Raw genomic sequence first — 137,915 nt, 5'->3', positions numbered from 1 at the left:
CCTTACTATACTATGACGTTTTTATGACTTTTTATGCCTTACTATAATATGACGTTTTTATAACTTTTTATGCCTTACTATACTATGACTTTTTATGCCTTACTATACTATGATTATTTATACCTTACTATACTATGACTTTTTTATGACTTTTCATGCCTTACTATACCATGTTGTTTTTATGACTTTTTATGCCTTACCTTACTATGACTTTTTATGCCTTACTATACTGTGACGTTTTTATGACTTTTGATGCCTTACTATACTATGACGTTTTTATGACTTTTTATGCCTAACTATACTATGACTTTTTATGCCTTACTATACTATGATTATTTATACCTTACTATACTATGACGTTTTTATAACTTTTTATGCCTTACTATACTATGACTTTTTATGCCTTACTATACTATGATTATTTATACCTTACTATACTACGACTATTTATGCCTTACTTTACTATGACTTTTCATGCCTTACTGTACCATGACGTTTTTATGACTTTTTATGCCTTACCTTACTATGACTTTTTATGCCTTACTATACTGTGACGTTTTTATGACTTTTGATGCCTTACTATACTATGACGTTTTTATGACTTTTTATGCCTAACTATACTATGACTTTTTATGCCTTACTATACTATGATTATTTATACCTTACTATACTATGACGTTTTTATAACTTTTTATGCCTTACTATACTATGACTTTTTATGCCTTACTATACTATGATTATTTATACCTTACTATACTATGACTTTTTTATGACTTTTCATGCCTTACTATACCATGTCGTTTTTATGACTTTTTATGCCTTACCTTACTATGACTTTTTATGCCTTACTATATTATGTTGTTTTTATGACTTTTTATGCCTTACTATACTATGACATTTTTATGACTTTTTATGCCTTACTATACTATGACGTTTTTATAACTTTTTATGCCTTACTATACTATGACTTTTTATGCCTTACTATACTATGATTATTAATACCTTACTATACTATGACTTTTTTATGACTTTTCATGCCTTACTATACCATGTCGTTTTAATGACTTTTTATGCCTTACCTTACTATGACTTTTTATGCCTTCCTATATTATGTTGTTTTTATGACTTTTTATGCCTTACTATACTATGACGTTTTTATGACTTTTTATGCCTTACTATACTATGACTTTTTACGACTTTTCATGCCTTACTATACTATGACGTTTTTATGACTTTTTATGCCTTACTATACAATGACTATTTATGCCTTACTGTACTATGACTTTTTTATGACGTTTTTATGACTTTTTATGCCTTACTATACTATGACTTTTTACGACTTTTCATGCCTTACTATACTATGACGTTTTTATGACTTTTTATGCCTTACTATACAATGACTATTTATGCCTTACTATACTATGACGTTTTTATTACTTTTTATGCCTTACTGTACTATGATTATTTATGCCTTACTATAATATGACGTTTTTATAACTTTTTATGCCTTACTATACTATGACGTTTTTATGACTTTTTTATGACTTTTTATGCCTTACTATTACTATGACTTTTTTATGACTTTTTATGCCTTACTATACTAAGACTATTTATGCCTTAGTATACTGTGACGTTTTTATGACTTTTCATGCCTTACTATACTATGATGTTTTTATGACTTTTTATGCCTTACTATAATATGACGTTTTTATGACTTTTTTATGTCTTTTTATGCCTTACTATACTATGACGTTTTTATTACTTTTTATTCCTTTATATACTATGACTTTTTATGCCTTACTATAGTATGACCTTTTTATGACTTGTTATGCCTTACTAAACTATGTTGTTTTTATGACTTTTTATGCCTTACTATACTACGACTATTTATGCCTTAGTATACTGTGACGTTTTTATGACTTTTCATGCCTTACTATACCATGTCGTTTTTACGACTTTTTATGCCTTAATATACTGTGACGTTTTTTATGCCTTACTATACTGTGACGTTTTTATGACTTTTGATGCCTTACTATACTATGACGTTTTTATGACTTTTTATGCCTTACTATACTATGACTTTTTATGCCTTACTATACTATGTCGTTTTTATGACTTTTTATGCCTCACTATACTATGACGTTTTTATGACTTTTTATGCCTTACTATACTATGACTTTTTATGCCTTACTATACTATGTTGTTTTTATGACTTTTTATGCCTACTATACTATGACTATTTATGCATTAGTATACTGTGACGTTTTTATGACTTTTCATGCCTTACTATACCATGTCGTTTTTATTACTTTTTATTCCTTTATATACTATGACTTTTTATGCCTTACTATTACTATGACGTTTTTATGACCTTTTATGCCTTACTAAACTATGTTGTTTTTATGACTTTTTATGCCTTACTATACTACGACTATTTATGCATTAGTATACTGTGACGTTTTTATGACTTTTCATGCCTTACTATACCATGTCGTTTTTATTACTTTTTATTCCTTTATATACTATGACTTTTTATGCCTTACTATACTGTGACGTTTTTTATGGCTTTTTATGCCTTACTATACTATGTCGTTTTTATGACTTTTTATGCCTTACTTTACTATGACTTTTTATGCCTTACTATACTATGTTGTTTTTATGACTTTTTATGCCTCACTATACTATGACGTTTTTATGACTTTTTATGCCTTACTATACTATGTCTTTTTATGCCTTACTATACCATGTCGTTTTTATTACTTTTTATGCCTTTTTATGCCTTACCTTACTATGACTTTTTATGCCTTAATATAGTATGACGTTTTTATGACTTTTTATGCCTTACTAAACTATGTTGTTTTTATGACTTTTTATGCCTTACTATACTACGACTATTTATGCATTAGTATACTGTGACGTTTTTATGACTTTTCATGCCTTACTATACCATGTCGTTTTTATTACTTTTTATTCATTTATATACTATGACTTTTTATGCCTTTTTATGCCTTACTATACTATGACGTTTTTATTACTTTTTATTCCTTTATATACTATGACTTTTTATGCCTTACTATAGTATGACGTTTTTATGACTTTTTATGCCTTACTAAACTATGTTGTTTTTATGACTTTTTATGCCTTACTATACCACGACTATTTATGCCTTAGTATACTGTGACGTTTTTATGACTTTTCATGCCTTACTATACCATGTCGTTTTTAGGACTTTTTATGCCTTACTATACTATGACTTTTTATGCCTTACTATACTGTGACGTTTTTATGACTTTTGATGCCTTACTATACTATGACGTTTTTATGACTTTTTATGCCTTACTATACTATGACTATTTATGCATTAGTATACTGTGACGTTTTTATGACTTTTTATGCCTTACTATACTATAACGTTTTTATGACTTTTTATGCCTCACTATACTATGACGTTTTTATGACTTTTTATGCCTCACTATACTATGACGTTTTTATGACTTTTTATGCCTTACTATACTATGTAGTTTTTATGACTTTTTATGCCTTACTATACTATGACTTTTTATGCCTTACTATACTATGACTTTTTTATGTCTTACTATACTATGACGTTTTTATGACTTTTTATGCCTTACTATACTATGACTTTTCATGCCTTACTATTACTATGACGTTTTTATGACTTTTTATGACTTTTTATGCCTTACTATACTATGACGTTTTTATTACTTTTTATGCCTTACTATACTATGGCATTTTATGCCTTACTATACAATGACTATTTATGCCTTACTATACTATGACGTTTTTACTACTTTTTATGCCTTACTATACTATGACATTTTATGCCTTACTATACAATGACTATTTATGCCTTACTATACTATGACGTTTTTATGACTTTTTATGCCTTACTAAACTATGACTCTTTATGCCTTTTTATGCCTTACTAAATTATGTTGTTTTTATGACTTTTTATGCCTTACTATACTATGACTTTTTATGCCTTACTATACTATGACGTTTTTATGACTTTTTATGCCTTACTATACTATGTCGTTTTTATGACTTTTTATGCCTTACTATACTATGACTTTTTATGCCTTACTATACTATGACGTTTTTATGACTTTTTATGCCTTACTATACTATGACGTTTTTATTACATTTTATGCCCTACTATACTATGACGTTTTAATGACTTTTTATGCCTTACCTTACTATGACTTTTTATGCCTTAATATAGTATGACGTTTTTATGACTTTTTATGCCTTACTAAACTATGTTGTTTTTATGACTTTTTATGCCTTACTATACTAAGACTATTTATGCCTTAGTATACTGTGACGTTTTTATGACTTTTCATGCCTTACTATACTATGACGTTTTTATGACTTTTTATGCCTTACTATAATATGACGTTTTTATGTCTTTTTATGCCTTACTATACTATGACGTTTTTATTACTTTTTATTCCTTTATATACTATGACTTTTTATGCCTTACTATAGTATGACCTTTTTATGACTTGTTATGCCTTACTAAACTATGTTGTTTTTATGACTTTTTATGCCTTACTATACCACGACTATTTATGCCTTAGTATACTGTGACGTTTTTATGACTTTTCATGCCTTACTATACCATGTCGTTTTTATTACTTTTTATTCCTTTATATACTATGACTTTTTATGCCTTACTATACTGTGACGTTTTTATGGCTTTTTATGCCTTACTATACTATGTCGTTTTTATGACTTTTTATGCCTTACTTTACTATGACTTTTTATGCCTTACTATACTATGTTGTTTTTATGACTTTTTATGCCTCACTATACTATGACGTTTTTATGACTTTTTATGCCTTACTATACTATGACTTTTTTATGCCTTACTATACTATGTTGTTTTTATGACTTTTTATGCCTTACTATACTACGACTATTTATGCATTAGTATACTGTGACGTTTTTATGACTTTTCATGCCTTACTATACCATGTCGTTTTTATTACTTTTTATTCCTTTATATACTATGACTTTTTATGCCTTACTATAGTATGACGTTTTTATGACCTTTTATGCCTTACTAAACTATGTTGTTTTTATGACTTTTTATGCCTTACTATACTACGACTATTTATGCATTAGTATACTGTGACGTTTTTATGACTTTTCATGCCTTACTATACCATGTCGTTTTTATTACTTTTTATTCCTTTATATACTATGACTTTTTATGCCTTACTATACTGTGACGTTTTTATGGCTTTTTATGCCTTACTATACTATGTCGTTTTTATGACTTTTTATGCCTTACTTTACTATGACTTTTTATGCCTTACTATACTATGTTGTTTTTATGACTTTTTATGCCTCACTATACTATGACGTTTTTATGACTTTTTATGCCTTACTATACTATGTCTTTTTATGCCTTACTATACCATGTCGTTTTAATGACTTTTTATGCCTTACCTTACTATGACTTTTTATGCCTTAATATAGTATGACGTTTTTATGACTTTTTATGCCTTACTAAACTATGTTGTTTTTATGACTTTTTATGCCTTACTATACTACGACTATTTATGCATTAGTATACTGTGACGTTTTTATGACTTTTCATGCCTTACTATACCATGTCGTTTTTATTACTTTTTATTCATTTATATACTATGACTTTTTATGCCTTTTTATGCCTTACTATACTATGACGTTTTTATTACTTTTTATTCCTTTATATACTATGACTTTTTATGCCTTACTATAGTATGACCTTTTTATGACTTGTTATGCCTTACTAAACTATGTTGTTTTTATGACTTTTTATGCCTTACTATACCACGACTATTTATGCCTTAGTATACTGTGACGTTTTTATGACTTTTCATGCCTTACTATACCATGTCGTTTTTAGGACTTTTTATGCCTTACTATACTATGACTTTTTATGCCTTACTATACTGTGACGTTTTTATGACTTTTGATGCCTTACTATACTATGACGTTTTTATGACTTTTTATGCCTTACTATACTATGACTATTTATGCATTAGTATACTGTGACGTTTTTATGACTTTTTATGCCTTACTATACTATAACGTTTTTATGACTTTTTATGCCTCACTATACTATGACGTTTTTATGACTTTTTATGCCTCACTATACTATGACGTTTTTATGACTTTTTATGCCTTACTATACTATGTTGTTTTTATGACTTTTTATGCCTTATATACTATGACTTTTTATGCCTTACTATACTATGACTTTTTATGTCTTACTATACTATGACGTTTTTATGACTTTTTATGCCTTACTATACTATGACTTTTCATGCCTTACTATACTATGACGTTTTTATTACATTTTATGCCCTACTATACTATGACGTTTTTATTACTTTTTATGCCTTACTATACTATGGCATTTTATGCCTTACTATACAATGACTATTTATGCCTTACTATACTATGACGTTTTTACTACTTTTTATGCCTTACTATACTATGACATTTTATGCCTTACTATACAATGACTATTTATGCCTTACTATACTATGACGTTTTTATGACTTTTTATGCCTTACTAAACTATGACTCTTTATGCCTTTTTATGCCTTACTATATTGTGACGTTTTTATGACTTTTTATGCCTTACTTTACTATGACTTTTTATGCCTTACTATACTATGACGTTTTTATGACTTTTTATGCCTGACTATACTATGACGTTTTTATGACTTTTTATGCCTTACTATACTATGACTTTTTATGCCTTACTATACTATGACGTTTTTATGACTTTTTATGCCTTACTATACTATGACGTTTTTATTACATTTTATGCCCTACTATACTATGACGTTTTTATTACTTTTTATGCCTTACTATACTATGACATTTTATGCCTTACTATACAATGACTATTTATGCCTTACTATACTATGACGTTTTTACTACTTTTTATGCCTTACTATACTATGACATTTTATGCCTTACTATACAATGACTATTTATGCCTTACTATACTATGACGTTTTTATGACTTTTTATGCCTTACTAAACTATGACTCTTTATGCCTTTTTATTCCTTACTATACTATGATTTTTTTATGACTTTTTATGCCTTACTATATTGTGACGTATTTATGACTTTTTATGCCTTACTTTACTATGACTTTTTATGCCTTACTATACTATGACGTTTTTATGACTTTTTATGCCTTACTATACTATGACGTTTTTATGACTTTTTATGCCTTACTATACTATGACTTTTTATGCCTTACTATACTATGACGTTTTTATGACTTTTTATGCCTTACTATACTATGACTTTTTATGACTTTTTATGCCTTATTATACTATGACGTTTTTATTACTTTTTATGCCTTACTATACTATGACTTTTTATGCCTTACTATACAATGACTATTTATGCCTTACTATACTATGACTCTTTATGACTTTTTATGCCTTATTATACTATGACGTTTTTATTACTTTTTATGCCTTACTATACTATGACTTTTTATGCCTTACTATACAATGACTATTTATGCCTTACTATACTATGACTCTTTATGACTTTTTATGCCTTATTATACTATGACGTTTTTATGACTTTTTATGCCTTACTAAACTATGTTGTTTTTATGACTTTTTATGCCTTACTATACTAAGACTATTTATGCCTTAGTATACTGTGACGTTTTTATGACTTTTTATGCCTTACTATACTATGTCATTTTTATAACTTTTTATGCCTTACTATACTATGACTTTTTATGCCTTAGTATACTATGACGTTTTTATGACTTTTCATGCCTTACTATACCATGTCGTTTTTAGGACTTTTTATGCCTTACTATACTATGACTTTTTATGCCTTACTATACTGTGACGTTTTTATGACTTTTTATGCCTTACTTTACTGTGACGTTTTTATGACTTTTTATGCCTTACTATACTATGTCATTTTTATGACTTACCATACTAATACGATTCAAATTTCTTAATATTCTATGACATTTTTTATGACATCTTTTATTCTTTACTGTACTATATTGTTTTTGTGCCTTACCATACTATGACCTGTCATCTTGAGCACAGATCCATTCTTTTTGACCATCTTGTCCAGTCTCCTTGTGTTCATGTCTGACATACTGCTGCCCCAGCAGACCGTAACATAAAAAAGGAAACTCAAGTCACCTTTGTGAGCTGCCCAGTTGGCACACCTGTTCTCTTGCTGCTCTTCAGCACAGCAAAATAAATCAAATTTAAAATGTCAAAGAAAATGCAGCAATCCAATTTGCATTTTCATTTTCACATACTTATGGGCGTTCTATGACTATATTAAAATGAAAATTGAAAAGCTACTTAACCTGCTCTACAGTGACAATATTCAAATATAATAAGCAAACAGGGGCCACAGTCCATTGCATTTACATTTACATATAACTAAACTCTTTTGGGGTCAAAATGCAAATGAAAATGTAAACTATTAGTCCTCTCATCAAAGCAGGTCGTCAGTTAGGATGTCACTTCCTTGCCACTTGTTTTTCTGTCTGGGGCAGTGGCAGCTGTTAGTTTTACCAGGGCATAAATGACACAAAGATCCACTGTGATATGCAGTATTTGGTGTTATTGTAAACTTTGTGGCTATGAGGAAGAGTTCAACAGAAATCTTTCAGAGCAGTGGAACAGCTTCTCTCCACTGTGTGTGATGTCACTCACTCTAGCTGTGAACATTCGGCCACATACACACTAATGTTAAAATCTGCAAAGGCCCAGAAACGTTCATGAAAGTTGAATTGTCATTGTGTAAAAATTATGAATGGGATTTCTATAGAGGTAGATTTGTCTCAATGTTTGTCTCAGAAATGGACTGGATGATTACAATAAACTCATTGGTAAAGAAATGACACCAGTTATCTCTTTACAGATTGGATGGGTATGAAATGTGGTCTATTAACAATGTATCTTCATCATCATCACAGTGTAAAAAATATAGCACCCTGCTTTAAATCCCACAGTCAGCAACATGAATGATTACTGTCGGAACAGGTGCAGGTTTAGTAGTTAACGGTAGTTTAGCCTAAATATTAACAATGAACAATAAATACGTTATTTTGATATGTTATTTCTTAACAAAACAAATATCAACAGCCATACTATCAAAGACCATAACCAGGTCCTGTCACGTCATATCGTATAACCGCTGTTGCCGATTATTTAATTTTTTGTATTTGTGGAAGGTGTTTTATATTTACAGATTACACATTTCGATCTGTTCACACAAATAATATTGAAACAAATCTACCTCCAAAGATACGAGATTATGGTACAACACACTGAAAATCCATAAACAATTAAACTGAAGTAGCGAATGACCAACCCCAAAAAGATCAGCATATTTAAAAAGGTCAGCATTTATCTAATAATTCATTTCAATTTACACAGAGTACCACTATAAATGTGATAAGACAGTTCCTCAACTGCTGTTTTTAGGATCACAAATGAACTTTGAGCCTCAGCCCTTAAACCAACAGGGCCAAGAACTCAGTGAATTAAAGAGAAATTCAAAACATCTACAAATCAGTGAGAACTGGGCAAACTCCATCTGCTGAAAAAGACAATGAAATATTATCCAAAGCTCCAGAACAGCCACTAAATGCTTGTGGTGAGAATGTAACAACAATAAAATAAAGTCCTCCATTACAACTTAACAAGGAATACAAAGGCACTGGTACCAAGTCGATAATCTTGTCAGAGATAGCAGCAATGGCAGACATAAGATGAGGACTGAAAAAAAAGATCAAAAGAGGTTCCACACCTGTAAGAGATGCAGAAAAGAGCAAATATCACTCAGAGACAGAGACACGAGTTAAGGAAAAGCACTGATCAGCTTTGAGGGACATAGCATTGTCTAACTTATAACAGTGGCGTGCCATCATAATAATAAGGAATAGGATCTGTCATGGTGTCTAGCTAGTGTTTTTATTAGACCAATGGGAGGTCTCTCTCCCTCTCCTTTCTGTGTTGTAGTAATGAAAGTTACAGCACGTTCTCGCCCAGCCAAAGGTTGGCCCTGCCTAATGAAAACAGATGAAGCAGAGATAAAGTGTTTGCCGACATTAAGGGACTCATTTATCACCGTTAGCCCCCGAGCTATAGAACACCTTGGTCTGGAGCTCTCCTTTAACAGGCCCTGCCTCACAGCACCCTGGTGGTATGCTGCAGCCTTCCAGGCACATGAACACCTCCATCTGTACTGCTCTCCCTCTCTCTTTCAATCGTGGCGTTTTTCGCATTGTGCTCACAGATAATTTTGCTGTTTATGTCTCCACATACACATCGTCTCAGTCACAGGGTTTATATAAGTTAGAGTGAGGTTTTAGCAGCAAAAAAGAGGAAGAGTTGTAGAGGAACCTTATCAAATCTAAAGGATTTGGCAGTCCTTGCGGGACCTCCATCACTGTGCCCTCAATGTTGACCCATGTGGGTTCAACAGCCATCCGAAGCCGAATCTCTTCTGTTGAGAGGCCATGTTCTCATCTAGCTGCTCATCTTGCCTGTGTATTAATGAATCTTTTCGGCTGTGTTTAAAGCTGCTTAATTAAGTTCAAAGCAGCGCTCGGGGCACTGTGCGCCTGCTCAGCTGACCTCCCTACGAGTGGAAGTGTTGATTAGGAAGTGAAGAGACATGCAGGCACTGCAGGGGATGGCTATTGATTGAAAGGATAGAAAACCTCATTTGGATTTTATGATTGGAATATCACACTGTACACGGGGGCTGTTTTTCTTCATTTGCCAAATAACAATAACTCCATTCCTGCTCTCACAGTTTGGTGAAATTGTCAACTAAGTGAGGAATTTCTGTGATAGGACCAAACGCCAGAGTTTTCCCTTATCCCAATAATAGCCCTTCACCCTGGCCCGAGCTGTCTGCACAATGTCGACCTTTCGACACCACCTCACGAAAGTTGGCCGCTGTCGATCGATAGCGTGTTAGCTTTTTGTTTGTAGGTTCAGGCTGCCTTGGCTTTATTACAGCTGCTGAGAGTCATGGGGGAGTCGTGCACGGCTTTGTGAGAGAGGAGCTCCCTCTTGTTTGCCAAAAGTGTAATCCCGCCATGACCCGCCGTGACCCTGCCCTGAGAGGAAAGCTGCTTAGACAGAAGTGCGTGTCTGTGGGAGCTCCCAGCTGCCTGGCCTCTCTCTCTGTCTCTCTTTTTCTCTCTATTTTGCTCCCAACATATACTTCACTCTTATTTTTTCCCTTTATCTCACCATATATATCTCTCTATCACACAGAATCTCTCCTTTTGCCCCTCATTCAACACTCCTCCTCATTTTTTTCTGCCCTTTCATTTTTCTTTTTTAAATTAAACTCCATGCAGGCTTCACTCAACATCAGTACTTCCAAGACTCCCCCTCCTCACTGCCCCTCCTTCCACCATCAAGATTTTAGCCTGTGAAGGAGCTGAGGCTTTGCTAAGTGGAGACAGATCTCCTTTTTTTTTTGCTCCAACAGAGAAAATAAACACACCAAGTCCTGCCATAGACAGTCTTCAGTGCGGGCTGCAGAGCAGGACCACTGGTGCACGGGAAAGAGAAAATGAAGGAAGAAAATGACCTCTGGAATCGATTTGGCATGGGTTGAAGCCAGGGATAAAACTACGCAGAATAAGGCTCTGCTGAGGCTGCTTGTTGATTTGTAAATCTATTCATCTTTGAAAAATTAGGCACTGAAATGAATCGGTAAATATGAAATTCCATGTTTATTCAGTCCTTAATAGCGTGTAGAGGTTGTACAAGTCTGCACAGGCTGCTTTATGCAAAGTGCAAGCCAAAAACAAAGATGTCACGTACAAGTGTGTGCAAAAAAGCAAGTGAAAGACAATCCACAACAGAGGCACACCTAGGAGAGCAGCAGTTAGAGAAGATCTGCAGGCCTGTGTGGCTTGTCAGTCACTTGCCGCTTTGAGTTGGGTTGGACAAGCATGGTGGGACATGTATTTACATGCATGTTTGGTGCCCAGCCCAGGGGCATAGCATCACTGCCTGCCCACTCCCCCGCTGTGCCTGTTCCCCATTCTCTAGGGTGAGACATCACTCAGTGGGGGTCAGCAGCAATCTGATTCAGGAAGCACTGCGGGGGGTGTTTTTGGGGGAGGAGGGGGAGGGATTACCTGGCATATCCAGACTTAGGGCAGTCTGAATCAGCAGGGGGGACAGATCATACCCCCCTGCTGGCTGCTGCCTCAAATATAAAGCTAGTACTTGGCCACTCCAACTGGATGACAAACACATTATAGGAGAGAGAGGAAGGGGAGGAAGAGGAGGAGGATGGTTATGGGCAGAGGGAGAGCAACTCTACTTAAGTATGATCATGTCTTTGAAACAGATAGGACACAAGCCAACTCCCCTGTTGTTAGGCTCCGCTGTTACCATGGCATTCTATGACAGTCACCAGCCATAGGTTACTTGGTTTCTATTGGTAACAGTCGGTGCTGCACTTCATTCACATCTCCTGTGACACTGAACCTAAAGATATCGCCCACCCCCAGCATCTTGCAAGTAAAATCTCCCTGCTCAAATACAACTAGGTGAAATATCAACACACACACACACTTGTTTTTTTTTTTCACTGCAATGATTTCAATGATTTGGGTCTGCAGAGATTTGAAGTGGGGAGATTTAGCTGGAGAGAGCTTAACAGAATAGCCCAAGGTCAAGCCCAAACTAATCAGGCTCCTCATTCCCCTGGATGGAGTAATGAAGTAGAACGCTGACCCCCGGCTGACCCTGGGAATCTGTAGCAGGGAAAACCGGCCTGGAGACCAATTAGCCAAAAGTAAACGGAAATATTAAAACAGAGCATTCATTTATTAATAAATATGATCTGAGTCACCCAAAAAAGCAGCTTCAAAGCACATAAATGTGCTTTTATGTGAAAAGAATGAATTGATGTTTTACTCCAAATGTCATGAAACCTTAAGTCTTGCAGGATAATATGCTCCTTTTAGTCTGCATCTTAAAGATTTGTACTGAGGGTTGATTACAACCTGGTTAGCTCTCCTAATTATCTCATGCACTTGAGCTTTTAATGATTTCCATGATTCAATTATCCCTAACTGAATTCCTGTCTTCAATCAATTAAAGCCATAGCTGCACACTCATCCATCTTCCAATCAGGGCATCAGGAATCCCTCCATCCATTCTCATTTGTGAAGAGAGTGGGTCAAACAAATTAACAGAGATCGATCCATCCATGTCTTATCATATTTTTTTCACATTTTCTAACCTTTTATGTTACTTTTTACTTTGTATCTCTTGCGTGTAGTCAGGTTTTGTTTGGGATGGAGGCTTATTGTTGTGCCATGTCTCCTCAACAGAATAGGTTGCATTTATTAATAGGGACAATATAGGCCTTCTACTACCCTGGCCCTTCATCTGCGAAACTGCTGCACTTCTGATCTTAATGCATTTTTCTGAGACCTTGAATAAACACAGTATAATCTTTTATCTAAAACCCTTTTGTCCTGCTCCTCCCTGCTGGTTAGTGTGATACCTGATGTTAAGGTGAGTGACAGGAGGCTCTCTGCATCTCTCAAGAACACACACACTTAAAGACATAAACACATACACAAACACCCACTTTTGTACACAAACACATACAGTTTGGCACCATCTGCTGGAACCTTTAGAAACATATAGAAGAAATAATTGTATTGTAATATTTGTAATTAAGTTGTAGGAGAGGGTATTTGTAATAAAGTAAACAATAAAAGGGAATGGTAAAAAAAAAAAAACAACAACAAAAAACAAGGTCTGAAACATAACAAAACAAATTGTTCCAGTGAGATCAAACAGATTGGTTATTTTTGACAGAAAACTAAAGGCATGTTTGACTGATGAGTGCAGCCTGTTCATCCAGTTCACGGTCAAATTACAGGAAGAAGCAGCAGCACAGAAATGGTTGCCAAGGTGCCCAGATAGTCATTTAACCCTCATTGGTTGAGAGGGAAGCCGAGGGCAGCACAGCCTTTTCACATGCTGCTCTTTCCATCCCCATTATCTCCTCTGTCTCATCCCTGCAACCACCAATATGGTTTCTTTGAAAGGGCTTAGCATTCTTTTAAATGTAAATACCAAACTGTGCTCTTTCTGCACAGACATACAGGATGGAGCTGAAGATTAGGTTTGATGTTTTAACACCGCAGTGGCTTTCTCTTCAGCAAAATCATTTAACGGCAGTGCCAACCGCAGAGCAGAGCATTAGGGGTGTTTGGTCACATTTAACTTTGGGTAAGATCAAACACAAAGACAAGCCCACTAGACTGCTGTGGCCTTGTTCGAGCATCCCACTATGATGGATTCTGTGGCAAAAACATGGCTGCAAACTTCAATCTCATCACTCTCAGCAGCGCTCATCATGTTACTGGGAAGCTTCAGATGTCTTCATTCAGAGGGCAGCCTCAGCTGTATCTTTTCTTAGAGCCCTTACAGTTTTTTGGATGGCGGTGAGTGTGCATTCCCTGGCACAATTTTCAATAGAGCTCCTCCTGGAGTAGCTAGGGAATGGCTATCACAACAATTACACTGACAGCTCTTTTCTAAAGTGCACTTGATTTATTTGATTTAGCTAAGATTAATGGCCCTCCCTTGTAGCAGGCCTGGCTGAGATGTGCAGCAAAACATAGGCTTAACCCATGCATAAGCACAGGTGCATGCTACCACAGATAATGAAATTGTATGAAATATATGGGCACATCCAAACAAATGCGTAGATGCACTTGTGAGGCACGTGGGTATACATAAAAAGTTAAAAATAAACCCACAATAAAACCAAGTTCTTAAAATCAGGTGCAAGGATGTGGCAACCAAGGAAGCACGGACTAAGAAAGAGCATTAACAATATTTATTACACAGATTTAAAATCACAGAGGCCAGGCTTTCATAATACTAATCAAAGAGCTAAAAACAGTAACAAAACCACATTAAAATCCCTAAAAAAACAAACTAAAACTCCATAAGAAGTCCCTTAGCTTAGCTGCGGATCATGGGGAGCAGGGACTTGGTCGTTCTTAGAGGTTGTAGATGGAAGGGGGGGTCGAACCCAACTCGGTAGGGGACAGCGCTGGGGGGCTTGTTCTGCTAGGCCGCTACCGCCGTCAACAATCCTCCTTGGGTCACTGGGAATAAGAACGGCAGCAGTCACTGAATTTATAAGGCCATACAGTCATGCACAGTCATGCCCAGGGCACGGTACTCACTCATAAGGGCACGGTGCTAAGCTCATTTCCCGTGTTGCGCCGAGTATTCTGGGCCTCCTCCGGTCAGCCAACCGCCAACTTCCCGGCCCCTCGGTCCGTCGCAGCTTTGCTGCTACTGCTCTATCACGCTGCCGCCTGCCAGCACAAGACTGGCTCTCTTCAGCAGTTCCAAAGACTTTCATTGCAGACAATGTGCAGCCTAAACATGAAAACAAATTCACAAAATTGATGTTAAAATTTGAAATGTATGTCCAGATTTTGTAGTTTTAAATAAAATGAAATGGAAATGGCTGTTTTTATTGGTCATTTTCCTAAAGTGAGGATTCTCACAGACCCATTTTGTAAAATTAAAATCAAGCATTAAAAACACTGGATTTCTGCAATGTCAGGTTTATGCCGCAATGGTCCTTGGCCCGTATTTAAGGTTGCTTTTCTAAAACGTTGCTTTAATAAAAGTGAAAAATCTTGCACATTGACTTGCTTACTGCTGGTATATTTTAATTTAGTCTGGATCAGTAATATAGATGTTGTTGTAGTACTATATTTTGTATGTTCAAATTTTTGGATTCTGAGTTATGATGAATATTGGCAGTTTTGATTTTATTTACCTTTTATCCTTTTCTTGACAGTGTGGTGTTGTATGGCTATACCAACTACTTCTTGTGGCCCTCCGGATAATTTAATAGATCTGTGAATATGTAAGCAACTGTTGCTAGTCCATATATGTAATAAGGGCTGCATGGGTCAAAATACTGTAACAGTTGTGCTGCTTTCTCACCTGACACACATTCAGGTAAAATAGTTTTCAGTGTAAAGAGTTGCATAAAAGTAAAGACACAGCAGTCTGCTTATCTCACTTCATTCTAGTACTTGCGAGCCTAGACATTCATGATATCAAAATGAGAGGGTTGCTTGAAAATTAAAGAACAGTGGTTTGGCTTCAGTTCGGCTTCGTTTTTGATCTTTCCATGCTTTCTTAGCACAGTCTGTTTAAATGACACTTTTAGTGTCGGCTGTCCTGAACTTCAAAATCAGTTACATGTACATACGTATGTTGCAGTAACTTTTATGGTTTGCCCTTTTTTTACTGTCTCACACACACACACACAGGCACAAAGACAGTATGTAGACACATGTTCGTAGAGCTCGCTGCTAGAGGGAGACACCTGCCCCTTCACTATGTGCCAGGAAGCGCTACGTCTGGCTGGCTGGCGGACAGTTGCCAGGCCAGCGGTCCGGTATGGTCCAGTGAGGTTGGCACTGACGCCTGCCCATCTGCCCGAGTTGACACGTTTGCTCCCACACCACTTGTCCAGGAGGACGAAATGTGCTGTGGTGTCCTGGCAAAGTTCCCCGAAATGTCAACCTGGCGTGACAAACCCATGCCGGCCCCTTGGCCCTCACAGGCCTGGTAGTGTGGGGCATTGCCCTGGATCAGACGAGGAGCCAGGAACATGCCACGGTAACAAAAACTGCTGATCGACTACTGGGGCGCTACCATCTTGTCCAGGGTGGATAGAGCTTGTTCGGTCGGGTAGAGGATGACTGTTCTCATTACTGGCCCTGAACCTTACAAAACTTGGCTATTCACTAGTTGATAGAGGGCAGCTGGATAGAAATGAGACATCATGAGCAGGAAACGCATGTGGGAAACAAGCTTGGACCCTCTGCTGAAGCAATCCCATCCCATTAAAAATTGTTATGAATGAAACAAATTGTAACTTGGCGGCTCCTTTTACAGTCCAAAAACAATGGATGCAGAAGACAAATAACATGCGGAACATATTTTCTCTTGTTTGAGCAGATGGTCTTGGAGGTGCTGTGAGGGTCTGATGTTGGCTGACTCTGTCCTGCGGTCCCCTCAGGGCAGCAACTGTGAGTGGTCATTAACACGTGGAACAGGCCATGCCAGGAGAGAGAGGAGTCTAGCGGTAGTTAACAGCCACTATCCAGTTAAATCCTCCTCCTCTGTGCTAAACAGGAACAGCTACAGCATTTCTACTGGTTGCCAAGGCTGTACAGACAACACATCATGTAAGACCTTTAGAAAAAAAGACATTGTTTCGCAAGCACAAAGGAACAGAACGGGGAAAGATGTATTTCTACTCCACTGCACCTCATCGCTCACTTTTGCTGAATCTAAGGTTAAGGCCAGGGCTGTCTGGCAGTTATCCATACACAGCGAATCATGGCATTTGTGTGTGCGCACATGTGCGTGTGTGCACACAGTGGAGCTGTGGACAGGTATGACAGGCTGACCTCCACATGTTACCGGAGAGAGTGTGCGGCCCAGTGTTACCTGTCATAACACGGGCTGCCTGGAGCCCCGGAGCACCAGCCTGACCAGGCCACTGGGCAGCCAGAAATAATAGGGACTGGCAAGAGGGCAACGAGGGGTCACACGGAGGGAGAGGAGGAGAGGGGGGACAGGGACATATGACAGGAGGACTGGTGACAGGATGAAAGCGGGAGAGTGAGAAGAAGAGAGGAAAGAAAAATGTATTTAAGTGAGGAGAGTGGTGAGGATAATGATGTAGGAGCAAGTGGGTCAATCAAGGAGCAAAGAGAGAAAGATAAAAGAGAGCAAAGTAAGGAGGTGGCTGCTGTTCTCCCTGCATATTACCGTCTAAAGCCTCAGAAGAGAGCTAAAAATTATGCGTAAAGGCAGTGAGGGAAGAGAAGAGGAAATCTGACTTGTGCTTCCTGAGTTCTCAGCATCCGTCCGACACCCTCAGACCAGAAAAATAACCCTCAGTTTTAACAAAACAGACCACCTTGCATCACTTCCCATTTGTTTTGAAGCTCAGTTTATCTTTGCGAGTATGATGTTGGAGCATTCTCGAGGTGCAGCCACTCGCCTGCAGAGATGGAACAGCTGAATTCACTTAGGCAGGCTTGGCCAGCAATTAAAGTGCTGGATTAAGAGTGATTGCATTTTGTGTCCTGAGGAGGCGCTGCCTGCCATCTTGAGAGGTCTCATTAACATGGCTGCCATGGGCTGTGCTGAGCACTGCCACAGGCAGTTAAAAAATAATGGAGACATTATCAACCTTAATGTCTTGTACCTGGAGTGGAGAAGATTTTATAATCACTATTGTGATGGGCCACAGGCTGCCAGTTGTGCGAAAGGGAAAGGTTGGATGAAGATAACCCTTTTTCTGACCAGACCCCTGTGTGTTTTTTTGATCAGCCACTACACGTGGGGAGTCTGAGCAGCTGGATTTCATTAATTGAGTGCTGGCAGCGTTCTGCTCTGGCGGCAGGGGTGAGTCACACTAGTGGGATTGGTCTCTCTCTCCCTGATATCATCTTCCAACCATAACTACAAATAATTATTCACTCAAATCCATTACCGGGGGTCAGTCAAGTTCCCCAATCAGTTCTAAAGTCCAATTACTGGCGCCAAGGCTGTATTCGCGCTTTCCTACAGATGAAGGCCTGGCCCACAGGCTGCCCAGTAAATTACACATAGCAAACAGTGGAGTGTGCATGAGAGCGAGCCTCCTCAGGTGGGTAATAAAGCAGAGGTACATACTGGTCTCCCTGGGGCATTCTGACCGTACCATCTAGCAGACTTCACCAGGTTAAATAGAATTAGCCCATGCAATGAGACACACTTTGAATACCAACCACGTCTCATCACTGTACAGGCTAGAGAGCATGCAGCATGCACAGCGCAGCCTGGTATTAACATCCATCTCAGCAGTTGATATAATAAGACATGTCGCCATAAGGGTCTCCTTATAAAGAGGCTGCACAGTGACCCATCAGAGCAACATAATGAGTGGGTTGTTACATCTATTGCACACACACACACACACACACACACACACACACACACACACACACACACACACACACACACACACACTCACACTCACACTCACACTCACACACACACACACACACACACACACACTCACACACACACACACACTCAGGGCTTCACTGCAGCTCTCCAACCCCATTAGCGTGTGGTTCCTTGTATCGTTTTGCAGCCGTCTTGAAAGTAAGCCCTGAGCCTGGAGGAAATGCTTCTCACACACTCATCTGTCACTACAGAGAGACAGCAGTGCAGCCAGCCGAGTCGGAGCGGCCGGGTGGCCAACAAGGCAGGCAGTGTGTGTGGGGGGTGCATGTCTGCCAGTGTGTGTGACAGGGGATGGATGACTTGTATGTATGTACAAGATATGTAGGAGGTGCGCAGGACAGTTGTTTGTGTATGTGTGTGGTGACACAGTGTGTGCTTGTGTGTGAGAAGTGGAGCAAACATAGCAAGGATGGGGTGAGGCTTTGTGACCAACAGCCCATGACCAGTTGTCACACTACACACATACATACACACAGCTCCCAAATCCGCCTGGTAGGAGGGCCAGTCTGACATATCCCCCAGTGTCAGGCTTCCCTCACGCGCTGATCTGACCAGAAAACAGCCAAACTCTAACGCTGACACAACCATCAAGAGGAAAACCATTGATGTCTGTCTGCGTGACGATATGTCTGTTTTGTTTACTGACATTTGTAGCAGCCCCATTGTTCAGTGCTCATTCCAGACTTTGAGGTTTTGAAGGGGAAAAGCTGAGTTTTTGGACTGCAATTACATCAGTATGAGGGCACCGTTTTGCTTTGTCCTGAGCCAGGAAAGCATTTTGACTTGAGACTGCTGACACAAAGAAAGACTGTCAATGTAAGCCCCTCCATTAAACATGAAAAAACCTCATCAAAGAGCCAGTCTCTGTCCTCTGCTTACATTCAAGAGATCCAGCGAAATGCTAAACACATGTGGATGGGCCATGTGTTTAGGCTAAAATGGCCGAACACGATCCAGCAGCATTTGAGTTAATCTTCCTTAGTGAAACCGCATGGTGTTGTTTACACTGGAGACAACTGTGTGTACGTATATGCATGTCTGTGTGTCTGTGTGTGTGTGTGTGTGTGTGTGTGTGTGTGTGTGTGGAGAGCGTCCAGAGCTGCAGAACTCACTGTTCCCTTTTGCAAAGCCAGAGCAGTTACAGTGTGTATGTGTTTGTGTCAGCATGATGGAGGAGAAGGGTGTTACTCAGACCTAATGAATCCATCTGCATTCAAGGGGCATTCTTCCTCTTGTACGCAGTCGGGAGCAAACAAGCAGCGACCTGGGAGCCAGTCCAGCGGTCGGGGGGCTCAGTCTCAGTGTTTCCAAAGCAGACAGAGCAAGGACAAGCATGGATTAGTATTGAATACACCCTATTTTTTTCCCCCTTGAAAAATAGTCTATTTTCAAAGAGAGGGTTGAGGTTGAAAGCTGTACAGTCACACAGTCAACCCTCCTGTACTGTACTGTACTAAGCTTTGCTCCTTTCTGTTTTTTCAGCGAGGACTGAGAGTAGCTGAGGAGGGTTCGGTACTGAGGGCGAGGACTACAGTACAGCCTGTGCTACAGGAGAGTGGCAGCTGCTGATGTCCTCACCTCCGAGTGACCTGGCACCCTAGGCAACCTCAATGAAGAATGGATGGAGGGCAGGAGGCGGGGGCATTATGAGGGGGAGGGTGGTTGGCACTGAGGGATCAGTCATTAGGATGATGAATTCAGAGCTAAGTGGAATTAGGGAGACCTCTAGTGGTCGAAGAAAGTAAGAACTCACATCTACAGACAGCACACATTGTGAACATCATGAGCACTGTACGTACTGTAAGTCCAATCATTAGTCTGCTGGTGACCTTGAGAGAGTTTTTCACACCTTTATTTCATCCCCTCTTATCTTTTTTTTTTTTTTTTTTAAACTCTCTATAATCTGTAGATGCAAGTGACATTAGAATCCATTCAGTGGAGTTATATTATATATATATATATATATATATATATATATATATATTTATATTTTTTAAATTGATCTATTTTACTGTTTATTGTATTTTTATTACTGTCTTCTCTGTTCTTTGTCTAAGCACTTTTAAATTGGATTAAGAAAAAGGTTTTACAGATTATTATTATTATTGTTACAATTAATATTATTAATATGATGCAGTCCAATACAATAACACCTAAACATTGTATCATAAAATTACTATAGCGTTAAATCAACACCTTTCACACAGTTTCCTTAAAAACTGATGATATGCTTCACAAAGGTTGTATTTTGTGGCATTGCACTGACTTGTATTATATTGTACTTGATGTTCTTTTGTAAATTCCCTTTATTTTGGTAAGGTGCTGACATAATGGAAGAGCACCAAAAAAAAAGTCTCATTGATAAATCCTGAAAAAAAATTGACTGATCAATTAGTCAATCAACTTTGATAAATGATTTATAATTTAGGTTGTTTATCAAGGAAAAATGGCAAATATTTTTGTAGTCACGAATGTGAAGACTTGCTGCTGTTCTCCATTTCTAAATCACTGTATACCGAGTGTCTGAGTTTTGGACAAATGCAAGCAATTTTTTTTTTTTTTATAGACTTATGGATTGATTATTTTAAAAAACAATTTACAGATTTAGATCAGTTGCGGTTGTAGTTCTCAAAGGTATTGTATGCAGAACACCGTTGTGATGACTCTGATGTTCGTATGGAAAATACCTGTCGTGTAGATTTTACAAGCATATGCTACTGACACTGAGTCTACCACTTTATCCTGAATACAGCAGCAAGTCTGTTTAAAATTAATAAAGTAGCCACAGTGAAGTCATGAGTAGATGACTTCTCTTTGTCTTTTGATCTCTGGTGGTGTCCAGGAGTGCAGTGCATTATGAAGGTACTTCTAAAAATATTAAAGTGTGTTTCGCCTGAATTACAAGTAACTGAGCAGCTGACTCATTCAGTTGATACCTTGCACTGACATTTCTGGCTCCAGAGTGCAGAAAACATTTCATTACATCTTTGACAAATCTCAGGACTAATATTCGTAGAGGTTACATTAATCAGTACCCCCTTCTTTTTCATACCATGAGCAAACACAAGGAGAGAGGAATCTTAGCCAACTGTACTGACAGATTTAATGTTATTCACTTATCCATTTAAGAGTCACAGCATAATCAGCATCTTGAAAGTGCAGTTGTCCAAGAGAATTTGTGTTTGTTCTTGGAGCGAAGTCCATAGCAGTTCATCAAGAGAAACAAGTGACTGTACAATCCCGCTGCTCTAAACCTTATCCGTTCTACAAAACTTTTCCTTTGCGGTTATAAATTGTAAATCAATCTATGGGCATGAGTGCCAGTGGCAGTGAATTGTTTACCACATATCATACTCTCACTACAGTATTTGTCATGTCAGTATTTCTGGCCGGAAAAACAAGTCTCAGCTTCTTCTAAAGACACACTTTGTAAAAGTGATCAGTATTGTGCAGTCTGTTTCCCAAGTGTAACAACATGGCCTTTACAATCATCCGTATGTTTCGTACTGATTTCATTAAAACTGTTCATGAGGGCTTTAGTGTTCTAGTCTGAGAAGACAGTCTCAGTATCTTCTTTACATTAGAAAACATCAGAAAAAAAGGATGATGGCAGAACTCTTTTACATCGTTTCCCTCCACTGTCCATATGTGAATATGTCTTGAAGCCAAAGGTGAGACATGAAACTGTCTGCTCAGTCAGGCCTCTCCTGATTTGGATTTAAGCAAGATGAAACTGAGTCTCTGTGGAAGGGGTGACTTCTGCCTCACTTATTTTAAATTTCAAATTAAGTGTAAAAACAGCAAGGCTGCTTCTTTTTGTGCAAACCACAGAGTCAAGGTCGCATATTCTCACTCTGTCCTAGTGTTTTTTGGCACCAAGTGGCCCTAATGAACCGTAAAACATCCATCCAGTCCCAGCGTTTACTATGAAGATGATGACGAGAAGCCTTTCAGAAGCAGGTCAGCAGCCAGGCCTGGAGAGATAGCCCCATTGGTGACCTTCTCCTCAAGTTGGGGTAGAGCCTCTCTGACACTGGGGTGATTTTGGAAATGACAGAGGACGGTCTCCTGGATCAGACTCCACATCCAAACTTTTTGCTGGGCCCTCCGTCGGCCCTGCAGTTCACCGCTGGCTAACATGGCATCCCGGTATGACTCCATCTTGGCCCAGACCTCTGGGATGCCCTCACTGTTGTAAGAGGAGGCACGGATCACCTGAGGAGGGAGTTGGGATGCATGTGTGAATTTAAAGCATCTCTTTTTCCAACAAGCAGGTGGTAGTCTGGACAATGACTGTTCAGCCTAAAGATGTCAACAAACGCCCAGCAAACTGCACTTTCTTCAGTATGGAAACTTTCAAATACGGACTTGTGTCTCATATTCAAGATTCTGCATGGAATAGCACGTCCTTCTTTGAGCCACTTTGTCAAACTCATGAACAGTACTGACAAAGGTATTCATCTGAGGCGACTCTATAGCAGCAGTCAGATGCAGCAAATACAAAAAACTGTCCTAGTAGTCAATTGGTTGAGACACTAACATAAACTACAATGTCCCCAGTCTGGTTACAGCCGAGGATCCTCGTTGCTCACCGTACCCTCTTTGTGTAAAAAGAAAAAGGCCAAAATCTACTCAGATACGTTTTCATGAATGATGTGATGTGTTTGTAGATCAACTCCAAATCGTCTGTAACTGTTTTAATTCTCATTTGAAAGGTTAGTTTAGGTTAGTTTGTTGAAGATCCTAGAACAAAGTGTGGTGATGTTTATTTATTTACATCTGATTTCAATTGTGACTTTACTATGTATAGTGTTTTTTAATTAGCTTTGGTAGTTTTTAGTTAGGTTGGGTCTATGGGTGTAAATAAGCTGTTAGGCTAACCCCAGTATATTTATATTTGTTTTTAGTCATTGTTCATTAATGTCCATTTGTATAAACAAATAAACAATAAAAAGTTGTTTTTTTTTTAGCAATATGTGGTATGTGAAACAGAAATGCCAAAACCAACTACTGAAAGAAATGCTGTTCTTTCCACATTGCAAAACAAACTGTGTGGGTTTCTGTCAAAAATATCTTTTGGTCAAAATTGTAATACTTTTGACAGAGGCACGTTGAAAGTGTATTAAAGTTCAATAGCAAAAGAGCATTTTACATAAATTTAATTTCAGTTGAGTCGGCAGAGATGCTGCTTTCCCGTTCTGTGAGTTTCGTCTGTGTTTAAGACTTGTTTGCAATGTGCCTCCATCCTAGAAGAAGCTGTCATGTCACTTTTCAAACAGTGTGTGTTTTCATCTCCCCATAACACCTTGTTCACACAAGCAATCTGGGGATAAATGTCACTTTAGTGTTCAGTTCTTTTTTTGTCTCTTTTCAGAGCTTGCTACAGAGTCAAGAGCACATGATGAAATTCAGTGTAACATTCAAATTCAAAGCAGACACAAAAGTGAAAAGTGCCTCAGATTTACAGGAACAAAAAAAAGTCAGGGCAGTCAGACGTGCATTCTAAAAACTGCTAAACTGCTTCTGTTCACCTCCTGTTTTTAATACTGTAATTCTGTTTTTAGTGCTTAAGTAAAATAAACCACACAGATTCTCTACAATCTCCAGACTGCTAAAGTGTAATGAAATTACATGTATCATTGGGAGATAATTTGACATCAACTGGCAATTGGTAAAGTTGAATGTGACAAGCTGGTAAATATTGGAAGCCTGTGATCAACAGCCAATTATGAATGTTCTAATTACATCATTAGGTTAATCATTTTACAAGGACTGGATTTGAGTCTGATGCAAAAACAGGAAATCAACCTTGAGAGTAACCGTACTATACAGTATGTTCGCCAATCATCTTCTGCAAATAACTTATAAAATAACAAAAACAAAAACAAACAAGCAAAACCTGCTCCCACTGACATCTCGCCATGCAGAGTTTTGCCTTTATTTGTCGAGGTTTGAAGATATCCAGGATCTTTTTCTTCCATCCCAGTACAATTAAAGTGAATGGAATCTTGTTTGTTGTGCGCAGAGAATTAGAAAATTACATTAAAAAATATTGTTTTCCAGAAACAATGTCCCCTTTATTCTGAATACTGCACAGACCTCACTGTTAACAGTTTTCATTTCAATGACTTTAGATATAGTCCCTTTAAAAGCTGTTGACATAGATAGATGTACTAATCAAATAGAGGCAAGTAAGAAAATATGTTTTTGGTTTTTTTGGTAACCTGGGCGAACCAAGTAGTTTTGCACATTGGGAGACTCACAGGACACAGATCAAGGTCCAACACTACACTTCCCATAATCACCTCAGCAGCGCTTTTGATAGACCCTTCCTGCTTTATAAAAAACCTTTCAAACTCAGTTTAAAATCTGTTGTCTCCAAGTTAAACTTGAGTAATACACCACCTTATGAGGACAGAATTACAAAGTGCTTTGAGATAAATATTGAGGTAAATATTCTGATTTGAAGTGAGTAAAAATTATGTCAGCTGTGTATTTTTTTCAGACTTGAGAGAGCTCCTCCAGTGTCACAGAAGACATTTTGCAACTGTTTACACAGGCTAAACTCTATTTCATGTGACCTGTAACTTTAGTTTGACATGTAAAATTGTTGGAGTTCTTATCATTAGTAGAGCTGAAATGATTAGTCAACTGACAAAAAATAAATTAGCAACTATTTCAATAATCAACTTATCGCTTATGTTTAAGCAAAAAAGTCGAAATATTCTCTGGTTCCAGTTTCTAAACTATAAGGATTTGCTGCCTTTTTCAGAATCTCTTTGGGGTTTGGACCGTTGGTTACGACCTATCAATTAATCAAATAATTGAGAAAATCTTAGGCAGATTAAAAAACATTAGTTGCAGCCCTATTTGTTTTTTTTTGTTTTTTTTTTACATATAAGCCAAGACACAGAAATCAAAGTAGCATTTATGACATGTTTTATATTTTCATGCAGAGCGAGGTAGACAACAAAATAAAGACTGAGGAGGATGAAAAGGGAGAGAGACTATATCAGAGATTAGGTTACTACGGGCCGAATAGATGAGACAAAAGAGGGCAGAAAAGCAAAGGTAAGAATAAATAGAGTAAGCGACTACGAGAGCAGCCTATCAGCTTTTATACGAGTGTGCAGGCTTTAAAATGAGCAAAATGCATGACACAGCAGTCGAGTATTCAGAGCAGTCGGAAATGGGGGTGGGTGTGAGGGGGGGTGGGAGGAGGGGGTGTTGCCTGGCAGCTTGCACAGTGGGCAGATGCTGCATTGGGCTGGGAAAACAAAAGGAGAAGGCCAGGCATGCAGGCGGGTGAGCTGGGACATGCAGGGAGGAGTGAGACACTGCAGTACTGATGCGGTGACATCACCGACATCACCATTATGATCATCATTATCACCACCATCATCCTCATCCCCCTCCCTCCTTCTCCTGGGTCAGCTGACCTCTCAGTGGGATGGCTTGTTGGGTTCGCGAGGCAGATGTGGCTGCTCAGTGGGTCAAATGTTGAACACTTGTCACTTATCTGTTTTATTTTTTTTTTTAAATGCGTTATCATTTTGTTGTTGGCTCCCTCCCTCACTACGCTGTTAGTTATACGAACAAGTAGACAGGTGCACACACAGTCATTCTCACACACACCTTGGGGTTCCAGGACTTGGATTGTCTCCTAAGCAGTTTGAGTGCGCTGGTGTATTCAGTCTGGATCCTCCTGGCTGGCACCACCAGGTCTCCATCTGACTTTGTCACCACCACCAAGTCTGCCCTCTCAATGATGCCTCTCTTGATACCCTGGACAGAGGTTTTGGCATCAGAGATGGAGATAATTAACTTCACAGAACACCGTAAATAAATCTGATCTAGACGCCTTATAGATAATAGAGGCTGTAGTAGATGCACAGAACGAATGCAGCTGTCAATATCATTTGAGCTTTTTTTTTGACCGAGATGTTATTTTACTCTACTTGAGTCACACAATGTATCTCAATGCAACAAGTCACATAGTTTTGTGGCACTTCAGCAGGACTTAAAATCTGAAAAACCTTTCAATGTTTCATTGTCAATATGTTTAATTTAGGATATAATTACAATAATTAAAACAAATGCCACTTAGGCTGCCTAATGACCATAATCACCATAATATTAATCCTAATGAGTTAAACTAATTGAGTAATTAGCTAATGAGTAATTCATCTAATTAATAAACTGATTAGCATATAGTTTTTGTCAACATACTTATCTTTACATCAAACATGGACACAAAAATAAGTTTCTCCTTAATAACTTAAATTTGAAAATGTATTTATGCAGAAATGTAATTCAAAATGTAGATTACACCATCTATTTACATTATTATTTACAGGAGTATTGTTGGTTAATTCATAATCAATAATAATTATTTATTCGTGTGAATCTGTGGTATAAGAATGAAGAGACTGAAATCAAACTTTATGGAAGTTTGTATAATGTATTATTCTCATGTTATCGTATTCACATGACCAATGCCAAAACATACTGGTGTTACTGGACATTCTCAAAGCAATGACAGCAAAGTGGTATGGAATAACCTTTAGTAACCTGCAAGAAATGATGTATTCCAGCTGCTAAAACCAACTTTCTAACCTGAGAGATTAACATTGGTTGAGCATTATTCAACCAAAAACACAGAAAAACACCTTTGTTCCAATTCATAACAGATAAAACAAGATCTGACAACGATGATGAGCTTGTTGCTACTGATGTTATTCACTGACCTGGAGTTCATCGCCCCCTGCTGGTGGAATCAGGAGTACAAACATGTCAACCATGTCAGCTACTGCAAACTCTGACTGGCCCACACCTGGAAACAAAGGCAGAATATTTACTGTATTTAATGTTATTTACTGTTTATACTGTCACCACTAACCAGCAATATACTCAAACTAAAACTAAATCCACAATAAGGGGCCACCAGCTTGAATGTTGCATCATACAGTCACATTAATAGTTCACGTGCATATGATTTCACAGTACCATGTATGAACAAGAGAAAAATGAAAGTAATTCAGCGTGAAATAAGATTCTTGATCAGGACATGTTCAGAAGTTCAAAAGTGGCTTTGAATAAGCTTTGAATAGCTTTCACAATCATCACAGTGAATAGATTCTAGCCTCTGGGATACACTTACTAATGGCCAAACTGTGTCTGTGGCACCAAGATCGAAAACTGAGAACAGAGAGATTGATCAAATATTTCATCAAATTCTTAGTTAATACTTCGTCATATATTTCCAGATTTTTTCCCCATTTTATTCTGCAGCTTATTGAAGGTGGTGGAGACAACTCTGAAAACTGATAGGTGCTTATAAAGTTTGGTTTATTTAGTTAGATACACAAAATGAGGCTGTGTCCCCTATTTGTATTAAAATAAGTGTCTGATTATAATAGGAAGAATCAGATACAAGGTGAAACCAAGTGTGAAACAGAAATCTGTATTACACAGGAGAATAAAAAATCTAATTTTTAGTCTGCAGTTTAAATATTATTTCAATAAAATTAAAAAACAACTAGAATTAACACCTTGTGGTTGTATGTCAACCAGCCAAGTTGCAGTAAATACGGTCACAATCTCCCCTTCCTGATTTACTGCATGAGTGTTTTTGCAGAACATTCTGATGTCACAGTGAAGTTGACATTTGATAATTTGGATATAAAATTTCATCACTTGATTCTATCCTTAAGGGCATTTGAGTTAAATTATGTCATAATTGCAGACGGACGGACAATCTGAAAACAATATATCCCTGGCTCTGTCTGTCATCGGCACATAGGCAAAAAATTCACTTTGAGAAACACATGAAAATCCCAGTGTCTTACCTACAGTCTCTACTAAGACGATGTCATATCCTGCCCCCTCACAGAGAACGATGGCCTCGTTGGTTGTTCTGGTGACTCCACCAAGTGTCCCAGAAGTCGGTGACGGTCTGATGAAAGCATTCATGTCCCTGGAGAGTTCAGTCATACGAGTCTTATCACCCAACAGAGACCCTGCAACAAGAGGGATCGTTTCAGTTCGTAGCACAAATAAAAACATTTTTGGTGTAACATGATTGGTTGATTGTACAAGTGGCATCCTAATTAATTCATCCGAATATAAACAACATAGTAAACAGTGAGGTTATTTTACATTTTAACAATTTCCCACATAGCTCTGTTATGTTATAAAGCACCGCTATCGCAACAACAACTGTTCTTCAGTATCATGTTTATGATTTGTGTCTCAGATGCTACCTCCTGTAGTGCAAGACGACGGATCAACCGCCAGCACTGACACTTTATGTCCACGTCCTGTCAACATCTTCCCCACCACCTCGATGAAGGACGACTTCCCTGCTCCAGGAGGACCAGACAGACCTGAGAAATCAACAGAGAGATCAAATTAGCAACAAATGGCACCAAAACCTGTTGTCAAGACCTGTTCCTGTTGTCTCTTTCTGAGACTAAGCACGCTTCAATTAAGATTGCAAAATTTGTTGATGTAAATTGATATAAAAAAATGTCCTTAATCCAGTGATAGTTATTTCCTGTCTTGTTCTCGCCTCTATATGAGTCCAACAATACTGTCAACTGCTAAATTGACTGACATGAGGATATGATTATCCTCTATAGAATTTGGGGTATCAGTCTCTAAAACCTGCCTTGTCTTAGGCATTTGATAACCTACCTTTAAAAATGACTTGAGGGAAACTGTCAATGGTGGGTTTCACAATCGCCAAACACTTTATTGGGAACACCATACTGACACCAAGTAGTTCTTCACTTTGCCCTCAAAACAGCCTCAGTTCTTCTTACACCAGATATTCCTTTGAGATTCTGGTCCATGTTGACATAATTGCATCAGATCATTTCTGCAGATTTGTCAGCTGCCCATTCATGCTGTGAATCTCCTGTTCTACCACATCCCAAAGGTGTTCTTTTGGATTCAGATCTGGTGACTAGGGAGGCCACTGATGTACACTGAAGTCACTGTCATGTTCATGAAACCAGTCTGAGTTGACTTTTTCTTTGTGACATGATGGAAGCCAGTAGAAGATGGTACCATGGAAACATTCCCCATTACACCACCAGGATTCGGACCCTACTTGATGTGAACATTAACCACATGATTGGCCGATTGGCTAAATGCATAAATAAGCGAGTGTACATGTGCTTTAATAATGTAAAAGTCTTCTGCGAGAATAGTTTACAACTAATGTATCCTAAGAACAATCACCCTGCGAAAACACATTTTCTCCTTAAGTATTTACAATGTAATGCTAAATAACAAGCACAAAAGTTTGAATATCTGCACTGTCAGTGTGAAAACAACAGCCTTGTCAAACAAACCCCCTAGCAGTCTATACATCTTGTCTATGTAGAAGAAGTCCTTTCAAAAATCATCACTTACACCAGAGATAAAGTAATAGAACAAAATATCTGTGTCAGCCAAAAAGCACATTCCCAGTTTGCTGAAAATGACACACAGCTCTCTTAATCTTGTCTTCACCTCTATCCCCAGCTGAATACAGAAACCGAGCCCACACACCTACTCTGAAGGCCACTGGCTTCCCTCCATTGCGACTCTCCTGCTCAATCCTGTAAGCCAGCACCCTCTGCAGCAGCACCTGGGCCAGCTCTTTCTTCCTGGGATGCTGCGTCTCCACCAGAGTGATGGACTCAGCCAGAGACGCCCGCTGTCCTCCGATCAGCCCATCGTACAGTTTTGTCAAAAGTCTCTGCTCAGGGCCGCTCAGGTCATGTATGTGCTGGCTGAGGGCTGTGCTCACACCCCTACTGTGCTGGCAGCTGTGACCCAGGACGGTGTTCTGGTAACAGGGGTGGGAACCTGTGAAGACCCTTTGGTGGAGGCAGCATGTCCTGGGTGAGGGAAGGGAAGAGATGTAGCGGAGGAGGCCAAACCGTCCCATTTTATGGCAAATATGGGGCATCTAGGAGGAGAAAACAATGGAGATTTCTTTTCACTCATTCATGACAGCTTCAACTGTAGCATCAAAATGACGAAAATATGGAAGATAGCGTATTCAATCCTATTTTGACCTTATAATTTAGCGGTGTCTTGAGCACTTGCTAACCGAAAATTAAACTGTTGTTAGCTGTGACAGCAAAGTGAGAAAACTTCAACACGAGCACAAAACCGGTATCTTCTATTGACCGTGAGGCTAACGCTGTGTTAGCGTAACAATCGCTAATACTGTAACTATAAATACAATTCTAAAAGATATAACCAGCAAACTATTTACACAAAATGTTCCTGAAGTTACATGAATTCACTCTGACCTCGTACCAGCTTCCTGGAGGTGTTACTCGAGCGTTACAGGTTACATATCAACGGTTGTTTCATTCATTCTCTTCCGTTTCCGTTGACGCACGGCACCGCCCCCGACAAAAGGTTCCGTCGATTCATTTATACGATAAATATATCTTTAAACTCTGTAAGTAAAGAAGATAAGTGTCAAATGTTTTTGCCTTTGTAGTAAAACAAGTGGAAATGTATGAGTGATTTCTGAAAAGTATTCACTAAATCGTCAAAAAAAAACTCTAAAGATGACAGAGGTATGGGCGGAGCAGAGGGCGGCTTATGGGGCCCTAGTACCCAGCACTTCTTATATGAAGTTTATATTATAACTTAGATCAAATAAAATACTGTACTATAATACTTAAGTACTTATCTATGTTCTTTATCCTATGATGCTATTCCTTAAAGAAATTTAATATCAATAGAGTAAATATTCTTCTGTTGGTCTAATATTCAGTTCAGAGTAGTGAAGACATTTACTTGGCCTTGGTGTGGATCCATGTCTGCTCAGTTAGAGCAGCACATGTAATTATGGTCTGGATTTAAATGTAGATTTGTCATCTAAACATTAAATCTGTGAACTCTGTGAACATAGTGTAACAAAAATGGGTGTCAAGATTAGTAAAGCTGTTTATGCCAAATTCATTCACGACCTACGTCATGTAAATTCAAAATAGTAACATCAGACAATTTTTTCCTCTTTTTATGTGTCAGCAGTGAAAATTAGCCATGATGCAGGCTCCGGAAGTTTTTTTTTCCTGGGCAACTATCATGTTTTGCCCAAATGATGTACAAATGGCTTGATACAGTAAATAGTGCATGTAGCTGCTGTGAATGGGGGAGAAAATTCTCCAGGGGAAAATGTCCCCTGAATATAGACTGAAGTTGGGGCTAAGCCCCAACTGTTTACATTGTCTGGTTCCACCCCTGGACAGAGGACAGGTTTAACCAGCAGACAGCAGCAGAGGTTCATTTTTACATCCCATCTGGACTTTACTATTCTCTTACCTATTGTAGGCAGAAATGATACTTAGAAAATGTTTTTCTATGTGATTTTAGTAAAAACTGTCTGGAAAATCTATAGTACCAGAACTATGATGTTCATATTTGGTTATATGTGGACCTTAAATAAGACAATTTTTTAATTAGTATTATTCCATCCATTTTCTGCTGCTTATCCAGGCCCAGGTTGTGTTAAATGATTAATTAATGTTATCATTAGGAATTATTGGTACATACTGCTGGTAAGTGGTGACAATATGATATAAATGATTCATGCACCTGGTAAATAATTCTAGGTTATATCACCGCTAACAACACATAGAAGTCTAAAATGTGACATGGAAGCCCAACTTCATTTGTGAAGTGTCACAAGCCAGAAAGGTTGGAAATCAGTGGGTATCTTCAACAATATATTGTATTTTATAAAATGCTTATATAAGATCTGTAAAGTAACTAATTAATATAGCTTTAAGATAAATGTAGTGGAGTATAAAGTACAACATTTTCTTCTGAAATGTAGTGAAGTAGAAGTATAAAGCAGTATAAAATGGAAACACTCAGGTAAAGAACAACTGCCTCAAAATTGTACTTAAGTAGGATTACTTGAGTTACTTTCTACCACCGGCTACAAGTTGTGATACTAATAGTGGCTTTGCAGGTTTGACAGACAATGCATTCTTTTTTTACTATGCACTTTCTTGAGACCTTGGACAAACTGAGTGCAGGTAATAAAATGGTGGGCAAACATGTAATATAGCAGCAGTAATTGGGGTTTCAGTACTAAAAAATAAATACAACAGGAATGACAGAAAATGCATAAAAGCTGCAACTACTGTGTAAAAAAAAAAAAAAACCTTGATCTCTACACTTTATACCTGTATGGGCTATACTGTAAAACACATTTCCATATTTCCTGAAAAAAGGTGTTAATCATACATAATGTAATACATATAGCATGCCCACCTTGATCACCTTTGTGACACTTTGCGTAGACACTGCTCAAAACATTTAGGATTTGACCTATTAGATATTTTGATTTTATACTGCATGCAGTGGGAAAGTATATTCACTTACTTTTCCAATCTCTAATTGTTTACAAGTTTATTTTACAGGTGGATAGTTCTACCCACTAATTATTGGACAATAGGAGACACCTTAGATGGAGCTTTAGTACATCACAGGCCTGTGACACGACGGTTAGATGAACACTCCTTATAGTCATAGACATTCAGAGTCTCCGCTCCACCTGATGTGCTTGTGGAATTTGGGAAAAACATGCAAACTCTTGGGAGGCAGCAATACTAACCACTGTGTAACCATACCACCCACATGTACAGTCGAATAAGACTCCTGCACGCAGAAAAATACACACACACACACATATTTCAGTCATCGATTTCCAGGGGAGCTTCCTGTAAGATTGCTCTGACTGCTTCAGTGCTGTCACAATGTGTCCCATAAAACAAAGGAAAACACATGATTTTATGCCTTTTCATGCAACTTACTGGAAAATGCAATTATGCTCAACATTAGTGCAGTCGGCTTTCAGATGCACTTGTAATTGTTGTGCCTCTCTAATTGAAGGTCTACTCCCACACACACACACACACACACACACACACACACACACACACACACACACACACACACACACACAGACACACACAGACACACACACACACACACACACACACACACACACACACACTCTCTCTCTCTCTCTCAGAGTGGTTGATGTTTTTGAAAGTTCCTGACAATAGCATGACACGTATTTTCTTACCATGGGTGGCCTTTAATTACACAGACGGACATAAAGACACACAAACATACACACACAAGCACAAACGCATATCCTGACACAGTGTTCATAAAAGAGACATGTTGCAAGTAATGAAACAAATTTATTGAATCTTCCAGTAGAGACTTGATATTCATGGAATAAAACTGCTTTTCTGGGAGCTTTACTGAGCAGGAGAGAAAAAAAACAAAAACAAAAGTGCAGACAAAAACAGAAAATGTTCAAAAATACAAAAAGAATGTAAAGAGTATAACAGTTTAATAGCAAAGAACTGCTCAAAGCATAAAAGAATTGAATGACAAAATCTGCATTTTATAAAAAAAAAAAAAATCATCTTGGGACATCAGGAACTGATACCCTTTTCTCAGTCAACAATTTAAATTTGAATACTCAACATTTTCCCATAACAGTCATTTAACAAGTTTTGCTCAGTCAATGTAATAAGAGAAAGAAGCACAGTCACTGAAATATTTATGTCCTCAATGTGACTCTGTATTTGACACATTTGATTTTGCTGCAGAGTATACAGCAAAGGACAAACTAAACTGCACTTGTATTTGCCTCTGCTTCATGTGATGTTTAGCTACCAGTCGTAAATGTGTAGCACTACTCTAACCAAACTATGCTTCGCAAAACCAGACTGCACAGCACATATTCTAATAGTGAATATATCTAAACACTATTTCTTTTTTTTTTTTTAAAGTCATTTGAAACACGAGTGTAACACAAGATGAGCAACATTTAAACATTAGTCTTTTATGTCAGAAATGCCCTTTTAGTGCCATGCCCCACACTAAACCCCACCCTAAACTCTAAAACTCCCCTTAATTTGCCCTCATATTATTTTTCATGATTTGTGATATGGGATTTCATTATAATAACTTTGCACTGCTTTAATTTATTAACCTAAAAAAAAACACTTAGAGGAAACAGCATACTAGTTTAAGTGTCTGGAGATGATTAAAATTTTCAGTCATACTCATCATCCTCCAAGTCCCTGCTAACTTTGTACATGTCGTAAGTACATTTCATGCCAGCCTCATTACAGTCAGACAGAAAACAGCTGCTAACTGCAATTTCGGTGACCTGGAATGTCCCATAGTTCTTTTAACTACACACGTATATCTGGATTTTTGAGGGAATATTTAGATGCAAACTAGTTATGAGTCAGAATAATAGAACAATGAAAAAGAGACGTTGTGGGAGCAAGATCAGGGAGGATACTTGCGTCATGATGAGTGTGATGGTCTAATTATTACAGTTGGTCACAAAGATCAAGTATCTTCCAGTTTCATCACGCTCACTTTACTTACTCCTCTCCCAGTCTGTAAATGTGCCCAATTCAGACGTCCTTCAAGTAGAGAACAAACCAACCTATTTAACAACCCACCCGACCCTTGAGGTCCCAGATCAGCCAATGTTTTAGTCTAAACCTCTATCAGTTATTGACTGAACCACAAACCAGTCTGGGACCAGTTAGCCCCTATTCTTGCTACTTATACCAAAATGCTGGGGTATGGACAGCCACAGGGCTGAGGACATTGAAGCCTAGGAGACGGAGGATATAGGGTTGTGGGGGGAGCCCATCTGGGTTAGCACCTTATCCAACCACTGCAGGGGACCATGCAGGTGAATCTCAATCCAGCAGGGTGTGCTGGTCACATCCTGGCGGTGGTACTCTGCTCCCCAGCCCTGGAACATTTGGAAACACATTAGGATAAGGATGGGGACGCAGCTGTTCTTCTTTCTCCTCATTTTAAAAATGTATTCACTTCACATAATTTGGACTATCCAGCATGAACATTAAGATTTTGACTGGAAAATACAAAGATTTCTTTTAAAAGGATCAGCTCATTCTAAACTGTTTTTCCCCTGGTCAATAAGATAATAAATAAATTAAGACTCCGGCACAGCAGTATAATTCAATTGGGGGATGGTTACACACAATGAAAAGGGAAAAAAAGTCAAGAAAGGGCTGCACAAACAAAATAATTCAGCCTAATGAAGCATAGGTGAAACACATTGTCCACTCTTCCACTTGAAAACAAACATTTTGGAAGTTTTAACTTGGTCCAGTCCTGCGCGTTTTATGCCTCAAAACATCCAAAAGTCATTGAATGCTTTGCTTTCAGAATATACTATACTACACTGGAGTGAGCAGTATATTCTGATATTTTCTGCTGAGAAAATTTGACAATATGCACTGAGACAGTGAAATTTTAATGTTTATACTGCAGATGTTATTTGTAAGTCAGATTTTTGTTGGGATTCATTTCTTGTAAAATAAAAACTTAAAAATTATGACGTTTTACAACAAAAGTAAATACTTTTATCTATTAGAATAGACTCAACCGATAGCCAGCGGAAACACAGTACTCTATAATAAGTTCAATATTAGCATAAGGCAGTGCAAAAAAATGTATACTATTCTTGGTTTTTCGTCTCTGACCAGCTTACCTTAACGAAGCTCATGCGAATGGTACACATCTTCGTGAGCTCATAAACGGCCTCAAAGCCGTGGTTGACGGATTGGGCCAACAGCTCAGCAAACTCCTGGTTGTTGAAAATCTTCAGGCTGCAGCCGCTGGGAATCTTACACACAGTTGTGGGATGGAAGCCATGGTGGTAGTTACAGTTACGACTCTGGACGAAGATACTGCTGTCACTCAGACATTCTGCGTATACCTCCCCACCGACATAATACAGATGGACACCTATGAGGAAGCAAGAGAGGATGAAGACTGGTCACCCGAAGACGCAGCAGTTTTGTCATCCTCAAAGAAAAAAGGCCCCAAAACATCATTGTGGTCAATCTAAAATCAATACATGACAATGTTCATTCAATTTGTTGTCATAGTTCAGTTCTTTTCTTGATCCCAATCTGTATTGACAAAATAAATTGATTTAGTCTCGTCTGCTAACAGGCAGTGCACGTAGACATTGATGGGCTTTACATACTGCACCTTTGCCGATGTGCCGCCGGGTGTTCTCAATGGTGGAGTTGCGGTTGACGTTGGAGAGCAAGCCGAGACAGAATCGGTTGCGGTTGTTGGAGGGATCTGTGAAGCCATCGACAAGCACACTGGTAGAGGATGCCTGGAACGCCTCTCCGACACGATTGTTGAGCTCGTAGTAAACAATAGAGCACCAGTGCTTGGGTTCCTCATAGGCCACAGGCTGCACATCTGCGCAGGAAACACATTAATAGGTCACAAGAGTGAGCTGAGTACACCGTCGATCCAGAGACAGAGGCAGACACATTTAATATACATTTAAGACTCCTTTGTGCAGACAAACTGCCAGGATCCACTGATGCCATCGGAGGCTCGGCTGTAAATCCTACTCACCCGTGCAATTATTTTTCCCAAATTGTCCCCTGTAGCCCGTAACAATAATTTTAATAAACAAATAGGACACACTGGCTACATTTGTGTGCATTTACGATGACCAAAATCAATGCAGATGCATCCGAAAGCATGCAGACTGTCTGTGATCTTTGTGCCAGCCTTTATTGAGCAGGCTAACAGTCAATAGAAGGGGCCTGGCTATGCTCTCTGTGCCTGCTATCTGAGGGAGAGCCAGTGCCAGCTGGCCTCACCCTCTCTGAGAGAGAGGAATAAATCATGTTTATCTAAGCACATACTTCTCCCAAACTTCCTCTGTAGCGTGGTACTGGCTAGCAGGTGTGTTTTGTCTGTCCTCTTCCCAGAGCTGGCCTACAATAGAGACCCACTCCCCTCTACAGGATGCAGCTTGTGGAAAAGAACTTAAAAACTCCCCATACTCCCACTTCCAACAAACATTTCAACAGCTATTCCCGCTATTGCTGTCACCATGTGTGGGCAGAATCTCTGGGCCTTGAGTGCATGATGATATTTGGATATTTAGATTGGAGGTTAAACCAAAAGTGAGGAACTTAAAAATCTCAACAATAATCCCTCATTGCATGGGAAATTTGTGTTTACTAAGTACGGCAAGTATGGTACGACAGAATGTTGGTCTGTAAACTGATGTTAACATTAGACAATTTGAGTAACATTTTAAAATTTGCCTTTGTTTTCATTTTCAAACCGGTTTGGGGGTTTGTTTAAAACCTGTCTGATCACCTGACTACTCGAGTGTCTTCCTCCATCGTTCCTCCATCCATTTCTTTTTTGAAATGGTGCCATGTTTCCAGGTATAGCAATTAACTTGGTGAGTACACTCTTAATATTACCAATAGAAATGATCACCAACACAAATACTAATATGACAGAATTTTCCTTTAAATCAAATGACTCTGGAGACCAATACATGTCCATTGCATAGTATATTACAAATTCATGAATGCCATGTTCAGATGTGTCTGTCCAACACAATAAAGCTAAAGCCACAAAGTCGAGATCGCAGCAATTATTGCACTGAATTTCAGATCTGAAAGTTGGAGGGAATTAGTGAATCGTAACATTAACGAGTTTTAAGTCATTACCACCCGCAGAGATGACATAAGCCCCGGCTTTTATAGGCCTCATAAAAGTGCTCTGAGGCCTAGCTTAATTTGCTGAGTCTTTGAGCTTCCCCTGGGCTCACACACACAGACGAAGCCTCACTGAAAACTAACAGATCCTTTTCCACACACTGTCCCGTTTTTATCTGACAGGATATGGCATAATAACCCCACTGATGTTCTTTTTTTGTATTTGGAGTTTGAGCACAGGAAAAAAATACCTTTAAAAATAACCAGCCTTCCCAGAAATCTTTGCACCTGCAGATCAAGGCGAGCAGGTGCAGACAGCTTTATGTGGATGATATCACTGTGAACACAAGGACGGGTGTGTGTGTATGTCTGAGTGTGCATGTGAGAGAGAGATAGTAACTGCCATGGTTACCTGCCCGATTGTTACTCTCTAGAGGCAAGGGTGGAGCCATGAGGTTGGTGTCCATTGGCTGGGGGCAATCCTGAGTCATTTGCTCCTCTGGGGGCATGTAGGCAGGAGGGGGAGTCTCTGCATAAAGAAGGGGGCAGAACAAAGAGAAGTGAGTTGTTGTTGTTGTTGTTGTTCAGTATAGACGAAAATGACGACAAGTGGAGGATAATTTACTGTCGGGTGTCACCTGGCATTTGGAATGGACTGCCGGGGTCAGAGCTGGATGGTGAATGAGGGAAAGTGGCGCTGCTGCCACTTCCCGGCGAGTTTGGGTAGCTGTTTCCTGGCGAGTGCGGGAAAGGCATTGTGTTGGCCTGAGCAAAGGACTCTGGGAAGGTGGCATTCTGGGGCATGTGCGGCTCGTTCTGTTGTAGAGGATTGCGGAAGCGAGGCAGCATTGTATGCTTGGCGTTGAACTCGCTGTTCCTCGGTACCAACACAGGTGGCAGCACTGAGGAGAGACAGAGAGATATAAAAATGGTCAAAACAAGTTTACAAATCCTTTTATAAACGTATCTACCAATGAGTAAACATAACACTGATGTGACACAGTGTGCATTCTATACATATTAAAGTTAGACACTCGTTTTTAAATTTTGTTTCTTAGTTTTTAGTTCATTTTCTTTATGAAAATGTAATTTCATTTTGTTTAATTTCTTATTACTTGTGAATTTTATTGTATTTTGCATCTTACATACCTCCTTGAATGTTCTTATCTCATTGTTCTGTGATTTATGTGACTTGGCCACTGTGCCACTTCAACTGCCCACTGGATGTAATGAAGAACTTATATCTCTATATCCGTCTATGTAATAACTAATCATCTAATTCTTTCTGCACTGTAGACATTGTGTACAATCACACATATGCAAAATCTTCACATACACATTCAGTATGAATTCACTTATTTCAATCCAAGATAATAAATGAATCTCTTTCTGGCACTTTTCATGATTGAACATTCTGAGCGCAGATGTCCCTGCATTTTTTAAAATGTCGGCTTCCAGCCTGTTGGTCTTAGCCAGCAGTATTTGGCCCAGACTCTCAGGTTTCTGCTCAGAAAAGACATTTTGACACGAGCCATTCTTGAGGAATTCATCACTTAGGGTAAATGTCCTTGCTGATGTGAAGGCTATTCAGGTGCAGTACATACAAACCACAGAGATACGCTCCACTTGTGCCTATAAATACTTGTGCAGATAAATAAAGCTGGTGCTGAAATGTTAGACGGGGCCCACGCTGCTGTTCCTGCAGGTAGACCATGTGTGCTGCAGTGGGCCAGTGCATCAGTGTAGCAGTTTATTTCAAAGGTTACATGTAGAGCAGGCAGACAGCTGTGGTGCTTGGTAGAATAGTGAGGGGAGATTGACAGGATGTGTGTGTTTGTAGGTGGGTGGACAGAAGGGGAGAGGAGGGTGGTAGTGTGGACAGACAGGTGCTCTTGGGTTGAATCACCTCAGCCCCCCCGTCTTCCACCCGCTGCTAAAACAAAAAGTGTGCGAGGCAGGCAACAACTCTTTCCTCCCATTGTGTGACCGGCTTCCTTTTCCAGCCATCCTCAGAGAAACTGTGCGTGCAGTCATGGGTGTGTTTGTATCCTCGTTTTAGTAACACGCGTGCAAGTACGGGAGTGTGTGTGCCTGTGTGTGTCTACATGTGTGCATAAATGTTGGGAAAAAAAGGGAAAAAAAAAAGAAGGGCCTGCAGTACAGACCATGCCCAAAACAAAGCCCTCATTCTCCCCCGGATGGAATTTCCTGCTCCACACACACATGAAGGAACACACACACACACACACACACACACACACACACACACACACACACACACACACACACACACACACACGGCCCTTTACACACTAAGCACCGTGCACACAGCTGTTTCTATCTTGTCAGCTGACCCTCAGTTTCTGTTAGTAAGAGGCCAAATAGTGTTTGATTTGTCTCATTTCTCCACTACCTCTGCAGTCAAAGCCCGAGGCTCAGAAGTGACCTGCCCGAGGATATTTGGCTAGGTTAGTATCATATTCTAAATCTCTTCTTGAGTGTTTTTTCTTACTTGTATTGTCTCTTTATTTCTTTTATTGTACAGTGTTGGAAAGGGTTTTATCTATTATGATTAGAATTTATATTGGATTTTAATTTGTTGTCTTTCATCTGCTGCCTTCTGAATAAGTGAATATCAGCAGAAGTCATTAGAGTACAGGAAAAGATTTCTACATACTCAGAAAGCTAATCAAAAAGTAAAATTTTAAAGTGTTTTTTTGGTAATATAATTATGATTTCTATAGATACACTGATCCTTCCACTCCTGCAACTCTCTCCATCTCTACTGATACTGAATCTGATACCTCATTTTAGGGTGTCTGCTGGTACAGATTTATGATTCAATACAAGTGCTTTTTTCCCCCCTCATTTAAAATCTGAATACCATAAAGTGAAAAACTCTTTAGAATGATTTTATTGTAGGATAACATGGGGCCATGGATTAATTATTGTAATACTAACATTGTCAAAGAATCTATATTTAATGTGGATCGGTCACATCATGGTCAACGTACTTCAGGTCAATATCCACATATATTCGTACATCCCTAGTTATTTCAGAATTGTATAACTCACCTGGACTGTCCACTCGTTTGTAGTGGTAGGGGTTGATACACACATCCTTCTGTTTGGAGCCAAAGGGGTACTCGCAGCACTCCAGGGCCTTCAGCTCATGATGGGACTGCAGGTCGGGCCAGCGCCACACCCGACAATAAATGACATGTGGCAGACCTTTCCTGTGGGACACCTGCAGCCGTCCGTCCAGGGAACGGGGGATTGTCACACAGTTACTGGGCTGACCTGGGCAGCTGAGAGCCCTCTCCAGCTCCTCCATGGCTCCCTTCTTCTTTTTCAGTTTCTTAACCAAAGCATCCACAGCCTTTTCAGCCCATTTCTCTTCCTCGTCTCCCTGCTTCCAACCCAGCAGCCGTTTGACCGCCGGGCTGGTGAAGGAGAAGAGTGAGGTGACGTTCATGATGGACAAGCCGCCCTCCTCCCCGCTCCCTTAAGTCCAAAAGGAAGTGTGAGCAGTGCAGCGACAGTCCAGTCTCAGAAGACAAAGGGTGATATACTACTTAAGTGTTTGGTTTTGTTTTTTGTTTTTTCAGATAATCCTCAGCTTTCTAGATGTCAGGTCAGGTCCTCTTGACAGCCACTTCCTAAAAGAAAAGGAGAGGCAGGTAAGCATCTGTGAGTTAAAATCTCCTTCAAAAGAGATTTCAAACACGATTCTACAGATCAGCTCAGCCGGCAGTGTCCTCTCCCTCACAAAGTTACTGCAACTAAGGTGAACATTGACCTCTTCTCCTTATACTTCATTCACGCTGATGTCTCACCAGGAAAATCCTTGATGAGGTGATGATGTCAGTTATAGTTGTTACAGCCATGTCAGTCATGGCTTCAGGGAAACTGGCAGAGGAGTCACAACAGACGCCCTCCTGTGAACATAAGTCCCAACTAGACATTCTGCAGATAGCTTCCTGTCCGTATGGCTTGTCACATTACCACCACTCGCTTAAATCATTTACAGCAAATTACTTTGCGTAAAGTATGCAGCTGACACAACCTATATGAATTTGGCCTGCAGGTTTAACACCTGATTCACTCTTTGGGGGGTTAAATCTGTCATCCTGGTCATTTCTTCAACATGTATTTCTTATGGTAGCTAAAATCTATCCGCAACTTAACCCTTCAACATTAGTGCATCTACTATACTCGTCATCGTTTTCTCAATTAAGTAATTGTTTCGGCCATAACATGTCATAAAAGAAAGGGTCCAAAGTAACGTCTTCAAATTGCCTTTTTTCTTATGAGTTCTTAGTTTTTCCTTTTTTCTGACCATCACAGAACAAATATCCATTTTACTGTGATGTAAATTTCTGTCAATTATATATCTATACTTTAACAAACCAATTTGTTCAGCTTTAGTAGGAAATGTTCATTATCAATTAATCCATGTTTCAAATAATCAATTCAAATAATTACAATTTACAATTTCCCACATCCACATACAATAACATTTCATAAAACAGTGAAAGGAAACAAACCCTCACATCTGAGAAGCTACAGCCAGCAAATGTTCGACACTGTTAGCTGATAAATGACCTGAACAATTAATCTTACTCTTACATTTAGTCATTTGGCAGGCACTTTTATCCAGAGCAACTTACAAGTGATCTTATATCAAAATAATAGTCAATTAATTTCATGACAAAAGATTTATTAACACCAGATTTAGTTAAGTTTTTTCAGAAGTTATGATTGTGCTACTTCACGTTCACTCATCAATATGCAGAGCATGACCACAATAACATGAACAATCAAATATAATAACTATGAAATCATACCTTAATCAATTTGTTAATTAAAATTAATTATTTTCATTATCCGTCTGGAGCCAGTTAATTTTTAGTATTTCTGCTTCAAAGTGACTTAAACAATTAATCAATTATGAACATTTTTAAGCTTCTTGCAAATAATTGACTTTACTTATTGCCTTCTTATAGTTTGACTTGATATAACTGCAAACCATTAGTCAATTATATGGAAGATATGAAGAGTCTTTTAAATTTCAGAGGAAGGAGACTTTCAATGGGCAGCCTGCTGAGGCAAATGTTCTCTAAAGCTTTAACACCACCAACCAACAAACACTGGTACTGGGCAGGAATCTGGCAATGTGTGGGACAATAAAAAGGAAGTGCATGTGGACCCCAGGATAAATGTGCCCATTCACTTGAGTCCCACAGGAGCAATTCAGTAGCCAGGAGGTGCACGCATTCTAGCTGTTAAAAGGGAAAACAAGAGTGCATTGAGCTCTTCCAGTTCAACCTTCTTTTCAAGTTTTTCTGAATGCAATTAGGGAGATAAAACATAGTTACGGTTGAGGTTTGGCTGCACATAAATGTTCAGATGCAATCCCAGATTCAAATAAACAGGTTGTCAGAAATTCTCCACCTTTTATCTGTACTGACTCACGGGTGAGGATGCATCACTCTCTGACAGTAAAGCCTGCAGTATATTGGATTTCCTACGCGCAGGAACAAATACATCATTAAGACTGCTCTGTAGTTATTCTTGGCCCTTCAGATTATGGGATGAATAGCAATTTCTATCTTTGTCAGCTACTGCATGTGTAGGCTGTATCACACTGACAACTGGGGGGGGGGGGGGGGGGGGGGGGGGTGAACAGGTGCTGTTTACAATGCATGTGTGTTGTGGACGCACTTACTACTGCCAACCACTACACTCACTGGAAAACTGCAAGTTGCAACGGGCTAATCAAAAGTGACGCTGAACCACTAACAAATGAGGGAGAGACATATGAGTGGGCGGGGGTGTGTCTATATGTGTGTGTGTGTGTGTGTGTGTGTGTGAGAGAATAAGGAAAATCATATTTCAAAACTGATTTCTCTTGTGTCTCAAGACCCAACTATGATATCACACCCTGCTATAGCATCATAAGACTACTATTCTCCACCATCAGAGAGGCAGGAAACAGGCTGCGTAGTTATGTCTTCATATCTGTCATCTCCAGCACAGCAGCGACATCACTTCCTCTTGCTGAGAACAGCAGGATTTTCTTCAGATGGGGGGTAGGAGAGAAAATGGTTTCCTTAACTGGCCAACTCTGACCTCTTTCTTTCATTTGTAGTAAAACAGTTAAAATGGGGGAGAAAGGGTCAGAAATGTCATAGGTGTTCAGTCATTGAAGTAGCTGGATTTCTCAAACTTCATATACAAACGACTCCCTATATAAGTGATGGATATTGATACAAAAAGAAGGACTCAGACAAATTTCCATCACAATTTCTCAGGGTCTTTTTTTTCACTTTTTTATGTTGAAGGCCTACACTACATTGAATGGTGACTTGAGAGAGATAGGAGACAGAAACGTAAATGGATAAAAACACCCAGAAATAGGCAAATGGCAACATTTTCATACAACATGTTATATAATACATATATTTGAAAAAAATGAACAAACAAAACATACTAGATAACACCTTTTTGCATTTAACAGAGAAGGCTTACTTTTTAAAATTTAAATCAGGAAACATCTGGTCAAAGACACAGTAAACAAGATTGTAAATCTGACCAGACGTTTGATACCTACTTTCGACACATGTCTGTTGGTCCCAGAAAAGTCCTACCCATTATTGGTGCTGGCTGGCTACTGTTATAGGTTGTAGATTTCATCAGATCACTTGATTTTAAATTGAGTATTATGGGGGGAATCTCTAAAATCTGATGCACCACTATACAGCGACCTTGACAGTGTCTTTTGCAAAACTGACTCAGAGCACATCTTCGCACAAAGCAAAACACAGAATTCAGAGCTGAATGTGGAGCATAACAATAAAACATATAGTTCATAAAGGCAAAAACAGAAACATCACGTTTGTATCAGGGTCACCACCCAGACACAGAGGGAGTCGTTTTGATCCACTTCCAGCCACAGAGCTGCTTTGATGGCCTCTCAGTGACAGCTAGCACTATCAGCACAAGTTCAGGACTAACACACAAAGACGAGCTTTAATCCATTTCAGATGGAAGATTCCAGAAAGTTCTGTACTGTTACATTTGGAGCAGGCTTCACAATCCTCTGCTGTCATTTAGCTGCAGCTGGAGACCATATCTCTTGGATATTTCCAACCATGACAGTTAGTAACATCTGACTGATGGCCTGACCACATGCTTATTTAAAGGGTCTGATATGTCTTTGTGCTGCTTCTTTGGACAATGCTAGTTTACAGTTGTCTGTGAGGCAGTCAAAACATAAAGGCGCCATTGTGTCTCCCTGTTCCTATACCTATGCATAGACTGGGATGTGCGCATGTTTGCGTTTTTGAGCACCAGATTTCAGAATCATTCCCTGAAACTTTATACTATTTATAAAATTTGTGTTCACATGGAGGCAGTTTTGAAGATTGTCTTAAGAAATATATAGTGAATACAGTACGTTTGTTTTAAATCTAATCAAAATGAAAAGTAAAAGCTCTTCAGAGAAAATTCTGGCACACACTTTGTGAAAGATCTTTCATTCAGTAGTTTGAGTCTCAGTTGTGTTAATATTAGCTGATTTCTGTTAGCAGTTAAGAGACGTTAATATTGCAGGCAAAATGCAGATTTCTGTGAACTGACAAGCAACAAACTGTACAGCTGCACTGATCTCATCAATTCTTGTTTCCATCTTCGTGGAGCTATTTTTTTTTTTTTTTTTATGGACAAAGCTATTTTTCTGACTCTGGTCCAAGAAGATGACATCCTGATTCTTAATCCCACCTACAAACCTCTGATTGGCTCAGTTGTTTTCCAACTGGAAAAACAGCTGTCAAAAATCTGTGAAAAATCCCCTTACAACTTCCCAAGGTGACATCTTCAAATTGCTTGTTTTGTCCACACAAATGTATTTAATTTCATTTATAAAACAGAAAAAGCAGCATCACATTTGAGAAGCTAAAACCAGTGAATTGGCTGATTAACTTAAATAACTAATTGGTCTAGGCCTGCAACTAATGCTTACTTTCATTATTTAATCTGCTCATTATTTCCTTAATTAATCGTGTCAAAAAGTCTAAAAACCAAAGATATTCAGAGTACAGTCACACTAGACAAAGAAAACCACCAAATCCTCACAAGTGACAAGCGGAAACTGATAGATTTTTGGCAATTTTGCCCCCCTGACAAACCCTCAACATTCCCTTCAGCCGAGTCCAAGCAACACTGTCTCACTGTTGTGTTAAGGGTGCCTTGTTATGGCCATCAGTTAGCCCATCTGAGGCTAATGGGAGCACAGAGTGGGATCATGCGACACTGACAGGCGGAGGCTTTGACCCACCTGGTGCGAGCTGTTAGCCACTACACTAGCCCCATGGATCATTTTGCACCGCTCCAGTGTCTGTTAATCAATTTAGGCCTGGGCTGTGTAGGATGAGGAGGCAGTAATGATGCTCTCTGGACCCTCCCCAGGGACGGAGCATTATAAAGAAGCTACATTATTTATCAGCAGGGTCCTGGATGGGGCCTCCATTAGCCCCCCGCTCAATGGAGTCACTGGCTATAAACAGAGGAGTGCAGGAAGAGAGAGAGAGAGAGAGATAAAGAGAGAGAGAAAAAGAGAAAGGAGGAATGGTGCAGAGAGGGAGAGAGAGGGAGAGAGTGACTGCAAAGCCAGAGATCTAAGACAGAGTGAGTGTTTTGGAGAGAGAGAGATTGAGAACACTCGTATATCTTGTCTCTTCACTGAGCACTTCTGGATTAAGTGCCTTCAAGAGTCATTACTGAGTAAATAGTGACACTACAAGGATGCAATATATGCCTTTTCACAAATAGAAATCATGGCAATTCAGCCATGAGGTATGAAAGCATCATTGGAAAAACAGCTACGGCAAAGTTCAATATCCCTTTGCCTTTATTCCTAGCCACTGAAAAAACTGACTTATCTTATCAGCAATAAAATAAGGGCTGAGTCAGGTCTGAAATTTTGATTATTATGATAGTGAGTTCCAGTGCAGACACCAAAACAATAATTTTTCCAATTCCTTACTTTGACAAATATAAACAATTGATTGAATAATTAGTTGGTAACTGTAAATGACCCTTGCCTGTATAAAATATTCTGAAATTGGCTAAATATTACTTTAAACCAGGGACTATCTGATCAAAAAATGTTCACAAAGGATTGCAAATCTGATCTGTAGTTTGATGCCAGCTTTTAGCATTTGACAATTTTTGACACTCAGTGCTACAACGAAAACCCATTTTTTAAAAAGGGATTCCTTTAATTTTGTTATGAAAAAATTGTGAGTACAATATGTAATGACCATGTCATTTTAACTGCAATTTCTTTATAATCATTGGCAAACATGTACAATAACATATCTCCAATAACCTAACACTGGCTGATACGTCAGCTCGTCCTGTTTGAGAAAAGTATTGAGGTTCAATGGCCAGACTATGCAGATTTTTGCCACAGTCATACAAAGAGCAAAGCCTGAAATAACCACAGTCAGACATGAAGTGCCCTTACAGGCTAGACATGGCATTGACCTGACAGGCTCCTTAAACTCACTGGGGTCACTTTTCTTCACAAACACCAATACATCCACAGCCCTGGCCTAGTAAAGATTTCACTATAACACAAGTGAATGGAAACCAGCTACCACATCACTTCATGTACCATACGGAAAACACTATAAAAAAAACTCTGTGTGGTCAGTATTGTCCAGACCTAGTGGGGCTGTACTGGGATCAGATTCTTTATGTCCCAGACATAGCAGTCCACACATGACTGTAGACATAACTAGCAAACACATGGGGTTTCAAGCAGCTATGTCAACCATGCTTGGCACTCAGTGTTGGGTTAGTGTTGTGTTAGGGTGGACACCTCACCCCGACACATGGCAGGCTATGTTGTCCTGACCGTACAGACAAACGGGAGGGTTTTGACGTTGCTCACTACTGTTGTGACTGACTCTCTGGATACAGGAATGCTGCTAACCTATATTTACACCTTGTAGTTGAGTAGTTTTTACCTTTGCTATGATTATAGATAGCTATATAGATAGGCATTAATAAGACTAATGTTTGACTGAGGTATACCGAGGCAAATAAATTGTTTATGCTATGATTTGCATGTATAAAAAAGGGAATTACGCTCATAAAAGCCAATCATATCTGCATATCCATTTAATAAAGAGCCGTCATCCTCATTTCAGTCCTATAGGAACACCATTTGTTTTATTTCATACAGAATTTAAAGCTGCATACCTTGACAACACAGAACAATAAAACAAATGGAAGTAAATCACGGACAAGGACAAATTCCTGTCCTTTAGGTAATCTGATATGTCATCTTCAATAATGTCAAGAGATCTAGCCTTAGCTGCTGTACGTCTCTCTCTTAGTCTCTCTCTCTCTCCCCCTTTGTCCCTCTCTCACATAAACACTTACACAGACAAACAGATTCATAAACACATTGACATAACTACAAACACACACATGGGACACATGTCCTGTGAAGCACTCCAATGCACCAGTTGAAATAGCCTCAGTGAGTCTGCAGCAGCCAGAAGACAGTAGAGAAAGGAAACCAACAATATGTAAGAGACTGGCATGTGGATTTGTAACCAGTGTGGGGTAATATACTGCATATATACTTCCTTATTCATAATACACTAATTAGTAGCATCAAAAAATTGATCATTAACATGTGAAAGCTAAAAAAAAGCCACCCAACAATCCATTTCCTGTAGTTTAACAAGCCAAAAAGAAGTAAACCATGTGTTTACCACTAAACCACTATCATATGGCAAAGAGTTGAAATGATTAGTTAATCGATTAGCTGACTGTCAGAAAATGAATCAACAATTTTGAATTTTTAACAATTTATGTCCTTTTTTCTAGTACAAATGCTAATTATCTGCTGTTTCTTGCTTCTCAAAATGTCAGCATTTGCTGATCATGGTTTTATATCGTTACATATTCAATATCTTTTGGTTTTAGACAGTTGGACATACAAATCAGGCAACCTGAAGACATCATCTTAGACTTAAGGAAGTTGTGATGGTAAATTTTCACCACTGATTAACATTTATTATTTTAGAAAATGCTTAACACAAAGAAATAACCTACCATTCCACATCCTGTAGCTTAACGCCCTACACCATGTGTTTAACAGCAGCAGAATAACCCATATTCCCTGCTGAAGCCACCACATAGTTTACACTTACATATGCTTGTACTGATGCATGCTTCAGGGTGACTTAAACACAGCTGATGGTGCTTTTAAGTGTTCAAAGCAGCCTTTCTACAGCATTCTTACTGGAACTTAGTTTTGACACAATATACAGTAAGTTAGCTTACATTACTACAAGATTACGATAGTTCTTTATCAAAACATTTGTTTTTAACACGTAGCCTGGGAAATTAGTTTACACCTTCATGCAAATGTGGCTAAATTTGAAACCCCAGTCTGATACTGGGAGTAAAAGGAAGAAAAAAAAAAGTTTGAAGCTGCCAAGTAGATACATTGTTGAGTTGGTGACCCGTTTGGATCTACTTCCTTACAACAGTGGCCATGCACACTGTTACGAGAGAAAATACAGACAAACAAACTTTTCATTTAGCATGTTATAAACGAAAACAAAAGTTTACAGTACCTTTTTCTTTCACTGCAGCCCCCTCTCTCTCTATCTCTGTCTCCTCCTGTGTACTCTCTCTGCCTGCCTTCGGTCTGCTCGGCCTGGCGTCAGTGAGTCGCGGAGCCGTCTCACCCTCCGCTGAGCGCCAGTATCACGCCGCGGGATGCAGTCCCGACAATAACAAGACCTACTTTTCACACGTCTAATATCTTCATTCACCGTGTGGAAATGGATTACGTAACTGTGGAACAATGCGTTTTTCTCTCGCTAATTTAGAAGGAGAGTTTCTTTTCAGATGTCTGAGTTTGTTGCTGCAAAAACTGCTGGTTGCAGTGGGGTGAAATGTTGCTTGTTTGAGAGAAGGAAAGGAGAAAGGGGGTCTCTTCATTTCAGAGGTTCCATGCAAAGTATGGACCCTCAACCCTCTTCAAATACAACAAAATCATCTTAAATAGTACAAAACATTAATTAGCCTACCAGACAATCAGTCTCAAACACAGGCTATGTAACTTCAAACTGTGAAATGGCCCATTTAGAAACATTCAGTCATTCTTCTCTATTCTTACTAAATTTAAGAGTTCTTCAAACTTTGGACAGTAAGCTCTTACAGTAGTTTAAACTGAAAAAACAACTCTGAGGTGTAGGCTTATCTGTTGTGAACGCCTGAACTGCACCACATTTAGCCTTTCTCTTAGTTCCAGCTTTGCTTTGATTGTGATATGATAAGCACTATTTATGTTGTCAAGAGAACAAAAGTGTCCAAGAACAGCGTAAGCACAGGAACATGCTTACACATGCCATCATTTCAACTTCCCACCTCAAGACAGTAACGCACATACACACAACCAGCTCAGACATGACACAGGTCTTTCCTGTGGTGGGTATATGGAGGCATAATTTTGCAATGTCAAGAGTGAAACTTCCAACAGGTCTTCAGACCATCTCATCAATAATGCATGATAATGCATGAAAATAGCAGTCAGGCAGTGCAGCAGTGGCAGCAGAGGACATGAAGTGTCATTTACAAGTGCGCTAAATCAGTCCATTGTGACACATTTAAGAAGAATTCAAAATAGTTTGTGATGTAATAGGTTATATTTTATCTGATCAAGACAGAGACAAAAATGTGAATTCTCCATCACAAAAAGGAGAACGTCAGAACACAAACTACATTAACTACATTAAAATGTCAAGCAGTCCTTATAGATGAAAATACACTTACACAGAAAATAAAAAAGTTAAAATGCTATACAAGCATGGCTGCAAGCCTGCAACTAATGATTGGTTTCATGATTGATTAATCTGACAATTATTTCCTTGATTGTTGCTTGATGTCAGAAAATAGTGAAAAAGTTATAATTTCTTAAAAGTCCATGGTGACTTAATTGTGATTAATAATCTAAAACCTAAAGATCTTCACTTCATAATCATGTATAACACAGAAAGAGATTAAAATCCCACATTTGAGAAGCTGGAAGAGTGGAGCAAATTCTTTTGGCATTTTTTCTTTAAAAATAATAACAAAACGATTAGTTAATTATCGATACACCTGCTATTTAATTAACCAGGCTCTACAAATATAATATAGCATCTAAAAAAATACCATAAAGTAGCCTACTCACGAACATTCACTACAGGCGTTTCTTATGGTAAATAGGCTTTAACATGAATATTAGCCTATTACTTATGTGCATGAGCTTAAATATGCGGTAATTACTTAACATTAACAAAGAAACATGCCATCAAATAATAAAATTTTCATTTTAAAAAATCCTCAAAGTCTTTTCACTATTTAGCGAGTTAATCAGTCAAGTTCAGGGTTGCCGCGGTGAGGGGGACTAGATTATCTTGAGTACAGGCGGAGGGAAACCGTTTAGAGCGGAGGAGGCTCCTGGCGCAGGTGACGTCACGGCGCTGGCGACAGAATGTCTGAGTAAGGCGGGAGCGAGCTGCACGTGAATAAATCTGGGAAAACAGTGCGAAGAGGGGGAGGGAGGGGCGGTGATGATGATGATGATGAGGATGGGGATGGGTAAGAATAAAAAGAAGCTCCTCTAACTTTTTTATTGTAAGGATTCCCCTCTAATACACACACACATAAACCCAGACACAAACCCAGAATAGGCAGCTGCACATTCATTAGACCACAGACAGTAGAGGGGTAGCGAGTAGTAGGTAGAGTGGCCAATAGTAGTAGAGGGGGCTCCTGAGTTTATTCAGACTATCAGGCTTTATGGTATTTTATCTCATTTTATCTCATAAATGTAATCACCCAGTGGACTGTATATAACATGGGATTACTATCAGTGGTGAAACGTAACAAAGTCAAGGCTGGATTAACAAATTGCAGTTAACTGCCCCAGACCCTTGAGGGGCCCTAAAAGTTCCAAGTTTACTCGGGTCTACATAATCTGATTGAATTGAAAATTTCTTTGAAAGTGGAACATCAACTGACAGATCCTTTATCGTACAGCCCCAAGAGAGGGGCTGTGTTAAAATCTAGTTTTAAAAACTCAATTAGGCTATTTTAGTTTATATTTCACTCACATGGTGTAGAGCTGTGTTTTAGTTCTGTCTCTCAAGTGATTTAACACACGGACCAAAAGTCAAAAACCCAAAGCTAGTTGGTTAAGTTAAGTTTACTATATTATACAATACATAGAAAATATATACATAAGAGGTAAATCACTGAGAAAGTACATCATAATACACTTTAGAGGTACTTTATTTGAGATATTTCTATTTTGTGCTACTTTATAGTTTTACTGCACAGCAAATAATCCCACTACATTTATCTGTCAGCTATAGTACCAGTTATAGTTACTTTGTAGATTACTTTATAGAGTAAAATGCTACACACAAACATATGATCAGATCACAAAGCATTATGCATTATTATAGGCCCATCTGAAGCTTTCCACTGGGGTATAAAGTGGGTTGATAAAGGATCTGCTGCTTTTTCCACCACTGTTTTCTATTATGGATATTTTGCTCAAAGGACATCCAGAACTAAGAACTGCTAAATCAGTCATGCTTTTACCCAGGACCTTTGCTAGGACACCATACAATTCCGTTGGGGTAATAATAGGCCTAAATCCTTTATTTATTTACTTTTGCCCTATACATGAAGCCTACTAAATGCTGGAATAAGCCTATAAAATATCCACCCGTTTTTTAATATTTAGCTGCATCATGTAAACTCCTGACAGTTTACTAAAGCCCCATAATTCCTAGAAAAAAGGTAAGACCTCAGTGTACTTAGTGGTAGCTGTAGCACTGCTTATAATGTTGTATCTTGCTATATAATTTGTAATAGTCAGATTAAACTGTTGCTCCTTTTTCTGTTACACCCCAAATCCCCTGAAACTAAATTTGATTACTTGACATGAGTGTGTCTGCTATTCTGTCTATACAGCATATACAGCAGGCACGATGCAAATATTTGCATTTTCAAAGTGGATAAGATGAACTAAATTCTATTTCACATCACACAAACTCACTAATGGAGTTGCTTGGATCTGGTTTATGTGACCACTAAAGATGAATTACCTTTGCCTATTTACCTTGCTCATGTAGTTATTATTATATCAGTGGCAAGGAAGGTACCCGAATGTTTATAAAAAAGGGTCCTTCTTTCTCGTAATGGCTATATCAGATGATACCATACTGGTTGCATCTCACTGTGATTATTCATACAGAATATTGCTATCCTGGTGAAGGTGACAGTAATAACACAAATTATGTGCTCATACATATTCTGACCAGACACAAGGAGGCTTCTGTTATTTCCTATCCTTAGATTGGCCTTTGGTGTAGTAGCAAGGCGTGAATGTGAATGCATTTAGATGACAATCCCCATTGTTGAGCCATCACACAGCAAGACTCCAACCACTTATGGGAAAGAAAATGGCAACAGAGGGGTCAGATCCTTCCCATCTCTCTGCTGTCTAACACTCTCAATTTTAGTACATGTCACTTCATAAGCCAGCCTTAGGCCACCTGTAGCTGAAACAGATAAGTACCCTGTGAATCTAAAGCCATGAGAAGGCATGGGGAGATGTAACAGATATCTTCATCACAACCATGTGATTTCTATTTCGGTATTTCAGTATCTAAAATGTTGCTTAAAACATTACAAGAATGTAGAAGACTTCAGCCTGGATTCAACTTCCAAATGAGGGATGTCCAGGTGTGGTGTGGTTCTGCTGCAGCTTGCAGGCATGAAGCTATGCTAGCTGCTTGGTTTCGGTTCTGGTTCTTCTTCTGCTTCCCTTCCACCCCTAGATATCTCCTATGAAAGGCTAGGTCAGTGCCCAGGAAAAGACAATGTCCATCTCTGGACAGGAAGGTTACAGGCTCACAAACCTCAGCCAAATTGCTTGGTGTGCAGACTGAAGGCTAGCATGCTGATAGCTAGCAGACTCTAGGCTAGCGTACTAGAGGACAGGCTTGCAGCTAAAAGGCTGTGGAACTGGTTGGTGGCTAGCATGCCGGGACAGCTGGCTGGGAATCAGCAGTGTTGAGAAAATCCTGAAGCCAGTCAGGTTACTTACCGGCATGCCAACCTCAAAACAAGATCTTGTGTACCTTACAAGGGGCTCTCCTCCACTCTCCTCCACACCCATACCAGCACACAAGGGAGCATGAAAGATCATAAAGTACTTCCTCAAATAAGTCTGCTGGGTCTATGGTTGGTCAGTGACAAAATTAGAAATAAAATAAAAAAATTAAATAAATATAAAGATAAATATAAAGGGGTGGGGACACTACTCTCTTTACAACCTTTGATCCATTCTTTTCAGATCAGCCAAACACGACCCATCTTTTTTCTTATATTCAGTCTTAGCGTAGTTGTTTTTCCATTGAATATTTTTTCTCTATGGTAAATGGTAAATGGACTTGCACTTATATAGCGCTTTTCTAGTCTTACTGACCACTCAAAGAGCTTTAAAATACTTGCCACATTCACCCATTCACTCACATTCATACAATGATGGAACAGCCATCAGGGGCAATGTGGGGTTCAGTATCTTGCCCAAGAATAAGACAAAGTAAGTAAGACTACTACCCACTCTACATCCTGCAGGAGTAGCTGGACATTGTAGCTACAGCCACAGCCGCCAACTCTACAATGTCCAGCTACTGCCACATTATCACACTGGAGGGTGACATTTCAACCAGCTCATTGATAAATGTCCCTCTTTTGAATTATGGTATCAATCCCACAATCCAGGGGTCCTTGGGAAACTCTCCTCAGGTGTCTCAATAACCCTGTCCCAAAATGTTTGTATTTCTATACAGGATTTTAAAAAAAACACGTGATTGGCATTCATCTACCAACACTGTCTCCAACATTGCTTTTTTTTTTTTTTTTACCAAATTGTCTATTTTTTATTTGGGATGTAGCTAAAAAAAATAATTAAATTCTTCCCTCTGAATTTTGTCCATCTTTTAAAGCTAGTAGATATTTGTTGCATTCTGCATATGGATTGCCAATCACTCTTCCACAGTTTAATGTTCAATTCTTGTTTTCATTTCAACTTTACATGTAGTGAATTCCTTCTGTTACGGTTTTGTAAACTTCTATACAGTTTAGAAACAATATTTGAGGTCGTTTGTTTGCATTTACCTGCCAGCACACAATCACATCATTACCGTCTGCTGAAATTACTTTTCTTAAATTTCTGTATCATAGAAATGTCTTAGCTTTGAATATCTGTACAGATCCCCATTTTCTAAATTAAATTCTGCTTTGAGTTTTTCAACAGTTTCAAAAATGTTCCCCCATTTGAGACTACATAGGGTCTGGGAAGGTCAAAGTTTACCGTCTCCTTACAATTTGTATTTCTTTCTCACGTAGCCTGGCCTTTCGCTCTAAGGAAAAAAATAAAAATCATAAATATGAAGCTAACAACAGCAGCCAGCTACTTTATCTTAGTCTTGCCCAATCCAAAGGTAAGAAAATCCACCTACCAACGCCTCTAAAGCTCACTAATTAACACGTTATATCGTGTTTGTTTTAATCCACTTAAGAGGTTCTGGTACAGGATGTGGATTTTGTTACCTTTGGACAGAGCCTGACACCAGCTACACTTAAGGCACAGATATGAACGTGTATGAGGGTGAGATATGAGGGTCAGGGTTAACGCTGAGCCAGTGCCATTTAGAAACCTTGGAGCTCTGCCTGTCTCTAACCAGACTGAGGAAGAGTGGACTCATGGGTTAGGATTGATTACAACATTAACGCCACAGACTTCCATGAATTAGCACGGGGTTGAAATGCTCAATGATGACTGACACACGTGTTTAGATGACACTCCTTCACGCATGCAATTCATTTTGCCATCTGAGGGCTCTTGGCAGGCCCATTGAATTTTTTTGCAGCAATGTGAGGCATGGCAGCAGTGCATCATGTCAGCTCGCATTTCAAACGGATGGCTCATTTGGCACGGCTTTTTGCAAGTCCTTCTAGAAATAATGTTGGGGGTGGTAATATTTGAGTGCTGTCTCCAGGGGCTCTTGGTTTATCTCTTCTACCTTCATTGCACAGAGACAGAAGATGCACCAATCAGAGGATGGCACTACCTGAGGTCCTAATGGCGCACTGCTTTGTCATTTTATGGTTTAGATATGACCATTTACATGCAGTGAAGACAAATTATAAGTTACTTGCATTCTAGGCAGACATACGCCTTATCTGACACTTGATTGATTGTTCTCACTGGTCTTTTAGAGGTTTGATCAGTGGTCCTCTCATCAGATAATGCTGCATTTCTTATCTAAATCCACTGTGTAAAATGAGACTCCCTTGAGGACTGCGTCTGCAAGTCTCCCGCTCTCTCACGTAGACAATTCTGTTCACCCCCAGCAAAGAGATTCCCTGTTGCCTGAACTATGGTATGGAGGGTGGTCTGCCCTGGTCCCCTCCCTTGCTTCAGTAGAGTAGAAGTCCTAAAGTCCTGGGGAGGGGAGGTGTCTGACAGCAGCTGTCCCGGTCACTTGTTAGATGGGACAGTTAACCCTAGCTAGCACAGCTGTCAGTCAAAGCAGTCGTGGCACATTTTTCACAAGGGGGTGGTGACACGTTGAACTTCAACCAACTACAGACGCTTGTTCCTGAGTGGACACATGGCGATGCACCTGTATCTTGGCCAGCTGTCCCTCATTATACAGGTGCACCGTCAAGTGGCTTTGTCATTTATTTAGTCTTTTTGTCTTAATATTGGATAATGTTTTTTTTTTACAATACTACCTTTGTTTATGTGAATTTCCCATCGTTTCACAAAGAAGTGAAGTTTGAGACTCTAAATTACCATTATTACATAAGTATTCTGCCTTGATTTGCCTTTGACTAATGAATTTGTGCTGCTGAGCAAAGGTTTACTGGTACCTGCTAGGCAGGTTTTTGCATCTTTCAAAACAAGTTTTTATCAGTTTTACTTTCAGTAAAAGAAATAAATTGTAAAATGGCAACATTTATATAGTGCTTTTATCCATTCACCACCAAATTATTATGCTTAGTAGAGTTACCCCGAAGGAGAAAGGCACATTTGCAGTTTCAAGTTTTCAGTTTGACTTTAAAATCCAGCACCTGGAGCAGGTAGAGATGTAAGGAAAATACAGCTCATAAATACTATAGTGTATGAAAAATGTGTTGTTTTGTGTAAGTGAATCACAAAAGGTTGTTTTTATCTTAACTCAAGGTCCACATGTAGGCTTTCCCCTAAACCTTCAACTGCATCTCTCTCTCTTTTTTTTATTATTTTACTAAACTAAAAGGTCGAGAATGAACTTTTATATGTAACAAAATGTTTAATTTCATAGCTTATTTTATTGTCGACTTGACACCTTGTGATACATCACAATTGGAGTGAGTACTGCAGATACAGGACTGAGTCATCTAATGCAATGCTGAGGAATGTCAGGGTCACAGTTTTAAGCAATGCATACAGTATTTTGCTAGATCTTCTTGATGGGTATTTCCATGTTGTGTGGAATAAAAATGTGGGCAAATCTCTCAAGCCTCTACAATACCCTAGTTAATGAACTAATGCACTTATTGTACAAGGATACACACAAACCTTTAACTAGTCTCCTTGTTTCTGACCTATTTGATCACACATATTTTCCCCCACATAAAAAACCTCTCTCCAGTGAAATGTCTTGCATCAGATCAAACCAGCATCCTGCTAACCAGATCATCAAGCAGATGTTCCCTCTGTACACTCAGGCTGAGGTCATACCTCAGGAGAGAAAAGGAGGGAGGGTAAGGGGTGGGGGGGGGGGTGGCTGGCTGGAGCATTGTAAGCGATAGCCATCATGACATCACCTCTTCCTGGTTTGGCCTCCAAAGACAGATCTGTAGGGCAAAAATAGACCGCTCCTCAAACAAAGCTGATGACTGATTGTTTGCAGCAAAAATGATCACGCCAGTGGATAAACCACAAGGACAGTTGAGGTCAAATGTCAAAGAGTACAACAGAAGAGCTGTAAATGGATAATGAGATTTTCTATAACTCCAACTCTGCTAAATCGATTTAATGCCAATATTCTAGATCACTGTATGAAATGTGGGGCACAGAAAGGCATGTTATTTAATTATCTGTGGGACTGCTCAATTGTTAGAGGTGTCCGGACACATGTTTTGGATACTTTATCTTTTGTTACAAGTGTAAGGTTAGCTGCTGCTTCTGTTGCTGCTGCTGCTGCTGCTGCCCTGGATTATGTATCCTTGGAATCTTTCCAGCAAAACGTGATCCTATTTAATACAACAAATAAAATATTTATCTCCTGTTTATTCAAAGTAAAACTTCTTATAAGCAAATTTTGGAAATGAACACATTTTTTTCTTGTTTGCTTACACACTTTTTTTCTTACCTCTTGCTCTAGCTACACTAGTAGTGTGGCTCTACAGGGATAGCAATGCTGGTCTGAAGTTGGTCCACCACTTTGGTCCAGACTGAAATCTCCCAAGAGCCATTCATTTTGCGCAGACATTCAAGGTCCCCTGAGCATGAATCCTAACGACCCCTTGACTTAGCGCCACGATGAGGTTGACATTTTAGTGAAATGTCTCAACAGCTATTGATTGGATAGCCAATAAATATGGAACAGAAATCCACATGTCCCCCTCTGGATGGATTGTAATAAACTTGGCATTTCAAAATCTAAAATTTGTCCACAACCTTAGTTCATGACCAAATACCTGCAAAACTAATGACACACCCATGATGGTGTATGTGATAAGCGCTTTACCTGCTGAACATATGCATGTTAGCATTTTCTTTGTGAGCTTGTTAACATGCTGATGTTAGCATTTTGCTTAAAGGAGAGGTTCATATGTTATAACAATATAGTTAATATAGTTTTTGGTCACTGCAATCATTCCTCCTGTTCATACTGGCTATTGGAAGATCCCTAATGCACTTCCATTGCAAGTGATGGGGACAAAATCCATAGTCATTGTTTTGTGCAAAACAATATTCCAACTTCAGCAGTCTAAGTTAATTGAATCAAGTGGATTTCTTCCAAACCTACCATCTTTTTAGATTTTGTCCCCTGTCACTTACACTGTGAGAGAGCATTAAGAAGTGATCTTTTAATGGCCAGTATGAACAGAGGGGATGATTACAGCATGCAAAACTTCAATGCTCATATGGGCACCTGATCATTGTTTTAAGACAGACTGTGAAACTATCCTTTAAAGCAACTCCGTGATTACAGTTTCACAACTGCTAGTGTGACTGTAGAGTCTTGTATTAAGCGCTCCTCTTTCCACCTTTTAATTTGCTTGCATGGTCATTTTAACATCTAACTATTTAAATATTTTGAAAAATTCAAGAAACAAATTCTGTTCTGGTCATTTACAGAAACAAATGAGTGAAAATGTTTTGGAATACAGCACTTATAAATACATAGCTAAGTTTGTCTAACTCAGCGGGGGGGTGTGCTGGCATTTGCTTTGCGGTGTCATGACACAATATGAAATGAATGTTGCCACCACATTGCAAATGTGGCTGCAAACAACTTGCTAAAAATATGATTTTAATCTATTTTCTGAGCCAGTGCTTACTTGAAACCAAAACAGCAGCAGGTCACAGCAGTAGGTGAAGGAAAGCATACACACGGCCAACATGGGAATTCCCTCCCCACTTGCACTCGGGGACAGAAACTGTATCCAGACATTGTGATGATGTCACCAATTGATCTCTGTGGTTACAGCTGTCACGTGACCAGGTCAGATGTGTATGTGTGTGTGTTTAATGGGGGCAGGAGGGGGTTGATAAGTTTAATAGGGACTTGAACAGGATCAGACTTTTACAGAACGAGATCCCCATCTTTTACAACCTTTTACAGCAGCCCTTCTTCTCAGGTCATCAGAGCAACACTCCTGCTCTACCCAGTTAGTTGATACACCTTCCTTTGATGTGCTTTTTTTGAGTTCTGCGGATTACACTTTTTCTCCTTTGTCCGGTGAGCTTGATACAAAATACCATCACTATATCTTCACAAAAAAGGATCAGATGAAAGCTTATTAAGTTAACTAAACCTTGTCAAAGAGTCCCAAACAAACAAAAATGGCAAAGGTTAATAAAAAGGCACGTCTGCATTATGTTTGGTTAGAAGCACTAAGTCACAGTTAAGCCTGTTTTGCAATGTACCCCAGTAAGACTAGGAAACTGATTTCCCTAAACATATCTACAGCCCTATTTATATTTGACATGTAAAGTCCCTCGAATGATTCAATGCAAATACAGAGCACTAACACTAATCCACATAAGTAAATAATGCAAGACTGACTTGAACATTTTCCTCATTTAATCTTAAAATATTCATTAAGTGACCAGCCCCTCAGCCAAATCAACAATTTAAGATTCCTGATATTGTGGAAAATGAGAGATAACTGTTCCTCTATGGTTATGTAGCAGACACCTATAATTATCATCTTTTTAGGAGCAAAAATGTAGCTAAAATATAATTTCTGCTATACATAACAGTAGCAAAACAATCCTGAAAGGTTCCATGCATGGTTACGTTTCAAATCAGGATGTCCAAGGTTTACTGCAAGAACCAGAGATACATTTAATACATTTAGTAAGTCTTTGGATCATGAACTAGTCATGATTAAGCTTTGATAGGAAGAGTTATTTGATGAAACTCATTTTGTATACATGAATCATAACATAACGTGAGCAGATGGAACTGTTCACTGGTGCAGAGGAGCAACAAATCTAGAAGTAGACTCTGAGCGCTACCTGGTGGTAAAGATTGCTCATTGCAATATTTTTCAGTACCATGCACTGTAGGCTACATCAAGTAGCTTAATGGTGCATTCATATTTTCCAGTGCTGGAAAATGCCATTTTGATAAACTTTGTGTTATTATATCAAGAAATAAATTCTGAAATATTCACCTTCATAAATAATATTTGTAGAAAGCATTAACAACTCTAACATTACTCATTCATGAATTGGTAGGCTCCATCTTTTGGATGGGCCTAATACCTATCAAATAATAACTCTCACATGAACAAACCATAAGTTTATTAAAACATTTACTATTCATTATATTCTATTTAAACAAGCAAAGAAAAAGCAATGTATTTAAAAGCCAGTGTTCCCTAACCTGTTCCAGATTTATCATGTTCCCACTTCAGCACTAGGTCACCTGATTATTCAAGCGTTAAAATAATTAGAAAGGATGGACTGAGCGTGTTGCCGGGCTGCATCTGCTATACACTATGTCCATTCACCTGAGACGCCTGAGACCAAAGAGCCCTGGGGAACATTTTCTATTGAGTCTCAAAGCCAGGATCCTTACAATGTTTCCCTCATCTACTTTTGATAAAGGGGCAAAAGACAGTTCAATTCAATTCAATTCATTTTTGATGAGATGAGTCAGATTTGAGAGAAAACTATTCTAATGAGAAACAGAAAGGAAACTCTGGAAGTCCCAAACACTACCAAAATAAACAGCTCCTGCATGAGTGGGTCTCCGCAAATCACTCAAAAATAACAGACGCCATGTGCAACAAAATGTGAAGGGTGTTTATAATTTTCCTGGGGAGAATGGAAGCAGCAATTGTGCTATTGTTGTGCTTTAGTTTGACCCACAACTGCATGGCCAAAAAACCCAAGGGAAAGAGAAGCTTTTGCTGCCAATAATCTGTAATTTATGCCCATGATACAAGTTAAGAGCAATAAGATTTTAAGAAAGACAAAAGGACCACAGTGTTAAAGCCATAACATACTGAGCTGTTCAATGATCACATCTTTAGTTTGGTCTTATATTTTCTGGTCAGCATGGCACCCACGCTTCCCCACTGTCAATGGACATTTAACAATCTTACTAACAAACCTGCAAAGTCGCAGTTTTACAACATATATCCAAATTGTCTTTTGTTCTCCAGGATTGAATATTTTCTGTATGTGAAAAAAGTGTTTTAACGACAGCAGTGGTTTTCTTATTTAAAGGAGATTCCTTTTTAAGAGGGAAGAATCTCCATGACATTGATTAATGTCACATGAGAATGACGGATGACTGGGGTTTATTTGATGAAAGCACGGTCAGTGGCAAGCAACAACATCATTTGTTGAAAACAGACAGTGTAGGATAAAAACAGATGAAAAGCTAGACTTCATCAAATGGAGTCAGAAAGTCAACCCATGTCAATAAATGTCTTCCTATCAATCACTCAGGTTAAATATCACAGGAACTTTGATGCAAGGAGGAAAACTAAGATGATTTATGGACTTTTGAAATGACAATAGTTTTCATATTAGTCAGCAGTTATCCAGCTGCAATCCTCCAATGTAAATAAAAAATTTCAGGTTGTGTGACAAAAACCATGTGCTTAAATTTGTAAGTATGTGAACTGACTGTTACAATTTTGGTGATCTGGTCCAAAGATGTCTGAGACTGATTTTGATGAACCGCAGGTGCACTTTAAAAACCAATGTTACATTGCATGTTACATCCATATAAACTATTTTTTTCACATAATTGATCCAAAAATAAATAGTACTGGTTTCTCAACATGCATTTTGGAACATTAGAGACATGTATTTTTCTGCATTTTTTTCATATGCACATCTTCTGATTTTCCATAAGAGGTCAGTGTTGCACCGCAAACAGTTTTCATGCACTGAGAAGTTGTGTCAAAGGCGCCTTTGAGAGTCTCTTTTGGCAGCACCTGGCTCACAGCTAAACACTGGTTCATTTGGATGGAAAATCAGACTCTCGTTCAGGCTTCAAGAAACATTCCATGTCAAATTATTTAAACTTTTCCGTCAAAATAGACTAAATTTTTTCAAGAACCTTTTTAAACTGAATGGTTTGCCAGTAATTCATGGAGCTAACACGGAGGACAGTGTTGATTTCTATGGTGCCAAAATAGACAGAGTAAAGCCTAAAGTAAAACAATATCTCAACCAACGGTTCATAACATCTCAGCGATGGGACGGACTGCCAGAAGTGGTTGCAGTGCGGTCAGGTTGAGGTGAGGTTTTGGGGTTGTCGGTTCCTCCTCAAGTTTAGCTTAAGTGGAAATTGAGGTTCGGTTTGGCCTGGCTTGTATGGGTTTAGAAATGGAGCGGGAAATGGGGGAGTTTCTTGAGCAACATATTGTTTCCTTTGCATTGTCATAAGATAGACATGGCAGCAATTAACAGAACATCAAAATATGTCTGTGCCTAAATACTGTAAACATATAATTCATCTTGTGCCGTGCTCCTGTTCTGCACTGTCAGAATGGCTGAATTGGACAACAACTCAAGTGTAATGAACATGCAACTTGAGCTCTACAGTAATAAAACAATTTCCACCCATTGAAGTTTTTAGCGCAACATGCTGTTTTCATTTCTCAGTTCCACTTTGAAAATTTAGAGTGTGTCCCCGTGGGCAGGGTGGGGTGGCGGTTAGGCAGAGTGAATGGGAAGGTATTACACAGCATGACTACAGTCCGTCTCTGTGTCTAAGTCTATGTTCCCCGACTACTGCCCTTGTGAGATCACCGGCCACTGACAGGGAATTGGCTGCAGTGCGCTCTCACTGAGTGATTCCCCAGCGGGACAACCTGCCAAGCAGCGAGCCTGCCAGCAACCCTCTCATACATTCCTCAACATAGTGACTGCTGCCAGCTCGGCGAGTCTGGGTGGATGCCACCCAGTGCTTCCTTAGCTGCCCCAGACACCTGAACTAGCACAGGAGTAGAGGAGAAAGAGAGAGAAACAGGGATAGCTGGAAGGGTGCACGGTGGGAGTGAGAGCTCTGTTAAATAGCCAGCAAACAGCCACTGCAGCTGTTGTGGCCTTTTCCACAACGATTCCACTGTTCGAGCTTCCAGTACAGCACTAATTAAAACTCTGCCCATCTCACTTCTTGCCAGAATGTTCCTTAAACACTCACATATACACACACATGTATTCAGATGCATGTTCTCTCTCAGACTCACATATGCAGTATATACATCCCATCCCTCCAATCCCACAGCTGACCTCTCTAGTACATTTGAATTAAGTTACTGTACATCCTTTGCTGTGAACAAAATTAACCATTTTTGTAATTTTTACAGAGCTGATTTAAGCTACAGCAATTGATGTTTTGTCCACATGGGGGCAGCAGGTGAAGCTGTAAACGCAACACTGGCATATTATCACCCTGTGAAGTTGATATGGGAAACATGTTAGCAGCATAGACTATATACAAAGATGGACGTAGCCTCCGTGACATCACACAGAGGTTTCTGAAGAGTGTGTGAAGCCAAGACTTCGGTGCATGCTGATTTGTGGCAAGCATATGCTTACCCACCTGTCACTCAAGCAAAATGCCCCCAATTATGTATAACATTAAGTCTTAATAAAATGTAAACAGGTGAGTAAAAAAAAAAAATAATAATGAAAATTCACCCACATACAGTTACCATTAGCTACTGTAAACATGTTTTTTTCTGCTGTAAAACTGGAGATTTTAACATGGGATTCTATGGGGATTGACTCGCTTTTGGACACAGCCTCCAGCCTCCTCCAGTGGCCATTTGAGAAACTGCAGTTTTTGTCACTGCAGTGTTAGCGCTTGGTTAGCAGACAACTGATAACTCATAGCCTACATTTGGCAGACACAGAGCAACATTAAAATTAAACATTAAAATTCATCTGAAGTCTTGCTTGTGGTAATCATTCAAATTAAAATACAATATTCAGCTCTGTTTTTGGTCTCTGCTGACTCCTGAGGGAAATATCTGGCTCTTTAGCTGCTAAATGCTAAATCCTCCACTATGTTCACCAGCTAATAACTAACTGTGTATGTCTGCTGAGCAGGTAGCGTACAGCGGCTTTATCAGAGCTTTCATGTCCTCATGAGCTTGGTGAATCAAAACAGCAAACTTGCTGCAACAAGGAAAAAACAAGGAAGCCGAAAGATGCTCAAATTCTCCGTAGAGCGTAGGGATAATCTGTGGGTTCGTCACCAGGGTTTATTTTTTATTTTTTATAGAAAAACTTACAAAAGCTTTTCTGTCATGATAATGAAAGTGGCAAACAATCCTGATTTTGTGTCCATCTTTTGTGCTCTGTCTGGACCAAGAGATCACAGAAATATAATTATTTTCATCAGTGTTTCATCTTTTGACTACAATTAATTAATGAATTAATGGTGTAAAATGTCAGAAAAGTGATGATTACCCATCAAATTTATCTTCAATCCGACACAGCCCCAACCCTAAACCTGTTCACACAATAATATAAAACACAGAGGTGGTGAATCCTCACATTTGACAACCTGGAACTAGTATACTTTGCAATTTTGATTGACAGATTACTTCAATTGTTGCGATTGTTGTCGACTAATCAACTAATTGACTAAATGTTTCTGCTCTACCATGAAGCAAACCTCCTCTCTCTCTACCTTTGAGGACACACACGTTATGAAAGAACAGAAATATATTGCTTTTCTCAGCGGTTGGGCTCTAATTGCTGCACAAAAGAATAATGAAGTGTGTTGGCTTCTAGGAGAAAAACCTTTGGTCCCAGCCACTTCCCTTCACCTTCTCCGGAGTGGGCATTCCTATATAGATTAGCTGGAAATCTTTCCTGTTCTATCGAGGATAATCCCCCGAACAAGGCTGCTCGCCTCTCATATTAAGAATGATTTAGGCACAGTGAATTCCGGTCAGGTCAAGTCTCCACTTTCATGTTATGATGTGGCTGTTCCAGTTGTTATATGTACCTTGTGGGGAGAATGGGAGCAGACAGAAGAAAGGAGAGGAAAGGAGGGCAGCTTTTTTACTGTTCAAACAGAGTTCAAAGTCATCATGTGGACCTGAAACAAGAATTAAGGTCACTGATACACTGAAGCTCAGTGCCTTTGAAAGAGAGGATGTATGTGTGTGTGTGCGTGCGTGTGTGTGTGTGTGTGTGCGTAGCTTGAACAAGGGTGTCTGGGAGTTCACTTTTTAAGACGTTTGAGGTCTTGCGGATATTTCCACATCAGGTTTTCCTTCAGCCTCACACACACTACCCACCACATAGCAGAACATTCATCAGGACTGTATTAGTATGAATGAGAATTACAAGAAAGCGTGGATGCACATGGGCTTTTTTTTTTTTTTTTTTCCTCCTGGGGTCACACAGAAGAGAGTGACTCACATGTATTTACTCCACATAATGTGATTTAAAAGTGACTGAGAGGACACTGCCGCCTTTAAGATAACCGGAAGCTTTAATTATCCCCGTGGCAAAATTGGGTATAGTGGGTCAGTTAAGCTGCTGTGATGTGATTCTATTTCAATTTCTAAACTGAAACAAATGAGCCCAGTTCATTTCATTTTGTTCATTTTTTTTTTGGCACAGATTCATGAATACGAGGAATGATACGGCAACAGAACCAAACAAGCTCAGCTTTATTTAGTTCAGCTCATTTTAGTCACATTCACAAGTATATAAAAGGGATCTGGGAAGATTGCTGTTGGCAGCGAGCTGTCACACTCTCTCTACTCTATTGCAGATTTTGTAGGCAGAGGCAAGCAAGAGAAAATGGCTTCCTAACAAGATTTATAATTTTACGCCAAGGGTTCAAACTTTGGCTCATTCCCCTGAGTGGGATTGGTCAGCATTTATAATTTTAATTCATTCATGGAAACACTGCACTGTGTTCTTCCTTATACTGACATTATAGGAACATAATACCAGAATTTGCCGTGGAAAAGCCTCCTCTGATGGAGCACAGGGGAGAAAAGACTGGCTTATTTCAGACTAAAGTGAAAAGGACAGTATGGGCAAGACAGGGGTTTTAGTGGTTTTACAGTTCAGTGGTGGTGTTTGAAAGCATGGTCTTTCAGCAACGTGGGTGGCACGGTTGTTCCTAGCATCTCTGCTATTGTATTGTCATTGGCTCTATGCACTTGTCAGCATCATTGCTCACTTTCTCAGGATAAATGTTGATTTTGCTTTATATAAGGAAAGCCGAGGCAGCAGCGCTTTGATTCGTGAAATTGCCATGGCCTCGGTGTGAGAGCTTGTGTCACTGCAGATGTCCAAATTCCTCTGACATGTTTATTGTTTTCTTTTATTTTGCGGAGGCTATTCTGCACGGCTCTAGCGCCACTGTTCCTGTAGCTACTCCTCCATGCGAAATCTTGTGTGTCGTGTAAACAGAGGACCAGAAAATAACAAGCAGAAGAAAAGGGAAAATTTCCACCCCGGCGTCGTCTTTTTCTCCCTCGCCCCCTTCAGTGTACCCACCACTTGTTGTCCTTTATTTGTAGCCTAAGTGCTTTGGCATTAAATCTTATTATTTTTTGGTAAATAAACCAGTTTCTGGTAGGAATTACACACAACTTGGTGTGAGGTCCTTTTCAGAAAGGGGCCTGGATCCTTTTATCTAAAATGTTTTCTATTTCTGCTTTTGTAAGACACTTTTGACTGCTTTGAAAGAGAGAAACCAGGTTTTTCTTGCGTTTCTGGGGGTGAGGTTGGGGATTTTTCTCAGCATTGTGGTGAGATTTATTCGAAGAGGCTGCATTTTTTTCTGATTTCCCTCTTTGTTCTCTGTAAGTAGTTCCAGGTCCCCCCTCACACACACACACACACACACGAGTGTGTATGTGTGTGTGTGTGTAAACGTGCACGAGGCTCGGTGATTTTGCAGATGGGTGTATGTGTGTGTGTGCGTGTGAGGAGCACATGTGTGAATGTGTGTGCGTGAGGCTGAGGCGGGGACTTGATGTGACACCTGCTGTTGGGATGAATAGGGTCAGTGGCAGGGCCCTTCAGCAGGCAGCAGCTGCTTGTTCTCACTGCAAGCTCGACTCTCATAGCGCTCCAAAGCCTGCAGGACTACAACTGAGGCCCTGACACAACACATAGTGCCCCCTACCACCATCTCCTATCATTACAGTTATTATCTTCAAGTATTGCAATTCCCCCTCTCCCAGGGTCACGATCCTAATCGTTCGGAAGGAAACGTGAAATTGACCTGAAGGAAAACATCAAAAACAAACTTCAATTTCCATTCTTGTGCTCTCTGAACGCAGGAAGAGGTTTCCAGACAGCTGCTGACAGACAAAGATACTTGGTATTTGGTTGGTCTGACCTGTCTATGCTCTCTTGCTGTGTGGTAGTCCGCCCTGTGTGTGACTTAGTGGGTCTGAAAACATTCCCTGTGGCACAACAGAGGAAGAGGGCAGAGGATAAACAGTGAGGTATGAAAACATCAGTCTGTGTTTCAAATGCCTTCAAACTGACTATGTTTAATTTTTCACCCATCTTTTTTTTATTTTAATTGGGTAGTCAGAAAAATAACATCATTATAACCCTTTACAGACACATCATATGGTCCACTTACAAGTCATAGTAAATATCCTTTCACAGCATTTTGTTTCACCAAAATTCCCAGGTTTAGAGATATGCTTCCTTATCTAACCACCAGAGGTCAGCCTTTTATTAACAAATTCTGCTGTACTCTAACAAAACTGCATTTTTCATGGAGAAAACTCACACTTAATGGAATCTTTAATAAATAACAAACTATGCACAAGCAACATTTGGTTCTTTTGCACAGTGGTTTGTTGGACAAAGTACAGACATAAAATAAAAGGGGTGGTGTTTCTGTGACACTGGTGATGTCGTAAGGAAAACCCCTCTGTCATCACCGTCCATTTGGGTTGAAGCACACAAGCAAAGTACAGAGTATGGTCCTGTTGCATTTTTCAAATGAAAGGTTTCTTCAACACACAACAAACAGGCAACCAGTAGTGCTGAGGGTGTTCAAGGCTCAGCCTTGCTGAAGAGGGGGAAAAATAACAGGCTCAGTGGCTACAAGCTTTCCTGTTGTTTCAAAGATTTTTGACATTACTTAGCAAAATACTCGACATTATAGCATGTTCTGAGTGTGGAAAATGTCCTCAATTTTGCTCACATTTTTTTTCTTACCTGAACACCTTTAAATTGTTCTCTAATGTTTGTATGTCCTTTTCGTTTGAGCCATGTAGGATGTAAAGCGTGGCTCTAAGATGAAGGTTGTATTTGCTTGGTCCTTTTGGAGAGTTTGTAGTTGAAGTACATGAGAGCCTTGGACTGTGGGGCTCTCCTGGGCCAGCAGGTGCGTCCGTTGCCGAAGTAGTCCTCCAAACACTGACAGGTGTAGGAACCATCTGTGTTGACACACTGAGCGTGGCGGCTGCACCGGTGAGACCCAGTTAAACATTCATCCTTATCTGTGGAGTGGAAGAGAAGGAGATTAGAAATGTTTATCAATGACTGACACTTGTCAGATATTTAATCATTTCTTTTAATTTCCAGAGCATGAGGTACGCTCGAGCTGCTTCGTAGCTAAGTCATATCGAATCAGTATGGGGAGAGCAAAGGGTTTTCAGAACTGTCTGTTTCAAACCTGCTAAAGAGATAATGTTGCAATGCTCATCGGATGGATGAAAATAAAAACAGCTTGTGGGTGAGCCCACAGCTGAGTGGGTGAGCTATGAGTGCTCATCAAATAAACATGGTTTCTAGATCCTCTGCTGCCAAAGCACATCTTCACATGATCCCTCTCTCTGCCAATTAACGCAGATGAGGAGAACATGTGGAGCTGTGCTCTGATCCATTTAGTCATTTACAAGGGCTGACATGGAACAGATCTGAATGTGGCTTAAAAAAATCTCACACATGGGTGTCCCTGTGACCTAGTGGTCTAGGATGGATAACACGTCATCTTAACATCCGTGGTATGATTCCTGTGGAGAACTTCTGTTGCATGAGATCCCATTTGCTCCCTCCCCACCACATACTGGATGTAAGTGTTCCAAAAAGCAAATCAAATACAACAACGACAAACAGAAAGGGGTACTTTGTTGTTTTGTTTTTTTTAACCTCGACATTGCACTGAGCCCTTGATTGTCCCCATCACAAAACCATCCCGGCACACACAGACAAAGCTGCCAAAAGTGTTCCTGCAGGTCTGCTGTAGTGGACACACATCAGCATCTCGCTGACACTCATCTACATCTGCAACAAAACACAAACACATGTCCAACATCAGCAACACATCTGGCTAATTTCATTACACAACAGTCCAAACTTCTTGTCCACACAATCCAGTCCACCCTCACCTTTTTAAAAATCACACACACACACACACACACACACACACACACACACACACACACACACACACACACACACACACACACACACACACACACACACACACACACACACCTAACTTCTCAAGGACAAGGTGCTTAAATGTTTCTTGTCTTTGCTCAAAACAATAATTACCTTCAAAAAGACATGAGGGGCAGAAATGAGTACCTTGACCTTGCAACCACCTCTTTGTACTGAGGCTTTGAAAGGTGCACTGCTGTTGAAAAACAAGGAATGACCAAAATGCACAAATGTTTTACTTAGAGTGTTAAGTCCCCCAAGAGGTCCCTCATTCTTCTTTAGTAGGCTACTGTGCATTTCTTAATAATGAATATAAATAAGGAGTTCTCTAAAGTCACCTCAAGCCAGTTGGGATCATTGTGAACTTATACTGATTATAACTGAAGAACTGCTTCTTTATTTGTCACATCCAACTACAGCACATGTATTATGAGTTTTTTATTTTATTTTATTTGACCTTTATTTTAATAGTCTCTTCTCGATCAGGGTACCTCTTTTTCGAGACAGTCCTGAACAAAATGTCAGAAAAACTAAAACTCAAAAAAATGATGAAAAAACTGTCCAAAACTAGAAAGACAATCCTTTTTTTTAATTTTTCTTTTTGAATTTATGTAATGACTGTCAAAGAGGTCTTGATTCAAGGCTACGGTAATGAAGCCATCAGGCTGTGGTGCTAAAATATGTTGCATTAATCTGAAAGATGTTTCTAATATTTTTGCCCAGCTCCCGATCATGTCAGTGGCAATGGGCTCTTATATTGGATTGCTTTGGAATTATCCACCTATGTACCTAATGTGCTGGTAACTCAAATACCTCTTACCTTGATGTAAGAAATGTATATAAAATAACAACGCTACAGCTCCATGTTCCTTGTATTTGTCAACTTTAAAGTATGGTTGAGCATTGGTGAGACGCTTCGCTTTGGAGGCTGAATAGTTCCCACCATAAACACTCCCACAGTTTGAGAATGTCTCCTTAACAGCCGTGAGAGAGGCTGGCGAAGGCTCACTTCATTACAGGACAGGATCTGCCTGCTGCCGAGTTATCGAGGGGGACTTCAGTTACAAAGCGGTTGGACACTGAGGAGAGGTAATTAAAGGCTTTTTTTCCCCCATTGGATGGACAGACACATTGCTGATGTGGCATTGGCAAGTTAGCTGCAGGTAGGCCCAGTTAACACGATGTGCATGCGAAACTGTGGACTGTCACTGCAACTAATCCCTTTCACAATGCACACAGTCATTTGAGCCATTGATTGAGCCAGCTTTAAATTAAAAGCCACTACAAACAGATACTGCATGTCCCATAAATAAATGGGATATGCAGTATAAATCTAAACATGTGAGGCATCAAGCTATGGTGATTCACCATAGTAATGAGCTGAGGGGGTGTTTCTATCTAAAGAGGCACTACCTTCACAGGTCTTGTTGTCAGCGGCCAGGTGGAGGCCGGGGGGACACAGACAGTATACCGCTCCCCCTCTCTCCATCTGGCAACCCAACTGGCAGCGCAGAGAGGAACATGCGGCCTCTCCTGGAAGACAAACAGGGAAACACTGGCTGAGGATCGGTCAGAGAAATGGGCCACTGGATCACCGCTGAGAAGGACACACACGACACACGAGTACAGGCTCTGCAACACTGGGACTGGTAACAGAACTATAAATAAAGATGGTGACCAAACTCTATTCAAAACCAAAACTCAGTATCTTAACATAAATCACACATTTGCATTTTCCCCTTGAAATACCCCATTACCAGAAAGCTCTGTTATGATATCTCTTTCTATAATATAAACTGTGAATTTCTGTCGTAAACATTTATGTTAGCTTACCAAGGTGGGTACACCAAGGACTAAGTCCTCAGATACTTTAACCTCCAATTATGGTATAAAGATGGCAGATGGCTTTTTGTGGAAAACTGATGCAACATCAGAAATATCATCTGTCAGTCCATTTGGATTGTTAAATACTGGCCTGTTAGTTTTAAATGTTCTGTTTAAAGAGGAAATTACTCACTGCTGCAGGTGTATCCATCTGCACTGAGCATGTATCCAGGTTCACAGTAACAACGATAGCTACCGTGTGTATTCATGCAGCGCTGGGAACATGGTCTCTCCGGCAAACCGCACTCATTCACATCTGGAGTCAATATGAAACATTATTCAAGCAGCAGATAGAAATCCTTGTGGTAAATGATGCAGAACAACACAGGTAATGGTTGAGAAATTAAAACCATAAGCCTGATAATGATTTTGTGAGTTACACTCTACCTTCATCACACAGTGGTCCTTTATAGCCTCTGGAGCATAAACACTTGTCTGGTCCCACACATTTCCCATTCATGCATGATTTCCTGCACACTGCTGCGGTAAGAATGGACACAATATAAACACAATATAAATGGTAAAATGTGTAAACACAACACTAACACGTGTCATGTTATAAAGTTGATATGGTCATGTCTCTGGCCATCTGTTTATGGGCTAGATACTCCACTATGTTCACCGGGTAGTCTCTAAATATGTCTATCTATCTGTTTGGTGCTGGGCAGGTAGTGTGCAGTGAAAACAGTCCCACACTGCAGGTCGATGCAGTGTTGCTGAGAGCGGTGAGAGTGTGTTAATATGAGTGACATCTTTTGCATATAGTCATTTGATGCACTAGCAATATAGAGATATCCAGAAAACTCTATTTCAAGTATTGCATTCAAAACACTACTTTGCAAGAGTAAAATCAGCTAAATTTACCTGTATCAAGAGAAAAAGTACACACTTCACACTGTATATGGATTATTAGTGATGCATATGTAACATGCAGTACTTTAATCTAGTTGGTTGGGAAATTAGAAACCATAAAGCTATACTTAAATACAGTATCTGAGTACAATCACATATTTATTTTCCGCCACTGATGATGATAAACATTTATATGTTAAAATAGAGGATGAAATGCAATGAATGAAAAAATGTGCAAAGAAAAAAGTACAAGGATCAAAGGTTCTTTACATTTATTTCACTATTTTCTACTGCTTGTTGTTTTGCTGAGATGCTGGACTGATAACCTGTGAACTCTAGGTAATGTGTCATCGTAGTTGTTTTGCCACTAAATTGCACAGTAACTTACGCTGACAAATGCCATTAACATTCCTCCATCCCGAACAACAGGAAATAGTTTGACCATAGCTGCAGTGTCCCAGCTGTGCACGACCCCCAGTGTGCTCCAGCGCATCCTCCACTGACCTGTGGAGGCTGGGACAAAAGGTTATCAGATCATTAAGCATCGTCAAGATTTTAGGGTTTCAGTTTCGCCACAGAACCCACAGAAACTGATGCCCTGATGGAGTAAGGCAATGCATTTCATTTCCAGTAGAGTTTTTCAGACAGTAGTTGGTCTTAATGTTGTTTTCTTAAAAAAAGAAAAGATGAGATACCATAAATGAGTGTTAGAGCAAAGGTATTTTAAAAATGGGTCAGTAATGTAATAAGGACACTGGATGCACACATACTGTAAAGTAGCTGTCAGATTACTTACATTGTCCACGCTGTAGTGTAAATGCTATGGACTATGCTCTGCACTATACTGTGCATAAATTTCACACTCAGAAGTGGGACACTCAAATAAAATGTTAGAGGGTAAATGTAATGCACTATAACACTAGTTTTAAACAGAAGTTTTATCTGTGTGGTTTTTGCTAGCCTAATTTTTTTTACCAGGCAGCTACATTTTTGATTACACATATAACCACGTCCATATAACAGGTTAGCAGATCTGTAGAGCATACTGGAACCCATTTACTGCAGCTGTACCCTAACTACTTATGAAACACCTTCCTCATTCCCTTGCATTCATAAGAAAAGTCCTTATATTCCGAGCAGTAATAATTTCTCCCTCATTAAAATCTGCTGTCATAAACAAAAGTGCAATAAACTACATGGCATACAGAACCACTGAACAAGTTTAATTCCTTGCTGCTGTTAAATCTCCTCACACCCACACTGCAATAAGAGGCTATTAAATGATTAGACACAGGCCAAGGAGGTTCATTTCACATGCTCACACTGTACTGGAGGAGGCCACCAACAGTCTATGAGAGAAAGATCCACAGCCGTTCTCTTTTTTTAAGAGGGCAAATAAATTGCACAGATTCTTGGTGTCATCATGCAATATTTATCTTCACTATCCGAAGGAAAACTATAGCAATCATACATTGTTTTAAAAAAGATAGATTACTTCAAAAAATACCAACAAGTTCCAAAAGCAAAAATGAGATTGACATCAAATAACTTTTTGTTTTCATGGATTCTTACCTTTCCTGATGATCAGCCACGGAGAACGTAATGAAATGCACCATCAACACAAAGACCCTTATTTCACTCATTTTCTTCCACCACGGTTTTTATTATAACCTTTTAAGTACATATTAGCTTCCTCTTTCCTCCGAAACCCTCTCTCTGTCAAAGGAGACACTCGTTGTGTGATGTGTGTGGGTTTAAAAGGCAATTCTGGAGGTGTATTCTGTGTCAAAGGGCATTTGAGTGTGTGTGAGTGTTTGAGGGGTGGAAAGAGGGGTCACATGGTGTAATTGTAGGGTGCGCTGAGAGAAAGAGGTGTGACAGCTCACCTGTGTGCAAAAGAGAGGGACAAAGAGAGGCAGGGAGAAAAACAAAGAAGCAGACAGCAGAAGAATGTGAGTTGAAGAATGCAAAGAACTGAATACTCAATAAATATACAAGTTAAATAATTGGTTGACAAAACAATATCCACTCAAGATCTATTTACTCCCCATTATATCACATGGTCTTTATTCTCTGTTAGGACTTTTAGTACTTCTTGTTGATTCATTTACAGGTCATCATTGATCTTGGAGGGACATATAATGGGCATAATATGTCATATTCATTGTTCATCATTTTACTCTTGATGTCTATCAAAACAGATTTACATGCTTCAATGTTCCAAAAAGACATTGTTTTTCAGTACATCTTATACTGTAATCTATTCACCCTCTGTCTGAAACGCCTTGTTAGAGCCCTGGGCTCTTAAAGGCCCCCTTCCCCCCTATTGCAGCTGAGCATAGAGCCCAGTGTGCTCTGATTGGTCAGCTTGCTGGCAACTACATGTTCAGCCCACGTCTTGCATTATCGCTCAGCCGTAAACAAACGGTTGTGGCTTTTACAATGGCCTCTGTACTGCCTTGTCCGATCTTTAACAAGAACGTGAAAGACCCGATCCACCTTCAAAAGCTGGACTGGAACAGGAAAACAAGCATACCCACTGCCAGGCAGCTGGAAGGAGGGAAGTGGCAGAAGTGGAGAGACCTGCTGCAAATAAAGTCTCTAACAGTCTGCAGTGGACTTCCCAAGACAATATTCATAACTTGAAATATTTCTATGAAAAGCCCTTTTGATTTTTCTTTTTTTTCAATCTATGGACACTTAAGGACTAAAGCAATATAAATAATGGAGGAACAGATATACCATTTGACTGCACCACTGCTTCGAAGGTAGGGAGTCAGTACTGCCTACTGTATTGCTGGTTTATGATGCTGGGTAATGTGAATTAATTATACTTTTGTGCTCATAGTCACTGAAATTATTGGTTAAATTGTGGATCATTTATCAACGCTAATGAGGTATAGGCTAGCATGTCAAAATTGACAAACATTTTAACATTTATATCTTGGTGCATGTTTCTATCTTTGTGCAGGTTGCTACACTGCTTCACCTTAATGAATGAGTTGCCGGCAACCCAGTTAAACATTACAAATCCACAAATAATGCAGATTTACAGGTTGTGAACCTTAGTCACCCACTGGGCAACATAATGTGGGAACTGCTGCGTTCTTCAGAAATAACTTGCGAAAATCCAGGTTGAACTGTGCACGGGTTTTCAAGCAGTCCAAGTTTAAAGTAAAATGTTTGAACAGTGGAAAAATTAATTCCAGCCACTGAGTTTTTTGTGGTTCTACCATTGGCAGAGTAAACAAAGTAGATTTCTCCAAGCAACTGAGAACACAGTGTCTTTTCAGTATGGCTACAAAGGTAAAAAGAACTTTTCCTGGCCTTCATTTTAAGTAGTTGTGTGCTGTGCTGGGTGCCAAGCTAGCAGGGAGTGTCCAGCTTGCAGGTGGGCGGCACTGAGAGACATACTAACGTTAACAGGTCCATAAGTAAGGCTTGGACCCCCAACGAGCCATTTCATGCAATAGTGGGTTTTGCCCTGATAGATTCTAATCCATTTGGCAAGTAAGTTGAGCCTTGCAACTTTGTAGACCGTTCACATGCACAAAAAGCTACATAACGCACTATAGGAGAGGGAAAAAGCATAATGACCAGGGTAGCTGTTTCCTCCTGCTTCCAGTCTTTATGCTATGCTAAACTAAGCTACGCTAAACTAAGCTAAGCTAATTGTCTCCTGCCTCTAGCTTTGTATACAGTCATACAGACATGGGTGTGGCATCAGACTTCTCATCATTCCCATCCATCCATGTCCCTTTAAACCAACATGGCTAAGAAGTCCTTAAAGTGCTGGCTCAAAAAGATCCACTTGAAACAAAAACTCAAGCACAAATGAGGACTGGACTAGAGATTTTCAATTGCTGTTTCAAGGTCAAAAATGAGCTGTCAAACTAAAATTATATATGGTTCAAATTCAGATAATATAAGAGTAATATTATATTTTTCTTATCATCATTACTGATTTTTGTTTGCTTGTTTATAAATACTATATCTTAATATTATTATTATATAATATACCCTGCAACAAAATAATGACTTTTTCCTCTTTTGTCTTTGTTTGCTTGCTAGTACAGTATTAAAAGTTTTTTTTTTTTTTTAAACAAAAAAGAGTAAAAATAAATAAAGTTATTCACAAAAAGTGAAAGACATAGAGGGTGACTAAGTGTTTTCTAAATGCTGGGACGAAGATCTCAGGGTCGGAAATAACTGCTGGCAGCCTCAGAGGTAGTGCCTTTGAAGCCTTAACTATTACCAGCTCTGATCAGAGTGCAATCAGTTGTATTAAGCTCAAAGGCGGAGTCCATGTCTGGATGCCTGGTGGTCCACTCACTAGGCAGAACCACAAGCACACGCACACACACAAGCGCACACACACAAGCGCGCGCGCACACACACACACACACACACGATGCCTTGATGCTGCATCTGTCTTATGAATGAACATCAGCTGTTAAAAACATCTTTCAAAGGTTGATGTCGTGTGTTAACTTCCCTACAGCTTCACTCTAGGCCCAGATCAAACTGATTAAACCTCAACACACAAAGGCCTGTATTATTTTTGCTTGTTTAACCAGTTTACAGCAAACCAGACTGTTCTGCTCTCAATTGACACCTCAATTTGTCTGACCCCAAAACAACAAATGGAACATACTTGGCAGCTTCTCCCAAACCCGTTCAGCTAATTATGAGATTACTTTGGGTAGGTGGCCTCAGGGTGCCACCGCTGGAGAGACCATAGCTTAGAGGCACTCAAACTGCAAAGCTCACAGTTTTGAGATTTAACCAATTGTACTTGTCGAAAAAATGTGATTGTATGAGGTGCTGGATGACAAAGAAGAAGTCGCGGTTAAGGGTGACTGAAAATTGAAAATTGATGTGCGTAAAACTTTTGTCTCAGTTCATTTTCAACTATGTCTTTCTCTGTACGTGTACACGCACACAGCTCCCCACCCAAACCTCCGTCTTGGATGGTTTTTGTCAAATGTGTCACCACCACACATCAGCAAGTGAGGTGGAAAGAAACCATAAAATAGCTTTGCATGGTCTGCCTTGAATTAGTGCCAAACCTCACTCCATATCTGTCATATACGATACAATTAAACTTAATCCCGCCTGCCAAAAAGGAAAGGAGTGAGGGAAATGGAGAAAAAAAAAAGAAAGTGGCCGTCAACAGTAAAACAGAATGATAAACGTTGTCGGTGTGAGCACAGTGTGTGGCAAGTGCAGGAGTTGATCAGAGCGGCGTGCTGTGCTCTCTTCCATCTGCCAGCGTGGACTTTGTGGGAGAGGATAAAGATTTTCAAGCGTGTGTCAGCGCCAAATCTGCAAATCCTCCTCCTCCTCTTTTGACCACATTAGAGGTGTAACACACTGGTGGTCTTTGATTCTTAGACTTGAAAAGGGATGCCCCCACAAAGAGATCAGATGTCATTTAAAGCCCCTTCCCCACCCCCACCTGTTCAAAAAACATATAATATCATTCATAAATGATGAGGTTGGAGTGAATCCCCCCCAATGTGAAAATAAGGTTCTTGGAACAGTGTTGGTGGTCAATCACACAGAACATATAGACAGCCCTTCGGCTCTCATTAAATCCTACTTATTTATATCTAATACTGACAAGTGGGTGTAATGTGACAATTCAGATGCATTTACTAATTTTCTTTAGGAATGTTTGCACTGGAAAGTCAAATTAAACTTAATTTTATAACTACTCACCATCATTTCGGGGTTAAACACTGACACGAAAATAGTTTAATTTGGACTAAACTCTCTAAATTGTTTATTTTTGCCCTTTTTGGGTGTTTTGTTTTGAAAAATTCCCATTGACAGAGGATTTATTTGCCAAGAAAGATGCAGATTTGTGGAAATACATTAATGTAACAATGTAAAATTATGTATTTATGTAAGTATGTTAGAAATTACTTCAAGAAGACACCTGCTGTGAAATAGATGCATTTTTGGCTTTTGACACGTTAGTTTTGTTTATATATGTATAGTGTATACATGTGAGGCTTGAAAGTTTTAGGTTCACCATTTAATAACAATGAACGTTTATGGGACGCTTTATATATCAAAGCCAGGAAATTACTAATAGACTGCATAGGCTATTGAAAAAAAAGTGCATTAAGTAATATGTTTGAACCAGATCATTCCTACGGCTGCTACTGTATACTACCAGTACCACTGAGAATGAACATCCCACTCTGCAGCACAACGTATCTTTCTGTAACATTCATTTATCTGTAGAGACAAAACCAAAACAACGCCACGTCATATAAAGGTTGGACATCTGCTCCTGTTGCACAGGAGCTGCCTGACTGGCGGAGTGCTGAAGTAAACAAATGACAGGTGGAAAACGTTTTCTGCTATTTGACTTTTCATAGCAGCAAATACTCAGTACAGTTTACTATATCCCTCATGCATGATAAACACATTGCATATATACTTCTTCCTTGTCTATATTCATGTATTTACATTTAAGCATTTGTCCAAGCACACGTGGAAAATTGTAAAGGAACATCTGGTTCTAACACATGCGAATACGTGAGACTGTCCTCCTGTAAAAAAATGAGCCCATAGGTAATTTGTGCAGCAGGTTATCATGACCCATAGTTGTGTTTTGTTGTTAGGCAACATCTAGTGGTTATAGTAATTACGACAGGTGCAAAGGAAAAAATGCGGTGATGTAGTATCAAGAGGGACAAAGTCCACATTAGGAAGAGACTGTGGGTTTGGGTGGATGGGTCAACAAAACACACAAATATGACACAGGAGAGCGGTGTTCAATTCCCATGTGAAACCAGCAGTTTATATTGTAACCATGACAACAACAAGCATTGAGGAAGTACTTATCTTAACCCAAATCACAATCTTCCTAACCAAGTAGTTTTACTGACAAAATTTAACCAAGCCATGACTGTTAGTATAGCAACCAAGGCCGCTGTTGGAGGGCCGCTATTTCAGGAGACACTCCCATTGGTCATATCAGAGGGTAGGAAAAAACGGCCTATACGGTTGTTCAGGTCGGAGGACTGGTTGGATACATAGGCATGTTTACCAATGTTTCTCCTGACCTTCTTTTTCATGTGAAATTCAAGAAACTGATATAATTTAAAACTTGTTAATTTATAGACTCTATATGTAGCATTCAGAAAAACCTTGTTATTACTGACACCGGTGGCCATTAAATGAACTGCAGTCAGCGTCCTGTTCCTCTCGCTCTCACACGCTCTGTAGGTTGGCATTACTTCTAAGCTAACGTTAGCTGGTGTTGCACTGTGTTGGCGCTGCAGCTAACATCATTTGGAATTTCTCTGAAAATTTTTCCAGAGTCCTTTACATAGGAATCAGTCCACAGGCTGTTATAGGCAACTGAGAAAGTTGGGGAAGGTCTCATTCTTTACGTTACATTACAAGCTATAAACACATGTAAGTTGCTTCACATTCTTACATATAGTACCTTAAAGATCTGAAGAGCGGGTGTGAAGTACTCTGAACGAAATGGTAATCAATAGATAACTAACCATGACATCCAATAGTATTTTGAGATTTAGAAAAAGAACCATAGTAGGACAGAATAAAAACACAAGTTGTGTGTCAAAGTATGGACACATCATCGTTGTTTTAAGGGTGTTTCTCTGATTTATGAGTAGCTGCGCTGAGACTTTCATCACGACCAAGTGACTATAGTTTGTTGGTTAATGCTTTTAGCAGGGGACCTCAGGATGATGGACAGTCTGGGGTCAGAGTTCGGAAGGGGTATGCAAAGGAGTCGCCCAGGTGTGAGGGGTTAAAGACCAAATGTCAGGGACGAGGTCAGCGGGTGGGACACCTGTGAGGGCCTGATGAGGACGGCAGTGATGGTTGTGGCAGGAGGACAATGTAACAGATTTAATGGAAAAAAAGGGGAGGAAGCCTCATGCCATTCATCACCATGTTGCTGATGCAGATGCACCAACTTTAAATCATCTACCTCACTCTCATTCGGGCTGTGATCTTTCATGTGCAACTACACATAGACTTCTTGTTTGAGACATCTGGTTCTCTCAAATTATGTGGTGAAATAATTTTAATATCTGCATCATAGGACTATCTATTTTATAAAATTAAAGGAAGCAAGTGATGTGCTAGTTTTTTTGTAGCAACAAAATTCTCTAAACAGATTTGTTTTATTCACTTCACGATATCACTCTCAGTCTATTTTATGTTCATGACTGTCCTGTGACAGTTTTATGGAATAATGTGCACTTTTTGTGGATTTGTGTGGGAGTCCTGGTGATGTGCTCCACCTTACCATCAGGTGAAATATTCGACGAATCAACTCGGGGCTCCAGGTTCCAAGAGGAATTACACTGGGAGGCTCGCCATCATCTCCAGGGGTGTCTCTAATCTGTCCTGTTTGATTTGGCAAACAGGACGTTTTACAACTTTCACACTAAAGCATAATAACAACAACGTAACATTTAGTATCACATATTATATAATACTCAATGATAACATTTCCATGCCAGGCATTAAACTCTATTTCAAATACTTTCCAATCTCAAGATCAATATCTAAATCATTGCACCATAATAACAGCATACATCATTGTACACTATAATACTGATTAGACAATACAAAAACATAACCATTAGGACAATAGTAGTAAGCTTTACCTTGATCCAATAACAGGAAAGATTTGATCAATATCAATGTTACATATGGCCCTGCTAATGTTTGCAATGCCCACACCCACACTGAAAATTCAAGTGAGATTAACATACTCTCACGTTTCCTACAGTAAAATATTAACACTGAAATTTAAATATTTACATTTTCAACGTCTGGCTTTAACATTACTGCTTGAGCACAGTCAGCAATCGATAACTCCGGCCGCACATTTCTCCAACCAACTCGACAGACAGGCCACGCAGCGACTCACACACAAATAACAACATTAGCTCCATGCTGCTAGCTTACCGAGATAGCTGGAAAAGACAAAACCGGACTTCCACACTTCCGGCCGCTTCTACTTTGGTACTCTTTTGTGTTGGTTGGTTAGCTGGTAGGTTTTACTCACTGTTTACTTTTTAATGCTACTCATCAACTTTCTTTTTTCCCCCGTCGCCATTACACGAGCACGTCTCATCTCTGTCTCTCACACAACCTTGGTCGCGCAGGTCATTTGTGATCCACCTGTCATGTTCATCCAGAGGCGGGACTTAACCAACTATGAGTGGACTACTGAGTGGCTGATCATCTCCATATTTGTTCAACTAAGTATTGTATTAATGCATTATCAATATTTTAATCCTTTATTGTCACTGGGTTAAATGTACAAGACTTGAGAAGGGTACCTGAGCAGGTCGGCTACTATGTGAATGAGTCCTTCATGTGGCTGCAGTGGGAACACATTGGGTGGTGTCACCCTCTTTTTAAGGGTATGACTTGTTTTCCAGCTATTGTGTTGAATTTATCAACAGAAAATGGCAACAAGAGCAATTCAGGTTGATTATTCATTTTTGAGGTGCAGACAAACTGAATCAAATCACCAAACGTTTGCTGGTGTGAGGATTTTCTGTTTTATATTATTGTGAATTGAATAGCTTTGGGTATTGGACAAAAACAAGCAATTTGAAAATTTTACCTCTCACAGTTTTTATGGGCATTCCTCACCACTTTACTTTTTAAAGACTAAATTCCTTATGAAACTGCCAATTGATTGATAGGTCTTGCACAATGGAGTGTAAAACAGTACCCCACTGATTAATGTTTTCTGATGCAGCAAAGCTGTCACAGTAATATTTGCCACCACACAATTTTTGTTTATGATGAGACATTTCAAAGACAGGGTCAAAGTATATGAATATAAGATTAATATGGTTACAAAATTGCAGACTGAGCTCCTTCCTTCCTTCCTTCCTTCCTTCCTCCCTTCCTTCCTTCCTCCTTCCTTCCTTCCTTCCTTCCTTCCTTCCAAATCTGTTTGCATAACAACCTCTTCCTGTCACCACTTTGCCATGCCTGTTAGGCTATAGCTAAATTGGAAGTACACAGTGTACAGAGAGGCAGTGCAGCCATTAGACACAGAGCTTTGGAGAGATTAGGATGCACACACAGTACACCACCACCACCACCACTACCACCACCACATGCAGTCTCTGTACCAAAACAAGGATTAGGGCTTTGGCAAATGGCGAGGCAGCACCACAGAAGAACACTTAACCATGCAAAAGCCACCAGAGCATCGCCAAGGAAAAATTATACACCATATGCGTTTTTACCTTAAGTGGCACTGATGAGTGGGCAATATTTTCTGAAAAGGAATGAGCAATATTTCTTATTCAGTTCAATATTTCACTGCGAAAGGGGCATGTTTGCTCTGTAATCCTTCATTTCTGGAATAACAGTGACTTGAGTTATTTATGATTCATTTTGTAGAGTGTGCTCTAAGCTGGAGTTGGAGTTATGGGGGTGCATTTGTGTGATTGTGTGGATTTGACTGTACGGCCATGCACTGTTGCAGTCTGTTGTGACAGCAGCAGAGCCATAAACAATCAGAGGTTTTTGTTTACCAAGCCTTTATTCACTTTTATGTTTACCAGTAAATGTTGATTCATTAGACAAGTTTTTTATTTTTATTTTGAATGTTGACTCATTAAAAAGCTTCAGTTAATTATACATCAAATCTTAAAGGAATAGTTAGACATTTGAGGAAATAAGACTGAGTCTTTGTTCTTTCTTTGTACAAAAATTTGAACCTCATTATTGTCCTAGAAGAAGAGATCACCAAACTCTTTACAAGACATTGCATGGGAACCAATCCATCCATCAGTTGTTGAGATATATGACATCTGCCAGGCCAACATTGCATTCCCTAGCCATGCCGCTAATCCCTGAAGTCTTTGAAGTTCACTAATTAACACAACGAATCTTGTGTTTCTTATTTTTCAAATTGTTAAAGTTTATCGGGTGGAAGGATAAACTGTTGTTGGTCAAGAAAAAGAAATGTTGAGAGCCAAGCCAAGAGCTGTGTCCAGCAAACTGAAGTCAGCATGCTAACAAGCTAGCCCTGGTCTGGCCGGTCTGTACCATCACGTTCTGATACCGAGTCACTGTGTACAGGCTGCTCTGCAGAAGAAGCGCTACTACAACGTCTTGTTAACACAATGACGGCTGAAGCGCTTGGCAAGACTGGGAAATAATCAGCTGTTCATTCTAACACTGGCTATGCTCCTTTAAATATATTGATAGGTATATTTTTGAATTTTTGGAGAGAGGTTGGTTAGCTGTTTCCCCTGCATCCAGTCTCTGTGCTAAACTAGGGTAATCACCTCCTGATTGTCACTTGCTATTTGAGTTTAAAGGAGCTGGTCATAAGTGAATTGTATACATTACAACAGACACATGCTGCAGGAGGACAATGGTTACTGGAGGACCTATACATGCATTTGTGTTCATGCTTGATTTTCTCTCTCTGGTGTGTGTGCTATCACTTGAGCAAAACCCCAACCTCTTTGCTAGCAGTGTGTGTGATAAACTGTCTGGCCCACACAGCGCAGCAGAACGGGCCGTGCCTGCACAGATAACAAGGCGGCAGGCATCTGGCAGAGTTCAGTGGCCTGGACACACAGACGCACGGACAGAGGGCTGATGCAAGCTATGGCCCCACTTCAGTCAGAGGAAACCACATCTTTGCAAGCACAGAAAACCAACTGTGCTTTACTTTCTTTTCCTTTTGCTGTTCCTCTCTCTATTTCTCGTAGGGCAGGAAAGTTCTGAGGGGAAGTCAGTGTTTGAAGAGTAAATATGTATAAGAACATGGGGAACAGAAAATTTATATTGGTTACAAAGGGCCAGAAAATTGTTCTGGGCCATTTATATTGGAAATGGAAGATACTGACTAGTTTGCTCTGCTGCAGTGGTTCAGGTGGCTGTGAACATTAGTGGACACTTACATTCAACTTGATGACCTTTTTTTTGGCTTTGCTCGGTCTCTTTAGTTGACACACACACACACACACACACACACACACACACACACACTATTTGACCCCAGTGTTAGCTCTAGTGTTAGCAGTAAGGCTGCGGCGGATGTCCCTCTGTTGACTCTGAGTGATGTAAGCTTGAGATGAGCCCTGCAGATTAAGAGTGAAGGCAAACAAAGGGCCCTGCCAAGATGAGCCGCAGTGTATACAGATTAATATAACAATACAGCCACACGAGCGCTGCCGTAAACCATTTGCATAACTCTTTTTAAAGTGTTTCGGAAAATTTCCTTGCTTTGCTTTGAGGAGATACCCCCACATGGAAACTTATACCTAGGTGGTCCATTCCACCCAACATCAGTTGTTTACCTAGCCCGGCTGAGGATCATAGAGAGGGGAAGCAGACAGAGAGCGATGTGTTGTCTTTGACAGCCACACGCACATTCATATAGATCACACACACAGAAATATGAGATATAAACATAAAGTTACACATGCAATGTAACGACCCTCATGCCACTATATGTACACTCACACAAGCACACTTCACTCAAAAGACACAACAAGTGAACACAACATATCTGTGGTTCTTATAACTGGTTGAATGAAACTGCAGAATGACATGTGATGTATTAGATGGACAGAATATTTGTCAGGAAAAAAAGAAAAATGTGAGTCAAATCAAAAATATGAAGAAGCCTAGCTTCCTCTTCAGCTCTGAACTCACTGTCAGTATTGGGTGAGAGCCTTGTTTCTTTTGGGTCTAATAATATTTTAGGCCATCTGGGCAATGTTTAGCATTATTCATTTTCCCAGCATGAGAAACTAAATTAAAAGAACAACTTTAATGTTGCTCTGTTTAGTAAAGATGACTTTGGCATTGAATTGATCAATTTATGGTGATATTAAAGATCCCTATAGATAAAAGCCAATTAGACAACCATTGGGAGCTATATACAGGACCTTAACACCAGTGGCAGTGGGGTGGTGAAGCAGTAGATTTATTTGACAGCAGAGAGGTAAAACAGGTAAGAAAGTTTGAATATCCCTCAGCTAAGATGGTCATTGGTTGAAAGGAAAGCCTGAAAACAAACCCTGTGAAGATACTGGATAAGAAGAGAGAGGTGGAGCCCCTGGAGTGATGAAGAAACTGTAATAAAACGAATGGTTGAACTTGCTCTAGGATCTTCCATCAAAGGGAATTGATGGCAGCAATTTCAGCTCAGTGAAAAGTTCAGTCAGCTGACTAAAGCTGCAGTCAGACCAAAATCAACCAGGCAGAAATTTACTCACATTGTTTGGTTAAAAGCAGGGGGGGCAGGAAATAGTGTGGGTAGGGTTGTAAACACAAAAGCAGCAGTCCACAAAGATGTAAATTATACAGCATTTTATGAAACATTTTACTGTCATTAATCTCTATGGCTGTCTTTGCTCTGAAACTGGCTGGACATTGAAAAGCAGTGAGATCTTGGTTGTGAAAATCAGAGGGAATGTTTGTTGTCCTGTTTCTCATAGAAATTCATGGGAAGCGAAATCCGGTCTGACTCCAACCTTAAGGATGTTCGCAGTTCACATCAACCAACCAGATTTTGATGCAACCACTGTGAGCCAATCATCTAATTACTGTCAAATTTTAATATTAGTTCCTTTCTCTGCTGCTGTCAGCTGTCGTTTCCATTTGACGTCCGCCTGACCCGCCTCCACCCAGTTTCATCAGAACCAGCTGTTGAACGGTTCCTTCCAGTTAGCTCAGGAATCCTGCTGCACATCACATCAATACAGATCAACAGCCATATATATTCAGTCTTTCGCCACCATCCATGTCTAGAGGGATATTGTCTTCAACTTTCATTTTCATTGTATGTCTTCAGCTCCTTCTATTGTGTGCATTATATAGAATAAATTAAATTCTCCTTAACTCTTTGAAAAATGCACATATATATATATATATATATATATATATATATATATATATATACAAAGGCAGGTAATAAATAAGTGTTTTGGGATGACGTGTGTGGCATTCAGAAACCTAGTCACTGACATTGGCTACTACGCACACACATTAACACACAACTGATGTTTTCACTCAGAATCATCTCTTATCAATGTTTTATGGCATCACAGTTTTCCAAATGTTCTCTGTTACAGTCTGCTCCCTCTGCTGTACAAGATCTCACGCTCACCTCTTTTTTTAACCACCACCCCTCACCCCAGTCAGTCTTACCTGTCGCCCAGCACTCAGTGCTGCTCTCAGCCCTCTGTGGGGGTTTAGCATGTGTTAACATGACAGATTGAGCCCCAGTGGGAACCTTAATTGCATCATTTCATGGATGCGAGTCAGTGCTGTGGTCCGGGAGAGTAAACAAGCTCTGAATCCAGGAGCAGAAATACTGAGGAAGGAGAGGGAGAGGGGGAGTGATGGAATGAGGAGTGGATGGATAGATGAACAGAGAGGAGGACGAAGATGGATACCAGAGCTGATATGAAGAAGAAAAGAGGAAATGCTTCAGGAGGGGAAATAACTGAGGCACTGAGATGAATTGAGGAAGTGTGAAATATGAGATTGTGGAGGTGTGAAGACAGCAGGAAAAAATGTCCCTCAGCTAATAAGAAGCAGACAAAAATCAACAGCCTAAATCCAACCAAACCTCCTCCAAGGTGGTCGCTTAGTGCGGTTTGTTGTGTTATGTGATAAGCTGAGAGTTTAGCGAGACAGAAGTAAAAGGCAGCAGCAGCGGCAGCGGCAGCAGCAGGCTGGTTGGAAAGTGTGTCTTCATTAGTAAGTGATCAGGGGCCAGGGAATATGAGATTTCAGCTGCTTCGGCCGTGCGTTTCAGCAGTAGTACTCACTGAGTAAGCCCAGAGTAAACACATGAGGTCACAGAATACACTACGCAATTAGGGGTGTGACAAAACCAGATATACAGCGGGGGGGTTGACGTGCACACAGATGTACACACACACACACACACACACACACACACACACACACACAAATTTGCAGTTACGGACTCACTGAAGCAACCACCACAAATGTATTCTCACATAAATCAATATGTTGGAACCCGGAGGGGCCACAATTTATATTGAAAATCACGAGAGAGCAGTGCCAGGGTGGACAAACACAGAAGTTAATGCACAAGATTAATCAAAGTTGCTCCCCAGCTAGGATCGTACCCTGACAAGACATCATGACTTCATATGTTAACACATGACATCAAATGTGCAGCACACATTAAACAGTGATTTCCACAGAGCTGCGGTATTGTGGTGAAGTGGTAATGTACAGTTAGATCACAGTGGAAACAGTTATTCATGGTGCACGGAGAGTCAAACAAGACCTGAAGGGATGTCACAATCATAGTGAACATCAGGAGAAGTTTCCAGAAAACTGCCATGGGTGGACATGGGTGGTATCAGAAAAATCAAATCATTTGAGTCAACAGTTAGAAGAATGGGTTATAATGTGGGTTTGATAAAGGATGAATGCCAGAGAGCGGGAAAATGGGTTTTTTGTGGGTAGTTAAAGAAAGTACATTGAAACATGGTGGTCCACATTTTAAATAATTTAATTCTACCAGATTTACTCAAAGATCTAGCCCTCTTTGTGCAAATCAAAAGGATTTAAATCACATTACATTTATGAAACCCTGAAAAGGCTATTAAACAATTAGCCCCATTGAAACACATACTTCACACAGACTCCGAGCTTTTCAAGTTTCCACTTATGACGGGGTAGAATTATCTATGGTTTTTCCACCCACTGCATAAGCTACTATATTGTACCTGCACTGGTACAGCATGTTATTTTTGAAGTCCATGTGCACGGTGTGGTTTGAACTTACAAAACCCGAAAATTCGCTTACTCCACACTTTCAAAGATTGGTTGTGAGCTACCGGTGCCGTGCAAATAGTGCCACAAACAAGGAGGTAATACCGACGTCATCACAGGTCAAACGTAAACCCAGAATGAGAATAGTCATTCAAAGTTCACATTTGCTTTCTCTTTATTCTTTTGAATCTGTAAGAGTAAAACGCACAAATATTTAGGCGTTTTGGTCACAGTCTGCAGACCATCACTGGACTGACATTAGCAAAGAAAGGAGATATAGCTAAGGTGAACCTGTGAACTAGTTTATCTGAAGTTGACACTTGAAAGCAAGGCCGAGCGTGGTAAGTCTTTAAATTTATGAGTTTTTAAGTGAGCAACGTATGGTGCCAATCGATGATCTTATGTTAAATTATACAGAGATTTCTAATAAAGTTCATCTACATATCCCTTAACATGGTCACTCAAAGTTTGCAGCAATAATTGTAAAATGCATAATTGAAGAATTGCTGATAACTTGAAAATGCAGCAACATTGCCTTCCATTTATGAACATTTATCTTTATATTAGGCCTACCACTTGGCAGAAATGGTTCAGCTCTTTTGACAATACCAAAAAAATACCAAAATGAACAATACCAAAAGCTTGGCATGTATGGAAAAGGTTGGGCCAATGGAGGGAGCAGAACGCAGTGCTGGCATTAGTGCACAAGCACAGTAACCATTGAGAAGTATGTGCGAAGAGAAATAGCTGCGCTGTTCACCTGCATGAATATGATTGGATGTTACTTGACACAGCTGCTAACCTCACAGCTGGTGAATGAAATGTAACGTAACTGCTCTGACTGACCTAATGCTATATTTCATAAACACAATGGCTGAAAACTTAAAAAAAAAAGGTCTCATTTGTAACATTATCCTTTAAATTTACAAAATCTCTATAATTATACAAGTATTATTGTCTATTACTCCGTCATCAAGTCTCAAACCTTAGAAAACAGGCAGACTGTATACATCTGTTGTATCACAAAATACTTTGGCTGTATACCTGCCTAATTCTATATTAATTTGATAATCCCAATATCTTAGTCTAACCAGCGTATAATGTATTGAAATTTAAAAAAAAAAAAATTGCAAATCTGTATGATAGTTATTAATCAGTTTAATCATCTCATCTGTTATTATCTGGCACCTATCCTAAACCCAATTGTGTGCATCAATCAATTATTTCATTGTTTGATTTCTATGGCACAGAGCAGTGATAGTCCATAAACAGAGCAGCTATTGAATATCAGTTGTAGTTCCCAGAGGACCTAATGCATTACTACAGAAAAGAAACACAAGTAAATGCAGTATAATGAATTGTTCACTTTGTTCTGGATGAGAAGGAAAAGAATGACGTGTCTCTTTTTAATCACAGCGCTATTGTTTTCTTCTGCTCCGTAGGCCTCCTCCTGTTACCCTATAAGTATTGCTTGTGCTGACTCTTTCACTCATGTATACAATATTATAGCATGCACTTCCAGCCATCTCAGTCCTACAAATATTTGGTACACAGGCTCCTCATGTTTATTCAAAGTACTGGGTTACACTGTTTGGGAAAGATAGCCAGACAAGGGCCCTTTGGGAAGGAAAAAGAAAACTATTCCAAATGAAAAGTAATGATTCATGCCACAGATAGTGTATAAACTCAAATATACGCTGGACCTCGCAGCACTATTGGACAGTTCCACTTTATGCAATTTTGATTGGATCCGAACAGTGCATAGACAACTTAGTATTGCATTACTCTAAATATGGCTTTGTGTGTGTGTGTGTGTGTGTGTGTGTGTGTGTGTGTGTGTGTGTGTGTAAGACCAGAGTGAGGTGGGTGGTCTCCACTCACTATCATTATACAACACAAAGCCTCATTGGTATTTTGAGAAGGAAATTAATATTGCCATCAGCAGTGGCTCTTGCGTGTGTGCCTCCATGCAGGCATGCGTGTTTGCGTACTTCCGAAAAACAAAGTGGAGAATTTCCATTTCAAATGAGGAATTTTCAGCCTGAACTTTTGAGCGATGCCATGACGCTGCATGACGACATAGCAGCCATCACTCGGCTCTCTCCTCACTGTCAAATCTGCGGGCAGCTTTTCCATTCAGGCAGCGGTAAAGGGAAAACCCTGGGAATGCAGCCACGTTGGCCCCAGTATAACTTAAACATTTTCTCAACATCCTTCTCTTTATTCTTCTTACCTGGCTGGAGGAAAAACCATCAGTGGAAATGTTGCAGCTGACTTACCAGAAATGAGACAATTCCCAGTATGGAGCCATGAATGAAGTACAGGGCACCTATACATTTAATTACCATCCCATTATTAGAGATTGAACTAAAGCTGTCCCCAGTCTCTGTTTTACATGTACAATGTTTACAATCTGTCTATTATGTTGTAAACCTGATTGTCCATACTGAAAACCATGTTGCCTTATCCTGTACATATCATTTACTGCAAGTCTGTCCAACCTGGACTTCCTCAGTGTTTTTCCCTGTTGAAGGTTGTTTCGGGGGAGTTTTTCCTTATCCAATTCGATGTCTAAGGACAGAGGGTGTTGAATGCTGTACAGATTGTAAAGGCCCTTGAGGCAAATTGACGATTTGTGATGTGTGATTTGATATTGGGCGATATAAATAAAACTGACTTAACTCAAACTAGGGATTCAATTCATGGATGGTATTTTAACCCTTAATCCAGGAGGGGGGCATCCCTGAGAGTTTAGTTTTAACCTCTGAAACAGCAGGTGACTAAACAAACCAAAGCCCATAAGTAGCTGTTCTGAGCATTTGATCATGAACTGTTTTCAGCTAAAAACCTCTGATAAACCCATTGTGCACCCCCTGTCTAGAATTGCAGACAAAGTTAGCAACTAGCTGGGGCAAAAGATGGTGGAGACCAAAACTAAAGTTAATACTGGTCTTACATTAACCAGGTGGCCAGAAACACAACTCCATATGAATGCTAATGTTCAAAGTCTGCTGGACACAATAGTAACCGACTGTTTGCTGACGTGTTCATCATAACAATTTTATTTGGGGATAATGTGTCATCGTTGTGTTTGCAACTTGTTGCGCTGCTCCCAAGTGGCCAAAAAAAATACTTTAATGGAGGTGTAAAGCTCCAGTCAGCTGAACATGCAAAAAATTTACATTTATTATATTAAACATTCTATATAAAAAATTGTCTTTTATAATAAATCAATATTGAGTGAGTATTTCATTGGATTTTAAGTAATTGTTAGAAAATTATTAGGAAATGAAAGACATGTAAAAACTAAAGGTTTTCCAAATATTATCTAACTATCCAAACAAGACTGTTACAACCAAAACAAAAGAGACAAGAGTATTTCAGACATGCTATAAATTTTAATAGACATATTGATATTTCTTAAGAGAAACAAAGTTATCCCTAGTTTTATTTACAATACAGGAATAAAAAATAGTCACATACAGTACAATGGTAAAAACAACATAGAGAACTTAAATAATTATTTTATTTGTGTAACTACTTAAATAATGAAAATGGTTATTCTATTCACACCACGCCGTCTCAGCAGCTAAAATGCAACTTCACATTAAGTGCTAAAAAAAAATGATAATTTTCCATTTTACAGCATGAATTCCATTTTGACTCATTTAGACCAGGTAGAGTTGATTTATTTCAGCAAACACAAGCAAGGCGGGAGATGAACAACAGATACGTCTTTTATGAACAATGACCTTCAATTAACCATGATACTTGGAAACTTGTTTTTCAAAATAAAAGTTGGGGAGAAAGCAAAATTTTAACTGTTAAACTGTTAAACACAATGACTCAATTCGTATTCTTTTGGAATTTGAAATGGCAAAAGATCAAATGTAAAGTTCTTTATAAGATAAGTTATTAGTTTAGGTGAACATGGACATGCATGTATATGAGCTGCATCTGTATGAACTTAATATTAATTAATAGATGAACACATTAATGTTGGTCCTGACAATCCCAGTCTGTGTTTAACTGTTGCTAATTAGAGAGTAGTGTTCAGTCTTGATATTTTTTTCAAACTTATCTCCATTAGACAGATCCTCAGGTTAATCTCAAATCTGCTCCTCACAGATAAGATCTGCCTCTGACTGCGAGCTGCTTCCAGAATGACTTGGTGGCCCGACAGAGTCTTTGATCGTCTCACAACAGAGACACATTTCTGACAGTGGTAATGAAACCAAATGTCAGGGGGAAAAAATTAGATTGACTCAGCCAACTGCTCCGAATTACTCTATGCAGGCACAGACATGCATTACTTTTACACTGGAATAAAAAAAATAAAAAAATTAGAAAGAAATGTATCCTCACGTGTCTTTCTTAAAAGCTGCATATGTATAAGTACAACATGAAATAACATGAACTGACAAGCTTAGTGTAAAACTGCTTTCTATAAACACCATTCTCTCCCATATATTATTACGCTTAAAAAAATAAACCCTCCTCTATGATAACAATAGTAATGCTATAGTTTTTTTTTTTTGCAATGCTAAGTAGTACTTAGGTAAGCTCTATTGGAAATATACATCACTGCGCTATCTCTTCCCTTTGTAGTTTTGAGTCCGGGTTCAGTTTCAGTGTGTGACACAATGAAAGGAGTTTGTTGAATCATACCTGTGCTAGTGTGGTGTGTGTGTGTGTGTGTGTGTGTGTGTGTGTGTGTGTGTGTGTGTATATCTGTGACAATGTGAAACTACTCTCATTGCGCTTTTAATAAATGTTTAAATTCATTTTGAATAATAAAGTGAATAAAACAAAAAATGAATACAGTGCATGGGAGCTAATAACTCCGTTCAGATTGTATGAAACTGGCTTTGACAAAGTACAATGTTCTCACTCGTTCCTATTTCTGTGTTACGTAACAGTCCTCTGTTGTAGATCCATTCTGTACATTGATAGCAAAAGAGTGTTGCAAAACAAAGTATACATACTGTATACTGTTATAGCTTTTTATGACAATGTGCCCACAAACTAAATACAACATCAAAAGTGAGACAACTTGGTTTATCCCTCTTGTATTAGTGCCTTTAGAATAGTTTAGCACAAAGCACTGTGGGCTCTCTGTGACCCACGCTTCTCATAGACTTCTCAGGTTTTTACAGTTGAAGATGAGGTTCCTTCAAAGTCTGTGTATTGTATGTAGACATATTTTGCTGTGTTTTGAAGGGACCATGAGCACAAATTGGATCTGTGAGCCACGCCACTCCTCACAATTTGAATCCTTAGAGAACCCCTGAACAATCATCTGTCTCTGCTGCAATGCCTCAAACTCCATTTTTTGGGGGGTCTAAAGTAAGGCAACAGATAGCCCCTGAAAAGATCCAAAGTCTTGGTTTAAAATGGTCTATTCCTGTGGAGTTCCTGTTCCTGTGGAGTCAGCCATGTGCAGGCATTTGCTGAACAAGAGAGGAAATGTCTTAGTGGAACTTCCATAACTTGGCCATGCTTGTCAATCATCTCGCTGCTGTCTGCAGGACTGTCTGAAATGTGAACACGGCTTGGATGCCAGGCCTGGTGCTCAAGAGCAAGTAGCTTATAGGCGAAAAGACGAAGAGTTTGGTATGGTGATGTGGATGAAAAGCAGTCTGACGGGGATCCTGTGTGTGTATTTGTATGTTATGTGTACATGCCTGTGTGGGTGTGAGGGAGGTTAAGAGGCCATATTAAGGACACCTCGTTAGAGTCTGCTGGTGGTGGTAGGTAGATTTGTGTCAACTGGAGGATGACGGTGGGGAGCAGCCCCCCTCTGCGCACCCCTATACGATATAGCTGGTCAGATCTAGGAGGTACGAGGTCATGTCAATGATGTGGTCCAGTATACCGTCTTTCTCCTGGTCGTTGGGCATACCCCGCTCGCTCTTCTCACACTGGGCGCCGGAGTAGCCGCTCTTACACAGGCACTTGTTGGGCTCCATACACACTCCTCCGTTGCGGCAGGCTGGTTCACATTTGGCTACATCACGGAGAGGGAAAAGAGGTAAACAGAGGTGGTTAAAAGTAAAGTAATAAGATGACAAGAAACACAATCTGGGGTTGTGAGTCATTCAGAACTGAAGTCCCAAAAGGTCAAATAGGTTTTCGATGAGTTATAAGAAAAACTATACAGGCCTACTGTTTATGTTTTGCATTACTATAACTCATTTGCACATCTGGAAAGGAATAACACATGGATGTTTGTTCAGATTCAGAAACTCTGAGAGCAGCAGATGCAGATATCCTAAAAGGTACTCACCAACTCGGCAGAAGGGTCCCTCCCAGCCGGGGCTGCAGCAGCACTTGCCAGTAGGAGTGCAGTGTCCGTTCTTACAGTGTCTGGAACAAGCTGTCATCAGCAGCTCTGGAGGCTCCACCTGACGCTGGCACTCCTTAGGGGCATGAGGCCTGCAACAGTTGTTCAAAAGAAGGAGGGAAAGTCAGTATGTAATGGACACAAGCATCACATGCCATGGTGACAAATTACACAAAGTAGGGCCAGGCATTAATTTAATATTATCACTAAATACCGAAGTCACTAATAGAGGGCCCTGGGTTTGGGCCGACGCCATCCTATACAGACCCAGACCTATAACCTATAAATTACCAAGAATGATTGAATTTTGACTGAGCGCTTCTATTTTAAGCAGCACAGCTTTCCCAGCCTTTACAGCGCAGGGGATGTGATGCCAATACTAGATAATCAGCCAATCATTGCAACTTGAGTCAGTGAGTGAGATACGCACATGGAGGAGAGACAAGACCAGAGACAGCAGCCAGAGAAAGAAGTGGGGAAAGTGATGGAGTGGGATATAAGAGGGAAAGAAAGAGAAAAAGAGGTGTTAAAGCCATTCAATTGCTAAGATGTTTTCAGATTGTTTATTATAAAAATGGTTGGGAGTGGTGACAGTTTTCATTTCATTTTTCGAAAATTAAAATCATTATTTTATGATTTTTCAAAAGTCCGCTGTTATGTACTTTTTCCTTGAAATGAGAAAAGAACATTTAATTATTAGAGAATTTATTATTTATAATGATTATTAAGTATAATTATTACAGAACTCATTCCCTCCCTAGTGTTCTAGTTGTCTAGTAGAGAGGGAATACAAAAAATGGAAATCTTTGGCTCTGAGGCTGCAGGGTTAAGTCATTCCCTCATTATTTTAAATTGGGTTAAATGTTGAGCTTAAATCCAATAACAATGACTCTACTGAAAATAATTAGAGATGTAAACAGGGTCGCATTGATTTATGGAAGGCACGCAAAGTGCAGAGTAAGGGTGTGTGTAGTTATACTGTATCTCAAATTGAAACAGAAATGAGTTCTCCAGTGTCCACAGGTTCTTTGATTCAGCTAGTAATGGATAATTAATGCACTAAATTTCATGAGTCTGGTTATACGTTTGAACCCTTCTGTGAGAAGTTACACCCAGCATCAGTTCTTATTTGCCAGATCACCACACTTTCCACAAACTTTTGTGCAAAATCCGTTCATAACATTTCTAAAAATAACAAACAAAACAGCAAATAAATAAATAAATAAATAATCCAACTCTTACTGGCTAAGGTAAACAGTTATACAATACAGTGATATGTGGAAAAACTGTAGAAAATAGTTTCTGTCTAACACTTTGGTGTATTGTGGCAGTTAAAGCCATTTGTTTACTATAATGTGAGGCGATTTTGAATGATACGACGAGGTCAAGAAATCTGCTTTTGCAAACAACAATAATACATGTCTTTATCATATGATAATCATCGTATGATGATGATGATAGTAGGACATAGGGTTTTTAAATCTCTGTAGCAAGTTAAAATGTGTTTATATCTCTATAATTGGTAGATTTCTTTTCCACCAATTTGTCATCAGTGTATTGGCAGCTTTCCTGTACAGTATGTTGTCAATTCATAGCATGCCAAGTGTGAATCTAGTGTCTAAGATGGATTTAAACTATACAGCTACAACAATACTGAGGCAAAGTGTGGGTTTTTTTGTTTTTTTTTACTCATGTTTTCTTAAATTCTCCCTACTTGAAGAACAAAACAAGGCATAGGGTTAACACTGGGCTCCCGCAGATATAAACATGATTTGGAAAATGCAGACACACACAAACACACACATCTCCACACCACATGCGTAAAGTCTGAACACCAAAGAGACATATTGTGATCGTTCCATATTAAGACAAACATCCAGACACGCACATCAGCAAATGGGCTGAAACAGAATTATTTCATATCACGCTCTACAAATCTGGAAATAATACAGTGGGTGCGTAATCAAGTTCAAATGTGAAGTGTGGGTTACTGCCTGTTGCCCACTGGCCACACACACACACATTTATCTGTGTGTGCGTTTGTGGAAGAGAGAGAGGGGGAGAAATATAGATGTGCAAACAGTTCTGTTGTACTGAGGTAAAAATGCCGACAAGGCAACACTATCTGCTGGACATTAAAGGACACACACTCACACACTTTTACACACAGGCATGGTAACTGGACTCCTGTGAACTGGTGATGGTATGAGGGCTGAGAGGCATGAGTAGTGACGTCAGTGTGTGTGAGTGTGTATAAAAAAAAAAAATATATATATATATATATATATATATATATATATATATATATACACGAGATATACAGCATATATATACCATTCCTCTGGAGAACAAATGGTCAATCAGCAGTACAACCAAAACCAGGTGGAGCTTACGATCTCCAACCAGGATACTATTACAAGTGAAATCAGCAGTGTCTTAAATTACCCCTATTACATCCATCTGGGTAGTTGAGTTTACTCTGAATTCACTCCTAGGTGCTCTCTTCATCATCTGTTCTGACCTTCACTCGTACAGTAAATATTATTTCTGTTTTACCTACTGTACAGGTTTGACTGTGTGGAAAGATACAGACTTCAACTTCCAGTAAAAATGTGTCAGCTGGTGGAAAATGACTCAAACTATGATGTTGTGTGATGATAACGGCATTTATTTAACTGGGTGAGTGTTTACTTCCCAGTTTGAAAAATGTGTTGCAAATGCTGTGACAGACACACTGACTGATGGCAGTGACAATACTGCGACTGTGTGTGTGTGTGTGCATTAAAGTTGCTTTAAATTTGGAGGGTGGGGAGGGGGGTGGGGGGGTGATTCCCATGCTCCCATCAGCACCCAACTCCAGACTCCATCCACACTGGCTTTTGTTGTTGCAGGCTGCATGTAGTTAAAAAAGAGCGAAGGAGGGAAGCAAACAGAAAAAGAGGGAGAGAGAGAAAGAGTAAGAGTCCCTGGAGGATTGGGGGGTCTGTAGCTAACACTGTTAATAGCAGGCAGGGGTCAGCAGCGCTACTAAACAGTTTGTACGACTGCCAGGGTGGCTGTGAAAACAGCACCTGCTGGTAGCGCCACTTGACAAAGGCAGCTGGGTCAACAGCCACTGTGGGAATTTATCAACTTTGGGAGGGGTGGTGTATGTGTGAGAGCGAGGGAGAGGGAGAAGGGCGACAGTGCTCACACATGAGGTAGTTACATGGACAGAGAGCGTGATGATGATGATGACGACAAAAATCAGACAAATAAATTGCAGATCACATCATAATTGAAATGAAAATAGAGAGGAAAGCGGGCTAAGCATACGACTTCAAGAATGATTGAAAAAGTAAAACAGAGAAATAGGAAAATTGATGCGGGTTGAGAGTAAAATCTGCCCTTTCTTCTGTCCTTATATCAGCTAAACATTAACATATCTTAACACTGACATCCTTTCAGGTCTGTGCCATCAGAGCAGTGTGGATGCTCTCCCACAAATTTGAGCTGATCTGTTTGATTATTATGTTTGTCTGTGTGAGTGTGTGTGTGTGTGTGTGTGTGTGTGTGTGTGTGTGAGTGTGTGTGTGTGTGTGTGTGTGTTTAGCTTGTTGGCTCACAGGGCCTGTTTGATTGACATGAGGTATATGTGAGAAAAGGGCTGTGGAGTGGTGTACATTGTGCGCACTAACAATGGCTTAATCAAACGGCCCAGTGTGGTCTCTTTTGCTGTTTTGTCATCCGACTCCATTGTTTGGGGGCTTCTTTTGTAGCTTCATTCCCTGTTTTAATTGTGCAAGAAATTTACTGTGTATTGTAGGAGCCAGGGCTATTCAGTGGGACTGGCAAGCAGCTTTGTCAAGGGGAGGACCACAGCAGAGATGCAGGAAGATTTAGGAGGGATAGGAAAATAAAGAAAGGGCTTTTTTCAGCAGCGTGCTGGGAGCTAGCGTACCACACGCTCACACAGGCTCACAGATGTGCATGTTCGCGTGTACCCACCACCCACACAGTAACACAGAGAGGCACACATACAGATAAATATATCCACAAGCGAGCACCCGCGGTCTCCTTCCCCTGCATATCCAGTGATTTGTGACTTCCATGGCTAATGTAGTTCATAAAAAAAGGTCCCAGGACCCTATACAAAGTTCAGTGTCTTTTTAAGGTCTCTGCTCACTGTAATTCAATCAGTCCAGCCTGCAGCTGACAAAACCTGATTGTGTGAAAAGTCCGGCGTAATAGAGCTTTCCCTTCTTCTCTGTGGAGAGGGGCTGTAACAAACAGAAAGGCAAACTGCATTTTACACCAGAAATCAGCAGGAGGTCTGGCTCTATATGTTACAATTAAGCTATTGCCAAGAACCAACTGTAAGAGCAAGGCAGATTCTGTCCATGCATGGATGGAGGGCAACATGTGCCTTTTGAATTATATGATAAACACATAACTTTATTAGATGGTTCCCATGGTGTATTGTATATACACAGAGGGACTGAAACAAATCCCTGACTTGTGCTGTATGATAATATCATCATGTTGTTTGTTAGTATGTTTCTTTTCTCAAAAAGAAAGGCATCTTTCTAGCATTATTTGTTCTTGGCATAAACATAATGCTCTCACTGTATAAATAATTATGTTATTAAATGCAGACTCAGTGGGGCTGAAAAGCAGCCAGACTTGCTGACGAATACCTGCCTACAGTATATGAGCAGAGAAAATCACAATCAAACTGAGGTTTCACTCAGTTTGAGGGCTACTGCTTTGTTCAATTACTGTTCAAGGCTCACAGAGGAAGTAAGATTGTTGAAAAGCAAAAGAAAACATTTTTGTCTCAATCAGACATTACATTATCTACATATTTCACTCTATATATTAACTTTTTTTTTATCTTGTCTTAAAGCCTTTTTATGTCTTATTCAAAGTACTTTGAATAAACTTGTCTTGCCCATTCTTAACCTTTGGGATCGACAGAAGAGAATCTGAACTCAAAGGTCCAGTTACTAATTATTCAGAGCTTTTAAACACATCCTAGGTCATCATATAGAGATAATATGAGTGGAAATATTTCTATCCCACTGGTATAACACAAACAAGCCCAGTCTCTCTCTCTCCCCTCTCTCTCTCTCTCTCTCTCCCCCCCCCCTCTCTCATCTCTCTTGTTTTCATACACTCTCACACCACACACATTCAGCATGTTTCAAAATGCATGGTGGCCTATTTATTATTGGAGGGGCACTCCAATTGACAAACAAATACCTAGAAATGAAGTCATCTGGCCAGGACATGTTTAGACAAACACTGCTGAGGGATTTTATGGCTGATGTTTCCCTGTAAGCCTTTACCACTCGCCCTAACAGTTCCTCTTTTCCCCCCTCTATGTTCCCAAACACACAGTTGATCAAAACACAGTGCTAGATGCTATACTGGACCACAAAAACCACCATACTCTAAAACAAACCTCTTTCTGTGAGGGCTTTAGGGTCCAGATGTCCCTGCAGTATGGAGGAGAAAAAAGGGAAGGACCACCAGACTTGATAACGCGCTGAGGTCAGACACGTTAGCTACCCCATTTACTCCCCCCTGTCACCCCCTCTCCATCCTCCCTGTAACAAGATCCTAATAATGAAGCCAGAATGTATTAGGAGTCAAGAATCCAACACCACAGGGTCCGCACAGACTAAACAAGTCCAGTTGATGGTGGAAAGAATTGTTCTTTGGGAGAAATGCGTCCAGTGGCCATGCCAGAAAACATAAATACGGAGCGAGCCACCAGGGCCCCTTTGAAACATCTGTGCTGTAATTAATTGTGCTAATGCCTGGGTGGCACTGTCGTCACCCAGGAATAATCAGCTGCGGATACATTTCTATTGTGATTCTGAGGCATGCAAATTCACTCTCCCCGAGTCTGCCTCTCTTACTTTATCTGCGTCTCTTAATCAAATCTGACCTAGCCTAAAGAAATATTATTCGTTTGGGACCTTTCCTGTGCATTAAGTAAGTTCAAAGTTGGATATGACCCACTTACTGACCTGAGCAGACCGCCCTAACCCTGCAGGATCCTAGTCTCTCAACTTCCCTGATAAGAGGATAGGCAGAAATATGGGGGTTCAGCTTGAAACCTAAGAAGCGATTGGTTTGAATTATAAAGTCTGCTTATGTTTGCAGTGATTTCTTCACTGCCAGGGCAACATATCAGAAAGAAAAGCTTATACATCCCTCCTGTATCATGTGGGACGAATTCATGCCCTGTCTGCATATTTTCTGGTCGTGAGTGACAAATGTTTTTCACATGTACTTGGCTTTGTACAAACAGTTTATAGATCCATCACTATCAGAATGATTTCTAATACTGTGATACATATGGTAAGTATTATGACACAGTGACACACACATACATACACACACACACACACGCATTTGAATTATGAAGTTGCACTCACACGCCTGTTCCCTGCACATTCCAGTTGTTTAACATCAACTAATTGAGCTGCACAGAAATGGACTGGCTTTGCACCATTTAAAGAAAAGTTGATGCCTGTGTTGCAGGCAGTGTTGTTGAACTCCGTCCACATAATGACGAGTAAAACGTGCTCTATGTTATATGTATGGACATGTGCATATGTTTCGACATGTACTTAAACAGAATAAGTGGAGGTCTCTTTGCTTGACAACAGGTGCCTTTGTGTTTTCCTTACTCTCAGCAGAATAAACCCTGCTGTCAAATGCTCTGAAAATAACCAGCAGGCAATAGTTACTAAAGTGAACACTGTCAGCTAGTTGATGTTGCTGTTAGCAATACTTTACACTAACATTTTGAAATGCTATGATTATTCTCCAGTTCCTGCTCAGCATTTGTTTTGGCCAAGGCAGGTGGTGATGTGATGACTTGTTGAAGGGCATAAAGGTTCTGGTCACAGCGATATGCTAAGTGTGTGGAAAGGGGACATGTGTAAGCAGTGAGGACTGAAAATACGTCACTGCTGTGAAATGTTAGTAACTATAGACCCATGGCTGCGTGAGTGTCAGATCTTCATACAGTATATGTGGGATTATCTTAGTCTCACCATAAAATGAATTCAACATGAAATTAGATCTCATTAAATGGTATGTATAAGTACTGAGGGATCACTTACTTGTGGACCTAGGACCACACTCTACAAGCATATGATGGTGGAAAAACAAAATATGACACATTTAAACCACCCCCCAAGAAAAATAGTACTTCTTGATTGTACCTTTTGGGATCCACCAGCTTGTAGAGTTTCCCACTATGTGACTGTGCCATGCTTTTACTGCTTGCCAGTATGTAGACTTCGCCTGAAAAAAAAGAAAAGTCACATGGAAAAAATCCATCTGCATGATTTGCATTACGTTCTATATAAAGTGCTGAATACTTCCCAGTGATTAACTTCATGCTTGAGGACACAAATAAGTGCAATACCATGTAAACATCCATGTCCAATTCATGTGCAAGAATGAGGAAAGGAGACAAAAGGACAGGACATAGGATACGAGATGAAGAGAATGAGTGTAGCTAAAGCTTCTGCAATGCTGCACTTGCCAAAGGACTTTAAGAAAAAGTTTAATGGGACAATTGGATACTCATGACTGGGAACCAGGCGGATAATTTAATGAGGAACAAGCCCGCGAGAAAATTCCATAAGGGGACAAATTGTAAACATGTGTCTGTGGGGCCCATACTTTGGGACACACTCCTGCCCCCTTCCATGATTCTTCCACCACTTGCAAATCATGATCAAATGCAGGAATCTTTAAATTCCTCATCAAATAATAACTCCAAGACCTGGCAAGAACTCTGATCAAACGTGTCTGATGGCTGTGTGAGTGATCCACATCATGTGTTCGTTGTAATCAGAAACACCAGAGCTGACAGTTAATAATTCTGTGAGTGTCTGGTGGGGGTCCAAGTGGTAAAATGTTCTGTATCATATTAACCCACTCACCTCAGCTCACCCTATCTTATCTTAATGCTGCAGCCCCCCATGTAAACAGTAACACATCTGCCTTGTAGGTGGCCCGATACAGTGAGTGGGTCATTGGAGTATCATTGCTATCTTATGGAAATGACAATTAATCCACAAGTAAGTATATACTCTTTAATATCCTGTTGGGAATGTGCCATTAAGGTAAAGTCAAACAGGTATTAGTTTCCCTGTAGTTTTGAATGTCACTTCCTGCTGACTGGGTATTGCAATTTTCTTAGATTTTCAGTCGAGGTTCTATGCTCTGTTAAAGTAAAAGGTTACTTACATCTTGTTAAATAACCAACTGGAAAATTCCACACCATAAATATACAATAAACTGAATCTAAGTCATGATTTTTCCATAGTTTTGACATCCATCATTTGAAGTCAACAAGCATTCAAGGGTTCTTGTTGTAAAACTTCATAAAATATGTTAACACATAGCTGTCATTTGTCTGGATACAGTGAGGAAGGAAAAAACAAAAGAAGAAAGAAAGAAAAGTCAGGGAGAACAATACTGAGAATCCAAGAAGAGACAGAAAATCTGTGGAACTGTGAAGGTTTCTTATCAATTCCCTACTAACCCAGTTCATCCTCTCCGAAACCCAAGATGTGTCCCACAAGCATAGAGCCACAGGAGCCAGCTGAGCCCAGACACAGAGCTTTCTCCTGCCACTGTTCACCACTTGCTGATGTTGACAATGTAGACTTCTGGAGGATCCGCAAGTTACTGAGGCAAACGAAACACACAGAGTAGGTCAATTACTACATCCACCGCTTTGTCAGTATATCTCATGGAGACTGTCAGATGATACCCTATAGTATGGTCTGTACATAGCATGCACATGTCTTAAATTTACAAGAGAGAAATACAATGCAATTAATTTGCAGATGATTCGCCATGTTACAGTTGAGATCTGGAAACAAAGACAACTTTTACTTCTCGTAACATGGTTCATTGACCCATCTTCCCATTTTCGTGTCCCACATGGTGGTATTTAAGACCTTGGCTTTTGGTTTCAAAACAAACATCATGCCGGAGCCTTCACTTAGCCACAACAATATGCCCCCAAATTGTAATGAGGCACAGAATTAAACGACCACACATTGAAAACAAACTTGTTTTCCCCCACGTGCATGGAACTTTGTGTTTACTTTGGCACATGCCGATGCAAAGGACACATTTTTCAGTGTGAGAAGAGAATGAAGAGACATGTTGATCTCAAAAAGAATGAAGATGTTTCTGATAACTGACAAATAAACTGAACTTGAACACCAGTAGCCACTAAATGGAGCTAGTACAATCTATCAAAGTCAAAATAAAGGAGGGCCCAGCTCAAGAGCATAGGGAGTCTATGAAGATTTCACAACATACAGAAACGTAATGTTCACTTGCATTATTAATCAGTACTTTTTCAACAGTCAGCCCTTTTCTTACTCACCCATTTTTATCTCCAAATACATAACTGCCATACAGTCTTCTTGACTGGCAGCCCCTGTAGATGAAGCCTCCCACAGGTGGTGCCCCTCCACTGGACTGCAGGTCATAGACAGAAGGCTCATTTTCTGAGGGAAAAGGATGTAAAGGTCTCATTTAGGCACTGCTAATTATCCAACTACTTGTCATCCATACATATTATTACCATATGCTGACTGCATGCATCACCAGCAGACAGCTTTGTCATAGAAGCAATAGATTCCATCTCACTGAGATACAATGTAATCACAATATTGATCAATCTGCATTCTTCAGGGGTTGTAATCAACTGATTTACTTTAGTGCTTTTATTATATTTATTTTAATTTGTGTCTACAGTGAGTGTTGTTTTGTTGTGTTAGAATCAAAAAGATAAACAACATTTATTTCATTTTGTCAATGGTCCATTAGAAATAATGGCTGTGTGGTAGAAACTCACTTCTATAAGGACAAAGAAGAAAGAGTGAATCTTGTTTTAAATGGGACAGCACGATAATTGAAGACTTCCTCCCTGGCAGCCAACTTATGACTATAATATGTCCTTATCAGAAGTGGAAGAGAATGTATTAATCTTTTACTTGTCTTACACTTGTCTTGGCAAAGGGAAATATGAATGGAGGTTTGCTGCCTTTAAAAATTTATGATCCAAGACTTGGTGGTGTGCTCATTTCCCAACTGTAATCACTTTGGAGTTTGGGTAACTGGCTACGTCAGGGATCTAGCCAAGTGAGGGGCGGTCTGTGACAAGAACCAGCATTAAATTGGAGTGAGAGATCAAGGTTGAAGGATTAATTTGGGTTGCCAAAGCAACACTCATTGTCAAGAAGATAACCAGCCCAGTGTAATTTGGAACAAATAGCAGTAATTTGTTTTTTTGTTAAGAGATGTAGGCTAAGCATTGTCAAGGCACTGGTGTTATTGATTATTTTCTCAATGTGAGAAGAACGCGGCCCCTCTCAGCTGCGCTTTCAACAATGCTAAAACATCATCTAGACAGTTACTGTTGTTGACAGCTTTAAATCTTACTTGTGGACACAATCTCACATTCCCTTGGCAAATCTACACTCCACAAGGGGGGAATCTTTCTAGATCACATCATTTTTACATTTAACCTTCACTGTCTCTGCACTCAATCCGGTGTGTTTTCTGAACCTGTTGCCAAAACACCATGTTCTTACAAAATGAAAGACATTTGTAAAAACAGATGTCATTTTCAGCAGAATAAATATGAAAGGTTATCCAAGAGGTTAATGGATTTTCATTTCTTTCTTAAGACGTAATGCCATCAAACAAAACTCTACTCAAGTTTTTTTTATCACAAGCTATATTAACATTGCAAAATAATGAACTCCTTCCAAACTTAATAAAGGTAAATCTTATGAACATTTTTTGTGAAATTTCATGGAAATTGTAACCCACCATAATCTTTCCCCTTTGTAATCTCCAGTATTCTTCCTGATGATGAGTTTTTGCCACTGGCATCTGTACAGAGGATTAGGAGACTCCCATTGTCCGTCTGAAGCCGATCCACTGCACACCTACAGTACAGAATACCAGGGATGAATACAGGAGAAACAGAAGTGATGTTTTGACACTAACCAACTACAAGGTGGCAGGTTTGCATAAGAACAGCCTGAGTTTTTGAAACTCTTTCCAAAAAACAGCGATTATAAATCAGGGTATTAGGATCATCTCTATGAAAGCGACTCATTTTTTAATTCAAAAAAAAAAAAAAGGTTTGCATCAGTTGTAGTAGCCCAACATTGAAGGGTGGATCTTTTTGCAAGGAACAGCTGTTAAGTTCTTCAGTATGATGTTGCAGAAGTTTCTCATGAAATGTTTCACTCACCTGCCTGGGTCATGTAATCCATGGGCAAAGATTTCAGGTGGCTGATTGGTGCTGTTGAAGTACGGATTGTTCCGTGGTATGGAATAGGGTGACGTACAACAGTCAGTGTCCACATCTACCCTTAGGACAGACCCTGTGAAATCACTGCATTCAAACACACAAACAAAAAACACCTTCACAATTGTACGAGCTAGAAAAAGACTCAGTCTTGGGAAATCCAAAAGCACTCAATCATTTGTACATGATCATCTGACTTGTGATCTCACCTGAGTCCGTCCATTTCCTCCATGTCATCCAGGGTGATCATGCCATCTCCCAGGACGATATGTAACAGACCATCAGGGCTGAAAAGCAGTTGGCCTCCTAGGTGCTTCCTGTGCAGCTCTGCTACTTCCATTAGCACCCGGACCGTCCTGGTGTCCACTTGGTTTGGGTTTTTCCTGAGGAAAACATAAAACATCATTGACATTTGGTTCCTGTCATCACGTTTCGAAAATTATGATTCCTATATAGCAAAGTGACAAATATTTATAAGGAGTGTCCACAACATTTCTGTACCTAGATGCTTCCAAACGGTCTCACATAAATATTCAAAGCTATACACCATAGTAGGGTGTTGCTAAGTGGCTTTTGGATGCCCCACAGTTGGCCCACAACTGTATCTTGAATGGGGTAAAAGCCACTGAAGAAATGAAATAGTTAGAAATATGCAGCGTAAGACATGATTTTATAAATGAGTGCACACTCTGATAGTCTCTAATTAGTTTAACGAATAATTGTGTTGGTGCATAAAATGATACGATGGCATGGATAAGAAACGCTGACATGATACACCAGACAAAATCCAACATTAAATGGGTTTAAAAACTCTGTTGTCTGGAGACATTTAGTCTAAATCTAATGCATTGGCCCATTAAGGCGAAGACAGTGGGTGGAATTCTGAGGATGTAACACAGGCTTCAAAATGTTTCACAATTCCTAGTGCAAAGTGAGGATTTGGCTTCGCAGTATCAGCAACAAATATTTCATGATGTGTTATTTTGGGTAGTCCTGCAATTTTTAAAAAGGCAGCCTGCCAAAGAAAAAATTGCTCTCGTAAACTACCATCAACTACTTTAACTGTCATTTCTCTATTGGACCCTCAAATTAAGGACTATACACTGCAGTCACCAAGACTGCATGCCAAGACTGTAATTAAGATTAGGTCATTAAGTCAAACATACAACTGTGATTATGCAAATTAAATGTAACACTTAAACACGTTCGTGAGAGAAGATTCTTTTCCTAATCATGGGTCATTGTGAAGGGAGTGTGAAACATCTACACAGCAAATGGCAAAATACAGCTGTCATCAAGTTGAGTCTTGTAAATGAACGGCCATCGCATATTCAGCAAAACACTGAAAGTTAGTTTGACCTACATTCTTAATCCCCATAAGACAAAAATTGTTTTTCATTGCATCTTTAGAGAAATGACTCTGTGTGTCCTTGAACCTTTCATATTTACTCTGATTTACACGGTTTCTGGCAGGAATGGGACTGATCAATGTTGTTGGTTTCAACAGTCAATAATATAGATCCCTCCAGGACTCTGAATTCAAAACGTTTCTCTCTCTCATATTGCATTATAATACTTACCTGTTTATACATTACAATTAGGAAATGAGAAGATTCATAAAACATTTATTGTGAGAATCGAGATTGTGAGAATTACACTCACCTTCCTTACAATTGACCACATAGTAAAATGCCTTTTGCCTTCGAATTGTATTTTTTGTAATATAGATACCTCAAAGTCATTTTTGGTTAAATAAGCACACTTTACATAAAGAAATGCATGTCTAGCGATGTCACAGCGATGAACAGATAAGTCAGTTGCTGTAGACCGTGAAGCAGTTCAAGTTTTAGTGTCCTTTCAGGCACTGAGCAACCCATATTTAAGGTAGATTTGGCACACTTCTCCCATTACCTCGAAACGGTGTATTCAACCACACGGAGAATGTGGTCGTGTGGTCCGATGGCCCAGCGCTCTTGGTTGGTGGTGTAGGAGACGTAGAGCTTGCCATTCTTCTTGTAATTGGGATGGAATGCCAGGCTTAGCAGGCCCCTTTCATCTCCACCCTGCAGTCAGATGAGAAACACAAAAGATCCAGGAGTTAATTATGTCCCTCCTCGGCTTCTGCTTGGCTGTGTGGGGTTGGAATCACCCCCCTCGGTCATCTTCATCATCACCAAGACCACTACATGCAACCCCTGCACACCCATCACCCCCCACCCCCTTTAATTCTTCAACCTCCCTAATCCCCCCCCCCTTTTTTTATTTATCCATCACATTCCCTTTCACACCCCTGCTATTCTCTCATTCTTTCTTTTTCTACCCTCGCCTGTTTCACTTCACACCTTCACCAACCTCCTTGAATATACCATTACCAACCATTATAAAGCATTTGACTCTGAGTAGAGCTGCACCTCCTCTACAACCCCCCGCCTTTGCCCAGTCTTCTCTGCAGCCTGGTTATGTGCGCTTGTCCTCAGGGTCGGGGGCCCCTGTGACGCCCAGGCCCTCCCGGTGGCCTCCATTGTGCAGTGATTTGTGTGTGTAATCTTTGGGGGATATCCGTGAATGCTACGCTGAGTGGCTGAAAGAATTTATTAGCTCACTCACAGTTCATAGAGAGCACAAAAGTGCAGAGTGCTTCAGTCCATGCTTTTTGCTCCCCGTCCCCTCGCTCTTTCCCGGTTTACACAAAATCCATGCAAAATTCAAGGCTTGGGTGGGGGGTGTTGGGTTAGAGGGGCAGAGTAAAAGAGGAAAAAAGAAAACCTAAACAAGGAAGAAGCTGCCAACTCCCACTGTCTTGGCAACATGTTTAGAAAACATCTAAATTGCTTGTGTAATATGTAAACCTTTGTCTCACCCCGGAGGCAGCTACATCAGTTGTCACTACCCTGGTGGTCCTCCCATCATAGTTAGCTGTAATAATCAGCTATAGCATTTCATTCCCTAGGCAAGGCAAGCCAGGTCGGCCCTTTATTTATGTTGTACTCTCCCTCACTATTTCTTCTTGACAAAAGAATGAACAGAATGCTAGGCTTAGGTGTGAAGAATGTTTATAAAGTGGTCCCTGTGTGATTGTATCCCAAAACAGCTCGACTTTTTTTTACTTTCACTAACAAAGTAATAAAAAAGCAAAAGTGAGCATCATGCAGAAAAGTTCTCCTACTCATGGCAAGCAAAGACACATTATGTCAATTAACACAGCTGTCTCATCCTTCAGGTATTCCTTAAAGGATAAATAAATATCTTGGTTTACACTGGAGTGGCAGGCTCTGGATAGGTGTAGTCTATGTCACAAGCCAAGGAACACACATCATAAATTCGTGTACTGGATCTCCTAGTTCTGTATGGACTGCATTAGGCCCTGCCCAGTCAAATGCAGCAGTGACACAGACCACATGCGAATGCAAAAGAGATGACTCTTTGCGAAGGAATGTACTTGAAGTACCAATGAGCAACAACAGAGGCCCACATGATAAGCCACAGGGGTTCCATAAATCTGAATATAAAGTGAAATGTTGTGAAAGTTGACAAATAAATCTCCACCCCAAAAGGCAGAGTTCCTCTGCAAAAATTTATGAGTACTACTAAATGTCAGATCATTGAAGTCAAATAAAAAAGGAGTTATGTGGGAGTGGATGCAGCACACTATACAGCTGCATGTTACTCAGAGCAGAGGTGACTGCACTTTGCCAAAGAATGTCAAAAGGTTTCATCTTGGGAAGAGAAATACTCCACCTCACCTTGAAATGCTGGATCTATATGCTGGATTTGGGGATGCAGTGACCCACATCCCCAAAATAAACTCACCGTAGGGAGTGGGTCAAAAACCACAATTCCAAAGAGGCCTAGATCCAGAGCCAAAGGGGGGTGGGACCACCAAGATATACAGTGGTAAAATGAGCTGAAATATTAGCTTCCTTGCTAATGACTAGCTCCTTCAGCAGCAGGCGAACAGCAGAGCTGGCACCAGAGCCATAAGAAACAAACACTGCATCAGAGAGCCTTTCACTGCAGAGCCAATCCAAGGAGATACCTTGATTAAAATAAGACAAAGTGCCAACCTGAGCACTGATCATGGTAAAACTACTGCCAAAGCTGCAGTAAGTAAGATATTCTTGGCACGGCTCAAAAACTAATATACTGTATAAACAAGCTCATGTAGAGAATGAACAAACTACAGGTTCTACATATTGTCCATTGTAAAGTTAAATTAGAGGTGGCACTTAGATTTAGGAATGTTGTTCTGCCTTGTGTCATAGTACATCTAATTAGCTATCATAATGTATGCACTTATACTTTGTGTAACGCTTCATATTTGTGTCATTAAATTGTTTTTTTTAATGAATTATATATATGCACGAAGATGAGGAAGATTTAGAAGTAGGCTACAAGATTCTCTGCTTTTTTACATAGTAACTTTATCTTATAGCTCCCTGACTGTTATGGGGACATTATTCCTACATAACACATGTTAATGTTTCTGGTTATAGTGCCTACCATCTCCAAAGCTCTATCAAACTATACAAATTACTCTGCTGTGTCAACTTAAAACACATTCCGTCCATTTTCGTCCAGAACATCTTTGTCTTTTTTATGACTGCCATCATTCTTCTACAGCCAGGCAAGGGGTTCTGATTGAATCTCTCATGAGGTATTATCTCTTCATTTTTCACAAACACCTGCCTCTGCATTCCTTCTTTCCCTCCAATTCTGTTCTCTGGGGCTCTGGCTTTGGCACTGTCAAAGTGTTGGCGTCATTCCACAGAAAGCTGGGAAAGTGAGGTGCAGGGATGTGGAGCGGTTGTTATCTCACATCTCACGGTGCATTACATGGAATGCTGACCCTGTCTGAGTGGCGGAGGCAGTGACACACACAACGCTACGATTTCCAATTCTGCAGGGGCAGCTGTCTTTGAGTCCTAGTGACGCATGTGGTGGCTCATGCATTGTTACCCTGAACCTTTTGATCCTTCCTCACTGGCTCATGGGCATTCCTCCACCAAAAGACATTCCACATGAGTTGATTGGAGCATAACAATGTATACGCCCTTCACTCAAAGACTACCTGAAGCATGTACACTGACACCTCCCTCACACACAGACAATACACACATCCTGTGTAGTATTCCCTGCTTTTCTCTTGTGCAATGAGAATCACACAGTCAAATATCCATTGCAACCCCTCCACCTGTTAATACATCAATTCTATGGGAGATACACAGCACTCCCATGATACAGTAATCCTCCCACCAACCAAGAATAATATATAATCCATCATCTGAGCCATAAAGTTCATAGAAAGACGTTTTTTTTGCCTGCTACATATTTGTAAGCACTTCAGCTTTCACGATTAGACATCCCACTGTCTGAGGATAATAGTGAGATCAACATGAGTTTGACCCCACCCCTGCTTCTAGGCAGAGTAAATAGTGAAGATGAGTAAGGCCACTTATTATAGTCTGTATGGGAGCAGCCCTGAGCCTCTGATGGCCGCTGACAGTGCAGAGCAGCAGACAGAAAGAATAACATGCTGTGACTTATTTGTTTTAGCAGTGAAATATTTTATTGGAGCCCCCTCCCACTCCCCTCACCCCTGTTACACAGGCTAATACATTTCAGTGGACTGTCAGCTTTGGGGTGCTGCTCACAGATGTCTTCATTTATAACACTCACTGTAACCATCACATATGCTGCTCTGGAGCGTCTTCTCTCAAGCTGTACAGTGCAGGATGCTGTCATTGTTTGAACAGTGGCTGAAGTTTAGCGTCCAAGTCTACAAAAAACACTATACATTAAAGAATATAGAAGAAGCTTTACATGTATATCAAAGAGTATCTTTTTTGGCTTTAACTGTTGCCTTGAGAGCAACTCCAAAAAAAGTTCAAAAGAAGGGTAATTGCAGTCGTGTCATGTTTAATTGTGCTCAAATGACATCTTTATATCTGTATATAAATCATGTATGCTGAAAGTTTGGCTCTCTGTAAAACTAAGGAGATACACAACACTGAATCACAGCTGTGCTTGTGTGGCACTTGGATATATAATGCACAACATACTATTGCCTCCTCACACTTCATGAGAATTTAGTAAAATCTGAGCATAACTCAAATTACCGCAAAAGAAACTCTTGGTTTGTTGAATACTGGACTGAAAGTTTTGAAATTTCTGTTGGTAATTTTCTATTTGGTGATAGAACTGTATGTATCGTTTAGAGTTTAAGTTGTAATCAACATTATTTTTTATTTTTTATTGTATTTTTTATAAACAAGCAAACTAAATGACTACAGTGCTTCCAAATCACTTCTGCCGAGTTTGATGTGCAACAGTAGAACATTGGAGCAGAACAATACAAAAAAAATGACAAAAATGTTTGTTTTAGTATGTGTGTAAGGCACAAATATGGGTTATTAAATCTACATTTCATATTTAAAATCGCAAAAATGTTATTGTTTTGGACTCAAAAATCCAATTTCATCAAGATTGTAGTAAGAACTATAGTTAAAATCTGCCACATACAGAAATTGTGAGCCATATCCTACAGAACTCTGTCCAGTCAGGTTTGGAGAGACCACTATCACGGTGAGAGTCTGTGTGTGTGTGTGTGTGTGTGTGTGTGTGTGTGTGTGTGCGTGCGCGCACGCGCAAGCATGTGCGCATACGTTTGTTGTCTGTGTGTGTGGTGGGATGGGGACTGGAGTATAGAGATTGAATTTCAGGAGAAGAACACCCACAGCGCAGCAAAGAGCCCACACCACCACAGCACAGCATTGTTTCTGTGCAGTTCAGCTTAATTGGCACCGGGGGGATCCATGGAAGGAGGGGGATAGAAGAGCAGGAGGAAACACAGAACATTACAATCAAAGCATGTGCATGGGGCTGATGATAAACCTGTTATCTGCCCTGTCTCCTGGGTGCCTGGGTTCCTCTCTCTGTATAAAGGCAGCTCCATCCTGTTGATGCTGCCAGTAAACACCTTAGCCCTCCCGTGGTCCTGTCCACCCCGTGTGGCTGGGAGCCCGTTCTGGCAGCCAACATCACAGAATAGGACTCCTGGGGCCTGCGGGGGGATTGAGCCACGTCTAATTGTCATAATGATGACTTTATCCACAACCAGTTTGGATTGAATGATGATAAGAAAGCTGAGCAGAGCAGGGAGAGCATCCTGCAAGAGGCAGTTGCATATTCAAATGCCGTGCTCCGTTTGACTCCTTGTAAACAAAAGGTCTTGTCAGTGGAGGAGCAGGAGGCATGCGTGATAGATAAACTTCCTGTCTGGGAGTGTGCCCCCAAACTTCCCAGCTACACCATCTCCTCGTGCGATCTAAACAATTCCAGAACAATTTTCAGATTCTAAATCTGAGATGCAGTAATGATTATGGATAAAAAATAAATATCAATACATTACTATGAAGATGTCTTCGTAACTGAGATATCCAGAGAGAATTCTTAGAGCTACAGGATATGTCATATTACAAACAATTTATGTCTAAATCTTGCAATATTTCCAATGTCAGAAAGAAGATATTTCAGGAACTAGTACCACACCACTACACATAATTTGTTGACAAACATCTACTCTACAACACATCTGACATTTTCCAAACATCTGCACCAACCTCAAAGATATAAATGAGAAAAGATACCTCATTTGCACCTTAATTTCTTTTACTTCCTTGCCTGTGTTTATTTTTCTCAGAGAGGGTGCAAAACCAAACAGAAGTAGAGCACATGTTCACTTGCCCACTGACATCCTATCATGTAGTGGGTCACTCAGACAAGGTAAATGCTACATCAATGCTACTTCCTGTCAGAAATTTAGACATGTCAATTAATTTAGCTCTGCACACCACATATAATACTAACCCCCATAATTTTACACTAAGAGAGCAAGAGAGGGCAAAAAGTTACCACAGACATCCGATAAAAATGTTCTTGTTGACATGAATAAAGAGTGTAGCCAAGGTTCCAATTTAAAGAGTCATCATGTGGGGTATTGAGTAAGTCACCATGATATTAGTAACCTTAAGGGAACAATATGGGAGAGATTAAGAAAGCCATTAACCCATCTTGTGAAAATTAGCGGAAAATTAGCAGTGAGCACGATGTGTGCTGTACGTACAGTTAATTAGCAGATAATAGCAAAATGATTAGCCGCGACCAGATTTGATGAATGACTGCTTGCTTGGTATAATTACATAATTGAATGCTAATAGTGAGCAGGCACCACTTTCAAGGGATTTGTCTTGGCTGGAGATGTTCCTCACACGTTTACATAGGTGCAAACAGTTGCGTTGTAAAGACTAGGGTTAAGGCTCCCCCACATTACTCGCCTACTCTAGAAATGTGTCACAAAAATATTTCATACTCCATCAGCCAAGTTCTTTTCCCTATTATCATACTACCACTGTAATTCCTTCAATACAGTTTACACTATGAAAGCAAGCTCATTCCTACCTTCAGACCGCTCTGCACCAGCTTGTGGATGTCCAGGAAGGGCTCCTTGATTAGCTCGAGGTCATGGTTGAGTATCCTGACAATACCCTCCCTCTCAAGGACAAATAGCCGCTGAGATCCATCCCCACAGTGTACCACGGCCACCGGCTGCCTCAGACCACTCAACACCTCCTGGGCACAGTAGCAGTTGTGTTTGTGTTTCCTGGGTAACAGGGAAGATACAGAAGACCAGAGACCGATAGTGGTGGTGAATAATCCAGTTATAAGGTAGAGGGGGCATGAGAGAATGTGGAGTAGTAGTATTTAGGTGGCAAGCATGAAATAATCAGCAGTAAGATATAACAACATGGCATTAACAATCATTTTCCATTGATTTAACATAAATACATGCCACTTTGCTATCTAGGGTGGTAAATACAACTACACTCTACCAATCCCATGCCTTGGTTTTGAAATGGGAAGTCAAATGTGCAGAGTGAGGTTTTTCTCACCTTTGCTAGTTAACTCATTTGGTGACATGCTATTCACCACAATGGATAGAGAAACAGAGAAACGTGAGTGTTGCTGGCAAAACACTACATTATATGTGTAAAGATGGACAGAGTTTTGTACCACTGACTATGCACCAGACTGAACCACTGACAGCCCACTGCAGACCGTTGTTCTGAGCTATTGTGTTATGATTTTAGTTGGAGGATTATGTATGTTTTATGAATGCTTTTCTTGCTTAATTTTACTTCACTAGGCATTCCTGGCAGTAAACACATTTAAATATCCAACTCCAAATCAAAAACCAATTTATCAGCATCTGATTCCTACCAGTTTCTTTCAAGTGTACAAATTGTGTGTTGTATGAAAACTTTCTACTGATTAACTCCCTCTACACCCATCTGAGGGCACAACAAGTACATCACACTTCCCATCTACAGTCTTTGTTCTGGGTAACAAAGTCTGACTATGTACGCCAGATCCACTGGTTCCCTATATAAAATCTTGCACAGCACACATCAGATTGTTTAAAATTAAACATTCAAACTTCTGATTTATAGTACATCTGTCTGGCTGGTTGCGACTTTAGGCTGTGAAAGTCATCAGCAGTGTGGCAGATTATGATATCCTAAGGATGCATTGGACACACATATTTTACTCAGAGCCATGAAATATTATAGGACTACAAAAGCCCCATTCTCCTCTCTGCATCACTGAACTCCGTCACAACCACCTGTTCTCTCTCTGTCTTTCCATCTTCATTTAAAAACACCAGCTCAATCCTCTCTGTGTATAACGTGGGTGCATCAACGCCGTCTTTTTAAGAGACTTAGCAGAAGTAGTCCAGGATGTTCACACTGACTCACACTTGTCTACCCTCCACTATCCGCATCTATCTGACCAACCTGTAGAGACAAGGCCAAAAACCCTTGCAGCTTTCTCACCTTTAAATATGGCAACTTCAGTGCAGAGGACACTGATTATAAGTGTGATAAAAGAGGCTGGTGTATTTGGCCACAACGGATACCAGCCCATAGCTAACTGACACACACACTGATAATGTATAATGATGGATTTTTCTTGTCCTATCCTGTTTTCTATGTGCTCCCAGGATGAGTAACACACCAACAGCCATGAAAATACCAAAAAGTGCAAAACTACTCCCTCTGTGTATTACGCAAGGAGCACATGAGCAATTCAGGTCCACGCCAAAAAAAAAAGGCTATATTATTAGCCAATAAGTTTGACTGAATTTTGGCACGTTCTCCTAGCCTCCAACGTACGGGAGTCCTGCTTACTGTCATTTACCAGAGTACAACTCTCAGAGGATAAGGCGCAAAAGCAACAAATGAGCCCCTGACTCTCTGACTGTTAGAGGTTATTTGACTGAATGTTGGTTGCTGTTATTCAGGTGCACATGCTGCTTGGCCTTCTTGCCTCAGGGAAAACAAGAGATGAAAGGCATCCCCCCATGGACAAAAGGGCAAAGCCCTCTGTGATGTACAGACCTTTGCAGTGAGGGAGGCAAACAAAATGACGCAGGATAAGCATTTTCATTATGTGAGCAAAGCTGAGCAAAAGCAGTCTGGACAAACTTTAGGATTAGAGAAGAAATGGCATGGCATTTCTGACAGAAAGTATGGACCGTGTCAAAATGGACTAGTAAATCCAGAACATGGACAGAAGCTGTCTGTTTCTACAATAACATAAAACTCAAGGGTGAATGTCAAGAATCTGAACTCATAAGCACTAATGAAACCTGCAAACTTCACTTGGCTGAAAAACATTTAAAAACTAGCCAAAAATAATTCAAAATAATAATGTGCACATCTTCCATGTTGTAACTCAATCCTCAAATGGAATAAAACATGGTAAAAGTCAGACTACAAACCTGCTGATATCTTCTATTTTCTCATCTCCCAAGTAGTTGGAATCTTGCCCTTGTGGTTGCTTTCGTTGAAAATCTGGAAAGCATAGACTGGCATCCCTCCTCCCATAGTATTGGCAGAACTCATCCACATCAGCTTGGAACAGTTCTAGCAAACACAACAGATACAGACATAGACAGAGGCTCTTACACTTACTGTAGATACTGCATGGTTAAATGACTTCATAAACTGGGCTCATGTAGCCGGCTAAATCCAGAAAATTAAATGAATATTCTCCTAATGTTGTTTTTATGGTACTTTATGTAGCGTATCATGGCTGTACTATATGTGTGTGCGTGCATGAGTATGCGTAGAGAGAACGAAAGAGTAAATGAGAGACACACGAAGAGAGAAAGGATGTGCTTGTGTGTCGGGGAGGGCTGGAGTTATGCTTGATGAGCCAAACCAAATTCTGGCTAGACTGGGCTGAAATGAACAAGTGAAGAGAAAGAGGGCCAAACCAAATGGATCACAGATTAGACGGGGTTCTGCAGTGAACTATGCCTCCTCCAGAGAGCAAAAAGATTGCATTCTCAATTTTAGTTTACACTGTCATTATCTTGATTTATGAAATGATGCTCCTGCACTCATCCTAATGAAATCCTATGGAAAAAACTCAGAGTCTGGCTTTCTTTGAAGTGTGTTTGGCAACATAGAGGACAGTGATGAGGTTGGATTTGCTCCAACTGGAGGACCCCTCCTTTAAATACTAGCTACTTTAGATTGTTAGAACTAGTGTGGAGTGTCAGTGTACCCCAGCTGCCAGTGTTCGATGAATTTACAGTGACTGCTGATGGGAGTACAAGAAACGGAAAGCCTATTGGAAATGGATAGCAACACCTTGCAAGTGGCCGTAAGACACATAAAGTTAGCTCTGGATATGGTCATCTAGGCTGCAGTTGATAATAAAGAATTTGAAATACATACATCCAGGACTGTCATTTTCTCTGTATGGCACTGAAAATATCAGCATATATCAGTATCAGTATATATCAGCTGAATTATGGATCATTTAAGGGTTGGTTAGTGTCTTGTTGTTTAGTGACATCCCAGAAGAAGTGTTCTTCAGAAGGATATCATTTCTATAAAAAACTACATAGTGTATAACTTCACCCCATAATACTCTCCACAGGCTGAGACATGAGATACAAAGCACGGAGACCCATGTATATGATTAATGATGTGTAAGTATTAAACTGGATGTCCCATTGTCTGGTCAAAAGTTTTTTTTCACTTTTTACTGCGACCAATATGTCTCTCTTGCAGTTAACTCAGGGGATTAAATTTACATTATGAAGGATGTTCTGCAAATAAACACTGTATATACAGAAAAACCAAACCCGAGTGTTTATGCCCACACATGCCATGACAAATCACAGTCATATTCTCCTCATCATACAGCTGGTCTAGAGGCTCTGCTCACACAGCCTGAACACACCCCAACACAAACCCAATCAAATTATCAACAGAAACTATACTGCATATCAGAAAGAAAGAACCAAATGGAAAAACACTGAAAAAGAAAGGCTGAGAAACTTCCAGATTTCACAGAATTTGAAATGATGGTAGTTAAATTTGTCATCATATTATGTCATAACCTCAGAACATTATAAACCTATCTTATTCTTGCTGTACACACAAGCTGAGGTATAAAGGTCACTCCATTGTAGTTTCCCCTTAGAAAACTGTGTTCATTCAATGAATTGGACCAAACACCATTTCATTATACCCTGAATTCTTGTTCTATAACCACTTGCTCTATCCTTCAAAAGGGTTGACTGTTTTGCAATAGTGAGTAACACATGGGCACAGCATGGGAAATGAAATAATCAACCTGTTAAATATGGCATGTAATTCTGAATAAACAAAAATGTTTTCAGGCTGAAAGATATTCTTTGCTTGTATTGCCAGACAAAGATGTGATGTTGCCCAAATACTGACTGTTTTCTACTAATTTAGCATGTGAATTCAAGGTAAAACTGCCCTCACATCATTTCTTATTTCCCTTTGGTCTGTTTGTTTACCTAAAATGTTTCATTGCCGGAGCCAAAAGTGATCTGCGTAAACATGGTAGTCACACACAGCTACGCCTCCAGCCAGTGCAGTCACAACATTATTCTCGGCAAAAAGCAAAGTGTGCAGTGGGTCTCAGAGGCCCTTTGCGACCTAAAAACAATCTTGCCAATATTGTTTCCTTTAGTCAGTCCCTCAGAGGAAAGAGAAGAGCAAATACACCAGTGATAAAAACACAAACAGGATTCTCCCTGTCCCTCCTTTCATCTCCCTCTCCTGCCACACACCAACCGCAAGGGCTAACCGCACCAAATACTAGAGGTGATAGGATATCCCCTCAAACATCTAAACACAACATGGAGATCAAACACACACAGAAACACACACACATCTCTGGCTATACCACCCACCCACTTGTGTCTGCAGTTATCTTAACCATGCTGGTTGGGGACCTCGGGTGCAGGGTGGGGGGATGAATGAAGAGGGGAGAAGGACATAAGAGAAGACGAGTGCGGGGAAGGTGGGAGGCCTCCTATGCTGAAGTGAGAGTCAAGGCAGTAAATGTCTTTACGGAGAAATAGGGGCTAAGTGCACGGCCTAATCAAGGGCCAGTGGGGAGTTTCATGGGAGCAGGACGACAGTTATGGATGCTGTAAAGGCTACTGTTTCATTTTAAAACCTTTGGCCAGCCATTTTGAATTAGCAGAAGTTAAGGACTTGTCATACTGTCTGTTCATGTGTGTGGTTATATTCAGTGTCACTGACTTGCATATACAAAAATGCCACCAGAACTGTTGCTGTTTATGCAAATAAGATTGGAAAAGATTGGAAAAGATTGGAAAAGATTGGAAAAGGTTGGAAAAGATTGGAAAAGGAAGAGCATGAAAAAGAAAAAAGATAAGCAAGAAAGACAGAGTTTAGCAGAGGATAGCGAGAGGTGGAGAGAAAGAGAGAGAGACAGAACTCTGTCCATATTCCCGGCTCCCCAGCGCTAAAGTTATACTTCCATCTGGTTATCTTCCAAGGCAACCTGGGTGGCCCACCCTAAGTACTTGACATCTTGATGCACTTCAGCAGTTTTACATACACACAACCTTTGTAGAAAAATAAATGTGTCATTCGTCACCACATATGCTGATCTGTGGAGGGTTGGGGGGGCTGAGCGGGGAGGAGCACAACAGTGAACAGAGGGAGGGGGGATTCTTCTCTGGATTCCTCTCTTGAGCTTTTTTGGTTTGACTCTCTGAGCCCATATGTCTGTCAGCTTATGAGAAAGCAATGTCATTCCAGACCAGTCTTCTTCTTCCCTCTTTCTGTGCTCTGTGGCGTCCCCTTGCCACCATCAGTGTAGTTCAAGTGTTGTACATGATATGCCAGCAGGCCATTAGATGCAGACTCGGATGGACTTGGATGGAATGTATGTGTTTGATATTTGACTAGAGCTGCAGCATACCATGTGGGTGGGTTGAAGACAAATGTGTTTGAAACTGTTCTCTGTTTGCAAATCTCGGCAGATCTAATCAGTTTGTGGCGACAGAGATTGGAAGAAGACTTGGCTGGAGGAGAAAAGACAGTCAAAAAGTGTTTGATCATGTTTGGTATGCACTCTGAAGGCACAGGTACCTGTGATCTTGCATCCCTTCAAAGGAAATTGTTCTGAAGACCAAATGCTTTCAAGGGGCAGAAGGGTTCCTATCATTTAACAGTAACATATTCACGAGGAAAACTGTTGCATCAATGAACTTTTTTTCCCTGTTATGTGGATTCTGCCATCTCACAGTAGAGCTAATAGTCAGAGACGACAAGGGCCGGCAAAGCAACACTTCAACTGTGTTTAGATTCATGTGAACTTACTACTTAAATAAAAACATACTGATAGCAGAGCATGAGACACAGGTTTTTAAGTGACAGTTTATGTCTGAGGAAGGCAAGTGGCGGGCAGTCATGTCTAGACCACAGCTAGGGTGCGTATGCATCCCAAATACAGATTCAACTCCAGGAGTTGAGTCTGGGGAGCAGTATCCAGGGAACAGGTCATAAAATAGTTCATTCTGCTCTAGTCAAGTTTTCTGGTACACTGGTCAGGCTGGATCTGCTTTTGTTAGTGCATGTGAGAAATTTGTTCTCACACCGACCTTTGCAAATTTAATATTTTCCATTCACATGTCAGGAAATGCCTCAAATCTGTGTATTGTTACTACGCTCAAAGTTTTCAAAAAAGTGAAATATTTGCAAGTTTATGCTGCTTAAAATAAACTTCCATGATCCAAACAAACCCAACAGAAACAAGAGAACAAAACTTTCTGCACCTGGTGCCATAAACACAGCTAGACCGAATACTGCATAATAAAAAGCACAAATATCGCTCTACTATTTGCAAGACCAAATATGCTGGATCAGTCTGCAGTCTAATCAGCAAACTGGTGGTGTGTCTGTACAGGCAGGCAAATTTACTGATACATTAAAGTGCAACAGTAAAGCAAGGAGCGAGGCAGCAAGCAAGCAAACGGGTGAGACAAGCTCAGCAACAAATGGAGGTGAGGTCAGATGAGGTAAGAGCTGGATAAATAAATATTCACAGACCAGACTACTGACGCACCACTTCTTGCATAAGTCCAAAAATCTGCCAGTTCTACATGTGCAGGCTGAGTCTGAATGAAAAATGAGGCCTGATGTGAATTTGCATTTATCACAATCACAAGTGTCAGTTTAATTTCAAATGTATGAGAGACTGAACTGAGCAAGTATAGCATCTCCGTACTTCCACTTCCTCTCTTCATGTGTATACTGTATGTTTGCTTGCGAATCACCAGGTAACCGCACAGGAGCTGTAATTCAAGTAACATTCATGGTCATTATTATCTGTGTAATTACCTGGTATGTGCCCCCTGCAGGTGTAGTAGAACTCGCGGCAGAAGTCCTGGCAGAGACGCGGCAAGTCTGGCTCCCTGTGTGGCATCTTATCCATGTCCAAGGAGTGGAACAACACCTGGGCATTGGGGGAGCAGCGAGCACACTTGATCTCCTCCAGGAGACGTCCACATTCGGTGTTGTTGGTAGAGAAAATCTGGAGACCACACGCAACAAGGACCAATGCCTGATTAAAATGGTGGGCTGTTAACTTTTTACCTCTTTCTTCACATCGCACAGGCAAGCCAACATGTAGTTTAGGATTAGCTGGACATTTGGAGATATTAACATCATAAACATTACACTATGAAGCACGGAAAGTTTAGATTGTAGGGTGCATTTTCAAATCTTCATTATCTTCAATTTCTGACAACTTAAGACACTGTTTGAGATTTTCAAGGACTATAACAAATGATCTGAGTGAATTCAAATTACCTTTTATAGGAAAATATTAGCCCTTAAAAGTATGTACCTAACTTTTTCAATATTAGATGTGTATATATCAGACCACGCAATGTTAATTAATGCTTAATTAATGTGTTTAATTAAATGTTTAGATTTTTCCTACAATAAAAAACAGATGCCTTAGCACTTTCCAGCCCAGACTTTTCTATTTAACAGCTCTAAATTAGCCAATCCCACAGCAGGTACCACACAGAAAGGCAAGGATCTCTGCCCAACAAAGTTACTCTCATAATACAACAGCGCATTCAGATAGCAACTGTATGTTAACAACACCTAGCTCCCATATGTCACATGCAAAGTGAGATAGTCTCTGGCTGACAACAAGGTGTGAAGCAACACTAAATGTCATAAACCTAGTTGTTACTGCTTCCTACTGTCCAAAACATTACCCCACATGCCACATTGTAGGTTAAACGACAATGCTATCTCTGTTTATATTCTACATTATCTACAGATTTGACAAGCAGCTGTAAGGGTTGGTATTGTGCTGAACAGTTCTTTCACACAGCAACTTTATATTTTTTCATCTGTAGAATGAGGAATGAGGAGGGAGTCACTTGCACAATGTGAAAGTCTGCAGCATCTCTGCACTATCTGCATGAATGCACCACAGTTCACACTGCATAGCACTACAAATTTTCACCGGTAATGGTGGTATAGCCTCTTACCTAATTTTGCCACTGAAAACTGTCTTTTGCGTTTTTACAGCCTCATGTATACAAAGTGAATTATATCAAAGCCACTGCAACTGGGAAATTTAAAGTTGAAGTACACTGATGTTTCACTTTTTCTATACTATATTCAGAACATAATATCACATCATAAGAGCATGTCTGTAATATCCACTTCTATATCCTTTGATATTGATTTGTTATACAGTGCGGTTGGAACACCCTGTCTGTTTGGAGAAATAAACAGAGAAATCTCATTCACTCATTCACTGCCTACTTACCCAAGTTCACAAACAGTTAAAGTCAAATTATAATTCCCATGTCTGACAGATCTCAGGGCATGAAATGAATGAAGCCAAATAAGAGCCTCAAAGCCTGACTTGAGGTCATTACGCAAAAGTACACAAAGAGTTAATCCAAAAGAAATTAGCAGGATTATTTACATAACAAATTAGCTGTATTAAAACACAATGTAATCTGTTTTAGGTCAAGAGCTGTGCTGCTTGGGCAGTCAGGCAGGCAGGCTGGTAGTGCTTTGCTCTGTGTGAGGTCCATGTGTAAACACCAATTTAGAGATAGACAGACACATCATTCCCATTCTGGTATCAACAAATTAGCAGTCTGTCGAAGTCAATTACACCAGCGGTTCCAAGGCCAACATATGGACGCCTTACACTTTACTCTGATTGCAGAACAAACTGCAACTGAGGAAAAGATTTTCTGTTTAGAAGTTGTACAGAGTTGTGTTTACCCAACAGGTGGTGGAACCTCTGGCAATACCCTGAGGGTCTGCCTGAAAATATACTGACATACACACAGTAAATGTCTCATCACAAAATGCAGTATAAATAAGTAATTGAAGAGTGACAAGAAATTCTAGTTTATCTGAGTTTCAATATATATACTCCAAACTGAATCCTATTTTTTTTTAATCAAACTGTTGACATTTTACTCAAAAAGGGAGCTCCAGGCTGGCTATGACCCTGTATGTGCGGTGTGTTCCTCTGCCTCCATGCCCTCTCCACTCATGCCATGTAGTGTTGTGGGCATGCCTGCCCTCCTGCTCTAAATTGCCCATTGATTCTGTGTGCCATGGGCTGGCACAAGGTCCATGGAGAGTAGCATTTGTGTTCTCTCAGCCATGCCCTGTGTCCATATGTTGCTGGGATGGGCTCCAATGTTGCCATCATCCAAACCAGAACAAGTAGACCTTTGTTTGTTGTCTTTTGCTGAATCTCGGTGAGTATGTTCCTCAAAAGCAGGGAGAAAATGGCAATGAGGCTCAGCTGTTGCATTTTTGCTGAGGACACGCTAAAACAAGGCAAGAACTGAGCCATAATCAGAAACATGGAGCTATAATGGCATTAGAAAATAAAACTGCTATTAACTTATTTGGCTTCCGACTACGCTGCAATGCATAGCTCCACGTGGAAGAACAGCTGTTACATGATTACTTCCTTCTAAGACAGCGTCCGCATAATGGCTTTGAAATGCCAGTGAAACTGCCAGTACAGACATTAAAACACAATGCCACACTTGAAAAAATCATTTCTCTTTAAATTGCAAGAAATCTGTGATGCTCTGCAAACCTCATACGGTTGAAAGACTGGGAGAGAGGGGGAGAGCACTGATGTAGGCAACACTAAGCTTTAACAAAGCACTTGTCCTCAGGGAATAGGTGTAAGTTGGTTGGCAGGGGGATATAGTGAAGGACACACACCCTCTCAAAGACATTAACACTTGGACAGGGCTGATGACTGGGGGAGAGTGATGTTCTCCAGCTTCTCCCATTAGCGAAACCAACAAACACAATGGTGTTGTTGTTATTCTTTTGCCATAATCAGAAAGGGCTCCGTGTGTGGGCAGTGTAGTGGGGAGGAGGAGAAGTCGAGTTCGTCCTATTCAGTTTCCCCCCTTTTATTTGCATGACTTGAGCAAATTAAATGATGCAATATGGCTTTTTGTCGCAACACAAAGTGAGATACCACCCAGCCACTGAATGATTCGAGGAGTGGTTTACATGAGAATGGCCCGGTGAGGATCCAACGGAATCCGCTACAAGTTTAGCACATACAGTCGCTTTTTTCCTCCCTTTACCCCCACGAAAACCGGGCAGAGGGTTTAAACCTTAGTTTACACGACATTTTAACACCCAACGTATCACTTCGGTCGATCCTGTAACTGTCAAGAAGGTTAGGTAAAAGCTAGGGTACGGTACATTTGGTGGAGCTTCCCCCTTGCTACGTAAAGCAAACAAAATCCTGTAGGTTAACTCCGAAAAGAGAACGAATGGTTGTTAAACCAACAACATGAAAACAGCTCGCTATCAGCTCTCAGCTCCTGTTGATGTTTGATTTTTTTTAAAAAGTACAACCGAGGTCCTACCTTTTCGAGTAAACGGTTCAACAGTTTAGCTAGTACCCATTACTCCTGACAGTTGTAGCGGAGAGTAGCGAGAAGCAACGTAAATCGGCGAGTGATTACCATGGTAACGGCGAAGCGCATTGGACACGCTGAATTAGAGTTGCACCAGATTGAGGAAAGCGAGACACTTGATAAAACAAAATGAAAAAGAACCCAGAAATGTACTTAATTTTACAACAGATTATCAAAACAAGAAACAGCCAAGCCCTCGCAGAAAGATATAAGATTTAAACTGTACGAGCAAAACAAGTTGCTATCAGAAGATTGTAAGGGTGGTGGGCGATATCATAAGACATTAAAAACTTAAACCACGATAAATTAACAGATCAGACATAGCCTACAATAGCCTATATATCTCAAATGGGGATTTCATAAGGCAGACCAATTGGCAATAATTACAAAAACACAAAGATAGGGTAAGATCACCTACCACAGGATACCATACACGCATATGTCCCTGCAGAATGTTAAAATAAGACTTTTCATCGGGGCAATGAGAAGCAGTATAGCCCAGGGCAATTTCCCCTGACCATCCCCAAATTCAGCTGTCGTCAATAAGAGGCAGAATGACAATACACAAGGGCTGTAAATGCATCTCCTGAGGCGTTTTAGTTGTATAAAAAAAAAAAAAATTTAAAAAAAAAACGTGGTGGATAGACATTAACCTACCCTGGCATCCCTGCGGTGCAGGATCTGATAGGCAGCTCTCCTGGTGGGACAGCAGGACACACGGGGATACAACCTGTGGCAAACTTCTCCGCTGGTGCTGCCGTCAAGCAACACTTTTCGCTCCCTTTTCTTCAGCCGCTTGGGCAAGCTTCCGTCGTAACATCGTCTCCTCCTGGGGCTAATTTCTCCCCTCTCGCCGAATTTTGCGTCTCCACATTCCCATACGTTGACCGCGATGGCCAGGACGAGGACAAATTGCAAATGTTTCATACTTTAAATAAGCATAAAATTAACCAAAAAAGAAAAAAGAAAAAAAAAAGGAAAATACAACAAAAAACACGAAATAAGTCCCCTTTTTCAAGAGAGTGAGATTAACCTGCAATGCAACAGCCTATATATTTTATTTGGACTATTTCTCCAAGTAGCAGAAGCCAATTACTAAGGTAATTACAAATATGCTGTTTGTCAGAGCAGGTGTCCTAAATTGGAGTCACTGCTATAAAGAACGATGTTTAAAAATAAATTATTGTTGCTTCTGCTTATATAGTACAACCCAGAAATATAAAAAAATAAAAGCAAAACAATAACACAATTTATCCTGATGAACAAAAAAAGTCAAACCCTCAAAACACCGTGTACTGCAAAAGAGCCGTGACGTTCCTTTCAGATGTAATTCCTTTTGAGCACAGCAAGGCGGTTTGTGCATGCACGGGGTCAAAAAACATATAAGAAAATAAAAGTTGTCTCTCACTAAAGTCCTCAGAGCGCTCACATGTTTTCCCGTGCTCTTTCCTCCTTCTTTTTAACCAGCGCGCGAGAAGAGGAGCGAGCACGGTGACGTATGACTTGGCGGGAGCGCGCATGTGGCCGCAGTCGCGTCCACGTCGAGGTAAACTGTTACCTGGCAGAGCGGAGGACGGAGAGTAGAGGCGGTAGGAGTTTCACTGTTGAGCTCAATCGACCGAAAAACCAAAGACAATGACTGTCACTCACAGTGGTAAAAAAATATATGATATAATACATATCAATAAACATATAAATAATATGTCTTATATTTATGATGTAAACAAAATATAATTACTTACTTTGATTGGTAACTGACAAATGACAACAATAGCCCAGGGAAAAAAGTAACATACATTAGGCTCCTAACTTTCTCCTCAGTTCTCTGCCCAATCCAGTATATTAACATAGCCTTTTTTTTTCTCTTCGTTGCTCCATTGTTATTAGTCATGTAAACCCCATTCTTCTGTTTTTATTTCTTTGTGGCAGCTGAAAATGTCCTCCATATTCAGTTGTGGAATTGAACTAAGTACAGTTACAAGTCTGGTGTATTGGAATATACTTGAGCTGTACAATACATTAACATATGGTCACCTTGTTATAGATTTACAATACATTGAATTGAAATAAGATTCCCCTTTAACCATACACAACATTTAAATACTTCTTACAAGCTGATGCATCTGTGACAATAATATCATTATATAATACCTCTGACGGGGCATTCTGGTGCATGTTGAGTACTTTTACTTTTGAAGTAAGCACATTGGTCTCATCATATTTTTTATACATGAGTATTTTTGGTACTTTTATCTAATTTAAAAATCTGAGTCATCCTTGCACCACTATCCACTATATTGGAGTTACTTCATGGTCATGTGCTAGAGCCAAGTTTTTAAAATACATGTTAGCTGAAAGGTGATCCATGCATTTGTCTCTGTTCTTGAATAACTGACATTTTGGGAGAGGCAATGGATATTTCTGCAAGACACTAACATTATGAAAATGGGGAATATTATGTTACATCACAAACTGTGTCATGGGTGTTTGACTTTGTTTCTAAATATGGTCTAAAAGGTTTATTCTGGTGGCCACAGAATGAAAAATTACATGTGTTGCAGGCTGTGTAAAATTGGCTATAATGTGAATCAGTCACTGTGACTTGATGCCCAGCAATTTGTTGCCTTACAGTTGGACACACTGTCAGGCATCTTAATTTGGCTCCTAGTAACAAAAACCGAATGTAGGACAATTCCTCTTTCATTCCCCTCTTCAGAAAAGTCACACGATAGCGATCCGAAAGGGAATGTCCAACCATGGCAATTACTGGAGAAACAACAGCACCCCCCCAATCCCCCACCCTTTTTTTTTTTTTTTTGTTGGATACTCAGAGAATCTGAAATCAGTTACATTAGCGGCACCTGTTCTTACTTGGGGGTCTCCGGCACTCACCAGAGCCCCAGCTCAGCTTATCTACAGGAATCTGGAGCGGGTGGAATCCAGGAGGGGTTGGTTTGATTGTGGGCAATTATGGAAATGACTGTGTGTGCTATGAAGCCATGGCAGACCCTGCCAGATCTGACCCCCCACCCTCTACATTCTTTACGTTACCCAACTGGAGACATTTCAGGACCAAGTATAGCCAAAGTGCTACTGCTGTATTCTGAATGTAAAGGAAGGAAGGAGCAGGACCATATGCAGAGAAGGAATCTGCCACCACCAACACTAGAGCTCCAAGCAGAGAAAAAGAATATAACTGCATTGTCGAACAGCGTGAAAACATGTGGGATGCAGCTGTGGAGCAGAGAAGAGTACATCTGCAGGGAGAGATAGACCATTAGAGAGAATCACAGTTCGACAGACCTAAGCTGACATAGTCCTACTGAGGCACAGGCTCAGAGCAGACACACACACATACACATGAAGAAATAAGCAAACACCCATATTAAAAGTCTTCTCTTGCAATACATGCTCTCCACATTATTAAAACATAATTTAGTCTCTGTATTTTTGGTTTATTATATTGATTGCAATTAAATTCAGGTGTGAATTCTGAAGCTACCATGCTTGCAACTCAATATTGATCTTACTAAGATATTAGCATTATAATTCCCAGAAAAGAAACCACCTGCTGGGTCAGTGGGGAAATTCCTATGCACTAAGCTTCTGACCCTCTGAGAGGATATCCCCGAGGATGGTTAGGTTTGTGTGCGACCACATAAGGATCAACAACATGAGTCTGGAGGTCTGCGGGCCCTCATTGCCGCCTCCACTGTTTCCCAGACTGAGGGGATGTTCAAAGTTTACTCTGTTCTCTCTATCCATTCTGTTTCTGCATTGTTTGCTTCATAACTCAGCATTGTAATCACAAGCATACACAGCAGGACTGATGACAGAACTCCACTCCTGCTTTTTCAATTTTTCCATTCGAAGCCTGCGAAACCACTGCCTCACACCTCACAGTTCATAAGTGCACCTAAAGTTGTCTCTGGGTGTTGTTTAGAGGTGGCCAACACTCATCTGCGTAACTGCAAAAAAAGGCCATTATCTCACTCAATAATAATCTGTGAACACAAATGGAAGAGAACGGAAAAGAATGTCTTTTCCAAATAGCTGTAAAACTTGGAACTGGTCAACTCTTGTCATTTTTCTGATTTTTAAATGTTTTAATCAGAAATTCGACCTCTACCTATGACACTTCTGTTTTCAAATGATTCGCTTTTTCGCCATGCTAGCGTCATGACTTTTTGGATGATGTTGTTTTGTCTTTCTAAAAGGTCCTCAGGTTTTGAATTGTAATCACATCATCAGGTCAGAATTTATATTTGATCAATACTTTGGTTTTTGACTAAATACCAAAAACGAATAGGTAGGTTTTGATTTATAGTTTATAGTCGGATTTCACCGTACAAACTTTTACATTATCCACAGTACCTGCCTAGTAGGCACGAGACATTAGTGTAGCACCAGTAAGATGTTGGACTGTAACGATGCTAACTCTGGACAGATGTTAAACTGTGGTTGGAAATTAAAATTTCGTTGACCCAACGTTGGCTAATTGAGACTGTGACATTTAACAGATGATGGGTTTTTCTCACAACTAGAATATCAGTATTTTATATGTAAAGATGGGATTTGAATGAGATTTCGGCTACTTAACAACACAACTTAAAACCAACAAAGACTTCAACATCAGCTTTTGTCAGTATTATATGTCAAATCAATGTTGGCATTAGACGTTGTCTTGACATTGAATTTGGTAACCGACGTTGCAACCTACATTCCTATCGATGACATTGGTGACCAGCTGCGTGCCTGCAGGATGTGTTTACATTCTTTCATTTACTTTGTGATACAGAGTGATGGTTACCTACACACATAGATATATATTATCAGAGTAAACTAAAGTACATAGCCGCTGAAGGCTTAGTGCAAAAGCATAAATGGGCCTATAGTTTCGTCAGTTTGACTTTGTAAACCTATTATCTGAAAGTAATACTAGTAGCAACTACTAATCTGACAATATGACTGTAGTAAATTCCCTCTACCACAGAACTGGAGCACATATAGAACAATGCATTTGCACTCCAGTTCTACGGTGCCGAAATGACATCACATTATACCATTTTTCTCAGCTCCACGACCAACATGAAATCATTAATGTCAGCCCACTGCTAACAGCCGTTCAACCATGTGTGTACTTTTCTTTCATGGCATCCATCCCTCACCTTGCAGCACACAGCAGCATTGTGTTACTCTCACACCTTCTTTAATGGCCCAGATTTGGCAATCGTACGCCCTAAGGCATACATAGCTCGGAAAGTGTTCACAATGTCATTAATAGTCCTGACAACAGCTTAATGAGCCTCTGCCATCTGTTTATGAAAGCTTCAGGGAAAAGCGAGAGGGAAACCAGAAAATCAGATCCAGTAGCGATTTACAGCTGTGTGAGTGCGCCTGATTTCCACTTGAACAGATATAAACACATGAGGACATTTTAAGTGTAGTGACTTATGCAGCGTCATCTACAGTGAGTCAGTGACTGAGCCTGGGCTGTCTGCCCGGTATCAACAGCCCCTAAATCACTGGCTTCAACCATCGGACCACACTACCTCGCCTTTGGCTTCCTCGCCCCTCCTTCCTCTGTACCACCCTGGAGTGTCCTTAGGCCTTGTTTGGCTAAAGTATACACATGGCATGAGTAACTGAAGCCACCCAGGGCTCCCTGGCGTGATGGCACGAGACACATACCGGGTTGCACAAGTTGAGAAGACAAAGTGTCCTGTAACTGTTTACGCGATACTCAATGCCTGATGCATACAAATACACACAATACAATGACACAGCTCCGGGGAGATAAATACAGAAACACTGGCTTTCACTTCTCCTCACAGGAAATGTAGGAAACTGATCAGTTGTTCACTTTAGAGAGATGCCTTTCCAGATGTTTCAGCGCAGTGACTTTTTAAATCCCAACTCAGGGAGCTAAGAAGTGGTCGTTCTACCTCTCAACCCTCAAATCTCTCACATTCACTTTGATCATGTCTTTTTTTCTAATCTTAAAGTAGAAAGAAGACAACGATTGAAGTGACCATAGCTCCGTCCTGTTAGTACTTGGCTAATTGCCTCTGTAGTCTGCTTTGAAAGGGACTATTTCCACTTCCTCCCTGTTGCAGTTTCTTTGGTCCTTTCTGAACCCTATAATAGAGAATAGCACAATCCCCCAAAGGCAAGTAAGAGGTTAATGTGCTGATTGATGACTCTTTGTGGTCACTTGTTTGTAAATGTTTCCATCGGGGGTTAAACAGAACCCAAAGTAGTACCATGTTAGGCACCATACATATGTGTGCAAATTGCAGATTCATTACAGCTGAGAATTACTGTGCTGCAAATGAATTTGGTGGGATGGGATGAGGGCGGGAGGGTGGTGGTAAGTGTAGTCTGGTGTGGGCAGCAATGATGGTGGTCTCTCACTGTCGATGCTCTCTCCCTTCATTCCCTCCCTTTACTCCCTCATTCCCAGTACCCCGCCGTCCTCAGCCCATCTGTTCCTGCTTGGCCTCTCAGGCTCTCCATCAGGTAGGCCCGAGCTATTGAACGCTCCTCTCATCTCATGGCATCCGAATAAGCCAGGCAGAGGAGAGTGTTTATATGTGTGTGCGTGTGTGTGTATGTGTGTGTGTGTGTGTGTGTGTGTGCACATCTGCACCTGCCTGACTATGATTTTTTTGGTTTTGTTTTTTTGTTTTTTTAAATGTACTGTCTAAAACGATCCCACCAACGTCATTAGCTGGCTATCAACCTGCAGATCAGCTCAAGTGAAAATATTCAGCGTGAAGAAGTTCAACAAGTTTGTGTTGTACTCTTATTATTCGTTCAAATACAGACAGGTAAGAAGAACAGGTGATATCAAATAGCGTTTCATTCTAATGACTTTTTTTTTCTGTTGCAGGTTTTACCAGTTAATCTAAACAGTGTCATTCTTTAATAAGAATCAAACCAGCAAGAATACGTCCCAAATCATTGCTTGCTTAGAGGATATGGAAGGCATCAATTCTCACTCTACACTTACAGAAACTTGCCTGCAGTGTAGCTTTACTGCCACATACTGTGTATTGAACTTTTATCTCTCAAACAAAAAGGCTATAGCAGACACACTGGCCTGATTAATTAATTTCATCATTATTGAAATTAAGCAAATGGAAAGTATTTTTACTTCCATTATTTGGAAAAGTAGCTATCAAGGTGGTCCTCAGCATGGGTTTGGAGGGATGACTGGTTTGGTAGTGCACTGTACAACCTCTTTCAAAAGTGGACATTATATGGTTTTCCCAGGGCTTGTGGTCAGTTGTGAAATCCCGGTTTACACAGTCTCTTTGCGCTCAAAAGGAAAAAAGGCGAATGGAACAGGCAATCCAGAGAAGGCGGTGAGGTGTGGTGTGGAATCAGTTTGAATTTTTTTTCCTTTCATCCCCCCCATACAAAGGTCACTGTTTGGGAGCCCACTGTGTTTTATTGTCCCAGGGAATTGTTTTGAGGTCTCATTTCAGAGTAATATTTCTTGTCTGGACGTAGTTCTTTTATATCAAAAAGCCGAAGTGAAAACTTCCCCTTTGTCTGGGATCTGATTACCAAGCATGAGTCATTTTCATAATGTGCCAGCCTCTCCTGTCAGGAAGTTTTTTGTTCTAATCCCTTTCAGTTAGTCCAAGGTACGTCTGCTAGAAAACACTGCCCAGTTATTACAGTATACATTTTCATATTGCCTCCCCAAATGTAACTCAAACTGTGGTCTCCTTTGTGTTTTTGGTTCATACTAGCCATGGAAGGTATTTGGTGGTAGCTTTGATGCATCAGCTCGAAAACTGTAATGTGCCAGATTTGCTACTGCTTTTGTTAGCCTCACTCGCTCTAAACTCAGTGTGACACCAAAATGTTTCATTATTTATGTCCAGGTGCATTTCCACCTTGCCCTGCTATTATTCTTTATGTATCACCTAACACTTTAATAGCTACAAAGTCTCAGAATTGGTCACGCACAACTGCGTGTTAGTCAGATGTGTTCTGCCTCCTCATGGCCTTAAGGTTTTCATTAGCAGCAGAGTGAGCGTTGTGTTGGAAGGTGGTCTCCATGTCGGCCCCTGTGATGGCAGGTTTGAGTCAGTCATGACATTTTCATACACACAACAACAAAACAGGTTACTCGGAAAAATCAAGTGCAATTACGAAATCATAGAATGGGTTTATATCCAATCTGGTTAATGTGAAATGTATTTGTATGTATATGCATGTATTTGCTACATGCGGATGTCTTTCTACGCTGCCCTCCAACATATTTTTGAACAAAGACAGTCATATTTTCAGTGTTATCAGTCAGTTATATAATGAGGTTTTTTTTCTTGTTTTTTGATTTATTTTAGGGTCAACATTAAAAACACAATATGTACATGGCCAAGAAATTGTATATTCTTCATGGACAATTTCATATTCATGGACCTCAGAGGATGAATGGCCAAAAAATTGTATTCCTTCAGCACTCTCTCAATCTCTTACATGACTTCAAATTCATGCAAAAATCTAACAATAACCTGGTTACAAAAGTGTATGCAAAGTCACAGAGTCTGATTGAGCAGTTGCTTCCCTGGTCTCAGACCTCTCTCAGCAGGGTTCATCGCAGACAAATGGGGTCACTGCCCTGTCTGCCACTGTATGTCCCCATCCCATTCCTCAAACCCTCCGTCACATTGACACATGGACAGACAGGCTGTCTCTCATGCGGTCTGAAACCTGCAGATGTCCTCCATACATACGCTTCGACAAATCTGCACAAGAACATAAAACACAAAAACAGTTGCAGGCCTATTACCACCAAGCACTCAAAAACATAAACACAGCTTCATTATCTTCATACTCCCTCACAGTCATTTAAAGCAGACAACAAATTAACGAAAGTCAGTGACCATAAACACAGACTACATGTTTGTACTTTCTTGTGGGAAAGATCATTTTGTAAATAATTTAAGAAGCAAAGGATAAATCAGGACAGTGTAAAACCCGAGTTTATCTTCAGCTAATTGCAAAGATACAGAATGGAACTTTTTTTGGGTGCAGTCCCCACTGTGCTGCATTCCAGATGCTGATAGGAGTATTGGACCACCAAGGACTTTAAGTATACTTACATGACTTAAGATGTACAAAGACACTGATAAAATGTTTCCCTCTGCTGCTTATCCATCGTCTCCTTGTCAGAGAGATGTTTTTGTCTGTAAAGCGGCATCTTTTATTTATCAAGCCTATAAGCAGAAGTTTGAGATCTGCCTCAAAGAGATGTACGCTGTATCCAAATTTTAAAAAACAAAGGTTACAGCATCAGTGCCTTGTTACCTGGAATAATTGACAGAGCACACTGTCTACAGGTTCTTCTGTAGAAAGTAGTTCCAGTGAAAACTGTCCACAGTGTGGATAGTGATCGGTGGTGTACCTTGTCTCTGGAAAGACATGTTATTGCTGAATATTTTAAATGTAATTTTTTTTCATTTAATTTTTTCATTCATGCTAGTGGCATGTCTCTAGGGATAGAAAAGTTGTTAATTAAAAGATATATATACATACAATTTAAAATAGATACTCATGGACCTCAGAAGATGAACTGCAGTTTTGTCATCCCCTGATTTTTCTTCCAAAGCCACTGTTGATTGACATTTGTTGTTTTGCGTGAAATGGCTTTGTGACTATAAAAAACAGATTGTCATGAAATTTGTTACACACATTCATGTTCCCTTGAGGATGAATTGTAATATCTTTGATGATTCCCTGACTATTTATAGAGTGCCATCATCAGGTCAAAATTTGAATTTCTGCAATACTTTGTTTAATGACCAAACCTCACATGCACTTTGTGTTTAGTGCTAATTGGCAAAACCTGCTAACATGGTAAACTAAGATGGTGAACACGGGAAACACCATACCTGTGAGGATGTTTGGACACTCAAAGCAACACTGTGCCCAGGTAAAGCCTCAATAAGCTACACCTCCTTTGTACTGAGGTGATGGTGGTCTCAAAACCTGGACAAATAAAACCAAACCCAACTATCTGCATGGATACCACCAGGCTTAAGTCAGAAAAAAAAGTGAATAAGTCTATTTGGTGCAAACACTATACATCATAATTGTAAACAGCAGTTGAATGGGGGTCTGTATGAACAGGTGTTTGACGTCCATACTTGTAGATGTACAGTTTGCGGTTGTATGGTGCAAAATGCTGACTTTTTAGATTCAGCCTTTGGCAGAGAAATATAAAGAAAGACATGCGGTGTCTCACCAACATCAGGCCACAACTTAAATCAGTATTCCTTAGACACAATGTCTTTGATTAGTAAGGTTGTTATGATTTTACAGGCCAAGACATAGAAGCCATATGGCATGTTTTTTATTAAGATGCTAAATTAACTGAGCCTTTATGTTCTTGTGGTGCACTGGGCCCACCAAAAGAGCTTTGTGAATTCTGATATCCAAGGGAGAGTTGACTGAACTCGACAGTACTGGTGAGATAAACCAGCAAGCAAATTAGAGGATGGATTGATCATAAATCATTTGTGCACCACAGTGCAACATTCTGATGCATTTCAACACTTGTCTTTCCTTGGGAAAGTGAATTTTTTTCCTACCAGTCTTTCACAACATGTGGCTTGCATGCTGTTTCAAGGAGAAGGAGACTGCCAAGTATCACTGCGTACTCCAAATATTTGTGTGGTCAACTGGACAGTGCTGTTGCGGTTGGATCCCATCAGTAATGTTCAACACTCTTGAACTCATTTCATGTTTTACACTGTGCTGTTCAAGTGTTGTGCATTTATTTTATTATTCAATGAATAAAATGTGGCAGCCATTCAAGGGAGAAGATATCTTTCTGTCGTCGTGTTGTCCTGTTCTACGTGTGCAGCATGAACATTTGGTAAACATTGCAGCATTTGAATGAGCAATAAATTTGAGTTCAATTGCTTCATAAAGAAAAGAATAATACTGTATGTCTGTGGAAGTTCTGATCAGTTTGTTGATCAATCCCAGTGAGTGAGTGATTACTTTGGAAGATGGTGACATTTTAAGCTTTTAGAAATCACTTTTGAGTCTGTTATCTGCAGTGTGTTTAATTTATCCATCCAGCCCACTCATATATAATTCTTTAATTTGCAACACTAACTAACTGACTTTTTTTAGATCTCTGCTCTATTTGTCATCTCATTTGTCATTTGACATTTTTACCTACAGGTCACACATACTGTATATTCAAAGGCCAGACAGAACTTTTAAAGATGCGTCTAGGTCAG

At 39.8% G+C, this 137,915-nt stretch overlaps 4 protein-coding genes across 8 annotated transcripts; all 4 read right to left on the bottom strand.

Moving 5' to 3' along the window:
* Positions 1-21,235: 21,235 nt before the first annotated feature.
* Positions 21,236-31,565, bottom strand: mmaa (metabolism of cobalamin associated A). 4 transcript variants are annotated; one of them, XM_056372874.1, is made up of 7 exons: positions 31,464-31,565; positions 30,712-31,114; positions 29,418-29,540; positions 29,004-29,174; positions 27,903-27,988; positions 26,791-26,940; positions 21,236-23,370 (listed from the first exon to the last, which is right to left on the bottom strand). In XM_056372874.1, exons 2-7 carry the CDS (start codon positions 31,112-31,114, stop codon positions 23,080-23,082), a joined length of 1,224 nt encoding a protein of 407 aa, XP_056228849.1. In that variant the 5' UTR covers positions 31,464-31,565; the 3' UTR covers positions 21,236-23,079. The 4 variants fall into 4 exon arrangements, with proteins under 4 accessions (XP_056228849.1, XP_056228853.1, XP_056228851.1 ...); XM_056372878.1 differs by having other exon boundaries at positions 31,471-31,491; XM_056372876.1 differs by having other exon boundaries at positions 31,427-31,478.
* A 2,800-nt stretch (positions 31,566-34,365) lies between these two features.
* smad1 (SMAD family member 1) lies at positions 34,366-50,506 on the bottom strand. Its single transcript, XM_056372318.1, has 7 exons — positions 50,399-50,506; positions 41,814-42,397; positions 39,377-39,640; positions 39,151-39,267; positions 37,246-37,467; positions 36,740-36,996; positions 34,366-35,974 (listed from the first exon to the last, which is right to left on the bottom strand). Exons 2-7 carry the CDS (start codon positions 42,211-42,213, stop codon positions 35,831-35,833), a joined length of 1,404 nt encoding a protein of 467 aa, XP_056228293.1. The 5' UTR covers positions 42,214-42,397; positions 50,399-50,506; the 3' UTR covers positions 34,366-35,830.
* Positions 50,507-69,882: 19,376 nt separating this feature from the next.
* Positions 69,883-82,906, bottom strand: LOC130163302 (nephronectin). The gene is made up of 8 exons (XM_056367405.1): positions 82,741-82,906; positions 82,073-82,213; positions 74,162-74,286; positions 73,309-73,401; positions 73,055-73,177; positions 72,451-72,570; positions 70,744-70,878; positions 69,883-70,091 (listed from the first exon to the last, which is right to left on the bottom strand). The coding sequence occupies exons 4-8, from the start codon at positions 73,379-73,381 to the stop codon at positions 69,883-69,885; spliced, it is 660 nt and encodes a 219-aa protein (XP_056223380.1). The 5' UTR covers positions 73,382-73,401; positions 74,162-74,286; positions 82,073-82,213; positions 82,741-82,906.
* Positions 82,907-92,961: 10,055 nt separating this feature from the next.
* Positions 92,962-128,117, bottom strand: hhip (hedgehog interacting protein). 2 transcript variants are annotated; one of them, XM_056372621.1, is made up of 13 exons: positions 127,306-128,117; positions 123,041-123,233; positions 118,117-118,261; positions 115,737-115,938; positions 109,191-109,342; positions 107,489-107,662; positions 107,223-107,366; positions 106,793-106,911; positions 105,339-105,462; positions 104,481-104,626; positions 103,147-103,228; positions 95,870-96,018; positions 92,962-95,590 (listed from the first exon to the last, which is right to left on the bottom strand). In XM_056372621.1, exons 1-13 carry the CDS (start codon positions 127,573-127,575, stop codon positions 95,394-95,396), a joined length of 2,097 nt encoding a protein of 698 aa, XP_056228596.1. In that variant the 5' UTR covers positions 127,576-128,117; the 3' UTR covers positions 92,962-95,393. The 2 variants fall into 2 exon arrangements, with proteins under 2 accessions (XP_056228596.1, XP_056228597.1); XM_056372622.1 differs by lacking the exon at positions 127,306-128,117 and adding an exon at positions 126,598-126,682.
* Positions 128,118-137,915: the final 9,798 nt, after the last annotated feature.

This window comes from Seriola aureovittata, chromosome 3 (assembly GCF_021018895.1).
Source record: "Seriola aureovittata isolate HTS-2021-v1 ecotype China chromosome 3, ASM2101889v1, whole genome shotgun sequence".
Taxonomy (NCBI): Eukaryota; Metazoa; Chordata; class Actinopteri; order Carangiformes; family Carangidae; genus Seriola; species Seriola aureovittata.
Note: the sequence above shows the minus strand (reverse complement) of the source record. Positions and strands in the feature narration are given on the sequence as shown.

Bases quoted from the DNA above. Each gene is read 5' to 3' on its own strand.
- mmaa (XM_056372874.1), bottom strand. From the start codon at position 31,114: ATGCCCCATATTTGCCATAAAATGGGACGGTTTGGCCTCCTCCGCTAC. The intron at 29,175-29,417 runs GTAGCATCTGAG...CTCTTGTTGCAG, and splicing joins GTCGTCTTGCACTACAGGAG to GGTCTCTGTTGGGTGATAAG. The intron at 23,371-26,790 runs GTGTGTGTGAGA...CTCCCTCCTCAG, and splicing joins CCAAGTCCTGGAACCCCAAG to GTGATCCGTGCCTCCTCTTA.
- smad1 (XM_056372318.1), bottom strand. From the start codon at position 42,213: ATGAACGTCACCTCACTCTTCTCCTTCACCAGCCCGGCGGTCAAACGG. The intron at 39,268-39,376 runs GTGACACCCGAC...TTCTTTATGCAG, and splicing joins CAGTCCATTCCAAATGCCAG to AGACTCCCCCTCCTGCCTAC. The intron at 37,468-39,150 runs GTAACCATGGCA...TTTCCTGCGCAG, and splicing joins AGAGAGTAACAATCGGGCAG to ATGTGCAGCCTGTGGCCTAT.
- LOC130163302 (XM_056367405.1), bottom strand. From the start codon at position 73,381: ATGAATGGGAAATGTGTGGGACCAGACAAGTGTTTATGCTCCAGAGGC. The intron at 72,571-73,054 runs GTGAGTAATTTC...TTTGTCTTCCAG, and splicing joins AGATGGATACACCTGCAGCA to GAGAGGCCGCATGTTCCTCT. The intron at 70,879-72,450 runs GTAGTGCCTCTT...GTTTTGTTGCAG, and splicing joins TGACAACAAGACCTGTGAAG to ATGTAGATGAGTGTCAGCGA.
- hhip (XM_056372621.1), bottom strand. From the start codon at position 127,575: ATGAAACATTTGCAATTTGTCCTCGTCCTGGCCATCGCGGTCAACGTA. The intron at 107,367-107,488 runs GTGAGATCACAA...GTTTGAATGCAG, and splicing joins GAGGAAATGGACGGACTCAG to TGATTTCACAGGGTCTGTCC. The intron at 96,019-103,146 runs GTACAATCAAGA...CAACTGTTGCAG, and splicing joins AAGCTGGTGGATCCCAAAAG to GCCTCATGCCCCTAAGGAGT.